This window comes from Phoenix dactylifera, chromosome 5 (assembly GCF_051530095.1).
Source record: "Phoenix dactylifera cultivar Ajwa chromosome 5, Ajwa_hap1_PhDact_Kaust_v1.1, whole genome shotgun sequence".
NCBI lineage: Eukaryota > Viridiplantae > Streptophyta > Magnoliopsida > Arecales > Arecaceae > Phoenix > Phoenix dactylifera.
The window spans coordinates 19,677,769-19,807,413 of record NC_143194.1 but is presented as its reverse complement, the minus strand read 5'-3'; the positions used below and the strand labels follow the sequence as shown (position 1 = coordinate 19,807,413).

At 38.8% G+C, this 129,645-nt stretch overlaps 10 protein-coding genes, 1 long non-coding RNA gene and 2 other non-coding genes across 23 annotated transcripts; 4 read left to right on the top strand and 9 right to left on the bottom strand.

Moving 5' to 3' along the window:
• The first annotated feature begins 27,915 nt into the window (after positions 1-27,915).
• Positions 27,916-28,716, top strand: LOC120111562 (transcription factor ILI3-like). Its single transcript, XM_039128853.3, has 2 exons — positions 27,916-28,137; positions 28,245-28,716. Exons 1-2 carry the CDS (start codon positions 28,036-28,038, stop codon positions 28,398-28,400), a joined length of 258 nt encoding a protein of 85 aa, XP_038984781.1. The 5' UTR covers positions 27,916-28,035; the 3' UTR covers positions 28,401-28,716.
• A 255-nt stretch (positions 28,717-28,971) lies between these two features.
• Positions 28,972-31,266, bottom strand: LOC108511637 (uncharacterized). Its single transcript, XR_015987067.2, has 2 exons — positions 30,963-31,266; positions 28,972-30,730 (listed from the first exon to the last, which is right to left on the bottom strand). It is a non-coding gene; the product is annotated as an uncharacterized LOC108511637 (long non-coding RNA).
• A 2,507-nt stretch (positions 31,267-33,773) lies between these two features.
• LOC103716800 (small ribosomal subunit protein uS4) lies at positions 33,774-40,328 on the bottom strand. The gene is made up of 3 exons (XM_089930711.1): positions 40,258-40,328; positions 39,525-39,905; positions 33,774-34,156 (listed from the first exon to the last, which is right to left on the bottom strand). Exons 2-3 carry the CDS (start codon positions 39,689-39,691, stop codon positions 33,973-33,975), a joined length of 351 nt encoding a protein of 116 aa, XP_089786837.1. The 5' UTR covers positions 39,692-39,905; positions 40,258-40,328; the 3' UTR covers positions 33,774-33,972.
• LOC113463369 (small nucleolar RNA Z162) lies at positions 37,191-37,276 on the bottom strand. The gene has a single exon (XR_003387494.1). It is a non-coding gene; the product is annotated as a small nucleolar RNA Z162 (small nucleolar RNA).
• On the bottom strand, positions 37,495-37,594 carry LOC113463368 (small nucleolar RNA Z161/Z228). Its single transcript, XR_003387493.1, has one exon. It is a non-coding gene; the product is annotated as a small nucleolar RNA Z161/Z228 (small nucleolar RNA).
• Positions 40,329-45,525: 5,197 nt separating the features above from the next.
• LOC103716798 (mucin-like protein) lies at positions 45,526-48,675 on the top strand. The gene is made up of 3 exons (XM_089930710.1): positions 45,526-46,168; positions 47,618-47,807; positions 48,106-48,675. Exons 1-3 carry the CDS (start codon positions 45,618-45,620, stop codon positions 48,310-48,312), a joined length of 948 nt encoding a protein of 315 aa, XP_089786836.1. The 5' UTR covers positions 45,526-45,617; the 3' UTR covers positions 48,313-48,675.
• A 2,041-nt stretch (positions 48,676-50,716) lies between these two features.
• On the top strand, positions 50,717-53,165 carry LOC103716799 (Pentatricopeptide repeat (PPR) superfamily protein). The gene has a single exon (XM_008804965.5). The coding sequence runs from the start codon at positions 51,017-51,019 to the stop codon at positions 52,712-52,714; it is 1,698 nt and encodes a 565-aa protein (XP_008803187.5). The 5' UTR covers positions 50,717-51,016; the 3' UTR covers positions 52,715-53,165.
• Positions 53,166-54,556: 1,391 nt separating this feature from the next.
• On the bottom strand, positions 54,557-71,886 carry LOC103716809 (PH, RCC1 and FYVE domains-containing protein 1-like). 10 transcript variants are annotated; one of them, XM_088721763.2, is made up of 10 exons: positions 71,306-71,886; positions 70,707-71,200; positions 69,202-69,288; positions 67,742-67,831; positions 67,150-67,230; positions 66,425-66,604; positions 64,236-66,344; positions 61,618-61,764; positions 55,497-55,651; positions 54,557-54,978 (listed from the first exon to the last, which is right to left on the bottom strand). In XM_088721763.2, exons 2-10 carry the CDS (start codon positions 70,851-70,853, stop codon positions 54,831-54,833), a joined length of 3,144 nt encoding a protein of 1,047 aa, XP_088577889.2. In that variant the 5' UTR covers positions 70,854-71,200; positions 71,306-71,886; the 3' UTR covers positions 54,557-54,830. The 10 variants fall into 10 exon arrangements, 5 of the variants coding, with proteins under 5 accessions (XP_088577889.2, XP_089786834.1, XP_088577891.2 ...); XM_089930708.1 differs by having other exon boundaries at positions 54,557-54,974; XR_015987060.2 differs by lacking the exon at positions 54,557-54,978 and adding an exon at positions 56,093-56,203 and having other exon boundaries at positions 55,529-55,651.
• A 1,477-nt stretch (positions 71,887-73,363) lies between these two features.
• Positions 73,364-79,219, bottom strand: LOC103716797 (HVA22-like protein a). The gene is made up of 5 exons (XM_088721762.2): positions 78,930-79,219; positions 75,716-75,742; positions 75,484-75,606; positions 74,584-74,827; positions 73,364-73,734 (listed from the first exon to the last, which is right to left on the bottom strand). The coding sequence occupies exons 1-5, from the start codon at positions 78,983-78,985 to the stop codon at positions 73,537-73,539; spliced, it is 648 nt and encodes a 215-aa protein (XP_088577888.2). The 5' UTR covers positions 78,986-79,219; the 3' UTR covers positions 73,364-73,536.
• Positions 79,220-81,679: 2,460 nt separating this feature from the next.
• LOC148703441 (uncharacterized) lies at positions 81,680-83,771 on the top strand. The gene is made up of 6 exons (XM_088722979.2): positions 81,680-81,833; positions 81,933-82,138; positions 82,220-82,498; positions 82,691-83,083; positions 83,193-83,365; positions 83,456-83,771. Exons 1-6 carry the CDS (start codon positions 81,680-81,682, stop codon positions 83,769-83,771), a joined length of 1,521 nt encoding a protein of 506 aa, XP_088579105.2.
• Positions 83,772-84,876: 1,105 nt separating this feature from the next.
• LOC103716796 (transcription factor BHLH062-like) lies at positions 84,877-92,151 on the bottom strand. The gene is made up of 5 exons (XM_008804960.5): positions 92,023-92,151; positions 91,389-91,472; positions 90,249-90,367; positions 89,312-89,439; positions 84,877-85,469 (listed from the first exon to the last, which is right to left on the bottom strand). The coding sequence occupies exons 2-5, from the start codon at positions 91,430-91,432 to the stop codon at positions 85,038-85,040; spliced, it is 723 nt and encodes a 240-aa protein (XP_008803182.1). The 5' UTR covers positions 91,433-91,472; positions 92,023-92,151; the 3' UTR covers positions 84,877-85,037.
• A 3,369-nt stretch (positions 92,152-95,520) lies between these two features.
• Positions 95,521-107,537, bottom strand: LOC103716794 (NAP1-related protein 2-like). Of its 2 annotated transcripts, XM_039128850.3 has the most exons (10): positions 107,247-107,537; positions 106,275-106,397; positions 106,120-106,170; positions 105,974-106,045; positions 105,743-105,856; positions 105,584-105,651; positions 98,572-98,632; positions 98,249-98,305; positions 97,883-97,927; positions 95,521-95,898 (listed from the first exon to the last, which is right to left on the bottom strand). In XM_039128850.3, the coding sequence occupies exons 1-10, from the start codon at positions 107,373-107,375 to the stop codon at positions 95,830-95,832; spliced, it is 789 nt and encodes a 262-aa protein (XP_038984778.1). In that variant the 5' UTR covers positions 107,376-107,537; the 3' UTR covers positions 95,521-95,829. The 2 variants fall into 2 exon arrangements, with proteins under 2 accessions (XP_038984778.1, XP_038984779.1); XM_039128851.3 differs by lacking the exon at positions 98,249-98,305 and having other exon boundaries at positions 95,599-95,898.
• A 6,286-nt stretch (positions 107,538-113,823) lies between these two features.
• Positions 113,824-118,501, bottom strand: ORC6 (origin recognition complex protein 6). Its single transcript, XM_008804958.5, has 10 exons — positions 118,267-118,501; positions 118,141-118,187; positions 117,897-118,001; positions 117,728-117,808; positions 116,738-116,849; positions 116,590-116,652; positions 116,325-116,412; positions 116,008-116,099; positions 114,428-114,524; positions 113,824-114,340 (listed from the first exon to the last, which is right to left on the bottom strand). Exons 1-10 carry the CDS (start codon positions 118,384-118,386, stop codon positions 114,261-114,263), a joined length of 885 nt encoding a protein of 294 aa, XP_008803180.1. The 5' UTR covers positions 118,387-118,501; the 3' UTR covers positions 113,824-114,260.
• Positions 118,502-129,645: the final 11,144 nt, after the last annotated feature.

The window sequence follows — 129,645 nt, the reverse complement described above, 5'->3', positions numbered from 1 at the left end:
CTACTTCAGTTTGTCCATCCGTTTGAGGATGTGCAACAGTAGAAAATAAGAGTTTTGTTCCTAGTTTATTCCACAAAGTTTTCCAAAAATGACTTAGGAACTTTACATCCCTATCACTTACTATTGTTCTAGGCAATCCATGCAAGCGCATTATCTCTTTAAAGAACAGATCAGCAATATGTGTTGCATCATTGGTTTTAGAGCATGCAATGAAATGTGCCATTTTACTAAACCTATCAACAACGACAAATATACTATCTTTGCCACCTTAAGATCGAGGTAATCCTAACACGAAATCCATTGAAATATCAGTCCAGGGTTGATTAGACACAGGCAAAGGTGTATAGAAGCCATGGGGCATGACTTTAGATTTAGCTTGTTTACATGCTATGCACTTATCACAGACCGATTGCACATCATGCTTCATGTTAGACCAATAAAAATGCTCATGCAATATTTCTAAGGTCCTTTTTATCCCAAAATGTCCCATCAATCCACCACCATGACTTTCTCTAACTAGCATTTCACGCAAGGAACAAACAGGCACACACAACTTATTTTTCTTAAACAAGAAACCATCATGCCTATAATAGTCCCCAAAAGCATGTTTAGAACAAGAATCCCATACTTGGCCAAAGTCAGAATCATTAGCATATAAGTCCTTTATAAACTCAAAACCAAGTAATTTAGTTTGCAAAGAAGTAAGCAATGCATACCTTCTGGACAATGCGTCAGCCACTTTGTTTTCCTTACCATTCTTGTACTCGATTATATAAGGAAACATCTCAATAAATTCCAACCACTTGGCATGTCTTTTTTGAAGCTTACCTTGAGATCTTAGAAACTTCAAGCTTTGATGGTCAGAATGAAATATGAATTCTCTTGACCACAAGTAGTGTTGCCAAGTTTGCAAAGCTTTCACCAAAGCGTACAACTCTTTGTCATACGTGGAATAATTCAATGATGCCCCATTAAGCTTTTCACTAAAGTAAGCAATTGGTTTAGAGTCCTGTATTAGTACGGCCCCTATGCCAACACCAGATGCATCACATTCAATTTCAAAAGCTTTATCAAAATTAGGCAAACAAAGCAAAGGTGCATTGGTCAATTTTTCTTTTAATAAATTAAAAGCTTCCTCATGCACTTCATTCCACTTAAACACAACATTCTTTTTAACAAGTTCATTCAAAGGTGCAGCAATAGAACTAAAGTTCTTTACAAACCTTCTATAAAAACTTGCTAAACCATGAAAACTTCTTACCTCATTTGCATTCTTAGGTGTAGGCCATTCTCTAATTGCCCTTACCTTTTCCTCATCCACACTTATTCCTTTCGAGCTTACAACAAAACCCAAAAACACAACAGATTCATGGCAGAATGAACACTTTTTAAGATTAGCATATAATTTGTTTTCTCTCAAAACATTAAGAACAACATGCAAATGATTAACATGTTCATCTAAGGTTTTGCTATAAATCAAAATATCATCAAAATACACTACAACAAATTTCCCAATGAAAGAACGCAAAACATGGTTCATTAACCTCATGAAGGTGCTGGGTGCATTAGATAAGCCAAATGGCATCACCATCCACTCATATAAACCATATTTTGTTTTAAAAGCTGTTTTCTATTCATCACCTTCTTTCATGCGAATTTGATAGTATCCACTCTTCAAATCTATTTTAGAAAACACACACGAACCATGCAATTCATCAAGCATATCATCCAATCTAGGGATAGGATATCGATACTTTACAGTGAATTTATTTATGGCTCGGCAGTCCGTACACATGCGCCACGTCCCATCTTTCTTCGAAACCAAGATCACAGGAGCAGAACACGGGCTAAGACTCTTCCTCACAAATTCTTTTTGCAGCAACTCATCTACTTGCCTTTGAATTTCTTTTGCTTCCTCTGGACTTGTTCTGTAGGCTGGTCTATTTGGGATTGAAGAACCTGGAATTAAGTCAATATGATGCTCAATACCTCTTGTAGGAGGTAATCCATGGGGAATTTTTTCTAGAAAAATATCACCAAATTCCTGTAACAAAGAAGCAACCATACTAGGCAAAGAAGAATTGAGTTCGTTAGTGAAATAAACATCCTTGTGTATGAGCACAAGTAGCTGCTCTTTTGCTAACAAGGCACTCTCAACCTCTCTTTTGCTTGCACATGCACTCACTCTCTCTTTTTTCTCTTCTTTGGATTCTGATTTATTCTTTGCTTTCGTCTGCTTACTCTCATTTTTCTTATCTTTCCTCTCTTTTTCTTGAATGCTCAATTGCTTCTCTCTCAACTTACACTCTCTTGTAATTCTGATTTGATCAGCATAGGCCTCGGTTGGTTGGAGAGGTGTTAAAACAATAGTGTGATTATTCATAACAAGAGTGTATCTATTTTTGTACCCATCATGAATAACCCTTCTATCAAATTGCCACGGATGCCCAAGAAGTAGATGTCCAGCATGCATAGGTGCCACATCACAAAGAACTTCATCCTTGTATTTACCGATGGAAAATGAAATCATCACTTGCTTAGTCACCCTTATGTCTCCACAATCATTCAGCCACTGAAGTCTATATGGATTAGGGTGCTTTAATGTGGGCAAACTCAATTTTTCAACCAACAAGGTGCTAGCAACATTAGTGCAACTCCCACTATCAATGATTAAGCTGCATACCTTGTCGTTTATATGGCATCTTGTATGAAATATATGCTCACGTTGCTTCTCATTACCACCCGCCTTAGGTTGCATGTTGAGAGCACGCCTAGTAACAAGCACATCTCCAACAACAGGTTCAGCAACTTCAACATCACTACAATCCTCCAATGGTGGCATGTCATCATCACTTGAGCTCACACTCTCTATGTCTCCATTATCCAGCAGTATCATGGCTCTTTTATTTGGACATTGAGAAGCAATATGTCCAACTCCTTGACACCTGAAACATTTGATATCACGAGATCTAGAGGATGAATTAGTTTCCATTTTACCTTTAGGTGCAGCAATCGAATTTTTGGCCTTTGCATCTTCTTTTGGCTTTGACACAGATTTGTTATTTTGCCAATTCAATTTTCATGGGGAACTAGTAGTAAATTTGGAAGTACTCTTAGCTTTCAATTGCCTTTCCACTAGAATAGCTTTGTGCAGCAAATCCTCCATCTCTATATAATGTTGCAATTCTACCACATCAGCTATCTCCTTCTTTAAACCTCCAATGAATCTAGCCATAGTTGCCTCTCGGTCTTCTTCAACATTGGCTCTAATCATGGCTATTTCCATCTCCTTATAGTAATCTTCCACACTCATGGAGCCTTGAGTTAGACTTTGCAATTTCCTGTGCAAATCTCTATAGTAGGGGCTGGGTACAAACCTTTTTCTCATGACAGCCTTCATCTCATCCCATGTACCAATAGGCCTCTCCCCATTTCTACGTCTACTAGTCACCATTTGATCCCACCAAATACTAGCATAATCATGGAACTCAACAATGGCTAGTTTAACCCTCTTCTCCTCTGTTGCCCAGATAGACAACCCAATAGGGGGGGTGAATTGGGTTTTAAAATAATTTAGATAATTTAAAACGTTATGGATGATTAATTAAAAACTATTGCAAGTTATTTAATTAATTACTATGTGCTGTGAGTAATATGAAATGAGAAGAAGGAGAGACAATCAATCACAAACACAAGTTTTATAGTGGTTCGGAGCTAACCCTTGCTCCTACGTCCACTCTCCAAGTCTCACTTGGGAATTCACTATAATCCCCTTGGATTACAGCCGGTTGTTTTCCAAGCTCACAACCAAACTTGTTGTTTTACGAGCTCACAACGAACTCGGTCGGTTTTCCCAGGCTCACCGACTAGAACCACCCCCGATTGTTTTCCCGGGATCACAATCGAACCCTTACACACGTTGGTTTTAACTCGGCTCACCAACTAACCTCAATCCCCTTGATTCAATCCCCGATTGAACCAAGTAAATACAAGTTGTAGAAAGAAAACAGAAAATGAGCTTCTCAAAAAGCAGATGAAAACAATATGAACAATAAATGAAGTTAAGAAGCCTCAAACGCTTTTAGATTGAAGATGAGGAATGGCTTCTTAAACTTCTGGTCTCCTCTTGAAAGAGTAGTCGACTTGAATGCAGGAGAAGGAGGCTTTAATTGCTGGGAAGATGTAGTTGGAAGCAGTAAATGCAGATCTTCCTCTTTTTCGTTGAAGAGCACGTTGCAGAGCTTGAATACTTGATTAGTTGGAGTGAAATAGTTGTTCTCTTCCTTGCTACAGTCCTCTGTGGCTATTTAAGCCAACCCCCACGGAAACTAGCCGTTAGAGTGCTTTTTCTGCCCGTTCTGAACACTCTGCGCAGCCTGACAATATGACCGTTGGTGGGTTGGAGTCGACTCGCGCGATCAGGAGTCGACTCGGCTGTAGCGGGAGTCGACTCAAGCTTTTCCGGAGTCGACTCGGCAACTGTTCCAAATTTGAATTAAAGTTGCCTTCACGACTGGGAGTCGACTCGTCTTGACCTGGAGTCGACTCGTCAACTTCTGGAGCTGACTTGGCAATTTTGGAGTCGGCTCATCCACTGAAGTCCGTGGATCCAATTTTAAATTTTGTCCACTCGAGTCGACTCGACTGTCCTGGGAGTCGACTCGAATCTCAGAGCCCGAACTCCCGATCCTCTGTCTTTTGGCTCGTCCAGTCTTGGAGTCGACTCGAACTTCCTTGGAGTCGACTCGGCTCTCAGTTTCCGAAAGATGGTCTTCTGCCTTTTGACGTGAAGCTGTCTTGGAGTCGACTCGAGCTGTCTGGGAGTCGACTCGAATCTCAGAGGCAGTAACTTGGTTTTCTGTCTGTCTTGGGGTCGCGGTGTCTTGGAGTCGACTCGCGTATTGCGGGAGTCGACTCGAATCTCAAAGTCCATAAAATGGTCTCTGACTTTCTTTGTGTACCGCTGAGAGTCGACTCTTGCTTTCTTTGGAGTCGACCTGTCAACCATCGGAGTCGACTCGCGTTCCACTGGAGTCGACTCGAATCTCAGAGCCGAAAACTGCTCTCTGACTTTTCTGCCTGTGACTGCTTGGAGTCGACTCTTACTTCCCTGGAGTCGACTTGGTGAACATTGGAGTCGACTCGCGCACTTCAGGAGTCGACTCGTTGACAGGTTCTGAGTTGATCCTTTCTGTTCTTCTGTCTGTTCTCAGTCGGAGTCGACTCGTACTCATCTGGAGTCGACTCGAGTCTCAGACATTGGTTCAAACAGACTCCTTAACTTATCCAACAATTATGAACCAAGTCTTGGGACACTTAGACAGGATTTTCACTGAAACACTCAATTGAATTCATTAGTAATTAAAAGATATACTCAAATGCTTTGAGCTCATCAAAATCAAATGGGGTTTTAATCAATCACTCCACAATCTCCCCCTTTTTGATGATGACAAAACATTGAGTATATGTAAAATGAATTGCTCAATAAATAATGAAATAAAATCCATAAATGAATTCAAATGTCTGGTAATTCAATTTATCCAAGCTTGAAAGGAGTGAAACATTAAATTTCGGAGTTAAAGCTCCCCCTTTCATTTGGAATTATATAAGCCTTCATATTATGCAATCAATTGTTTGGCTTATATGTCATTAATGATTTAGTTTGATTAAAATTCAGATTCTCCCCCTCAACATATGCATTCAACTATGTTTTGATTCTCTGAATTTTCTTTTAATGCTTTGAAGTTTTTGAACTGAATTTTTTGGTTTTTAGAGGAAAAATCTGTCAATTTGTTCATGAGTAGGATTCAGCTAATCTCCAAATATCCCTTGAATAGATTCTGGAGATTACTCCATTAGGAGCCCCAAAAGAGAGATAATGAGCCTCGAGGTACCGAATCCACTTAGAACAAATTTGTGTGTGTTTTTAAGAGTTTATCTTTTTATTAATTTTTTTTACATATTTTATCCATGTTTCTCCCCTTTTACATATTTTATACATATTTCTCCCCCTTTTTGTCATCATATCAAAAAGGAGGTAATCACACACAATCAATGGCACAAATGGCACAACCAATCATCAAATGGCACAGAAATGAAGATAAGATGTCTACTCATTGTATTGATATGAATGTGAATACATTTGAGCATACAATAAGTAAAGCAAAACAATACAAAACAAAACAAAAAGAACATCTATGGTCTCCTCGAGGATGAAGATCCCCCCCTCAAGGATGTATCTCCCCCTCTCGATGAGGTGGCTCCTCCTCTCGAGGATGTGGCTCCTCCTCTCAATCGGCTCTGCTCCATGAGGAGGGTGACTGCATCTGTAACATGTCCGAGCTGCGTGATAATAGACGTAGTGGCTCTGCTATGTGTAGTGGAGAGCTCAGTCACCGACGTCTGAAGCCCAGTCACTGACGTCTGAAGTGCGTCCAGCTTGTCGATGAGTACATTCGACAAGCGCTCGGCCCCCTCGGTGGTGGTGTGCATGTCACGACCTATGTACTCTCGCATCTGTCGAGTGGTGCTCGTGACCTCACTCATGCTCTGGAACTGGGCCTGGACCAAACTCCGGACATTGTAGATCTCTTTCCGTACATGAGCCGTCATGTCAGTCACAGCTGTCAAGGAAGGGACCAACTGAGAAGATACGGGTGCAGGAGTGGGAGCAGGCACCGCACCTCGGAGCTCCCGAAGCAGCTCATCCCTCACCTCTCTGACTATCTCCTGTCGCAGCTCCCGGAGCTGCTCAGGATCAATCCGGACCGCCATAGAGGGTGGTGCCGAGGAGGAAGGTCCGGCGGAGGTGGTAGGAGCAGGAGGAGTGGATGGAAGGTCTGGATGGTCTGGAAGGTCTGGGTAGTCTGAATCGGGCTCAGGACTGGGTGAAGGTCTGGTGGTCTGAGCGGTGAGGGTAGACTTCCTAACCCATACCCCCTCTCTCTTCCGAAACCCCATCCTGTGTAGGGTCCCCGCACGCGTGCGATCAGTCCATCGCAAAGCGCGAAAGGGCTCCCCCTCAGGAATGGAAACCTCGTACTCCCTAAACAGAAGGGTGAATATCATGCCATATGGGAGGGTGAGCCTAGGTCTATCTAGGGGCTCACACATGTATCGATATATGAGTTTAGGGAAGTTGATTGGGGTGTCATGAAGCATATAGAACATAAGAGCTAGGTCCCTCTCATTTACAAAATCAAATCTCCCTGTCTTAGGGAAGATGGACCTAGACAGTATACTCAAGAGGATCCGCATCTCAATCGGTAGTGAGCTGGCGGATACCTCGTCTATGGGTGACTGGGGTGGATGCCCGAGAACGGCCGTAAGGGCCTCAACTCTGTCCTCGGGATGTGTGGGAGCCACCCCTACTAGTGGAAGGTGGAGGATGTGGCCAATAAGATCCTCCGTGACAAACACAGGGACACCGGCTACTGTGCCCTCGATACCCCCATCTCCCCGATGGACGGTACCGTAAAACTCTCTAACGAGCCCTGGATATGTGGGGAGGTCCAATGTAAGGAAGAACTCTAAGCCCTGGACCCTAAGTCTTTCACCTATGGTGAACCCTTCCCGGGAGAGGAAGTCGAGATCGACATACCTCCCGGTGGAGACGACCTTCCCGGCCAATGGCCTCGCGGGAACCGCCCTAGGCGGGGAACGAGCCGGAGGTGGTTGCCTCGCGGGATCGTGCCGCGCCTTGGAGCGCCGCTCGGGACCGGCCTCGGGACGGGACCTCTTCCTAACCACGGTCTTACGTGGCATTTTGACCTAAAATGGAATGAAGAACCTAAAGGACGGAGAAGGGTCGACGGAGGAAGCTTGGGACGGACCGGAGACGACCTAGGAACGGACGAAAACCCTAAGAACCGGTGAAAAATCGACGGAAAAAGGGTTGGAGACGATCGGGGACGACCTAGGAGTCGGCTCTAGGGCTTTTTGAACAGTGGCGGCTTGAGAAAAAAGTGTTTTCGAAACGACAAATCTAGGGTTAAAAAGTCGGATCCCGACTGCGAGTCGACTCCACTGAGTCGCGAGTCGACTCGACCTCGAGTCGACTCCAGAATATGCGCGAGTCGACTCTCCTTATGCGCCTGTAGGCCTCGAGTCGACTCCCGACAATATGCGAGTCGACTCCCCCTCTGCTGCCATCTTTGCGAGTCGACTCCTGCCAATGCGCGAGTCGACTCCCCCTTAGGAGCCGGCTCTGTAACTTACTCGAGTCGTCTCTAACCTTGGCACGCACCTAAAAATCATGCTATAATCGTGCCAAATGAGGGAAAATCACCTAATTAAGATCTGATTTGATGATCATTGAAAAGGAACTCTATTTTAACCACATTGTAATCATCAAAATCAATGAATCTAGTGGAAACTACCACTAGGATGGATCAATCACTCCTAATCCCCTCCTAAGCACACTAAACCTCTCTTCACTTAGGGGTTTTGTAAAAATATCTGCTAATTGATTATCAGTACAAACAAATTGGAGTGTCACATCACCATTCAATACATGATCTCTTATGAAGTGATGTCTTATCTCAATGTGTTTAGTTCTTGAATGTTGAATTGGATTTTTAGTTAGATTTATGGCACTTGTATTATCACAATTAATGGGAATTTTATCTTGTTTAATGCCATAATCTTCTAACTGTTGTTTAATCCATAAGATTTGAGCACAACAACTCCCGGCTGCAACATATTCAGCTTCTGCAGTGGATAATGCAACCGAATTTTGTTTCTTGCTAAACCATGAGATAAGGTTTTCTCCTAGAAATTGACACGACCCGCTGGTACTTTTTCTATCAAGCTTACATCCAGCGAAGTCTGAATCTGTGTATCCTATTAAGTTTAGGCTAGATTCTTCAGAGTACCATAGCCCTATGTTCTTAGTTCCTATTAAGTATTTAAAAATTCTCTTAACTGCAGCTAGGTGTGTTTCTTTAGGATTAGCCTGATATCTAGCACACATGCACACACTAAACATAATATCAGGTCTACTTGCAGTAAGATACAGTAAAGATCCTATCATACCTCTATAAAGTTTTTGATCTACAGATTTACCTGATTCATCTTGGTCTAATTTGCATGATGAGCTCATGGGGGTGCTGATTGATTTGTTTCCCTCCATATCAAACTTCTTGAGCATCTCCTTGATATATTTAGCTTGATTGATGAAGATGCCTCCTTCAGACTGTTTGATTTGAAGCCCGAGGAAGTAGTTCAGCTCTCCCATCATGCTCATCTCAAACTCACTCTGCATCAAATCAGCAAACTCTTCGCAGAGGCGATTGTTAGTAGCACCGAAAATGATATCATCAACATAAATCTGTACTAATAACATATCCTTATTTTGCTTTTTCAAAAATAATGTTGTATCTACATTTTCCCTAGAGAATTCATGTTCTAATAGGAATTTGCTAAGCCTCTCATACCATGCTCTAGGTGCTTGTTTTAAACCATAAAGTGCTTTGTTTAGTTTATATACATGATTGGGATATTGATGATTTTCAAAACCAGGAGGTTGTTCTACATATACCTCCTCATTAATATACCCATTTAAAAAAGCACTTTTTACATCCATTTGATATAGTTTGAAGTCCTTAGAGCATGCATATGCTAATAATAATCTAATAGCCTCAAGTCTAGCTACGGGAGCAAAGGTTTCATCAAAATCTATGCCTTCTTCTTGATTATAACCCTTTGCTACTAGTCTAGCCTTATTCCTTATAACAATTCCATTTTCATCTAGCTTATTTTTATATATCCATTTAGTACCTATAATTGGATATTCAGAAGGTCTCTCTACTAGATTCCACACTTTGTTTCTAGTAAATTGGTTTAGTTCTTCTTACATTGCATTTATCCAATTTACATCATTTTCGGCTTCTTCTATATGTTTGGGCTCAAAGTGTGAAACAAAAGCTAGATGGTTATTCAAATTCCTAAGGGATGCTCTAGTCCTAACGGGTTGAGATGGATCATCTAGAATTAGTTCCTTAGGATGCCCATGAGCATACCTCCAAGCTTTAGTTAGCCCATGATCCACAATACCCTCTTGGCTTGATGATTCTCCTTCAATCAACTTTTGATTATTATCTTGAAATCCCATCTCATCTATCTTTTCTTCAAGTATTTCAACATCATCATCAAAATTAATCTTCTTACTAGACGAGATGTCACTAGAATCATCAAAAACAACATGTATAGATTCTTCTATAACTAAGGTTCTTTTATTAAAGACTCTATAGGCTTTACTAGTTGTAGAATAACCTAAAAATATTCCTTCATCCGATTTAGAGTCAAATTTACCTAGATTATCTTTCCCATTATTATGAACAAAACACCTACATCCAAAAACATGAAAGTAATTAACTTTTGGTTTTCTGTTTTTCCAAAGTTCATAAGGTGTTTTCTTTATAATGGGTCTTAACAAAACTCTATTTAATATATGGCAAGAAGTATTAATGGCTTCTCCCCAAAAGTACTTAGGGAGGTTACTTTCACATAACATAGTTCTAGCCATTTCTTCTAGTGTTCTATTTTTCCTTTCCACAACTCCATTTTGTTGTGGTGTCCTAGGTGCTGAAAAATTATGGGTTATCCCCTTTTTACTACAAAACTCCTCAAATGACTGATTTTCGAATTCGGTACCATGGTCACTTCTAATAGCTATTACTGAGTTATCTCTAGCATTGGTTACTTCTTTATGGAATTTCTTAAAGACAGAAAATGCTTGATCCTTATGTGCTAGGAACATGACCCATGTGTACCTAGAATAATCATCTACAATGACTAGACCATATTTATTTCCACCTAGGCTTGTTGTTCTAGTTGGACCGAATAGATCCATGTGTAATAATTCTAGAGGTCTAGAAGTAGAGACAAATTTTATGGATTTAAATGAGTTCCTAGATTGTTTGCCAAATTGACATGCTTCACATATTTTGTTCTTTTCAAATTTTAATTTTGGCAAACCTATCACGGAGTCTCTTTTAACTAGTTTAGTTATTGTGTCCATGCTTGCATGACCTAACTTACGGTGCCATAACCAACTAGCATCATTTTCTTTAGTTTCATTAACAACTAAACATTGGTTATGTTTTGCAAGATCTTCTAGGTCTACAACATATACATTTCCACGCCTAATCCCTTTAAAAACTAAACTATTATCATTAGGATTTGTTATAATGCATAGTGATGGTTTAAACATAACATCATATCCTTTATCACATAATTGACTAATGCTTAACAAGTTATGCTTAAGACCATCAACATATCTAACATTATCTATAAAAGTAGAAGGGGTGATTTGAACTTTACCAATACCAATGATGTGACCTTGGTTGTTGTCTCCAAAAGTCACAGCACCTCCCTTCTTAGCTTCGAGGGTGAAGAATTGATCTTTATCACCCGTCATGTGCCTTGAGCAGCCACTATCCAAATACCAGCAGTTTTTGTTGACCTTGGCTGCAAGACACTCCTACACAAGCAAATCATGTCATCTTAGGTACCCAAGTTTTCTTGGGTCCTTCATGGTTAGTCAAGTTGGTTCCTTTTGGAACCCATACCCTTTTTATTTTCCTTTTTGTTTTACTTTTCCTATAGTCACATACATTTACCTTATATCCGATAGTTCCACAACAAAAGCAGGTTATTTTCTTAGTTTTAGTTTCCCCAGCTTTAACAAAGAAGTTACTAAGAAGTTTTTGTTTATTTCTTGGTTTATATCCTAACCCCGCTTTATTAAATACGGCTCGTTGACTATTAAGTATCATGTTTAACTTTTCAGAACTATAGGTAAATTTTTCAACTAAGGGTTTGTATTTGTTAAGTTCTTTAGTTAGTGTTTGATTTTCTGCTTTTAGATCATTAAGTTCTTTTGTGAGATCCTTGTTTAGGATTTGTTTATGGTTTTTGGGTTCTAATGTTTCTTTATTTAGCCTTTCATTTTCTTTAGTTAAGGTATTAGTCTTTTGAGTTAAAAGTTTATTGCTTGTCTTAAGTTCCATATTTTCTTTGGTGATTAAGTCCTTATCCTTAACTAATTTATCGTACTTAAGTATGTATGATTGATTAGCTATTTTTAGTTCTTTATTCTTCAGATTTATTGCCTTATATTCTATCATTAATTCATTAAAAGCATCATAAAGCTCATCAAAAGTAAAATCTAAAGGTGATTCGGATGTTACCTCACTTTCATTGGCCATGAAGCAGAGATTGGCCTTTTCCTCTTGTTCCTCATCCGATGAAGAGGATGATGAGTCGGAGTCGGATAGAGTCGTGACAAGAGCCTTCTTCTTTTTGTACTTGCTCCCCTTTTTCAGTAAAGGGCATTCAGCTCTTATGTGACCCGGCTTCTTGCACTCGTAACACCCAATCCCCTCGTTTTCCCTTTCCTTACCTTGGTCCTTGCGGTAGAAATTTGAGGGGCCTCTCCTTTGATGATAGGACTTCTTGTGGTTGATGAATCTCTTGAACTTGCGCACAAGAAGAGCCTCACCATCATCTTCCTCATCCTCTTCTTCGTCACTGCTGCTACTGCAAGATAAGTCCTTGTTAGATGAAGTAGATTTTAGAGCTATTACCTTTTTCTTATGGGAGGACTCTTCCTCGTTGTGTTGCTTCATGGTTAGCTCGTGCGTCATTAGGGATCCAAGAAGCTCCTCTAGTGGTAACTTGTTCAAGTCCTTGGCTTCTTAGATTGCCGTCACTTTAGCTTCCCACGACCTAGGTAGACACCGAAGGATTTTCCTGACAAGATCACTGTTAGTATAGCTCTTGCCAAGGCTTTTTAGGCCATTGACAATGTCTGTAAACTTAGTGAACATGCTAGTGATTGTCTCATTAGAATCCATTCTAAATAGTTCATACTTATGAACCAGTATATTTATTTTGGATTCTTTAACTTGATTTGTAACCTCATGGGTCACTTCAAGTCTATCCCAAATCTCTTTTGCAGAGTTGCAAGTAGAGACCCTATTGAATTCATTTCTATCTAAGGCACAATAAAACACATTCATAGCTTTAGAGTTTAGTTGTGCCTTCCTCATGTCATGTTCATCCCAATCCGTTTCTAGTTTGGGTACCTTGACACCATCTACATATATGGATGGGATGTATGGCCCATTTACTACAATAGTCCACATCTCATAGTCTTGGGCTTGGATGAATATTCTCATCCTAGCCTTCCAATATGAGTAGTCAGACCCATTAAAGAATGGAGGTCTTTGGGTGGACTGACCCTCAATGTGGGAAGATCCAAATGGGGTTGTCATTTCGATCTTTTACTCTTGGGTGGAAGAGTTTAGGCTCTGATACCACTTGTTGCCCAGATAGACAACCCAAAAGGGGGGGTGAATTGGGTTTTAAAATAATTTAGATAATTTAAAACGTTATGGATGATTAATTAAAAACTATTGCAAGTTATTTAATTAATTACTATGTGCTGTGAGTAATATGAAATGAGAAGAAGGAGAGACAATCAATCACAAACACAAGTTTTATAGTGGTTCGGAGCTAACCCTTGCTCCTACGTCCACTCCCCAAGTCTCACTTGGGAATTCACTATAATCCCCTTGGATTACAGCCGGTTGTTTTCCAAGCTCACAACCAAACTTGTTGTTTTACGAGCTCACAACGAACTCGGTCGGTTTTCCCAGGCTCACCGACTAGAACCACCCCCGATTGTTTTTCCGGGATCACAATCGAACCCTTACACACGTTGGTTTTAACTCGGCTCACCAACTAACCTCAATCCCCTTGATTCAATCCCCGATTGAACCAAGTAAATACAAGTTGTAGAAAGAAAACAGAAAATGAGCTTCTCAAAAAGCAGATGAAAACAATATGAACAATAAATGAAGTTAAAAAGCCTCAAACGCTTTTAGATTGAAGATGAGGAATGGCTTCTTAAACTTCTGGTCTCCTCTTGAAAGAGTAGTCGACTTGAATGCAGGAGAAGGAGGCTTTAATTGCTGGGAAGATGTAGTTGGAAGCAGTAAATGCAGATCTTCCTCTTTTTCGTTGAAGAGCACGTTGCAGAGCTTGAATGCTTGATTAGTTGGAGTGAAATAGTTGTTCTCTTCCTTGCTACAGTCCTCTGTGGCTATTTAAGCCAACCCCCACGGAAACTAGCCGTTAGAGTGCTTTTTCTGCCCGTTCTGAACACTCTGCGCAGCCTGACAATATGACCGTTGGTGGGTTGGAGTCGACTCGCGCGATCAGGAGTCGACTCGGCTGTAGCGGGAGTCGACTCAAGCTTTTCCGGAGTCGACTCGGCAACTGTTCCAAATTTGAATTAAAGTTGCCTTCACGACTGGGAGTCGACTCGTCTTGACCTGGAGTCGACTCGTCTTGACCTGGAGTCGACTCGTCAACTTCTGGAGCTGACTTGGCAATTTTGGAGTCGGCTCATTCACTGAAGTCCGTGGATCCAATTTTGAATTTTGTCCACTCGAGTCGACTCGACTGTCCTGGGAGTCGACTCGAATCTCAGAGCCCGAACTCCCGATCCTCTGTCTTTTGGCTCGTCCAGTCTTGGAGTCGACTCGAACTTCCTTGGAGTCGACTCGGCTCTCAGTTTCCGAAAGATGGTCTTCTGCCTTTTGACGTGAAGCTGTCTTGGAGTCGACTCAAGCTGTCTGGGAGTCGACTCGAATCTCAGAGGCAGTAACTTGGTTTTCTGTCTGTCTTGGGGTCGCGGTGTCTTGGAGTCGACTCGCGTATTGCGGGAGTCGACTCGAATCTCAAAGTCCATAAAATGGTCTCTGACTTTCTTTGTGTACCGCTGAGAGTCGACTCTTGCTTTCTTTGGAGTCGACCTGTCAACCATCGGAGTCGACTCGCGTTCCACTGGAGTCGACTCGAATCTCAGAGCCGAAAACTGCTCTCTGACTTTTCTGCCTGTGACTGCTTGGAGTCGACTCTTACTTCCCTGGAGTCGACTTGGTGAACATTGGAGTCGACTCGCGCACTTCAGGAGTCGACTCGTTGACAGGTTCTGAGTTGATCCTTTCTGTTCTTCTGTCTGTTCTCAGTCGGAGTCGACTCGTACTCATCTGGAGTCGACTCGAGTCTCAGACATTGGTTCAAACAGACTCCTTAACTTATCCAACAATTATGAACCAAGTCTTGGGACACTTAGACAGGATTTTCACTGAAACACTCAATTGAATTCATTAGTAATTAAAAGATATACTCAAATGCTTTGAGCTCATCAAAATCAAATGGGGTTTTAATCAATCACTCCACATCCTCAGAATAATTATGACATTCAAACACATGTTCAACCTTTCTCTCCCACTCAAAATATAATTCAGGATCATTTTTACCTTGGAATGCAGGGATTGTCATCTTAATACTTCCCAAATGACTGTCTTTTCTTGATTCATCTCTTTGCCTCCTTCCATTACTTCTTCCATCCGAATACTCCTCTTCTTCTTCTTCTTCAAACATCCGCCCCCTCAAAGGTTTGAGTCTGCTTGGTGATTCCAAATCATTCATTCGTGCACCAAGCTTAGTAAGTTGATCAGCAATAGCTTTCATCCATAACTTCATATCAACATCTGGTTGTTTACTACCTTCACTACTCATCTTTGTATGCTGCAATCAAAAAGATTAGTATAAACAGAATAGGTCCTCACACGCTCCTCTCTCTGGTGGACACTCTTTTATGGCTTTTTCTTGATGATGATCTCACCCTCTTGCCTTTTACCACTTAGCTTCACCTTATGAGCTCTTAAATAAGAACCTTTTGGATGTTTCTACACAACAGAAAACAGTAAGGAGTCGATGATAACCTTAGGGAACAAGAACTCGCAAGGAACAATTTAATTGGAACCAACAAAGGGTTCAAGGAAGGTTTGAATTGAGAACAATTCAATAGAAGCGTTAAAGAACCCACAAGAAAATTAGAAGCAAAATCTGCCCCGAATTTTTTTTTTTTCTTTCTTTTTTTTCTTCTTCTTTTTTTTTTTGAAATAGCAGAACAGAAAGGAACAAGGACGATGACACAAACCGATTAAAGGAAGATGTCACCAAGGATATAGAGATAAACAACAGCGGAACACCTTTTTTTTTGAATTAAACAAGATAAACACACAAAGGATAGATAACACCTGATTTCAGGAACCGGGCTCTGATACCAAATGATAAGAGCACACTTCGGACCGTCCTGGAAACAGGTAGAGAATGAGGAACTTGACCCTAACCGCGACCTGCCGATAGAACCAAAGTTATCAAAAGAAGCATGACCCTAACCGCGACCTGCCGATAGAACCAACACTATCGAGTTCTAATCCAAGAACAAAGGTGAAGCTCTCACATAAGAGAAACTCTCAAATTTCATTCATGCGTTCTCCCCCTCTCAAGTACAATCAGGTGCTATTTTAAGGCTGAAATGGCTTCAAAGAGAAGCAACTCCTAGGAAATTACATAGCACTACTTGTCGTGCATTTTCCAAGGCTGCATTTACCAAGGCTTGGAAAAGATGCATATTACACCTACTCCTAGAAAAGTAACCAGAACTTAGGAAAAAGATCCCAAAGTAATTATAGTGACTTTGGGAACTACAAGAAAGTCTGAATGTGACTTGGGGAATACAAAACATCATCTAAAATATCACCCCAAAAGTATGCACGAAAATCCAAATACAATAGGAAAGTTGGCCTTCCCATGAATGCTTCTTGTCATGTGATTTGGAATTTCCAAAGTGTTGTCTTCAGGTTGGACTCAAAGCATCTTCACCTAATTGTATGAAAGTGACCCAATTAGGTGCAGCCTCTATCTCACGTTGGTCTTCTTTTCCTTTGATTTTTATGATCAGGCTTTCCAAAGCTTGTTTCATCCTCTTAGTCTTGGCCCTAGTCATAGGACCTTCAATTCCATGCAAAGGATCTTTAGATGGGATGGTTGCGTCTCGATCATTGGTTGTGTCTCTATCAACGGAGGTCATATATGTCTAGATTTATTTGACTTGAGTTCGAGAGTGGAAAACTCTTTCTCCACCGTATATATATTGCCCTGGCCAAGGTCTTACGAACTCAGTCTTATAAATCATATAGGATCACTCCTTAACTATCAAGGTCGATAGATTCCATATAGGTGCATACCCTACTCCTACAGTGAACCTACTGCAGCCAATCTATACTACAAGGATCCATATGACTAGAGACCATGTATATGTGCAGTCAAACTACAATAACCTCACTGTGAGTAGCCGAAGCACTGCAGGTCAAAGGACCAGTCATACTACTGCAACATCAAGCAAGTCACTGACGAGTGGATAGACATTCAAGTGACTTCTTGTTTTGATCACGCTCAGTACCCTTGTTCTCTAACAAGCACCTGCACTATCACTTCAGTGTCACTACACTGTGGACTCGAGTCTCGTCCATCCATAAGGAAAACGATCTGTGCACTAATCTCATCGGATCAATTACCGTCCTTGTGATGATCTATTGATCAGGAGCATTTAGAAATTAATCTCCAATGATACATGGCTCAAATTCTCAACTCTTGAGAATATGTATCATCATCTTATTAATTTTTTGGACGATTCATAGATACATAAACAATATGAATGAAAAAGATGTCTATTTATTATTCAATAATAATAAAGTCAAGTACAAAATTATATTTCAGAATTAATAATGTGTCAGCCAGATTGGTTTTTAGGACATACATCTAACAGAACCTAGGATACGATGCCACTGAGATGATAGCCTAGTGGGAGCATGGCCTAATTTCTAGTCAAGTGGTTTCGAGTTCAAAACGCACAGGCGTTAACTAAATTGTGGAGAACGAATACTCCCTGCTCGGACATGGGGTCTGTAAGGGCGTATCGCTCTGTTGGTAGCCTCGGTGGTGCCAGGTGTGACGTACTCACACGTGGTATTCATGTCGGAGCATAGAAGGGTAACCGAGCCGGGCCCCACGGGTAGGAAAAGTATGAGTAAAACCGGCTGGGGTGCCCAACACATGGTCATTTCTACCCGCATCATTCTCCTGGTGGGGTGGGGAGCTAGTAGGGGTTGCTATGCAGGGGTGGGTTTGTTCCTTCCTCCCCCTCATTCTCTTTTCCTAAGAAAAAAAAAAAAAACCTAGGACATGACCACATGAGAGTGGCCATGCATGGGGGCAGCCCATGCAACATTGCCCACGGTATGTAGCGTACCACGTCTAACGGAGACTAGAAGGCACCCTTCTCTCTCTCTCTCTCTCTCTCTCTCTCTCTCTCTCTCAGAAGCTCATCCACAAATTAAGGAAAACCGTCCACAATTATGTAGATTATCATTATTTTGACCAAGCTTGCGTGATAATAATTATTTCTCGTATTTATATCTGGTGATTAGATAAGTAAATTTTTCTAAAAATTAAATTAAATAATGACTTTTGCAAATTATTCATAATTCTCCATCCTTCTTGTTTTAGTATCTATTAATTTGATGAGATATCAGTGTCGTTTGTATTCACTCGTCGGTCGTGCCATTTTGATGAACAGCAAGTATTAGGGTGAGTGATGCTAATATGGAAGTAATATACAATATATAATTAATAGTTGGCCTAATTTGTACTCTAGAGAGTCAGCCTCTTCTGCAGCTGGGTTACCAACAAAAATTTTTCTATCAATTACCCGCAGATCTTTTATTTGGTGCCCTAATACTTGTAACTTAGTTAATTAAGTGTGTTTCGGATGAGGTCTATTTCTACATGAGCAAGGATGGATGAATCATAATGGCGTGGGTGATCCGCCAGATTGCCACATTAATGGCATCTCGGAACTACCCCACAATGATGAAGCCGCAGGATAGCCTTGCAATGATGACGTTTCGGGATGGCCCGAATCTGGTGCCCCTTTGAGAAGACCAACCAACACATTTATTGTCCTCTAACAACAGCTCTGTTCTTAGCCTCTGAAGTGAGAGGCAAGTGATGGAAAGAATATTGGACACCTTGATCTCGGACAAGACCGACCTCTCCATCACCTAGGCATAAGCCAAGGTGAATGGATTTGGCCCCGATCAAAGAGCCCATTGACATGTGCCGACAAGGACTGACAATTCTAGCAGACGATCGTTGTGACAGCAACTAGCCATTGTGGTAGCTCTTCATTCGGCGCATGGTTAGTATCGTATGCCGCCCACGTCAAAGCCGTACAACTAACAGCTGCCTGGCACCAGGTGCACGCTATGCCGCCCTGGTGACGATAAATCCGACTCTCTTATATAAAAGGATAGTTCAGGGGGCTCAGATATGCACTACGTGATATTATAACCACACTCTGCTGAATTTTCTTCCTTCCATAATGTTGCCACTCTATTTTGACTTAGGCATCGGAGGGTCTCCTACTAGAAACTCTTCAACAAGTAGACTTTTTGCGGGCTATCCTTAGAGGAGCCCAGCATTCAGCACCTCAACCACCTTGCTCAGCTCGTCTCTTGCCGACCTCAGGGTTGTCCGAGCTGCACTCCGACGTCGGTTCGGATTTGGCGACAACAGACTAGTGCTAGAGAAAGGGCCCTGCCCCTACATTGATATTTAACGAAGGGAAAAATTGCCAAGATGGATTCACGAGGAGCCCGCAGTGCATCGCACGACTCGCAATACCGCACTTCGATTTCCCAAGGCTCATTGTAGAGCTCGGAACCTGCTCATTCAACAAGTGCCCATTATTAAGATGGCAAATGTGCCCATCATCCTTGGTTTCATAATCTTTGCTTCTTAGGAGACTGCGGGTTAAGCATTATGGTGTATCATCTGATGGGTGGAAGGGACTGCAATACCATACCAAACTTGAGGACTTGTTAATTGAATCTTGTGATGAGCTGATTAATGTACCAGAGAGCATTCAAACACCTAACTTCACTTCGATCACTGAAGAGAGTGGCCTACACCAATCTAGCCAAACTGCTGGAATGGCTGGGAGACCTTACATCATTGGAAACATTAGTGATCTCATGTTGCCCAAGCTGACGAGATTGCCTCAGGGCCTGGAACACCTCATTGCCCTTAAGGGGGCGTTTGGTATAGGATGATCGTCCCAGGATTAAGGGTGATATGGGTGGAGGTGATGAGATCACCGCGTTTGATTGCACCACGGTGATCCTACGTGGCGGTGATCCTAAATCACCTTCACTCCTCAAATCACCGCCCAACTCGGTGATGGGATACCCGTCCTTGAGGTCGGAAATCCAAGATCACCCCAAGGCAATGATCCTGGGTTGAAAGTTAAAGACAAAAATACCCCTCAATTTAGCAGAAAAATTGATATATCAATATACCATCAATATATTATGTCAATATTATATATATATAATATTATGTTGATATTATATATTATATCAATAATATATATATATTATATTATAATATATTACTAATCATATTATTATGGAAGGATAATTTTAAATTATAGTAGAAATATATTATTATATTTTATATTTATATAATGAAAATATTTAATATATTACTCCTATTTACCTTATTTTTCTAATCAAAATAATTATTAGTATTAAAAAATTTATTATAAGTATAACTAAAAATATTAATTCTATAATGAAAAATAACATATTTTTTTAAGATTAATAATTTATAGGAGTAATAAATATATTTTTTAGAATATATTAATAATTAATATATTGATAAATATATTAATATTTTATTATAATATATTTTATATGATTAATAAATATATGATAAGGGCTACTAAAAGTAGAATATGTGACAAAATTATGGAGCTATTATAGAAATTAGCATATTGACTTATATTTTTAATTCATGAGACTTAAAAACACATAAAAAATCCATCTAAAATATACCAGGGGTATTTGTGGTATTACATGGTCGGTAATCTTGAATCCCTGTACTATACCAAACAAGTTACTCTTGGATACCCGGAGATTTTTAATCACTGGACCATGACTTACCAAATACATTGATTTTAAATCACTAGAGATCAAATCATCCTAGCATTCGGATCATCGGAAATCTTAGATCACCGCGGTGATCCTGTTGGAGTTACCAAACGCCCCCTAAAGGGCTAATGGTTAGCTATTGCAGCTCCACCGAAAAATAATTGAGGCCAAGGCATGGGAAAAGACGGTCAGGCTAGCAGAATTCTCGATGATGGAAATAAGTTGAACAAATTCTGTCATTATAATGGATTAATAATAAGAGGATTCTCATCTTTTGAACTAGTCATTCTTCAGCAAAAAAAAAAAAGGTACATTAATGATGTCAGGGGCCAGATGAATGGATGGACTGCATTAACACAAAAAAATAAAACTTTTGGGGTGTTAATTGAAAATTTTTAAACTTTTGGAATCAAAATGTTTCTCCTCGGAAGTTAAAAAAGTTTTGTTGTATTTTGCCCTATTTTGTTGTTCAAGTATGGATCTTTTTTTTCCCTTACGTAACTATCAAATATCTCTATCTTAATTTGAAGATTCTGCTAGTTGATGCATCATTGTGAACCACATTTGGCTTATGACTTTACTCCACATATTACTTAAAAGGCCTGGCATTGTACCAATTTTCTATCAAATTTCCATTGATTTAAAACTTGATGTTGGTAAGAATCAACATTGCATCCATAGTAGTTTTCTTTTGCTCGTGAAGACATCACCAGTCTCATGTATTTGGACATAAAAAAAAGGACATACATTTCTTTTTACAGTGCCTTTTGATGCTGAAAAGAAAAAAGCTATATTTTTCTTTATTAGTATGATTTCTTTACTATATCTTCTTTTTTTATTCATGATACATACCACATGATTTTAATGAACAAACAATTCTTTAACTGCTGTTGAAAGTTGGCATCTCATTGAACCACATGTTTGTATGCATATGATGTACATTGTTCCTAGCTGCAGTTCAGTGTAGTTTTGGTGTGAATTACAATTTTACCCGATTTGTTATAACAAGAATTCATCCATGTGTGGGCGCATTGGACAGGAGAGACCAGGGAAATGCTTGTGATTGTACCTGAAAAGTGAATTTGGTAAACTTATTGATTCTAAATCCTTATTCAACATTACATTCTTTTACCACATTCGTCCACCACATGCATGTTTGGCAACAGTGATAGCTGCAACCCGCCGAGGTTGGGTGATGCCAATAACTTTCCCATCTTTGCAAAATCCAGTATTACATAAAAACTGTGGCAATTCTGCAAGAATTATGGAAGCAAGCATGAGCTTCTACAAGCATGTTAATAATAATAATAATAATAAGAATTCAGCAACAAATGAGAAAACATGTCAAGAGTTCTCATAAAGCAATTTTTTCATTATTCATGCAGAATATAATGAAAAGAATACAGAAAGCAGCCAAATTTTAATGAGTTTGGGGGACGGAAGGGGGAATGGGGAGGTTTAAAAGTTTATTATGAAAGTGTGTTTCACAAAAAAATAATTTAACATATTATGGTCATGGATATTGTGCCTAATTTATTGAAGTTATCCTCCACAATTTCATTTTCAGTACCATGTTAGTCAGAGATGGTTCACGGTGCAAATTGAAAAGTACAACCCAAGTAATAGATGTGATCATATAGTGATGCAAAATGTGTGGGCTGTAACATTAGCATAGAGCCGCTCGCTTCTCTCAAGATGCTTAGATTTTTCATTCATATAGGACACTATGTTATATTTTGCAAAGAACTTATTACTCTTTAGTCTTTGCAAAGTGAAAAAAAAAAATCCACAGAAATAAAAGAAAATTAGCATGTGAACCATAAAAAAACAAAAATATGTACTTCAATAAGCATATGAGAAGGATAAAAAAAACAAAACTCACCAGGGTCTTCTCGCTTCCGGTTTCCCCAAAAATTATTAGAGTATCATGCTTACTCACTTCATCCACAATCCTCCTCTCAACAATTACAACAAAATTATTAGAAAATCAATTAGCTAAAAGAAGCAAAATCCAAGTGAATGAATCCCCCAACAAAAAAAGAGCTTCCTTTTTTTCCTTTGTTAATTTCATGACAAAGAGGATACCTCATGCAATAGGCAATGATTTTCTCTGCTCTAAAATTGACCATCTCTTGAAGTGAAAGCTGAATGTATCCATTAACAACAACTCATAGCTCAAGAAATGATTTTATTTATTTATTTATATTATATATAAACAAAGAGCTTGGCCCAACCCAAGCTCATATCTAAAAAAAGAAAGGAGAAGAGAAAGGATGGAAGAAGAAGAGGGGAGAAACCCTGTCTGAACGGCTACCGGCCGGAGGTGTTGTGGCTGTTTGAGGTGGTTGCAACTACCCAATGGCCGTCCGGCCGCCCTTATCCACTTAGATCTTATACAATATAAAAGAAATTTGTACCTCCTACTAGGTTTTGTGGTCATTTAATTATACAAATTCAGAAAATTTATTTTTGTTGATTTCCTCCAATTTCTCATTTAAGAGAACATTACTAAAATTATTTCTCTTTTATTTCCAATTATCACCCTAATATTGTTAGGCACCATATTTGTGCAGGTTTTTAAGGTTGGGGGTCTTAAAAAAAAATAAATTCATATGACTATAGGCTGGGGTTGGCTCTTAATCATTCGTTGGGTGTGTTCTTATACTCAAGATTGGCATGAATGTGGCTCTCACATTCCCATGTGGCGACTCATCCATCAATCAAACGGTCCATGATCCCCACTTGACCCTTTCATTCTTTTCCTGTGATTAATTAACCAAGAAAATTCTAACCTAGTCTCCACCGCATGAGGTAGCCCCTCAAAGTCCCCATCCCAAGTCTGATGACCTAAAGCAAATTAAAGAGACTAGCCAACAGGCTAGCAGGCATCTTCTACGGGTTAAATTAAGTTTTTCTTCTTTTTCAGCAATGAATTAAATTAAGCTGTGCTTGCACGCCATCATCATCAACATCTCCTTTCTTTCTTCTCATGACATAAGTGAAAAAGGGATTCTTAGCAAGTATGTCCACATCATTTATTTGCCACATTTTAGTATATCCTCCTCCCCATCCTTCCACCAAACAAAGCCAACTTTTCTTATACATCAAAAATAACTGCCTATGCCTGCAGGCTACCACCCGTCAAGCGGCAACAAGAAGAAAAGCAACAAATTAAGCTAATATAGAATTTCTTGCTTCTTTTGCATCTTTAGATATGCAGGTTACTTTGCACATTCACTCCATAGGACAGTAGAGGGATAAGATATCCACCCCCGAGTTGTCACATAAATTCTCCTGCGAACTGAATACATGGTATACTATATCATGCCAACAAGCACTGTTAATCCCGTGAATGACTTACTGTTTTCTTTGCTAAAAATTTTTGACCTTGAATAAACAGAATAACAAGTCCACCATCAGCCCTCCTGGTATATTGGTGCGGAAACTCTATTAATATACAATGGGAATGGCTTTTAGTCCAATTCTTCTGAAGCTGCCGCATTTCAGTTCGACAATAAATAAATAAATAAATCTCGTTGTATCTCATCCATAAGTTTCTTTTTCCAACATGGAAGAGAAAAGAACAATAGCAATTAATTAATCCTAGCACTTCACTCAATGCTGGTGGTATTTTTTTTTTATATGAGCAAAAATCTCTCAAATCCCATACATTTGTATCTCTCACATTTCAGAGTTCTAAAATTATGGCATGCGCGTCGCACTTGCTAGACTCTAGTTTATAGAAAATTCGAACTTGTTCAAGTGCAGCTGCCGGTTTCTGCCGATGTGGGGCTCCCATCTGCTACAAAATGAAACATGTACTTTTACTGCCGAAGCTCATTCTATACAAAATGTATCAATAGACAGCTTTACCGTGCATCATGCACCATGTACACTAACTTTGTCCTATCCTCCTGCTATGATCTCTCTCTCTCTCTATTATCATTAGATGCTAGGATACATAGAAGATTTGGTGATGTAAAACTCCCTCTTTGGCTCAAAACAATTTCCAAGATACCATTATCTTATCTTCTAGCAAGTGGACACCCCTACCAAGAGGGCCAGAACATGATCTAGAGAGGTCGTGGAGTCGCCATTGGCTCTTTGAAAAAAGAAAAAATAAAAAAAAAGTGAGGTTGATAACGATGGTCAATGGAACTCGAGCTGGACAAAAAAGCCTAGGCCTGCTGTGCTGACAAATTTTACTTGAACTAAACCCTGCACAAACTTCATGATAAACTTGTCATGTTCAATAGTTTTGCCATGGGACATGGTTCAATTACTAGACTAGTTTCCTGCAAACCAAGATCAAAGCCGAAATGGATCACGTTTTCTTCTACCTAGCACCGGTCCTAACAAGCATTTGCCCCTCAATTTGAAGCGTGACACATTCCACGAGTCAAGTGCAACACTTTTGTTAGAGAATCCAAATGTAAACATGCAATATATCTTCAAAAAAATGATGGACTCTTATCAGACCATGCATATATATCAGGAGGTGAATGGTGCTGCAAACTGAGTTGCTTATTTCGCGACTCATCTCTCTCGAGGTTCTCCTGTATAGACTACGGGACTGTGCCTATATCTTTGCGCAATATTTTGTAGGCTATATGCACATCCGTTCGGGGTAAGCCACTGAAGGACAAAATAATAATAATAATAATAATAATAAAAATAAATAAATGATGGACTCAAACCGGTCGGTACGGCCACAATCTCCGGCTAAAATGCTACAGTTAGAGGTGGTCATGAGACATCAGGGGGGCCAAGTTAAACGCACGCCAAGGGAGTTAAAGCAATAAAATACTCACCGCCAAAGGCAGTTGGTATTACTTTTTTTGGGGGGGGTTGGTGTGGGTTCAACGCCTGCACCGCCCACCCGAGAGATCCAAAGGTACAGCCACGGACACCCCCAGCTCCACTGGTGGGTAAAGTTTAAAGAGAGAGCAGAAGACTGGGGTGACCCTAGGACATGACCACATGAGAGTGGCCATGCATGGGGGCAGCCCATGCAACGTCGCCCACGGTATGTAGTTGTATCACGTCTGAGGGAAGACCAGAAAGGCACGTCTCTCTCTCTCTCTCTCTCACAGAGACAAGCTCATCCACAAAATTAAGGGAAGCCGTACATAATTATATAGATTATCGTTGTTTTGACCATTGGTTATTTCTCGTATTTGTATCTAGTGATTAGACAAGTAATTTTCTCTAAAAAATAATTAAATAATGACTTTTGCAAATTACTCACAATTCTCTATCATTCTTGTTTTAGTATCTATTAATTTGATGAGATATCAGTGTCGTTTGTATTCACTCATGTGGGTGGTGTTATTAGGGTGAGTGATGCTAATATGGAAGTCATATATATCCAATATATAATATTTGGCATGATTTGTTGGGCTCTAGATAATCAGCCTCTTCTATTGCTTCCGCAGCTAGGTTACCAAAAAAAATTTTCTATCATTTACTCGATGATTCTCTAGATATTTTAACATTTAACCCCTTTCTTCTGTTTTTATTTGGTGTCCTAATACTTGTAACTTCACAAAGAAATATCTTTTTTAAGTTGGGTCTTATTCTCAGAGTCCCATTACTCAGTTTCTATTTTCCCCCAAATATTTGTTTGCTCCTTGTCTCTAAGAAGCTTGTGAAGTAGAAGGGCATGTGAGTGTGGGGGATGGAATGGTTAGGCAGTCCATGTAATATATATAGGTAGTACTGAATGGAAGAGAACCTCTCCCACTTTACCCATGCCATGTCTCTTTTCATCACATGGGCATCTGATGCCTAGCCCGGAGAGGGACTCCTGTTCTTTTGGAGTTGGATCTCTTTCCAGTATCACGTAAACCCCCCTTCTTTGTACCAGCTTTTTTTTTTCTAACTACCGACGCTTATAAGCATCGGCATCTAACTACCGACGCTTATAAGCATCGGCATCTAACTACCGATGCTTTTTAAGTTAGTTTTCGACGGTAGCATAGCCGGCACTTTTGCGACGCTTTAGAAATCGTCGGAAATAAAACTATCAACGCTTTTTCACGTCGGTATGTATATTAAAAAGCATCGACAATACCTAATTTTTCTGTAGTGTTTGTACCTGCTCTTTTCTTATAAGCCAATCCCTGCTCTAATGAATGGGCCCTGCCATGTCCCCCAGCACACCTTAATTGGCCTTCTCTCTGACAGGGAGTAAGTTCTCCCTCCAGACATGGTGTCACTCCCCCCACCCCACAACACAACCACTAACTAAACCACCACCACACATTCTCATTACGGTGAACCTGGCCTCATTATAGCCCGTGGGCCTGCTAACCCGGCCCACCAAGCAGTATGGGACCCATGGGCCACCGCCACTTCACCCGATCACGTGGATAAATTCAGAGCCTCCACATGGCTTGGTCGTTGTGGCCGACATTGCGGCGGCTTCGTCCCAGAGGGCGGAGACCGGCCACCGTCTTGTCATGGATCCAAAGTCAAGGCATAGGGCAACCACGTGGATTCATGGTCCCTTGATTTATGCCACATCAAGAGACCGTATCCTAATCTCCTTTCTCTAATTCCCCATCATCTACCCTAAACTGCAAGGAGGTTCCGGATTGAGAAAAGCTCTAAATTTCCGCCCTAATGAAGTGGCTTTTTGGATCGAAAGTTAAGGAACATGTCAATACCACAATGACATGACTATGCTAAGGACAAGGGAGAGTAGGTGCACTAAAACAGAAGGAGACAGAAGGCATCTTTTGGGTACATTGTGAAATGGTTAAGTGACCGAGTTAAGGTCACATTGCCTGTGTTTTTACCTCAAAATGCTATGTTCCAGACCAATTGGACGAGTTTAAGTAGGCTCCGAGCCCACGGGTCTTGTAACAAAGTGGGTCCACCATGAGAACCCTTGGGGGACATGTAGGACCTCTAGCCTCTCTTAATATACGTTCTCGCTAACTGGTTTTTCAGAGGCCTTCCCCAATTCTTTCCTCCCTTTCCCTCCCCCCCCCCCCTTCCCCCCAACCACCTCCCTCCTCTCCTGTCTTTCTCCGTTGTTTTAAATTCACTCCCTTTCAGTCTCTCTCACCTTTTCCTCCCATCTCTTCTCGCTCTCGTACTTGGGTCCCCTATCAAGATGTCGTCGAGCCGGAGGAGGATCACGGATGAGGAGATCAATGAGCTCATCTCCAAGCTCCAAACTCTGCTCCCCGAGTCCCGTCGCCGGAACATAGGCAGGGTAAAGAAACCACCGCCACCTGAGCAAAAGGCTCAGGTGATCCTACTTCCTTTCAAGTTTCAGAAGCTACTAATTATTAACACAGTCATTGTGTTTCATTCATATAGGCATCAGCGTCGAAGCTGCTGAAGGAGACGTGCAGCTACATCAAGAGCTTGCATCAGGAGGTGGACGACCTAAGTGACCGGCTGTCCGACCTCATAGCTACGATGGACTCCAACAGCCCCCAGGCTGAGATCATCAGGAGCCTCCTTAGGTCCTAGGAAGAGTTTAGTCTGCCTGCTGTTTTTGCTCCTCCTATAGTATTCTCTCGGACCCCTGGTTATATATATATGGTGTACCCGAGCATAAACTAAAGCATTAGCTAGTAGGAAACCGTTCCTTTGCTTGACGAGCTTGTAGTACTCTCGCTTACCCTCCATTTTCTTGTACATTTCTCTGGTCTGGCTTGAGTTGCTTCTTCCATGACAACCAACCGACCATGGAGAAAGTATTATGTAATTGGATTTCCTTTGGTGTTGCAGTCGATATTTGTATTTCCAGTTAACCACACCCACAATGTAATCTCGTTTTTTGGTTGCATATGGTGTACGAAATATACAAGTACGTGTGCCCAATTTAATAGCAAAGCCAATCAGTGGGCTAGCTAGCTTGAACCGAGTTATGTAGAAAGCATAGGAGTTTGCATCAATTAAGAACCAAGTCAGACAATACTAAACTAATTAGCTAGCATGACTTTGTGGGGCTAAAAAATAGATCGAGATCTACAAACATAGAATCCCATGCCAGACTTACATGGAGGTAAAGACAGAGGGCAGCCTCGAATGCTTCATATGAGAGAAATCTTCCATATATAATATTATTCATGGAATGTACCCCTGTACTCACTTTGCAGAGAAACCATGGGAACTGGGAAGTCAAACTTTATGGCTCGAAGTAGGATCCAACGTATCTCCGATAAAATAAGACAGAAGAAGTGCGATCTATCGAAGTTTGAGAACCACTTCACAGGCGACTCTAGAGCTCAGAGTCATCTAAATAAACTAAGAAAACAAACAAAAAAAAAAAAAGTTCATCAAACTAGAGGCGTATACTCCGAGACCTCTAGATGAGTAGTTTCGTGAACAAAGCCTTAGTTCTCGCCAAAAAAAGGCATTGTAGACGAAAGGACTCGATCGCATGAGGTCGGTCCTGGCTCGGAGCAGAGACAAAGGAGCAATTTACGCACCGTGTCGGGCGAGAGGACAGCGGGACCCACCGCAATCCAACGGCAGTGAGGTATCGGCGACGTCAAGTAGCCCGGTGCGCACGTCTCCCGGCGGACACGAGTATTAAAGCGTATCAGGCTCTCGCTGGTGGCGGTTATCGCCCGGCATCGATAAGGTGGTCCTCACCGCCCGACAGGTGGACCACGTCATCATATTCGCAGTACTGTGTCCAGCATCTATGACGTCGTTGGATGTTTCTTTCTCGAGGCTCCAAGGGAGATCTCAACTACTAAATTACCCTCAAAGCATCGTCAAGAAAGAACGGTCCGGGTCTCCAATTAATCAACCCCAAGTTGAGGACGACGTGACGCCCCTGCCGCGTATTCCGCTAGTTCTGTGGATCGCACGACGGACGGTGCAATGGATAGGGGGTGTCAATCTCTTGAGTGCCGTCCAAATCTTGCACTAGTATTCTGATTTACATTAGGAACAGTGCAACGCAAAGGGTGTGTCAATCTTATAAGAACGCTCCAAAACTTGCACTAGTCGTCTGATGCACGCCAGGAAAAGTACAATACATAGGGTGTATATCAATTTTATAAGTATCCTCCAAATCATGCGCTAGTATTCCGATTCAGACTCGGAACAGTGCAATACATGGAATCTTGCACTAATTTTCTAATGCACACGAGAAAGTGTAATTCGTTGGGGGTGTCGATTTTATACAGTAGTGGTTAGCGTGGTTAAATACTTAAAAACTTGGAGTTGAAATCAGACCAATAATAGATAAAATGCAAATTATTATGCAAATCAATTCAAAGTCTTTTACGAGTTATAAGTACTGTAGACAAGAACGTACAGAAGACAAAAAAATCATTATGATGTCTGATTGGTATTATCTATCTAATCCTGACATGTTATCCTTACATACCATGCTGCTAATGATATTTTAAATGCATTTTTCAAAAAAAAAAACTAGTTTGCATCTCTTAAATTTATGACATGGCTGCTACATTTCAAAATAAAATTAGGGGGAAAAAAATCATGCTCGATGGAATCACATGCATCCGTCGTATCACCTTGCTCTTGACAAACAGACGAGCATTACACTGTAGCAAGTAGATGTTTGATATAAAATTCTTATGTGCATGCGTAAGATTACTTTTGCATGTGGGCGATATTTTATCAAAAACCTCACAATCGACGTAATATAATATATGTAAGGAAATAAAAAGATCATCATGGGACACCGTGACATGATATATGAACATGAATATGGCCATGGGGCCGATCCACTTGAAGCTCGGAAGGATCGGGTTGTCGACCAATTCTAATTAAGTCCACCTTTATCGAAGTTCTGGAAACATGCCAACCATGTAGCCATACTGCCCAAAATTATTTCAGCTTTGATAAATCCAATTCAAGTATCAAGAGCACCAAGCTATAGGAATAATGGAATTGACCGGAAATTGGAATCAGACACGAGAGATCGGTGGAAAAATGTGATCTAGTCTAAGAAGAATTTATAAAAGAAATAATAACCCAGGAATTAAACGATGGTAGAACTTGGGAAAGGGGGGAAAAAAGCAAAGATCAAAACAAAGAGAGACAAGATACCCGAGAAGAGGGGAAAAGCTCGTTGTTGCCGATTTCTTCGTCGATTCCATCCGTCCGATGGAGATCGGAGAGATTGTGAGGCCACTCGATGCTCCCCGGAGAGGGACGAGAAGAGATGGCTTATGGATGGATCGATAGCGCGGAGACGCCTGCCGGCGAGATGGGTGTAGAGGGGAGGGGGTGAGCGCGGGCTATTAAAAGCACGTAGAGGCACGTGGGAGCCACGTGGATATGACTGCTGACACGTGTCATGGGTGCTGTGGTATGATGGGCTACACGTGGGGTCCGGTCCACGTCATGAGAATCCCGGATGCCCCGAGACCTGCGCCCGCTTGCAACCACCCCATGGTCCCTGCTTTCCGAATCGTATTCATATCGAGAGAGTTGGTTTTTAATTGATGAAAAGGATGGAGCTTGCCTTGAATTCAAGTTTTGATGTTTTAGACATTCTGAATTTTTCTCACAGATTTCTCCTCAAGTATTTACAATTCTTAATTTCATGTCACCTGATGAATTCAATACCACTTCACTAAATCTCGAATAATTAAAATTTAATTTTAATTTCGATATTGAACATAAATCGATAAATAAAATATCCTCATCTTATTGTAAGCATGGTTATGTCACTTAAAAAAAATGAAAGATGAATCCATATGCGAACAAAGTATATCAAGAAGACAAGCTTAAGGTAAACTAGGGTGCTTCCATTTGTTCTCAAATGTAAACAATAAAATGCTACCTTTCAAAGATTATGTGATTACTATTTAACAAAAAAGTAATTGTGTCCAGCCATGCTCGGTGTCCAAACTTTTTTTTTTAAGGTATAAAAATTATTTGGTGAAGTTTCAAAATGCTTTATCTCTTGGTAGCACTTGTTTGTCCATGAAGTAAAGGTTTCATATTCAATTCTTGGATGATGCATGCTCAATATTTAGGCATAGATAACACCCACTTGTAATTTCTACCTTCCATCAATGTATGTTGCTTATTTAGAACTTTTAAAAACACTAAGAGTGACCCCCTATCCTCAGTTTTCTTATGCATTCAAAATAACCAATGTTCTCTTCTATTTTTAAAAAATTAGTGAAATATAAGCTAATTAGGTCCGAAGTTTATTCTACATGATATTTTTTTTCGGCGGATCTCAACTCTACCCTACTACCTCCATTACCCCAACCAGCGGTGCCACCACCCCTACATCTATTATCACCATAACCACTACTACCACCATCATCATTGTGGCAGCATTCACCACCCACACCTCAACCATCACCTTCACTCTCTCCTCTATTGCCATTACCACCATCACAACAATTTTCATTCCTATAATCGTGACCACTCAAATATCTTCCATCCCTCGTCAACGGCTCACTCAAATCCTTATCTCTCTTGCTTCCACTTAGTTCGATTCTATACAACCTCTCCACCACCACCACAATACTGCTATCACCATCACTACCTCGCCATCTTTGGTCGCTACCTAGCCGCTCCGCCAAGGCAAGCACTTCTCAAGTTGCTTCCTGAGTTTGATGAAAAAATAGAAGAAATATATTGGGAGCACTAACATTCTCAATCCACGAGGATATATTAGTCAATGAATTTTATTTAGTCCGGTAATGGTAAAATTTGCCCCGACAATGATCCAAAGAAAAACTATAGCTGAAATGGGAACCAATTAGCACATAAGCGTGATCAACGAACAGGCACAGGCTAAGCTATTGTTTTAACAGGACCAACCCCAACAGCTTCAAGTTAATAGACTGTAAAACAGTAATTTAAGGATATTTCGAAGACATCTCCGGATAAGATTAAAGCCTATAATCATGCGACAATCAAATAATCGTAGCAACTAACAGTTGGTGAGTAGGAATGACAATTTATTCCGCTGTATTAAATATTTGACCCGAACCGGCTTGAATAGGACTGATTTTACCACCCACAATAGATCTAAGACGACGGGCATGGATAATAATAAAATTTGCCCGAAATCCGATTCGGACATATATCTATATGTGATCGCTAAAAAGTTTCGTGCGTAATCACAGATATGGGTACCCCTGCACACGAAGGAGCTGGTTAGCAGAAGACGGAGACAGTAGCACAAGCCAGAGATGCTCCCGAAGGAGCTGATTTGATTGTTGGCCACACTAAAAAGCATGTGTTAAAGTTGCCTCCGAAGTCCGAAGAGCCCATGGCCAAGAGAGTCAAGCATGGCGATCAAAAGTAGACAAGTAACCAAAATTAAATTTGATCAAAAAAAGGGACAGAGAAAAGCCAGCTGAAACACAGTGGTTCCATATGGTATGCTGGTGAAACCAAGGCTTTGAACTCATGAAATATACCTACAGTGATGGACTGAAACCAAAAATGTCTAATAGATTCCATCCGATCAATGAAGAAACAAAATCACAAATATGGCAGGTTTAATTTGCTCATGCAAGAGGAAGGCACACATGCAGCAAAGTGAAAGTAATTAGCTTTGCCACACGACAAGTGCAACGAAAGGAGAACAAAAAACAATCAACAAAAGCTAGCATATGATTACTAAGATGAACAAACCATCATGCAAACTGGGCAGGATAAATAAATCTAGTAGCCAGTCTAAGAATTGGGTGAGGCTCAATTGAGACATAGGAATGAGGATATTGCATGGATTTGAATGACTGAACAAGACCAAAGATGGAGCAGCCAACAAAGCATTAAATCCTAATGAAACAAATAAACAACTACAAAAATCAGTACATGCATCAGTTACTCATCGAGGAAATAGCTTTTCCACACAAGAATCTTGTACCACAACGATTATCCATGTATATCAACCCAAAAGCCAAATATAACCAAAAATTCAACATCTCAAAATCCATCATCTCATGATCGCTTCAGACAAAAACAATAATCGGTCATCCTTCTACAAGTGACAGAAACATCTTAGCATGAAACATAGCAAACTTTAAGTTACACAAAACAAAAGAAGCTACCAAAACTGTAATACCATTATAAGGAAGAGCACTCATTCCTCATCATCTTCATGGCCATCGCCTCCGGCCGCCTTTTTTGCTGCAGCCTTCTGATTCTTTCTCTTCACTCTTCCAGGGCGCCCTCCACCAAATGGACTTGTGAGAGAGAAGTCAATGTGCTTTGCTGAATCCACCCTCACCATAAATGATGGAATGTTGACCACTTGCCTACCAACTCTGAAAGGAGCACTCAGAAAATGCAAAGCAGCCAAAATCTGAAAGCAAAACCTCAGAGAAAAGTAATTCAAATACTACGATGATAGTAATTTGCTGAGAGGTACAGGCAACTACCGTATAATAATTACAGCAAAGTCATTTAAACGATAATAGCTCAAATTCCAGGTCCAAACAAACAACCATCGGAAACCCCAGAACCAAAAATTACTCTATCATAAATGCTAAAATGTATTCCCCAACACCTTGCTTGTTAGTATTGAAGACCAACCTCAACAAGGCAAAAACTTGCTAGAACGTCACACGAACACCCGACCTACAAATAGAGATATGGATTCATAAAGATTTTATAAGGGAACCATATGTGACATATTGATGGTTGAGAATAACATATATTGCTTCCGTTCGAAATTCAAACAATAAATATTTGAGGGGAAGAAAAGACCATGTTTGCCTTTGAAAATAACATCTTACAAACTCAATGGGCTGACAACAGCATTGTGCTAAGTGAAAGTAATGCAAACAAGTTACATGTGTGCTTCATGACATGCAGGAACTAATAGGCAAACAAGTTACATGTGTGCTTCATGACATGCAGGAACTAATAGGCAAACAAGTTACATGCGTGCTTCATGACATGCAGGAACTAATAGGCAAACAAGTTGCATTACATGCTAAAAGAGATAAATACTATTAGAGCTATTGCAAAAGAATTATCTCCAGAATCAAGTATTTAGGCCCTGTTTGGGGGAGCTGTTGGCAGTAGAGCTGTTGGAAGTAGAGCTGTTGGAAGTAGAGCTGTCTGAAGTAGAGCTGTTATAAAAAGCTGTTTGCTGTTTGGTAACTACATTCGTAAAGTGCTGTGGTACTTTGTTTTGTGTTTGGTAAACAAACTGAGAAAGTACTTTTATATGACAAAATTACCATAAAGGACATTGCATAGTATTACACAACACAACATAATAAAACATAACATAAATTAATACATAAATATACGATATAGTATAATATTATTGTAATATAAAATAATATTATGTTAATATAGCATAATAGTAATATAATTATTAGAGTAAATTAATATTTGATAATATAACATAATATTAAATTATTTAACATAACATATTAATGTATTATGATATAATGTAATATATATTATATTTATAATATAATACAATAATAAAAGTATAAAATATTATAATTATTAGTATAAATTAATTTCTCATAATATAACATAATATTAAATTATTTAAAATAACATATTAATGTATTATAATGTAATGTAATATAATACAATATTTATAGTATAATACAATAATAAAGGTATAAAATATTATAATTAATATTATAAATTAATTTTTCATAATATAACATAATATTAAATTATTTAAAATAACATATTAATGTATTATAATGTAATGTAATATAATACAATATTTATAGTATAATACAATAATAAAGGTATAAAATATTATAATTATTAGTATAAATTAATTTTCCATAATATAACATAATATTAAATTATTTAACATACCATATTAATGTATTATGATATAATATAATATGATATTATATTTATGGTATAATACAAAAATAAAGGTATAAAATATTATAATTATTAGTATAAATTAATTTTTCATAATATAACATAATATTAAATTATTTAACATAACATATTAATATATTATGATATAATATAATATGATATTATATTTATAGTTTAATACAAAAATAAAGGTATAAAATATTATAATTAATATTATAAATTAATTTTCCATAATATACCATAATATACCATAATATTAAATTATTTAAAATAACATATTAATGTATTATAATGTAATGTAATATAATACAATATTTATAGTATAATACAATAATAAAGGTATAAAATATTATAATTATTAGTATAAATTAATTTTCCATAATATAACATAATATTAAATTATTTAACATAACATATTAATGTATTATGATATAATATAATATGATATTATATTTATAGTATAATACAAAAATAAAGGTATAAAATATTATAATTATTAGTATAAATTAATTTTTCATAATATAATATAATATTAAATTATTTAACATAACATATTAATGTATTATGATATAATATAATATGATATTATATTTATAGTATAATACAAAAATAAAGATATAAAATATTATAATTATTAGTATAAAATAATTTTCCATAATAATTTTCCATAATTTTTCATAAAATAATTTTCCGCGGTCCAGGGACTCTTCTTCATGGTCCACGCTCGAGGAGGACCTCAACGTGGGCCGCGAGGTTGATGATAAAAAAAAAAACAATAAATTGATTTTGGAAGGTATAGAAAAGGATTAAAAAAATTTTTCTTCTAAAATGTGGTTCAAGATATGCATACAAAAATTGAAAAGAAAAATACCTTTTCTTACGGAAGGGAGTCTGACGGCTTGGGTTCTTGGCTCCAGCATATTTTTAGGTTTATACAGGGATAAACTATGTAATTATGTTATTTTAATATGGGCATTTTTGTCAAAAATATAGCTTTCCGAAAAAGCTGAAACAGCTTCCTCCCAAAAGCTCCAAATTGGAGCTTCCTCCCAAAAGCTGTTTTCAGCTTCCCGCAAAAGCTGAAACAGCTTTTTGAAAAATTTACCAAACATAGTTTTTTATCTAAAAGTACTTTTGGAGGGCCAGAAAGTGCTTTCTGGCCCTCCAAAAGCTCCCCCAAACAGGGCCTTAGAGTCAGGATGCTGTGACAATCATCAACAGTCAAATATGAGGTCTGCCCTATCGCTCGGAAAGACAACAAGCTCATGAGCTTAAGGAAACCAGCCTGTACGCTAGGTAAAAGCTTCAATATTTGGTTCAAATATGAACCAATAACAAAAGTTCCCTTACGAGGATGCTCATAAACAATCATGCCTTAATACCCCTATCAGTATTTACAAGTTTGACTTGCCACATGATGGTCGGAAAGAGAGAATTGATCATGGCTTATATGATTCTGAGGGGCTGAACAATAATTGACATATGCAGGATGGTTGGGCACTCAGAATGAAAAGGACTTATAGGTATACTCATCAGACATTGCCTCACCCAATCATTAGCAACTTCCTCATTGTGCCCAATGACATATTACATGAGAATACGTGCACAAAACAATAAAAGAACTTTAAACCTATAAATAATAGAGTGGTCAGAATAAGGAGGTTTATGTTTATTGCATTCATGAAACTGCTCAGAAAAAATAAGTATCATCAACATGAAATTATCAAAAATTCAGCAATATAAATGGAGATGGATACTGCATCAATTTTAAGACAAAACAAAAGATAGATGTAAATACAGGCATCAGAGATTGGAGTTTTATCATCATTCTAGACAACATTATGAATGTCTCAGATGACCATCATGAGATATAACAATCTGTTCTCATCACAAGGCCTATTTTACATCAACATCAAAGAATCCTGTAGGCCGGAAAATTTCAAAAATAACAACACAGCTGCTGATATATACTGATGGAAAAAGAGAATGATTTAGCCTTCAGGTGCTTCACCCCATAGGTCAAGGTTTAGAGTTTCAGCCAAAAGCAATTTGAAATTGCTCTAGTTTCAGCAGTTTCTGTAGTTCAAGCCAGTTTTAGTTTCCAAGCATATAAGGTATCAAAATTTTAAGAGATGTAGAAGACATTTTGCATCAACTTTAAAACAAAAGGAAAGACAAAAATACAAGCGTCAGTCAGTCAGGATTATTTTGCAACATCTAAACAATATTTGCAGGTGTCTCAGATAACCATCATGAGATATTAATAACTATTCTCATTGCATAACTACTTATTTATCAACACAAAAGTGTCAAAAATATAGATGACTGAAAAAAGGAAAGTGTATTAAGATGTTCTGACAAAAAGGAAAGAAAAGAAATAAATCATACAAGGTTAAAAAGTTAGAATTTAATTGAGTTCATATGATATAGCCTTCTAGTACTTAAACCTACAGATCAATGTTTGAAGTTTCAAACAAAAGTGATCAGGAACTGCTGGATCTTTTGCACTTTTGCTCATCTCTAACAGTCTCAATCCGGTTTCACCAATTTTAGTGATTACAACCATAACTGACCAGACGTGGATGAAAAGGTCTTATTAAGTTACAAACTTCATCTTCATGCTATTTTTGATAGTTTTTATTTAAGCTCGTGGGGGGGAGTGTGGTTGAGTTAGAGGACTGCTGAAAAGTTTAAGTCTGTAGGAATCATTTTTGTGATACATGTCCAACTATGCATGTTTTAAGTATCTTGATAGCATAAGTGATAGGCGTTCTATATCTTAAAATGCTACTAGAAATGTAATATTTTGGAACATCTTAGTTCTATAAGTGATTTAAATTTGTAGGAATCTTGCTTATGAAAACCTAGGACAACCATGTTACTCCAATGAAATTCTAAATGACCTTTCAGGGAAAAATTGTTGATATGATATAAATGAATGTCTGGTTGAAAATTCTTACCAAACAACATTAAGATTTGAACAATAGTGTCTAATCTAATGTCTTCAACTTAATGTTTATTTTCTACTTTTTACAAAAAAATGTTTATTTTTACAAGCTTGAACAATTTCACATGCATCATCAGACCAACAAAACCACACAAATTATAGCCAAAGGTTCAAATTGATGGGACACAATATTAAATGATAGCATAATCATTCTTGATATTGTTATTTAGTCTTTAGTTTGGTTGTACCTTCTTATTTTTAAATTGTTTACTAATTTTTGGCAAAAACTTTAAACTTCAAATAAAAACCAATCTTGCCCAACTAAAATCAAAAGCACAACTGAGATTGGTTGGTCATGAATGTAAACATGTATACAGCATTGTACAGGGAAGACAAGTCCAAACCAGAGATAACAAGCAAAAGATCAATAATTTCTTCTTTGCCTTTGACTTTTACACGTGCACCTTATCCAATCAAATGTCATCTCAAACATCATGGATTATGCAAGAACTCATGAGATAACGGGTGTCATAGAAGTCACTCTATCACCAAATCAATGGGAGAGCAAACTACTAGAAAAACATCATAATAAAATCTTGCACAGCAAGCAACCGCTCCACAGTAGGCCATTTGATAACTCACCAAATGCAGGTCGATCTAGTTCAGGGTGCAAGCAGTTACTGATCCATCAAATAATACGTCTTTATTACTAACTAACATACCAGAAGCAAGTAAAAAGAGTACAAACAATTACTAACGAGACGCTAAGAATGGAGCAAATCTATGAAAATTATGATCTACAATTATTATTGTAAAATAATTAGCATTCCCACACATAAATCAAAATAATAATGAGAATAGCTAGAAGTCAGAGAGCAAACCTGATGTGACGCTGCCTGATAAGGACCCTGGCATGGTGAATTGATTTTGCCATCCCAGACTTGAACACGAGCGTCTGGAGCCGGCGCTCAAGGAAGTTCTCGACGGTGAGAGCCAGAACATAATCCAGCTTGTTCTGGTTCTCGTCGAGGAGTCCATACCGGTTCATGCGGCGGAGGAGGGCCTCTCCCTCAAAGATCCGGCGAGGGTTCTTCTCGTCCAGCGTCAAGAGCTCCCTAGCTGCATTCCGGATCCGGCTCAGAGAGTATTGGACCCTCCACAGCTCCCTCTTGCACCGGAGCCCGTACTCACCGACGATCTTCAACTCGGCGTCCAGCCGCTCCTTCTCGTAGGGGCGGCGGGCTTCTTGAAGGTCTTCCCATCTGCGAACAACTCCCATTCGTTAGGGTCCCCAAAAATCCATGCACAAACCAAAATCCTAACTAGGGTTTTCATCCATTACACTAGAATAATAGTTGAATGACGGCGCAAAACATCTCATTATCCTGCCACATTGGATCCAAAGTTCCAAAAATTACAAATAAATTCAGTTATCCTGACCTATGAGTTCAGATCGATTCAAGAAAGAGTAAAAAGGGATCAAAACTTGGGGACATAGGATCTAAGAGTTTGAATAGACCGAAAACGATCGAAGATTATACAAAGGGGAGATTGCCGAAGAAAGGTTGGAATAGAAACAAGTGAAAGAGAAAGGGGGGAGAGAACAAGGCTTACAGTTTCGGTAGAAGCTAACGTGAACCATGGCTGGTTCTTCTTCTCCCTCGCTGGCTCCCGCCCTCGCCTCCGGAAATTTAAGAAACGGAAGCTACCGCCTTTTACAGAAAACTAAAACCCTAACCGCAGGCCTGTTACATTGTTAATGGGCTCATTGGGCTGGCCCGGCTTCTCTGGAGTACAGGCCGGCCCAATGACGAAAACTGATTTTTTTTTTTTCCGATACAACGGCAGCTCAAACAGCTATAGTGTAAGCACAGCCAGTAAAATTAAGAAAAAGAAAAAGTGTAAACATGAAGGGATAGCTAAATCAGTAGTCCACAAGACTGCACCAGAATGCCGAGCAACAAAAGAGGCAACCCAGTCAGCCGCACTATTGGCCTCTCTGAAGACATGAATTGCCTGAAAGTAATCCAAGTCTCCCACCAGTCGACAGATGTTATACAATAACGAGTGCCCACACCCATACCGGTCCTCTCTCTGAATTCAATCAATCATGATAGAAGAGTCTCCCTCAAGATGCACCCTATCCGCACCAAATCTCTACCTCTTCTAAAAATCTAAAAAAATCAAGAATGCATCATATCATGAAAATAACCATTTTTCTTTAATCCCACCATGTAAGAAAACAACTTTTTTCTAGAATCTACCGAAATAAAAAATTTCTAATTCATCTTCTTTAATTATATAAAAATTCTTAACCTTGCACATGAATGCTAGTTGTCTGTTATTTAAGTATAGCATGTAACTATGATGAACAATATTATGTATAATGTTCTTAACAAAAAAAAAAGGAATAATCCTTACCAAATAAATATGGAAAGAAGAAAACAGGATTGATATATGGAGTATTTATAGTGAAAATAATTATTAGTTATAGTTGTGGAGTTGTTGGGCTTCATTTTCCTGACCCACAACGTTCTCACCAAATATACTTTGGATTCAGAGAACCCACGTCTATAGCCAAGCATAACCTCTCCATTTTGCATTCATTAGCCATCTGCGATCAAATTCTAAGAAACTAACTAACTCAGTGTCAAACTCTTAGTAACACAATTGTGCATCGACAATTTCACATTCTATTCTCAAGGAAGAAGAAGGCAGGGCTCACAATCTATAATAAGGTGGACTAAGATAACCATTTAAATCAATTTTCTTGGAGAAGCTCCTAAGCATGATTAAGATTGTGTTTTGTGGTGTGAATCGAAACCTATTTGCCTCGTAAATAAAATTCAAATCATATAAGTGTACATCATGTTTGTTAAAATTTGCTAGAAGACATCAAATAGGTTACAATGTTTTAAATCCTAAAGGCATGACATGATTTAAAATAAATCTTTGTATGAGTCAGAAAACTAGCTTGGGATCGAATTTTGTCTTTATTAGATTCCGGAGATTAGGGATATTGGTGGAAAGCTACACCACTTTGCGTAGCCCATTTCCTCTATCCAGGAAAAGTGTCTCACATATCTTTGTACCAAAAATTCAAATAAAATTATATGCAAAAATTACTTATATACCCTTGCAATTTATGACCAGTTTCACTTAGTACCTTTCAACTATAAAAAGTTTCAAAATGGTCACTAAAGTAAATTAAGTGGTTTAGTATGATCCTGTTGTTCGTCTTTGTTTATCTAGGCATACGAAATTTCATGATACGATGGTTATGTAAGATTTTTAGAACTAAAATACTATTTTATGGCGACACTTCCTAATGATACTATCTATTTGGTACCAATTAGAAGGAAGTTAGAGATTGGGTTGTAATAGCACAGCTCTTTGGGCCAATAGGCCGGCTTGAGAGGCCAGGGCCCGCTAGCATGGCTGAGCATGATCGGAGTCTTCTTCCCTCTCCTGATCCCGGTGGAATCCTAGACTTTCAGGGCAATCCAAGTTCATCTAGAACACTAGGATTTCTTCTATTTAAGATCCTCCTCCCCCTCTATTGGAAGCCATCACCGATTCCTCTAAGCATCGCCACCAACCTCGAGTTCCTTCTTCTGAGTCTCTTCCTTGGATCTTTGCCAGAGAAGCCGTCAGACGACCTCGCTGGACCAAGGTAATTGCCTTACGCCTCCTTCTCTTTCTTTTTTAGGTTTTGTAGCTGCTGCTATCTTTATTAGGCAAATTGTTGAGTGTTCAATCCAAAATAGGGTGCTCTATTTCGGTTGTCTCCTTTTCTTATTCATTGTCGTTGGCCGCCGACATAGGCCGATGATCGCCCCCTCCCAAGACCTCCAAGGTCTTGTAGCCGTCGATCAAGGGAATTGGCCATGATCTAGGCCAAGTTCATGTGGATCTTTTCTTGCTCTTCTTGATTTTTTTTATCTCCTCTTTTCTATACCAATTGACCACCATCGTTGAAGATGCTGTGGCGAAGGGTCCACCCAGGGCCGTGTTCATGGCGGCTCAGCTGTCGGTCCTTTGGCTGACAGACACTACCACAACCTTTGACATTGTGGTTTCGGTACTAGGGTGGAAGTTCCCCTATTTCGCTAAAGAAGAAGAGGGGAAAGAAAGAAAAAGAAAAAGAAAAAGAAAACAAAACAGAGAGAGAAGAGAAAGTTCAGCTTCTCTCTCTTATCTCTGCTCTCTTTTCTCTCTCTTTCCCACTTTCTCTCTCTTGTTCTCTCTCCACAAAGTCTTTCTCTTTATCTGGACTTTTTTCCTCTATGGTTGATTGAACTCCGTACGTACGATTCTCAGTAATATTAGATCGGTAAAGAGTCCTGATCCAAGGTCATCAGGCGACATGTCAGCCTCCACCCTAGTCTTTGCCAACACTGCTAGATTTGATCACCTCCGAACTCCGTTGAACCATCTATGCCCTTGTCTAAGCATAATTCGATGAAATCATCCTAATCAGGCCGACTCGCATGTTAGACACTTATGCTTGGTCAGCCCTATGAAGATGTTGGAATTTAAAGTTTTTATTTTTGAAATAATTATGATAAAATTCTAATGTAAAGTATAATTTTAGAATATTAGGCTATGAGAAGAATTTTCGAAATTAATTGGATCTATTAGTTGGATTGCATTTGTAAGGTAAGTAATGATATGTCTTTTTCTAAATTCTTCATTTATATAATAGTATTTTTACATCGAATAAATTATTAATGAATTTATATGTGATTTATGAATTTTACGAGATGGTGAATTGAATGAAAATAGATATATAAATTGGAGTAATATTTTTCAGACTCTTGTTAAATTATTTACTATTCTTACATCATTTATGTATATTTTGATTGGATTATGATATAACTATTATTTTATAAAAAGAATTTTGATGTGTATCAGATTTGAACTCTCAACCTGACTATATTCTGAACCCTGACAATTGAGGGTTATGCATCGACACTCTGACTATTATGAATTTTGGCCCCACACAAGATATAAATGTAATATTCTGGACCACTCCATAGATTATAAGTGTGGTATTTTGGCCCACTCTGCAAGATATAAGTATGGTTCTGTTTCTGACCTTGCCACAGAGTATAAGTGTGGCAATGTTAAAGGCTGTTGAGTTAAATGTGATTTGTTTCGATTCAGATTTATGATTATATATACGAATATTTGAAAGATATAGATTTTTCATGGATTTGTGTTCTAGAAACAAAATTGATTATGTCTTTATATCGATTTAGCATAAATTATATTTATATTTTATGTCATTATATGAACTGTCTAGTTAAAGTATTCATTGCTTATTGGGCTATCTAGCTCATTATACAATTTCTAACTATTTTTATAAATATGAAGAATTAGTTCGACCCGAGATTTTTCAATATGGGATAGCGACTAGAAAAACTATGGTACAAGTTATTTTAAATTAGATTATTTAAATTAATGTATTACCTTAGACTAATGTTAGAATTGTGAGATATTGTAAGTTGAGTTAGTTAATGAAATAAAGATTGCATATTAGTAGTTTAAATTGTTTTGCTGTATATTTATAATATCATGTTGAACTGCCTTCCATGCTTGTAGGAGAAATTTTATGAGTGTGTGGTGGTTGCCGTGACCTCCGGCTCACGATCTCGGGTCGGGGACATGACATGGGTACATATATCCATTCTTCGTGCAAGTAGGCCGTTCAAACCTAGTCTCCAATAACTGTCAATTTTCGAGGCATCCGGTCTGCTTTTACAATTACAAAGGCAAACCCCAATCGACGCTTCTATGGATGTTCGTGTACAAGGTGAGCTGATTTCCTAGCACAATCCTCCGACTTCTATACTTGGACTCAACTTTGAAGCTCATAATTCCTTGTTATTATTAGTGAATATGAGATGCAAGAGAAAGAAGATCATCAACAATCTTTTTTAATGGAACAAAGAAGCTCGAGGGCTCGTTTGGTTCGCGGAAAAAGAAGGGGAGAAAGTGTGGTCAACAGGAAAGTAAGAGATGTCTCTTGTTTGGTTGGAGTTTTTAAAAGAGAGATGAAAAAGTTGTATTCCCGTGGGAATATAATTTCCACGTTTTATGAGAAAGTCTTTTCCATTAGAAAAATGAAAAAAGTTACTTTTTCGTGATCCAGAAATCGAAACATTTTTATTTTTTTCTCCAAAAAGCCCTCAGTGATCCTTATTTGATTCAAAGCATTAAAGACCTAATTTTTATTAAGGGTATAATAGGAATTACACATAACTTTTTTAGAAAAGTGGATGATCAACCAAACATAAGCACTTTATAAACCTGTCACTTTTCTATGGTCAACCAAACATGCCAAAAGTATTTTTTCAAACATCCTCTTTTTAGGAATCTGTTTCTCATGAATCATATTCCTATGAGAACAAATGCTTTGAGCGAACCAAACGAGGCTCTCATCTGGTGTGTGATGGTAACATAGTTGATTGCTGGGGATTTTCTGGATTTCAGACGGTATCATTGTTGATGGATGTGCTAGAAGGTAGATTGTGACTCTTTCGATGAGTTGAGATTGTCACGAAGGCATAAGGTATCCAGGTAATCTGTGTAATTAGTAGAGACTGTCATGTATTTTAAGAGAAGAAGGAAGTCTATGGGATTCATATGCCGGTAATCATATAACGCAGTGCAATTTAGCTGAAGTCATAGTAACGTCACTTGCAACCCTCAACGTTTACATAGGTTTTACTTGCATCTTTCCAACTTTTGTCATAGCTCCCATATATTACCGTATATAATGACTGTTTTTATCTTTTAATATTTTTTCGATACTAAAATATGCTTATTTACTATAATCACGTGCAATCGCTGCTCGTCTTTTAAATTAACCAGCAAAAATTTATGGACGACAGAGGAGGCCCTCGGCAGACCATTGGCGAGGATACGGTCCCCGTTTTTCCATTCGTTGAACATTCCTTCAAACACTCGACATGCACTCCTTCAGACGTCTCCTCTCCTTCTCTCTATCTCATCTCCGCCTTCCTCCTCCCTTCTCCTCCTCCTTCTCCCCTACTTGCTTAAGCCGAGAAGTAGCAGTACTAGGACGAAGGCCTCTCTCCACCCGACCACCCTCCTCGTCCGCCGCCACCGGCGACGACGACTGGAACGACGCCTGGGAGACGGCCTGGCTCCCAGAGGACCCCTCCGCCAAGGATCGCGCCCCATGGGAGCCCGACCCTATCTCGCCCTCCGCCGCCGCTGCCAGCCTCCCCTCTGACATCGATGCCGAAACCAAGGCCTTCGTCGCCGAGATGGACGAGCGATGGAGCGAGAGGCGGGCTGCCAAGAAGCTCCAGCAGGGGGGTAGCGCCTTCGAGCGGGTTGAGAAGAATAGCAAGAAGGCCGGAGATGATTATAGGGTCAGGAAGCAGAGGATTCATGCCGGGCTTTGGATGAAGGAGATCGAGAAGATGGAGGAGGCCAAGGTGGGGGGCTCCAATCCCAATGATGACATCGACCGCCTCCTTGATTCCTGCTCCGAGTATGTGCTCTGATACTGAAAATAAATTTCAGATTTGATGGTTATAGTAATTGTTTCACTCCCTTGGGATCAAGTTTCAAGAATTGGTTTCTGATTCATGAAGTTTAGTGGTCTTAAGATTTTCGCTTATGGCTACTCGTTTATGTTAAGGATATAATTTTGATTCAACAACTAAAGGAGGGAATTGAAAGTTTTGTTTGGATTTTATAGAAATTAAATTTTAGGCTACTCTATGGAGTCTTGCTCTAAAAAAAAAGCGTTTTGTTCAATAACTGAATGATTTATCTTAAGTTTTTATTTTTGGGCTTATAGTTGTTAGAGATATTAAATCCTAGCAATTGTTGGTGAAGTAGGATATGGCAGAATATATGAAGTTTGAAGTATTCAGTAGAGATTAATGTTAGTGTACGCATTAACGCATAGTATAGAGGTTGCAGAACAAGTAAAGTTTTTAAGCTTACTCACTGCTGTCTTTTGATTGACTTCTCTTGGTTTTTTATCAGATTAACTTGTACAAATAAATGATAATTGTGTCTGGTGAAAATTCTATAGAGGAATGCTGTTAGATATACTGGACTTTGTAATTTGATAATCATTTGCATGGGACTTGCAACCAATACATCCCTGATTTTTTTCATTGAGAATCCATCAAGCGCATGCAGGTTAGTTTACTCCCGTGTGTCTTTTTTATACAAATTAAATAAGAGGAATGGACAGTTTACATGGTTGAGCGCATGAAAGCAACTAAACATGTGTGTTTTGTGCTTTAAAGACAATTTCTACTCAAATGAAGCAAGAGATGATGTTGCTACATCAATGTTTTAGCAGCTAATCAATTAAAAAGTAGTTCTCTTCAAACACTTTTGCTTCATGATGTCTTATTAGAACTGATATAGTGTTCTATAATGTTTTCAGGCATGGAGATAATCAAAATATGCCAGAAAATGTCAATGTGCAACTAAGACTGTTGTGTTTGTTCGCTTGGGGTTTATTGTATCCATTCTGAAACCAGAAAGATTAGTTAAAGGTCCCTTTGAATCCTTTCAGGGTGTCAGGTGCTTTGAAGATTGATTTAAATTAACTAGTATTAAACTTGCTGACGCAATTTTTTAATGGTTTTTTAAGCATTTCAATTTTTCTTGTCATAAAGGCTTCGAGTTAGCCTTGAAAACCTTCTTTTCATGAATTAGAGCTGGCAATTTTAGACTGGAAACACATTAGAGCATGTTACATAGTTTGTGGGAAATTTGTTTTAGTTTTTTGGATTTAGGTTTTTGTAATTTTGTTCGTATCTTGCATGCAATCAAGGTCCACTAGCCTTCTTTTGATTCTTCTTTTCTCTTCTTGTTCATCTGAATTATTAGTGCTTTCCTGTCTGCTAAATCTTTGCTGCAGTGGCATGCTTGCTTGCATTCTTGCTAACCTTTCTCTGTTGCCATTGACATGTAGGATATTTGATGCTGGTAACATGGACCTGAATGATTCCAAGATTCCTAGCACTTCCGAGTTTAAGACTAAACCTGATGGGTGGGAAACAACATCTAGGAGCCAAGATGGGAGCATATGGGAAATATCACAGAGGGAAGAAGATATCCTCCTGCAAGAATTTGAGCGCCGAATTGCTTTCTGTAAATTCCAGGTGCACAATATGTTAACCATCTTCCCTATAATCTTGATTCTAAGCGGAATTTTTTTTTTTTTAATATCATCAAAAGCTTTGTCATATTCTCTCTATATTTTGTGCCTCTGCAATCCATCAACCTCATCATCTTATAATTTACAATCTGAAGTCTCTCTTTGCATTGCATGACTTTTGTTAGAAACGGACATGGTCAATGTCACCCTTCAGAATTGCTCTCTGAACTTGTGTTCTACTTGTCATGTCTTACCGTCATTGTGTATCTCAGTGCTTACAAATTTTTGATGCTGTAATGCAGATTGCTAGCTTCATCAAGACTCACATATTTAGTCGAAGGAGGCCTGTAGATGGTTGGAAATACATGATAGAGGTAATAGGCCCTAATGCCAGGAGAGGGAAAGGGAGTGTCCAGAGATTGCCTAGTCTCACTGATCCATCCACCCAGCCTTACAAGGAGGAGAAGCCAGCTATTGGGCGTAATCTAACCTCCTTTGGTGGGAGGTAGCAGTGCATGCCAGTTTAATCTCATACTCCCAAGAGTAAGTCACCTACCATTAGCAAGAAATCCCAATCCTTTTCGTAGATCCTTATATTGATGAGAACATGAATTATGTGTTGAGCAACATGTATGGTGATAAGTAGAAACAATTTCTGAGTCAAAATTTTTGCAACTGCACTGGCAGCCCCCAATAGATGCTTACCTGGTTTATTATGCGGCTCCATGGTGTGTTCTCTGTGTAAGCACTCAAATTGGGACATGGGAAACACCAGCAGGTAATGTGGAGTCTAGACATTGATCTAAAGTACCGGAAATTAGTGATGCAGAAAGCTAGATGTCAATCAGGATTTTCTGAGCACTATTGCAATGCAGCCCTGATGCTTTGTTTTTTTCTTTTTTGGTCTTTGTGGTTTGTGCGCGTTATTGTTGTCATGTCTCTTTTGCAGCCTATTTTACTTTCTAACTTTTTGAACAATACTCACACCCGTTATATCCGTTATATGTGAGTTACCGCCGATGTACCAAATATATATATATATATATATATATATATATATATATATATATATATATATATATATATATATATATATATATATAAACAGGATTTTCTGAGCACTATTGCACTAGAGAAAGAGAGAGAGAGAGAGGAGGAGGAGAAGGGTTGCCGGTGAGGAGGGGAAGGGGTTTTTGGAGGTTTCATACCTTTGGGCGCTAACTCATACCATGGCCGATTTAGCTGGAGAATGATCTATTGCGAGGGGCACTGCAAGACTAGCTGGCGCGGGCACAACTGAACCTGCAGTGCCTCAAACAGCCGGTAAATAAATCATCCAAATCCCATAGTCAGAGATGTATCGTGAGCCCCACAATGTCCGCTTTGCAACAGACATAAACTGCAACCCAAGATTATATGATTTAGGTTCTGTAACTGTTGGGGGGAAAACCCAAGTCATGCCTCCTCGGGGGCGCTCGACCAAAGAGCGTCGACCAGAGAGGCGCTCGACCAAAGAGCGCCGACCAGAGAGCGCCGACCAGAGAGGCGTTCGACCAAAGAGCGCCGACCAGAGGCGCTCGACCACAGAGCGCCGACCAGAGAAGCAACCCCGCCACAGGACACTCCGCTAAGCAACCAGCTCGGCTCGGCACCCGTGCCGGACCCGTGCCTTAGCCAAATATCCAATCTCCGCCTAATCCTCTAAAGGATCTAACAACTAAATACATGACTCCACTGCAATCCGCCATCATCCCTAAGTCATCAAGGCACGTGATCTCCGCAGGCCTTCGGCACGCCCTATCATTAATGCATGAGACCCTCTTAGGCCCCCGATGCACTCAATCATTAAATGAACACGGCTCAAGACGATCTCCGGATCACTGAACCATCAAAGCGTATGGCTCTCCCTGACCACCGGTTCACTCAGCAATCAATGCACTGGCCATCTACGAACCCCAGGCCCACCACGCCCGGCGGTTCAACCACCCCAACGGGTCCGATCAACCGTGACAGCTCCCTGATTCTGATCTGATCCGGCCTTATTCTCCACAACGCCATTAATGAGCATGATCGTGCCCAATTATCACAAAAGAGGACAAATTCCCCTGTCACCTCCCAGGTAACATAATATCTTCCTATAAAAGAGAACCTGGGGGGAGGAGAAAAACAACACAACAAGACAGAGACACAGGAACAAACATTCTCCTCCTTTACTCCCCACATATTAGCCCCCTCTGACTTAAGCTTCGGAGGGCCGGCGCCGGAAAGCCCGGCCACCGGCTTTCTTGCAGGATTCTTCAGGAGGACGCCACCAGCCGACGCGCCGCCACCCACTGTTCCGGCAGCGGAGCCCCTCCCCTCTCGGTTCGCGGCAGCCCCCGGATTCAATTTCCAGCAACAGTTGGCGCTAGAGGAAGGGCCCGAGTTGCTGCCATGAAACTAAGAAGGGGCTTCCAATGCCTCTCGACGTCCTCCACCTAGTCCTGGACACTCTGTCCAGAACTCGCCGCCTCCGGCCGAATCAACTCCTCAAGTTCGGCCGGAGCAATTTGATGCCCTGGTGCAACAGGTGCAGGCCTTGGCCGCCGCTGTCCAAGGCTTGCAACCTAGGGGCATCCCGATGGCACCGCTCCCTCCGGCTCCAGTTCAACCGGAGCCTCCTACAAGCGGACTTCCCCTTCAAGGTCAGGACTCTCAAGTCCAGGCCTCCCTCTGGAGAGAACATCCAGTTAGAGGCCCTGGTGGCTGGCCACAACCCTCGGAGGCTGAGTCGGTTTCAGGGCAACTTGCACCAGAACGAACCGCTGCAGCGATCTCCCAGAATGATGAACTCGACAAGAAGGTCGAGAAGCTGGAACGCCAGATCCAGGCACTCCACGGAAGGAAACCGGGTCCAATTTCCAGCAACAGTAACCAAGTGAAAATTATAGAAACTTTCAATTGTGTCGTGCATGCACAACATGGCTGATTAAAGATAACTGTTGCCTGGGTGTGACAACTTTCCAGTGCGCCATCCTATCACACGATCCCAACTTTGGACTGGACAGTCTTCCAATCATAGCCATTTGTCATCGGCGTAATGGCCAAGATAGACCACTCCACTAAAGCCCGAGATTGGAGACGATCCGAATCCCTCGGCATCGGCCATGTACTGCAGGCTGCCCGCAGTGGAAAACGGACCTAAAACTGCGTCGTGTTACAAATAAATGGTGGATGATGCCAATTGCACCGCCACTCGTCCAACCCACTCCGAAGCACCAAAGCCTGCTCTCCAGGCTCCTCAAATCATGCAAGCAAACCTCCCAACTCCGCCAAATCCATGCCCACATGATCAAGACCGGCCTCAACCTCCTCCCCTTCGCCACCAGCAAACTCCTCGCCGCCGCCGCCCTCCTCGACGCCCCCTACGCGCGCTCCATCTTCGACCGCATCCACACCCCCAACCTCTTCAACTACAACACCGTCCTCCGAGCCTACTCCATTGCCCCCAACCCAGCCGTACAGGAAGCCCTGCCTCTATTCAAGTCCGTCAAAGCCCAGGGGATCCCTTTGGACCAGTTCTCCTTTATCTCCACCCTTAAGATATGTGCCCGTTGTTTAGCCCTTGAGACCGGCCGGCAACTCCATGGGTCCATCCTTAGGTCTGGATTCCAGCTTTACCTCACCGTAAGGAACATCCTTATCCATTTCTACTGCGCTTGTGGCGGGCTAACCGGGGCTCATCAGTTGTTCGATGAAATGCCTCAGAGAAGAGATGCAGTCTCCTGGAGTGCGCTCATTGGCGGGTATCTCCAGATATCGCAGCCCGGAAAGGTGATGGGTTTGTTCAGGGAAATGCACGTCAGTGGTTATGAGATCAATGCTGCTTCGATTGTTAGTGCTCTTTTGGCCTCCTCCGATGCCTGCGGTCGCGGAGGTGAATTGCTGCATGGGTATTGCATGAAGGTTGGGCTTTGTTCGGACTTGAATGTGGCAACGGCAATAGTGACGATGTACGCGAGAACTGGATGCATGGGTGCCGCGAGACAGGTCTTTGACGTGATGCCGAGAAGGGATTTGGTTCTGTACAACTGCATGGTGGATGGGTATGCTAAAGGAGGACTTGTCGATGAATCCTTGGCTTTGGTCCACCAGATGAAGTATGAAGGAGTGAGGCCGGATGCAGCAACCTTCGTAGGATTGCTTTCAGCTTGTGCCTCCTCTGGAGGTCTGGCAATAGGCCGGCACATCCATGAGCATGTCAAAGAGGAGCGTCTGGAGCTGGATGCTGCTCTTGGAACTGCGTTTGTGGATATGTATTCGAAATGTGGATGCCTTGACAAGGCAACTGAAATTTTTGATAGGATGCGAGATCGAGACGTGAAAGCATGGACAAGCATGATCTTGGGTTTTGGAGTTAATGGCCGGACAGCTGCTGCTCTCCAGCTCTTCTATGAGATGGAAGAGAAAGGAGTGAAGCCAAATGAAGTCACCTTCTTGGTAGTTCTGAGTGCTTGTAGTCATGGAGGACTGGTGGAGGCAGGGAAGGAATTGTTCGAGAGAATGGTTCAAGAGTATGGGTTATCTCCAAGGATGGAGCACTATGGATGTATGGTTGATCTCTTGGGCAGGGCAGGGTTGTTGGACGAGGCATACGAGCTTATAAAGAGCCTTCCTTTGAAAGAGGATGCAGTAGCATGGAGAGCTTTACTTGCGGCATGCAAAATCCATGGAAATATCGAGCTTGGAGAAATGGCACAACAGGCTTTGGTACCACTCTGCGATGAGCAACTGACAGGCTCGATCCTTCTATCCAGCACCTATGCCCTTGCAGGGCGGTGGGTAGATGTAGCACGAATGAGGGATTTAGAGGGAGAGAAGATGATGGACAAGAAGGAACCTGGATGCAGCATAATTGAGATAGGTGGTTAGAATGTGGAGCATACCGCAAACTTGGCAAGTGTGCTGAATCTTCGTTGAAAGCATTTGTTGAGATTGAAATGCTGATAAGAAAAGTCAAGCCTGCAACACATCTATAGACTTTTGGGTGGAAGACAGGGATTGCTGATCAACAGGCTCGAGTTAAAGGAATTTTTCATCATAAGCAGAGGAAGTTAAGCAACCATAAGTAAAGTTGATATTCATTGTTCAATAGTCTTGGCATACACATGGAACAAGATATCCTTTAACTTATCAATTGTCATGGCAGCCAACTGATAATGCTGCTTTACACAATAAGCTCCAAGAATAATTGGTATTTGTATTCATTGCTTAAAAGAATTTTCTTTTTCAGTTGTTCCATTATAAACATACTTGTTGGCAGATCTATTTCCTCAGAAAAAATAAGGAAAAGAAAAGAAAAGGAAAAGAAAAACTTTGTTCAGTGTCTTTTGATAATTGTGAACTGGTTGTAACCCAGCAGATGCCTCTCTCTCTCTCCCTCTCTTACCAAACTAAAATCTTAGAAACATACCACCATAAGCCTCAGCTGAAAATATAGAGGAACTCAAAAGTAAGCACATTGGTGCCCTCCCTGTAAATGTGAGAGGCCTTTAAAATCTGAAGAACATTCTTGAATTGTCAAATGTGTCTCAGCAATGGAAGTTGTTGAGGACTAGCTGACCCCGGGTTGTTGATCCATTGAATCATAGCGTACGAATCGCCTTCAAGCCAGAGTTCAGCGAATAAATGAAGACTGCAGCACAGAGGCCATGCCATGCAGCATAGAGTTCTGCTTCTGCGATAGAGCTAGTCGAAGGGCTCTTTGTTCTGAAGCCCGTTAGGTAGCAAGCGCATTCCTCTGCTCTCAAAATGGAACCGTTCGACTTGAAAGCGAGGCAATGGGTTTTATAGTGTGGGTTGTGTCAACCCCACTTCTTTTATCCTCCCTCTTTTTTTTTTATCTTTTTTTTTTTTTTGCTGAAACGGAAGTATTATACTGAACGTGTATGGATACGGATACAACCTAAAAAATCAAAAAACAATGCATCACGGAGAGCACTAGGCAGCTCCGCCTCACCCTTATCCTCTTCAAGTCAGATGACAATCCTCCCAACCCCCTCCCCTTGGGGGAGTGTTGTTGAAAGACGATTTTGATCGGTCTGCGAGGAAATCTTCAACTGGAGCAGGCTTTGTAATAAGGGAGCACAGGATGGTAGGCTGATCCATGCGGCAGCCAAATGCCTCTCTACTAGCTCTGTCCCGGAAGCAGATGCACCCCTCCAAATCTGTATTTGAATCTTGGGAGGTGCTTCCCAAGCATTTAACCCAGGTACTTGCCTGGTGTTTGTTTCTATACCTTCCCCTCGGGGTAAAACATGTTTCTGAATAATTTTATATTCAAAACTTGATTATCAAGTGTTTCTCAGTTTATATGTCTCCTGATATCAGTTTCTCGTTCTGGTGATCAGAATTTTGATCATAGAACAAAGCCAGGACTTATTATCCACCGATTTCAGATGCTGGATTTGTTGACAACACATGGAAAATAAAAAAAAATTTGGCATACGTGCTTTCCACTGTCAGGGGACAAAAAAAATTGATGAAGAATGGAAATAGATACTGCAGTCATCCAGTGGTTTAAACAAGCAGCGCATCAAAGATTAAGAGTAGAACAATTAATCACAGGAAATCAACTCTTTTATTAATTCTATGACAATATGAGTAACAGTAACAAGAGACGTGAAGAAATAAAAAATATCTTACGAAATTACATGGAGCCCCAGCAGAAAAAATAGATGGCTGTAGATTCTTCTTTTTTTTTTTTAAAAAAAAAAAAAGGAAAAGCATGACAAAAAAAAAATGCATGCGGATCTGTGGTTTTCTCATAAGGCGCAAAAATCACAAGTGGAACAGAGGGCATAATTGCTGCAAAACTTAAGCAGCAGAGAAGAATCAGAATACTCAATATGCAAGATACTTCCCTTAACTTCTGTTGATGCTGCTTTCAGATTCACAGGCCAATGGAGCACATGCAGCACCCACCAAACGATTAAAAAAAAAGAAGAACTACATTTACCGGTGGTGGGAAATGTGTCCATTAGTATTGCTAGTCAATCATGCTTTCCTTACTGTCAGATGTGGAAGAAGGGTCAATGTTGGATTTTTCTGCAGTTCGGATTATGTACTGCTTCTGAAGCCCTACTTCATTCTCAGACCACCATGTCTCTGCCTGTCGTTCACTGAACTTTTTCTGACTGTCAGATCAATCAAGTCAACATAAGAAATCAACAAATGGAAATATTGGAGAAATTTTTTGCTTAAAAAGTTTGCTGACATGATAGATTTTGTCCATGCAAGATTCATTTAAAATATGTTCAACAAGCTTTGCAGAGTCTATGCATTAAATCAGATAAATTTGACAGAGGACATTGCGTGATTTTTTCCCCATCAGTTAAAACAAGAAGTAACTCTATTAATTGAAAGGATTAAATGCAAACAAGCCATAAAGTTGGTCACAGGTTGAGGCTATGACCTTCAAACTTAAGGGTGAACATATATCTATTTATCCATGAGGAAGCTGAAAATATAAGTGCATATTAACTTGGACTATTACGATTTCCAAATTTGAGACTTGCTAGCAATAGCAAAGTGTGTCAAAGCAACACATATGACAACTAGACAGTTTCCATATTCATCATGCTATGGCATTATTCTGCAATCAACTTCATGGCATTGTCGCCTTTGACAACTAGACAAAAAAGGTATTTCCTACCTGAATCGTACTCGCTTGAGATGCTTTCCGCCTCCAGGGGAAGAGTAAACAGAAACATAAACTCCTGGTTCAACCTGTTCAACCCATTCTGTCTCTTCTGGTACCATAGTGTTGTAGGGCAATGGATCACCCAAGTGGCCATTGGACTTTGGTGCCTGAGAAGCAAATAGACATTTGTTTTATTCTGGTTATAAGACATACTAAATAAATTTGACATAAGCTTAGTATTAAACCCAACATTGCTGAAGATATCAGATCCTTCGGGCTCACTTTTAGCCATATTCTTCAACCAACATTGATGCGGGATGAATGCGAGGGATTTAAACATAAGGATTATCAGTAAGTTATGTTGATTAACTAGCCTAATAGCAGCAGGAAATTCAGTCACATATGGGATAAGAAAACATTAACATGAGTATAGTAATTTCAAGACTAGTTACCCGCATGTACTAATTCATTTAGGACTTAGAAGAATGGACCGTTGTGGTTGAGAAACCACTTGATTAGGACACTTCCTTCAATAAATCAGACCTAGAGTTGAGTTTACCAAACATTGAACTTCTGAAATTTTTTTGGAGGAGGATCCTTGATCTCACTCTCGAAGGTTGATGATTGGATGACCAAGCTTCATCTTCCGTTGCAACAGGGCCCTTTTGCTATTGGTTTGGAAGGATAATTGACCCAATGATATGGAGTACTTTAAGGACCTGCAAAGAAACAGGGATTAGAATTTTGGCGTGAGAGGGGAATGGAAATCACAAAAGAAAAAGGAGGCGAGAGGAGGTAGGGCAGTGGTGGATGTGGTAGTGGCTTTAGGGCCTCACGCCCAACTTGGAACAAGGGCCTCACGCCCAACCTTCTCTCAAGGTGACGAAGCAAGATTGCTAAGGAAGAAAGAAGCACTTTTTATTCATTCATCAATTGACATTACAAGATGTCATGAGGAGGTATTTATAGACTTTCCTCATGATTTGAAATTTAAACACATAATGAATGGCGCCCCACATTTGAAAGCTTGATTGCTAGAGAAAAGGAAGGAAAGTTGGCCAGCTTTAAGGGGAAGGTTTGAAGAGTTGTTGACTCCCATTTGAAATTTTCTTGCATTTGAATTGTGGCCGACCTCTTGGACTTTGAATTTGGGTGACGTGTCAACTTGTATGAGGTGGCGTCCCAATAGGTGGCACATAGCATGTTGCATAGGGATTGGTTCTTCTGATGAGGTGGCGTGACGTTGCATTGGTTCCTTTGATGAGATGGCATGATGTGGTCGGCTCCTTATGCTTGACTTCATCCTGGTTGGCATGCTTTCATTGGTTGGAGTAGTGGTGAGGTGGCTAGCTGATATTGATGTGGATGCCGAGGTGGTGCTCCAAGGGTGTGCAAAGGTGGTGGTAGAAACCTGACTTGGCTTGCTATCTGACTCAATGATTTTATTTACAGGACTCGATCAAATTTAAATTAACCACAGTGACCTTGAGTTAATTGATTGGAGTCTTTTCCGGATTCTGGTGCCCGCACCAAACATGAAAATAAATGGAACATCAGGTAGTGAGTGGAACAATAGTCAGCTATAATACAGGGGGAAAAAAAGAAACTTACACCACATTAGTGGCTTCACTTTCCTTCGCACCAATTTGATCATTGAAAATAGAAAAAGGGAGCAGAAAAAGAAAGCAAACACTTGTTCTCAATTTTCTACATATTCTTTTTGAGAGAAAAAAAACTCATTTTTCTACTTGTTAAAGTGAAGAAACTTAACACTCTTAATGTAAGGTTGGTTAACCTACTCCCCCTCTCTCACACGGACATAATCACACACCCCTGCATTCTTTGATTTCTTCCTTGCTGCTGCTGTGTATTCTCATATTGCTTCACTAGATTACATTGCTGCTGCTTCTTTATTTTTTAATTTATGTTGCCACGGTTTGTTGATGAAGCAGTACCTTTTTCCTTATTCATTATTTTTCATAATTATTCGATGATTCTGTCAAACAATATATTAGACCTGCCATCTTTGTTGATGCTGTTGAGGAATTGTCCTACATAGGGTAGGTTAGAGACTCTAGTTGGTCTCATAAGCTCATAAGCCCATCCACACACTAGCTTAAGCTTTTGGGTTGGACCTTAACATGGTATTATAGCCAGCTGTCCCTATTGCCTACTGATGCCTCCACACTCTCCCTTACTAAACTATGTGTCACGGTTCTCTGCAGAATTCAGCCCTTGAGACCTCATGTGCACTTACTAGCCACCTTATGGACCTTCCTAGAACCTAGCAGAACTTCAAAATCTAGTCCTCAATATCCTTAAGGACCTTCAAAATCAACTTGCAGGTTTAAAAAATCTTATTGGTTGCAAAATTTTCAAACTATGGCTTTACTGTCATGTTCTGTGTAAGAATGGTAAGGTAATTTTTGACCCAAACCCTAGTTTCCATAATGCTTTAGGTCCATGTTACATATGCATGTCTTTCCCAATCGATCTTGCATCAAAAGCTTGCAAACAATCATCTCTCTGAGGAAGACTACCAAATAAGCAAGCTGTTCATGAGCTAGCTCTGTTTAGCTTGAAATTTGGCTGGAACCAGCTTGCTAAAGTAGCAGGAGACGAGCTAGATCTAAGCTTACCTCGCTCAAGCTAGGATTCAATAAAACTTGAACTATGGATACATAAATAATATTTACAATGGATGATTGTAATTCTTATTATATAAAATATTTTATATCTATATTACCAACTTACATAACATATAAAATACAATATATTTCTAGTACAGGATTAAGATGAAATTGAGATAGTTAGCTTAAAAATTATAAATGGCAGCTTGAAAGAACCCAAGTTTTCAACAGATCTCTCAAACAAGCTGCTTGTGAACATCTTCAGTTAAGCTAAAAAATGACTGAGCTGGCCCAGGCTCAGCTCAATGACAAAACGAGCTGAACTTGAGCTCGGCTTGGCTCTCCAGAGCTCAGCTTGTTTACAAGCCCCAAGTTGCCGCCTACCTTTTGATAGAGTAGGAAGGTTGAGTTTCAAATCATAATTAAACATCTCCACTGGTGGTTATCTTTACAAATTAATGGCTTTTAAAAGCTTTTGTTCACAACAATTCAAAACACAGAAACACTATTTATCGATCATTGGATTAATTATAACATCTGACGGGACCAATAAATTCTAGCACCAGGAAAATCTAAGTTATTTGAGGTTTTATGCTCAAACTTTTGTTATAAATTTTGAATTGATCTCATCTATAATCAGGGAAGCCAATCATGTGACTTTATAAATTGTCACGAGTAATAGTTAAACATGTGAGCCATTTAATTTCTATGAGATAAGCATCCTCTTTTAGGCAGACAGAACTCTAGTTTGATAATATATTAGATCTTGGGAATAAATCTATACAAACATATTTAATAGGAGAGAAGTGTCATTTGAAATAAACTAGAAATTTCAGGAAGTACTTTTCTGTTCTCATGGCAATGATTCCACGTGACTCCTACAAGTGCAAAGACAAAGTTGTACATTTCATCTAGTGAAATTGCTACACTAGTGAATTGAGATCCCTGCTGATTAGAAACATAAGGATCTGACAGACTGCTGCTTTGTTCAAGTCTTTCTGATTGTAATGACGATTGTTCAAAATCAGCATCTAAATTCTGTTCACCTGTGCTTTTCCTAATGTCCTCTCTAGCATCTGAAGCATGCAAATCGCCTGATGAAGACTTAGCAAGAGAAATGTCTCCCTTAGGTCGAGACATCTCACTCCAGGAACATTGTGATAATTTCATCTAGTTATACTCTCTAAATATACTGATTAGTTTGGATTATTCCAGACTTTTTGGTGAAAATTTTTTTATTCATGTGGTGACCATCTAAACTTCATTTCTATGAAACCAGCAAGGGGGCAAAAAAAGAAAAAGAACAACTCGGGAAAGCAGAGGTTTTGTATGACCATTGGCTGGAATGTGAAGGTGTGATAGATTGGATTTTTTCTATGGCCAGAAAAATCAATGACAAGCCAAAGGATATTTCAATGCTAGACATTTAGATTAACAAGTAGTCAACCAGAGATAGCAAAAGAAATGGTTAGAAACACAATATGATATCAAGATCATGTTTTGAAGGTTGTTATCCAAAAAAGTTTCTGAGGGTAAATATCAAGCAATAACAAATTTTGATGGAGCTCATATGGTAAAAACTAAAAACACTTCTGGCTATGTGATGAATGCTCTAATTAACTATGCAAATTTGTAAACATCTTGTCTACCATGAGAGAATAGAGCATAGTGAAAGTCGAGAATAAACATTCCAAGTCAGAAATTCAAGTTGTCATCGTATTCACAAGAGCTTTCAAGGAAGAACCCAGGTATTTAGCACGTACATATCCCAGTGGATTCTTTTATAGAGTTCTGTTTTTCTATTAGACTAATTAGAAACAGTCAATATGCCGGTTCTTGATATATAATTTGCTGGTCCTGTTTATCGTTTCCTTCCAACTTTCAGACCCACTTATAGCCTAGTAGACTTCTAAGTCTATTTGTGATCTCCTTGACTTATTAACAATAGGCTTGCTGAGAATAATAAGTAGAACTGCATGAACCAGGGGTTTAAACAGTGCAAAGCCACTACCCTGATGTAGGCCCCTTCCAGCTCCCATCCACACTTTATATCCTTTCTTGCTTATCATCATCCCTCTCAAGTGATCCTATCATATCAGTCCCCGCTTTAATACTTGTGGACTTGAGCTTTCTAGTTCATAGTAGGACCTAAATCCTCAAAAATATCAAGCTGAGACTCCCCCAGGAGAATTTCAAGAAAGTCCAAGTGCTGTTGCTGCAATTTTGCACCATGCAGTTGCTTTTGAACATCGAGAGGAATCCTAATCATAGTGACACATCCAGCAAGAGTCTGACACTCTTTTTCTCTTGCCTTGATGCAGGGTGCAGGAAAGGCATGCGCCTTAACTTCTTTTAGAAACCTAAACTTGACTTATACTTCATATTGCGATCCATTCCACATCCAATATCACATCCACAGCCAGAAACTTGGAAGTAATTAAAATATTCTCTTTTTCTCTTTTGACACATCTGATCATCAAGGGAAAATGACAAACTTGGAGATAGGGTGACGCACATTAAACTTAAGATAATGATTTCAAGCAAGCATCTGATCATTTGATAAGAGGCCAAGGCAGACCAAAAATCTCTGATGAAGTATCCTGAAACATGCATCAATGTGGCCAGAAGAGAGTATATAATAGGAAGCACTACATAGAAACCAAATTGCTTGGGGCCTAAAGAATCCTTCCATAGTTTTTCACTCTAAAATAAAAAAGTATTGCTTTACATGTTCGAAGACTCCAATCACTGAAAAGATATGGCCACAATGCATGTTCAATGAATATCCAGGAATACATATATAGACTTGGCTACACTTGAGTATCTTCACTCAAATTCGATCAGTTTTAAAATGGACAATGCATGTTCAATGAATATCCAGGAATACATATATATAGACTTGGCTACACTTGAGTATCTTCACTCAAATTCGATCAGTTTTAAAATGGACAATAGGAGTCCCACGTCAATGACCTGAGCTATAAGAAATGATCTACTACTTCTAAACTGCTTACATACAAAAAAAAAATCATGTGATTGGGAGATCCCTAGCCTACGCATCAAGTAGTTAAAAATTCAACAGTTCAAATTACATGAAACAATACATGGTTTTTTCTTGATCACTTAATGCATAGGCTAGAGGCCTCCAAATCACATGATTTTTAGTATGTAAATAGTTTAAAGGTAGTAGATCAAATTAATGGCTAGAATCATTGATGTGGGACCCCAATGTTCTGATCTAGATCTGAATGGATTTGAGTGGAGATTCAGTTGAGTAGAGCCAAGTCTATATATATACCATAATACAAAAGGAAACGTATAAAAATGCTTTCATAATAGTTCCACTATGTTAAGGAAGCGGATATAGAAATGCTTGAAGTGTTCAAAAAAAAAAAGAGGGTTTTGAAAACAATCAGCTCATTTTTCTCAAAAAAAAAAAGCTGAAGATGCAGAGGCCCTGAGACATAATAGAAATTAGATTGTTTTTGAAGAAGTGACTCTACCTGTGCAGTAAGAGACTTGATTATTTCATTTGCAGCATTGTATTTGGCAGCTTCCTCTTCCGCTTTTGCTGTAGCTTCTCTCAAGAGCTTTGATGTTCTTTTGAGCTCAGCCTCCAAAAGTCCAGCTTTGCGTGTAAGATCCTGTACCTGCAGAATACAATTCCGGTACATAGATTGCTTAGGCAGCTCATGTATCTAACGAAATAACGGAAAATATTGTCATTCTGCTATGATACTTGGACACTTGAAGCAAGAGCAAACCAAATTGACAAGACACAGGTACACAAATGTAAAGGGCAGGACTTGGTGCCACGATAAGGTTGCTCTATTATAACCAGGGTATAAGGCGGCAAATATCTGACCCTCCCTAGACACTCCAGTGACAGGAGCTTTGTGCACCGCAACGCCCTTCTTCATACACACACATGTACATATATGTGCGCATGCATGTGCAATGCCTGTGTGAATGTATGTATGTGTATGTATGCATGCATGTATATATATATATGCGTGTTGATGCTTGCATTTGAAGCATTAACAGTGTGCATCAATAATGACACGGTATGAAGACCAGTGTTTCAAAAAATGGCTGCAGAAAATGGGAAATCAAGGGACTACATAGTGCATATGCCATATGAAAGCCACATATAAGGTCATTGTTTTTTAACTATTTAACGGAAAATAAATACATTGAAACAATAAAAAACAACAATGATGATAGTAATAATTTTTTGGGTAACTAATAGCAATTTTAAAAATAATAACAAGTAATGATTATGCTTACTACTCAGTACAAAAGACTTGATAGCAGTAATTATAACATAATTAACATAGTAATATCACTAATATCTGTATCAGGCCCATCTAAAACCACATCAAGCTTAACCATCAGCTTGAACTTGCTTCAACCACACAGGCTCAATAAGAGTGGGCTGCATATGTGGCCCCAAAATTCTAAGCAAGCGGTATATGCAACTGCACGATGCAAAGCAAGTTGCATATGCAGCCCCATAGTGCTAGGTTGACTGCATTTTGGGTCCATATGCAGTATGACTGCATATAGTAACTGCATATAGGCTATGTTGTACAGTCAAGAGACTGCATTTGCATAGGTGTGCACATATATGGCCACATGCACTGCATTTCAAAACACTGATGAAGATACGTTGGCAAGTTAAAAGGTATCATGAGATTTTAATGGCAAGAAAAAAAGAACAATGAATCATCAAACTAGAAGGCACCGTGACACGGATGAAGATACACTAGCAAGTTAGAAGGTATCATGACATTTTGATGCCAAGAAAAAAAAGAATACTGAGTCATCAATTAGATTGAGGTATAGGCAGTATGCATTTAAATTCATTTTGTTCAAGTCACTATTAATAATCCAGATCTGCCCATTGTAAGCAGTTAAGTTTGTTTTTTGTTTCACTTTAACAGATTAACCCCTGAAAAGGAACTCAGGATTTTAGCAAAAAAAAAAGGAACTCAGGTGAACCTATTGATGATCTCTATCACATGTCTTTGAAAACTTTTTCCCTTTATAATTTTTGGTAAGCAGAATAACTGTATCAACTACTTATAAGGTGATCTCATGAGGATTGTCACTTCATGTGTCATAGGTAAAGATGGTTGACCTCCTTACAGAAAAGGCCAGAAAAACTGATTACTTATCTGTCTACCCAAATAACTAAATTTCAGCTGCCATTGTTTTCAATTGTGTAAATACACTATTATGAAACAATTTATATAAGAAAGCTGACATTCATCATATGGCATTTTCAGGTACGATCGGATGACAGAAAAAAACCATTAAGCTGACCTCAAATTGATGCAACAAAGTTTTCTGGTAATGGCCAACATGATAATAAAAAATGAAATGTTCTTAACATGACAATTTCAAACACACAAAACATCCAATAATGGGAGTTGTCACATCCTTGTATTACTGGATTTGTACATAGTCAGAGACAATCTAAAGCAAACTACTAGCCAATTCAAGCATCCATGAACCATGAATACATCCCTAACCATGTCCATATTTGATATGTAGATATCAATTCGATACACCTCAGAGATGACCTGATACATGGTAAATATTTATTCTAAGCCGGTATATTTTTGTTAATTTCTGTTAAATAGTTGGTACAGGATACAATAAGGATACGACTACATCCGTGATGCGTCTCCAAATACTTTTGGTTGTCCAATTATAGGTCAAGATAGTTTGGGCAAACAGCCCTTGGATCCACAGTATTTAAGGTAATTAAAACCTCTTTAAGCCCGTCCTTATTATGTTGTATTTGTATCTTGCACTTATGCCCTATGTCCATCCTTCATGATCAAGCATTATATTTTCTTGTAAATAACCTTCTTTGCTTTCAGTTTTTTGTCAATTAGTCACAAAAGCTACTAAATCATCAAGTTTGAATGCAGAATGTAGTGATTACATTCGATGTGATCATAAAGCTCACATTTAAATTGCCTTTTCTCGTGCAATAATATTATCTAGAATTAAAACTATGGGTTCAGCTTATAAGAACAAATGAAACTAAAATCACACACTGTGATGAGATGAATGATGCCACTATCTTACTTGCATTTATTGAAATAGTCACCTGCAACTGCAGTCTAACAACTTGCATTGCATTGTCATTCGTCTTCTTTGATTCATCAGCAACCATTTCCAAGGATGTGAGACGAGATACAAGTGGAGTGGTTATTGAAGGCAGTGGACTCTGCATACTTGAGACAGGAGATGTTGATCGAGAAGTTGTTCTTGAAGAAGGAACAGAAGCAGAAACTTTTTTTTTTGAAGAACCAGAAAATATGTTTGAAGATTTTAATGGGTAAGAGCTTCCCAATTTAGAGGTTTCATTCAGGATGGGAGGTAATCGGCTATTGTTTGTTTCAGATTTCTTCAACTTGGAATGCCTGTTTTCACCTTTGAAGGAACCAACTGAAGAAAGCCTAGAGCATTGTCCACGCAATCTCGAACAGACAGATTCATTTTCAGTAAACTCATTGGAAATTTGCTTTTGGTTTCCATGTTGATGTATTGGAATTCGAGAAATCATTCCTGACCCTATGATCTTTTTAAGTTTAACATAGCATTCATCGCATACACGATAAGGTTTACTAATATTTGGTGCTAAAGATGCCTTTACAGACTTTCTGCTACTGCATGCTTTGCAGAAAAACAGACCACAGTTATAACAGTTATGACGCTTTCTTCTGAAACCAAATTGAAGGCGACAACCAGAGCATACAGATTGATCAGCACTTGACACCCATTTATGAAGACAGATGGCAGCAGTAAAATTTGCACCACATGCAACACTCTTAACTTGCTTGTCCTTCAAAGCTTCAACAAGTGTGGGTGTAGTGCGATCATCATTGTCTCCATGGCCTAACTGACCATTAGCCCCCTTACCCCAGGTGTAGACTTCAGTTCTAGAAGTCAAAACTGCAGCATGATAAGAACCACATGCAATTTCTTCAACAAAATTGTTTGAAAGTTTTCCTTCAATACAAGTTGGAAGCTTTCCATCCGCTAGAGGACTCCCAAGCTGTCCATGAACAGCGCTCCCCATCGTATAAACTTGTCCAGAAGTTGTGAGAGCAATAGTAACATCATTCCCACAGGCTACCTGACAAAAGCTTGGCTCAGATAAAGAAGCCACACATGCTGGAACTAATCTCGGTTCTGTATCACCATGTCCAAGTTGGCCTTTCTCCCCTTCTCCCCATGTAAACAACTTTCCAGATGCAGAGTTACCATTATCTGTAGATTCAACTGTTAGTTCCACAACTGCAGCAGTGTGCCAGACACCACAAGCTGCCCTCAGAGTGCACAATCCCTTCAAAGCTTCTACTTCTCTTAGCATATTTGTGCTTTTACGATCTCCATGGCCTAGAGCACCAAATATACCATCACCAAATGTGAATAATTGCCCAGCAGATGTTACAACGGCTGTATGCCATGGTCCACAAGATACCGATGACACATTCAGGCCTTCCATTTGACCAACTACTAGTTTAGGAATCCAATGACTAGCCTCACTCCCATGCCCAAGAAGACCAGAATTGTGAATACCATCACCCCATGTGTAAAGGTCTCCTGACAAAGTGACAGCACATGTATGAAACTCTCCACATGCCACAAGTTCAATGTTCATACCACCTAGAGCATCAACAAGCTTTGGATGGGAAACATCAGCATCTACACCATGTCCAAGCCTGCCTCCCAACTCTTCACCCCAACTAAAGACTTGACCCTGTTTGGTGACTAACACCACATGCCTACTTCCACAAGCTATATTGTGGACATCGAGCATTACAGCTGATTCCATAGGTTTTGGCAAAGGAGAATCTGTTTGGGTGGCATATGAACTTCCAATCCGATGAAGCCCACCACCAAGAACCCCATTGCCTGTGCCTTCTCCCCAGATGAAAACATCACCCAGGGCATCAAAAACCCCATGGCATGACCCATTGCTGGATGAGCTTATTGCACTAGATACACTAACTCTACAAGTTTCAACTGCAGAGCTCTGTCCAGTTGAATTATCCACACCTCCAGATGAGAGTGAACTCACAGAATTGCGTACTGATTCTGATGGAATGGAGCTTTTGGCGGCTGCAGTGTATAGTATCACATCAGAAAATACCTTTGCAAAGCTGCTAACTGGAGGATTCTCATATGTCCTTGGGGCATCTCCAGAATCCTGAGGAAAAGAAAGGCAACGTAAAGTATATTTGATGAGATAATAACGAATACAATTTTGAAGAGACAAAACAATCCAACCTTTTCGAATGTATCAGTATCACAAAATGGTGAAATCAGTGGAAGATTTCTTCGAGCAAGCATATTTTGATCAGATATTCTTTCTGCTTTTGGTTCTGATTTCTTCTGATAATTTCCACGTGAAATTAAGGCCTTCAAACCAACAAACCAAACTTCAGCTTCATCCTTGTCCTTGCAAATCTGTCGTCAAGATCCCGACCAACTATGAGGTGCTAATTTATAAAGCATGCAATGCAAGTTAGAATGTGTATTTGCAAAAAACTAATAGGATTTATCAAAGAAAAAGGGAATTGTTTGCAAAAATGGCACAGCTTATTTCCCTTTTTTCATATTTGGCCGCTTCTTTTTATTGGCAGAAATTGTCTGGTTTCAAAAGTTTTGGACACTTTTGCTGCTGGTTCCACAGATGCACTTCAGATGTTCGCTATAAAAATTATGTTCATCTAGCACTCAGGAAATATGCCCATTCAATATTTAACAAGAAAAAAGTGCGTCAAATATAAAAACTATGCATTTAACTCCACTTAAACATATGGCTACAGTGTATCTGCTGGGGCCAGGGGCAAAAGCATCCAAAAATTTCAATACTAGGCCATTCTTGCAAAATAATATAAAAATGGTCCAAATTTGTAAAACAAGTCAGTCACTTCTGCAAAATTTCTGAAGAACAATTAAGCCCAAAATCATATTTCACAAGTACATAGCCAAACAAGAAGATGTCCCACCAGATCTAAAGACCTGTCCTTGGTTATAAGTGAAAATGACTGGTATTCCTTATCAGGCCTTGGATATCGCTGAAATATAGGCTGAAAAGAAGGGAAAAAAAATATTCTTCAGACTATCATAAAGATCAAATGAGATGATACAAAAATTCAAACCACCTTTTGCAATATATCAATATGATCAAACAAACTCCTCAGTCCTTTTCCAGAATTTTAGTTTCATCTAAAAACTACATATCATAATTCAACAATTTCATTATGAGTTATAGTTACATGTTATTTTTATATTGGAATATCGCTTCCTAACAAGAGACTTGGGAGAAAAAGCATTACTTCATCATCCAATATGCTCTAACACAATTACATTTGCGGGCCATGTATGGCTTTAAGGACATCCAACTGTAGAAATATAAACTCAAAAGGCTGATGTGTGAAACTTGCTATGAATGAGAATGATAATTGAGTTCTTCCATAGTATGATCTCATAGTCAAGTAAAATGTATTGATTTGGACATATGTGCTTTAATGTAAAGCATGCATGAGAACTTACACATGCAAACAAGGAAAGAAGAAATTTTATAACACATTAACTTACAGTCCGTTGCCCCGGTATGATTTTTGAAACATGACTTAGTATAAGTTGTTTCTCCACTTTCCCTGAATACCAAATCAATGTGGACTCATCCTGAAAAGCAAGAGAAATAGCCTTATCATATTAACTAAAGGAACCCTTGGTTTTGCAATACTTCTAGAAGCATATCAAATGCATAGGCAAGTTCTGCCGTACTAATCAGTACTGGTACGTACCGACCATACCGTACCAATACCAAATTGGTATGCGGTAAGAGGGTACATCAACACTCGATACACCGAACTAGCCCCGTACAAGGTGTACCAACACTGTAATAGGATGGTACCAGTACAAAGTCCAGTGCCGAGATAGTGAATCTTGTGCATAAGTAAAAAAAATAATAACAAAGGTTTGCTTTGGTAGAACTGCAAAAAAATAATAACAAAGGTTTGCTTTGGTAGAACTGCACTCATGAAATTTTCCGTTACTTGGAAAAGAAAACTAAGATTTAAACTTTTAGCAACAAAAGGAACTCTTGGTTCCAAAATATTTCTAGGAACATATTACATGCATAAGTGAAAAAAATAATAAGGGTTTGTTTTGGCAGAACTGCACTAATAAATTGTTACTTTGGAAACAACTGTGAGCTTTAAAACTTTTTTAGGAAAAAAATGTGTTTGATCATGCACAATTTCTTCATGATTGGAATCACACTTCACATACTCTTCGTTGGTAATGAGATTGGCTTTTTGATAATTTCCTAACTGGACATGATCTTGGAATGATATAAAGGACAACCTTTTTATTTATACCCAATTTTTGCCCTACCCTAGTTCTTGCCCATCAGAACTTGAGTAGCGCACCCCAGAACTTTTTAACTCTTTTTTTGGATCATCTTAGGCTAGTACCAAGAGGTTCAGCCAGCTCTCTCAACCTGCACACCTTCTATGGAAGGAAAAGTGAGAAGAGACATCTCTTCATGCGAAAAATCGAAAATTCTTTATAGATCTCTTCAGTTTTTGCTCCTTAATGATTGGGTCATTGGCATCTTCCATTAAAGGCAACACAAGAAAGTGTGGCGGGGCCATAGACCATAATTTGGTGTACTTGCTGAGAGAAATTGTGTTTTGTTGACGAGACTCTCTGTGATCTTCTAACCCATATAAAAGTTACAAATTGATAAGTCTTATAACCTAAGTTTTTACAATTTTCTATAACCATCATAGAATTGTCATTCCAAGAAATCACTGAATTTAACTGGAACTGATCATAGAAATGGAATCATAATTTTATGGAAAATGTCTAGGCTAAAACAACAAAAATATCCATCCAGTCACCCTAGAAAGCACTGTAGCATAAACAAAATGAGCACTTCTCATAGGTAAGCAATATCTAAATTGAATTATGATAGAGGAGAATGATACAAAGGAACATTGAGAAAATAAATTAATATTGAAACATACTTTAGTTCTAACACAACTTACATTAGAAAGCCTGAAAGGGCAAAATTTTGGCTTTCCTCTGCGTCCATATTTAAGTAAACATGCTCCTTTCTTGAGGGCTATAATTGCCTGATCATCCAATAAATTTATCAAGAAATAAAATGATGTCATATTATAATGCAAGAAAAGAGCATCATGCCAGTCATGGTAACTTTAGGAGTAATGAATGCCTTGTTTTTTTTACAAACAGATAGTGGAAGAAGATTCTGTGTTACCCTTGAAGGTGTTTTCCTGAATGTACAACATGGGTAATTGATATTGTTTGGTGGAATTGCCAACACTGTAGGTTTATAAAAGAAAGTAATTTAATCCAAACCTTGTTATTAACACTAGGTCATTAATATCTAACATACACCAACAATCATTTCTTGAAGAAACTATTCACCAATAATGAAGTCCAAGAGGCCAATTTCTTAAATATAAAACCAGCCAGCTATTTGCAATTTCAAATATTATTTTTTAAGGGATATAACCTCAATCAGTGGAAGATTTTAGGATTCCACTCACTTTCAAGTTGTGCATACAGAACTATCATATTATAAGAACTATTGGACCAATCAAAATTTATCTTAAATTAATTATGGTAGAGAATCATTAACTTAAAAGCATATGAAATGAATTATAAACAATTTGACATTTCCATCCTGTCCAAGACACCTAGCTACAACATACATGCGTGCCATGGCGCGCGGGCGCGGGCGCGGGGGGGGGGGGGGGGGGGGGGTGGTTGTTGACGTGATGAGACTTATGAATAGAATAGAAATGATCTATAAATGATCAAGAGAGAAAAAAATGAATGAATTTTCATTCATAATTGGTTTGTTGACGTGAGAGAGATTTGGATGTCCTAAGGCTGCAGCCCGCAAGGTGGAAGATAGGGACTATGGCAGTTGCTAAATAACTACAGCAAGAACCCAACTCAATAGTTCATTGTATAGTAATTTCTGGCAATGAAAGGGAGGGCAATTGAATTCATGAGGGCATCTAGATGAAAAAGTGTCCAATAATGCTGATTCCGTTGCTTAGCTATGAGTATTTTGGCCTATGAATGTGAAGAACCAGAGAGGCATGTAAGATATGCCAAATAGCTAGCCGCAAAGTGAAGCATGAACAAGTTCAATGGTGAAAAGCATAAGGAACATAATTTGCAGAAATTTTGCCAAAGGATTCTTTGAAAGCCTCCAGGTTAATGTCCAAATGATCCATGCTCCTATAATCAAGAAGAATTGAAGTAAAAACGGCAGTGCTGCCATTGTCATCTGGTACCTTCCTTTTTATCAATGTACGAGTTCCATGCTGATTCCTTATCAAATGAAAGGACGACAAAAAAGAATGGGCTAGGGGGTGGGTGGGGGTTTGTACTTCAGTGGCGGAAAAAAAAAAATCAGAGGCACAAGATATTTTCACAAAAAGAGCGGGGAGAAAAAGCCTCACTCTGCCGAGATATTCTAAGACCAATTGGAATTAACACTAACAAAGCTCGATACCTGTTCGATATCCCTCTCCAGGGAGCCGCCCCTCACGGAATCTGCCATCTGCGATCTAATATCAAGCATTGCATGCGTGAAGAACACCACTCTTCTGAACAATAAGAAGAATACGACAGCATCTGAACCTGCCCCATAAAGGAACATGTAGCACGTTTTGTTCTAGAGAAGAGAAATGCAGATTATTCATCTATCCCATCAGATTCAAAGCGAGCCATCTCAAGCCAATGATTCACCCCGAGTTAAGTTCTTTGAAGATTGAAGCCCAAGAACGTCTTGGGAACCGGTCCCAATATCGGAATGCATGCATTGTAGCCACAGAACTCCTAAAGAAATCAATGGATGGCAAAACTTAGAGAAAAGATCATTTCCAATTCTTCTTCCTCAGGAAACTCTCCATTAGGAACTACAAACCCACGCCCATCTGAATAGTTTCCGAGATCCAAAACAGCTCAAATTTCTCGGAAGAAACCGTAGAATCCCGCAAATTAGCTCTGAAACACATCAAATCGCACAAAAATCAGGCAAACGTGAGCCCCCGCGGGCGTTTAAACCTCGGAATCCTTTAAAATATTACATCAATGGCGGAGAGAAGCTACCTCGCCTCTAGGAACCAGGGAACGGCGCCACCAAGCACGGCAATTTCCAACGAATCGACGAGGGGAAGCGATTGGCGCTGTTGGGGGAGGGCAATGGAGGGATTGAATCGAAGGATCCAGGAGGATCTCGTCGCAAGAGGAAGTTCTTCGGATCGAGGGTTTCGCCCGAATGGTAGAAGAAAATGGCGAGAAAGGATCAAAGAACGGAGGGGAAACTATCGTATGCCGGGAGAGCCAGAGGAAACCAACGTGCACCGCTCCCTCCATTCGTTCCATTCTTTCACACGTCAGCATAAACACCGCGAAATCATCGATTCGGAATGCATGAAAACACGGAGTCCCCCATGGATTCTAATAACGACCGTTATAAGTCCATGCGTCATAGAAGGAGCAACGTTCTTTCGCGTTGGATCATCCGAAAAAAAAAAAAATACAGATTCGGAGCGCTTTGAGATTGTGCGGTGGGTGATCCAATGGTGGATTCGCACGAAGGAGGAAGGAAGGTGGATCCTCCTTTCGCGACCATCCGTCCATGGTTCATCGCGCGAAAGGTATAACCTCGTCGACTGCCATCACTCGCTTAGCCGCGTGGCCCCTGCGGTGTCCCGGGTTCTAGAAAAGTTAATAAAAAAAAATATTTTGATAAAAATTATACAAGATATTTATTATATTTTTTTAAAAAATAAAAAATTTAAATTTGTCTGAATACTTTTTTAAAATTTATATTTATTTCTATATCCGCATAAAACGTTGTTTTTGCACAAATACTCCTAATATAACGATTCTTTTAACACTACTAATAAAAATCATATTTATTTTAATTAAAAGTAAAATAAAATTTTGAAATTATCTTTTTTTTGTCTTCCATCACGCTCGTCTTCTAGATATTTCTTTTTACATATCTATCCATTAAAAATATTTTAATCATTTTAATTTGAAATCGTTAATTTTTTAACGATGTTTGATGGCGTGGGTACATATGCAAAAATAAAAATAAAAAAGACAGAATAGCAAAATAAATATTTTATGAGAGTATACATGCAAAAATATCAATTTTGGAAGAATATTCATGCAAAATTTGATATTTAGAAAGGTATTTATGTAAAAAAACTCTATTTTTAATAAAAGATGAGCTTCTTTTAAGTACTTTAAAAAAAAAAAAAAAAGACGACTTTTGGAATCCTATATCCTAAATAATTGTTTTTCCTCATAAAATATAAAAATTTATATTTATAAAAAAATTTATTTTTTTTTAATACTCCGATCAATATTCCACTATTTTTTTTTATTGACCATATTTTTGTCCGCAACTTCCTTCAAAACCGCACAGCTAGGCCACTCCCTATTTGGACCATGCTCTGACTCGTCTCAGTCCCACATACATGTTCCTTGGTTGGCATTTAGACAATCGGAATGAAGCGTCCAACCGTTCTAACAGCTTATTGCCACCTTATCTTTCGCATGTAAGAACAATGCTAGATATATGCAAGAAAACAGTTGGGAAATATCTGGACATATTGCAATCTGCTAATGGCTGATCTTTTAGGGTCACCAGCTAAAAGGTTAAATAGAGCCCAGGAAAGAAACGGTAGCAAGCATGAGAGCATCGCAAGCACTGTTCTCAGCACGCAAGCCAGCTCGTCTTGCAGGTTCAACCTCGCAATGACGCATCTGAATCAGTACTATTGCTTACAGACCAATATTTAAGCGAAAAGCTTGATCTTTTATTTGGATGCTCGGAGCTCTACTTGAGCAAACAAATTCAGATGACAGAAAAATAAAAGAATAGATAGACATGAGCACAAAATAGAGCATCTCTTTTCATTGTAAGGAACAAAGATACCATTCCCACATTAACTATGCATCATCCCACTTTTTTCCAAGTGTATCATCAAGAAGCAATTGATGAAACAAAATATGTTTCCGTAGAGAGCCTCGCATATGCTTTACGGTCAATGTTAAACCTACAATGCAGTCCAAGTGTCGCATGCATGACAGTCATGATGGTAGGAATTCCTTTCTTAAAGTGCAAGGATGATGTTGGATAAACTGATGACATTTGAAGCACTTAAAATGCAGCTATTTCTCCACAAAGTCAGAAGATTCAAGTTCATTCTCACTTTAGTGCTCAAATATATTCATTGATTACCAAGAACAAAACCTTCAAGATAACTGATGGCTGAATGGAGACACTGATCTATGTCAGCTCACAAGAGAACAGAATTACAATTCTAAGTCCAATATCTATTATCATCACCATCAAAGATCATAAAACTGCTGTTCTCCCAGCTCCTTGATTCCCTTGGAGGCTCCACTTCATCGAATGTCACATGCCTATTGCTCGCCCACGACTTGGATTCCTTCCCAACCACCTTGTCATCAAAGGTCTCATGTTTGTTGCTCTTCTTGGGCTTTGTTACCTTTTCAGTCTGCAAATAACACAGAAATGTTTGGTAAAAACATACTGGTGATCTGATGAGAATTTAAAGGCATTCTGCCGATCACTTTAAAAAAGAGAAGACGACAATAAAAGAGAGCTTATGGCAATAAGACTATTGATTTAACCTAGAGGCTTAAGCCAAAAGATTAAAATGAGGTTAGAGTAGAACAAGTTTTAAACTTAAACAAAAACAACAAATAAAATTAATAGATCGCAATGTAATTCAATATTTTAACAAAAGAACAGGACTTTCTGACTGTGTAGCACATGTTCGGTAGGCGTATCACACTTGAATCAGACTTTAAAAGAAAAATGAAACCACATCTCATCCACAATGGTTGCTTTAAGATTTAATTTGACCAATAGGATTTTTCCAGGCAAACCGGATCAACAATTTGATAGACACAATCTACAAGAAATATGTTGAGATCGAGTTAGTTAATTATATAGTAGCAGATCTTGCAAGAAAATTACAGATCTAATATAAATGAACAACGACATTTCAGTTATGACTAACAACCCAAATAGATGATCAGTTACATAAAAAAAATTTCTAGGTTTGAAAAGGGTCCAATGAGTAGGAAAATTAAATGGAGGTATCAGTTTCTGAAGTCAGGTTGGATCTGGATCAGGTCTTGTGTGATCCATAACCAATCGATATATCTACAAGATCAGATCATCTGGAGCCAGGCCACAACCAAATGATTCTTGCTCAGACTAGACCAGATCATATCAAGTTAGTTGTGGATCAAAATAAGTCAATTCAATCCACTTGCAGTCCTAATTGCAGATTTTCCTATTTCAGCACTGAAAAGAAGGGAGGAGTATACTGGCATACCTTGTTTATGAGCTTCTTAAATGCTGCTGGTCCATTTTTGTCAATAAATTTCTCTGCAGCTAATAAAACATCATCAGCTCTGCTGAATATATTCTTCTTCCGGGGAATATACCAGATGTTGATCGTCTGCTCGTTCACAAACAATGGTCTCACATAATGCTGATAAACATATGCAGCGCCATTGAAGTAAGGTAAGACCAACCAACAGTTGAAGGCCAGTTTTGCATAAGGCCAAAAAGGAAACCTGTAATAGAACATATATAACAACATAAACTTAGTAAATTATTGCATAACAACAACATAAGAGGATGCAGATGATTGGAACCAAAAAATTTCATTTGTTTCTTCTTTTCTTTTTTTTGAGAACTAGTAAGGGAGAAAGCCCAGCCCAAATCAGGTTTGGGCAGGATTCAAACCCAAAAATAGTGGTTAAGATACACCAGTAGTTATTTTTGCCCACACAAATTGTTAGATGACAGGCCATCATGCGTGCTTTTGTGGCTTTCACTAAGCCTCAAGGTCCAGCACAGATATCAGTCCTATGAAGTTAAAAAATTCCAGCACTTAGTCAAAACAAATTTCCAATGGATCGCCATCTCTAATGTATGTGTAGAGATCCAGATACAAGAGAAAAGCTAGTTAGTCATTATCTATTGATTCCACTAAATAAGTCTCTCCCTTCTGTGGGTTTGCTAATGTAAATTATATGTTAAACATCGTAAAGGGCTCAGCCATCATGGAAATATATGACAGTTTTGGGGCTCAGAATTGTTTAACAGTATCATTACAACATGTCAAGCAAAATCAAACATCAGAAAAACAAAATCAAATAAAGAAATATAGAGAATTAAGTTATACAGGTCTAGAGAAAAATTGTGGCAACATCAGAAAAGCAAATACGATTCAATGGCTTTAGCAAAAGTGAGCTCAAACAATGTAATCAAAGAATACAACACCCAATAGGTGAGCCATTGCTGATCATCAACAGATGATTTAGTTTCTATTGCCTTCACTGATGCATACCTGTCAAAATACAACAAGATTAAATGCATATTCATTACAAATATATTGACCAATGTCACAAGAAATCACTCCGACATCTTGCAAGAATTGAAATAGGAATGCTACTTACAAAGGATAAACAAGTGTAACCAAAGGCCTGCATGTCAAACAGACACAAAAAGAAGTCAACCAATAAAAAACTAAAATAAAGAAATAACAGATAAATTTCAGAAAGGATGACAGATTACAGATCTAGAAAAGATATTTTCAGATAATGATTTATAAAATATATAACTAGAATATAACATTGCTGACATAGGAAATAAGCCTCTTGAGATTACCGCTTTGAGTGCTACTTTTTGACATTTTTCAGCATTGGCAATTCTCGTGTGTCAAGAATAATCAAAAAGTCATATAATCATTCTCACATCAAATCCGCATGGCAAGCTTCCAAACAACCCACATCTCATGAGCATTAGAGTTTGAACAAATATTATGTTCATTAAATGAAATGGGCCAAAAGGCCAATATTTTTAGTAAATAACAAGCGGGAGAAAACATAGTAACATACAATTGCAAAAATTTTGATTTTAAACTTTTAATAACCAGGATACACCTTCGACAATGTGTTTGTCCCAAGGGTTTAAAATTTAAATGTTGGGTAGCGGCAATTGCACAGGCCACAGCGAATACTTGGTATTAAATTAATAACTGCTAGTGATATAGACCAAGCAAAAGAAAAAAATAAATATCAATTAAAAATCAGTAGGAAAAAATATATTAATAAAAAAATGCAAGAAATATTTGTAGTATCAAGCCCTCTTTCTTCGCATAAATTACAGCTGAGAAATACCCACAAGAAGTATTCTGCTCTAGCATCCCCCTCTGTGACAACCCCACAGGAAAGAGAGAAAAAAAACTTCAGCTTATGCCATTGAGACAGTCCAGCATAGAATTACATAGCATCATTAACAATGGTAAGTTCTAATATTCTAATCATTATACATATCATTAAACTTGCACATTTTATCTACAAACAGAAAACAAATGTACTATCATAGTGCAAATTACTTTGGGCCCTTGCTCATGGTCCTTGAGGCTCTGTCCATTCTGAAGTGCTGCAATCTGTCTGTCTACAAGGATTGTAAATAGCCCCTCTCTAATAAAAGCACACCTCGGTTTTAACTATTGCATAAGGTTTTTTTTTTATAAAAAAAAAAAAAAACTTAAAAAAAAAAACTAGATCGAACCAGCTAAAAGTGGCAGTGTGTTTATCATACTAGTATCACAGACATCTATGCTTCTCCTCATGTGCATCACAAACACGCAGCATTATTATAATTAACTTTAACGGAAAGCATGCACAGACATACATTTGCATATGAAGTCTTTTTTTTCGTTTCCTTTTGTCCATGTTTTCTCTTCTACCTTTTCCTTCTCTTCTTTTTGGATGTTCAAAATAGAATAGAAACTCACATGTTACTCGTAATGTCATTTAAGAATCAAACAATATGCTGGACAATTCAAGTAGGTCTCTTCAACGAAACCTAAAGCATTCTTAAAACCTAAATTGCCTGGAATTAGCCCACACCATCTTGACTCAAGTCAAGCAGACCAAAGCCTAAACCATCAATTCATATGGCCAACAATTTTCCCATGAAAAAAGCTATTTGGCTATTTCACTAGGATATAATAAACTAGTTATGGGCAGTATCAGAAGAATCAACCTGTATAACTGATGTTGTTCAGTATCTGGATCCATGATTTATCCACATTTTCATAAAATAAAAGAATGGTGGCATCTATCGATTGCAAAACCCTGACAAATTCAACTTTTTCTACTATGAAACAAACATTAATGTCCAAAACCTTGGCAACAGACACTAAGGCCCTTTTGCAACTCATTGACCATTTGATGTATATTTAAAAGTTTGCTAAAGTATTAAATCTTCTTACCTGCTCAATCCACTAACATCAAAACCCATCTTCCAAAAAAAATATCATGATCTTTTCCTATGCCTTCTCACCGTCAACCTTAATAAGGTTTCATATCTTGTAATGGTAATAATAAGATGTCGTCATCTTCTCTTGTTTGGACTCTTTCACCTATGAGAATTTTGGAAGGTTGCTTCCTATCTGTGTGAACAAGAATGACCAATAAGGTAGGTCACCCAAACCACCACACAGAGATCTATGTTTCACCACCAGAACCAATTCATATAGTTGATGTCAAGCTTACATTCAGTCACAGGAATCTGCCTATCCTTCCATGGACTTTCAGCTGTGCTCTATACTTAACCCATATTAAAGGAAAAAAAATGCTTTGATGGTTATGGTGAAGACGTTTTAAATCGGCAGCTAACCCATCATGACAGAACTTCATCTGATTGAAATCTTAGTGTAACTTCCTAAAGTTTCTACCACAATTATAAGCTTAGCATTACACCTTTTTTTTCTTTTTGAGAATGCTTAGCAGCACAGATTGGTCTGGTATCCTTACCACTTACCATTTCTCGTTTCTAATTAAAGTGAGATAAGTTGATTTTATGCATTACGACAAGCCATCATCAATTGCTTCTAGAGAAGCCACTTTGCTTTACTAGGTCATCTACTTTTAACTTGCATTTTAGACTACAATATTAAAGGCTTTGTGTCATCCAAATTTAGGAAAACAACCAGCATTGTTATGCATATAATGATAAATAATAAAGAAAATATTCAGCAAATCAAAGTTCATTCCTTTTCAAGCAATACGGTAAAAGTTATAGAAATAACGCAGAAGAGGCATGGAACAAGCCTGAAGTATAAAACAGCATCATCTTGAGACATTTTTTCTGTTCTAAAGTCGTATGCTCACCTAGGAAGAAAAATCCGGCAAAGGCATTTCAATAGATAGCTAAAAATTTAATTTTTGGCATCAATGGAACGAACAAAATAAGACCTTTACATCCAAAAAAAAATCCTAGCTGTCGGCCTTCTCGCGCGAAATGGGAGAAGTAACCAGTGATCTCCAACTAGATCATCAAAACTACTTCCCATTCGGAAAAGGGGGAAAAGCCATGTCCCACACCCCTTGCGTCTGGCTCAAAGCTCTCTGCATACGATGGTGCTCCTCATAGGATCTAGCTGACTCTTTTCCTGATCGGATTAATAAAGGAAAAGAGCATGTGGATACTTCGCGCAAACTCTTAAGGATAAAACTCAGACTATTTGAACTAATTACTAACAAGAAAAATACAGACACCTCGGTACAAAAATGGGAAAGAAAGGCAGCGGAAGAGACTGAAACGGGATTGAAACAAGAAAACAAATGGATCTTTTCCTTTTCCGAGGGGAATGCGTACCCAGCCAGAACATCGAAGTTCCTGGCCACGAAGTTGAGGAAAGATCCAGATCCCATTTGCTTCTCTCTCTCTACTCCACCCTTTCCCGTCCTCTCTTCTATTTGAGACCCTTTTTTTTTTTTTTGCTTAAAATTGAGACCCTTTTTGAGAGGAAAAAAGAAGCGGCTTCGCTTGCTCTCAGTCTCAGTCCGCAGAGAGAGAGCAGGGAAAATTCCAATAAAAATATAAAATGGAACGAAAAAAAAGGGAACCTTTAAATGCACGAAAAAAAGTCCTCGAAAGGCTCGTCTCGCCTTAAAGCGAATTTACCAATCACTGCCAAATAAAAAAATAAAGAATATATTTATGTTTTTGTTTTTTGGGCTACCAAACCATCTAGGGCCTGCTTATTCTTATTATTAAAAAACGCTCTAATTAAAATTAGAATTTTTTTATAAATATTTTTTTTTTAATATCAAATTTTGTATGGATATTTTCTTCAAATTAATATTTATATTTATATTTTTGTAAAATATTTATTTTGCTATTCTATTTTTTTATTTTTATGTATACATATATAAATATATATATATATATCCATACTATCTAACATCATTAAAAAATTAATAATTTTAAATTAAATTTTTTTTATGAGTAGATGAGAAAAAAAATATATGTATAAAATAATTATAATAAAAAATAAAAAAATAATTTTATAATTTTATTTTATTTTTAATAAAATAAATATAATTTTGTTAATATGATATTTATAAAAAATAATATTTTTATAAAAATACAAAAATAAATATTTTATATATATATATATATATATATTTTTAAGAAGATATTTATCAAAAAAAAATTAAAATTATCCTATCTCTAATATCTAAGAATGCGTCGTTAAAAATTTAAGCCCAAAACATCTAGCAGTTCATAAGAGGGGTACGACCATCAGAACAAGTCAGTTCACGTCTACTTTCATCTATTACCATGCTGTTACACTACTTTCAACTTTGAATACAGAAAACATGATTATTAAATTTGTCATTCATTACCTTAGCAACTAGAAAATTAGCTCTGGAAATATATTCCGCCCAGACCCAACATATTATTTTCATTGGAGATTACCGTGAAACACGAGCGAGTTTACCAGGAACATGGGAGAAGCAAATGGTGACCAAATACAGTCTGATTGTAGGCTCAGAGATTATGGGGCAGCGAACTGCTGCTGGAATTAGAATAGGCTTCGGTTAGATTCGCATCCAAGCAATGCTAGCCGAGCCCATTTATGGGGACAGCTGAGATGGCCAGCCAAATATGATAAAAAACTATATTTAAATTAAAAAAATAATAAAAATCTTTCATCTCTTTCTTATAAAGATTTTTTTTGACAAACAATGCGACCGACTAGATGGCCTCATATGCAGCACACCATTTTGGTACTTTTCTCTGGGAGAGTTCCGAGTCCGCTCCTTCCTCCTTTGTGATATCCTTCTCTCTAATCTTACTAGGTGTAATCATGCGCACCTGTGGCGTGAGTTATCATTGTACCAAAAAAAAAAAAAAAACTCTCTCTATCTCCAGATTGAGGCCAGCTCATGTTGCATCTCGACTTATAATGGCCAACTCATACTGCCATATCAGCTATCCCAAAAATCCCTCCCAAAGTTGCGTCCATCATTTTCCTTCCCATCTTGGTAACTCAGTGGGAGAGGTACCAGTGCACCCATCATTCGGCAAGGTAAGATCAAAACTATAGCATATTTAATAGAATGAAAATATTGTGGATGGTGATTTATGAAGATTTTGATTTGGAATTGTAGGGGAGCGGCAAAACTTGCCTTCAAGTCCTCGTTCCGAAGATTGGTTCAGGATAATGATCTGGACATCTGCTTTTTGTGTGAGACACGGGTGTCCGAACAGAGTCTACAACGGATCCAACATCATTTTGGTGCCACATGGGAATCATTTTCGGTGGAGTCAAGGAGGCTATCAGGGGATATCCTTCTACTGTGGAAGCGGAGGGTGGCCACGGTGGATGTGTTTCGTAATTGTCTCCAACAAATGGTTATGGTAATTTCTGAACCCAATACTACTCCTTGGGTTTTTTGTGGTGTGTATGCTTGTACTGATTATAGGGAAAGGGGGATTCTGTGAGAAGAGGCCTCTATTGTTATCTCCCAGGGGGCCCCTATTCTGTTGGTTGGGGACTTCAACTGTATTATGGGGCCAGCTGAGAAGAGGGGGGGTAATGTGTACACTGATAAGGTGAAGAGGAGGGAGTTTAGGGAATTCCTGTCTAGGAATGGCTTGGTGGACCTCGGCTTCACGGGGGTGCAGTTCACTTGGTGCAATAACAGGGAAGGCCATGCTAGGGTGTGGGAGAGGATCGACAGGGATGTTGCTTCGCCGTGTTGGATTTAGTGTTTTCCGGCGTTCCAGGTGTGCCATCTAGCTCGAATTGTTTCTAACCACTGCCCTCTTCTAATCTCTACAGCTGACCATTCTTATCATCGCCCACCTTTTCGATTTGAGAGAGTGTGGTTGGAGTACCCCCAATCCTGGAAGATAGTGCAACAAGCTTGGGCCATGCTGGTTCGGGGTGATTCCATGCGGCGGGTCTCTCGCAGGTTGGAGCTCACCAGGCACAGACTTCGTAGATGAAACCAGAAGATGGTGGGGGACATTTTTAGGAGACTAGAGGAGGTGGAGACTTCCATTTCGGAGCTACAGGGGAGGGAGGATAGATTGGTGGCTTATCGGATGCGGATATGGTCTCTCTTCGGCAGAGGCTAGCGGAGCATCACTCTCTTTTGAGGCAGCAAGAGGTGTTTTGGAGGCAGAAGTCCAGGGTCCAATGGCTGCAGGAGGGGGATAGGAATAGCCACTTTTTTCATAGGTCCACCATCGTTAGGCGGCAGCAGAGTTAGATTAGATTCCTACGGAACGACATGGGGTCACGGGTGGAGGAGGAGAGCTCGATCTGATGCCTCTTGTTTGACTTTTTCCGATTGAGATGGTTAGAGGAGGGGTTTTTGGATGGTGGAGTTGCCATCCCGTGCCCGAACACAGTGGTGAGGTCATCGAAGAATGCTATGCTGATTGAGGAGGTATCGGAGGCAGAGATCAGGAGGGCAGTTTGGGCACTGGGGGAGGACAAATCCCCTGGGCCTGATGGGTTCTCCCTTTTTTTCTTTAGGAGATACTGGGGCATTGTTGGGAAAGCAGTGGTAGAGGCTGTCCAGCTCTTCTTCAGCTCAACAGTTATGGCAGATAACTGAAAGGCTACCTTTGTCACCCTGATCCTGAAGCGATGTGATGCATCTGAGCTTAGTCATTATAGACCCATCAGCCTTTGCACCACCTTGTACAAGGTGGTGGCAAAGATTCTGGTGGGCAAAATGCAGCCTCTTCTTCCTCGTCTTATTTTTCCAGAGCAAGGGGCATTTGTCGGTGGTCGAAGCATCACCGGCAACATCCTGATAGCCCAAGAGATGATGTGGGACATGCGCGGGTGCTACATGGCAGTAAAGCTCGACATGGAGCAAGCCTACGACAGAGTCCGATGGTCCTTCTTGCGCAGCACGCTAGTGAGTCTTGGCTTCCACGAGACCTGAATCTCGTGGGTCATGGGGTGTGTGCTGGTGCTGTCCTTTTTTATTTTGGTAAATGGCACGCCATCGCCTTTCTTCCGGTCGTCCGTCGGGAAACGCCAGGGTTGTCCCTTATTTCCATACCTATTTATCATCTGCGCTGATGTCTTGTCTTGTTCTTTGCGACAGGCATGTGGGGAGCAGGCGCTGGAGGCCTATGTCCCGGCGCCTGGTGCCCCACCGATCACTCACCTCCTCTTTGCAGATGACTGCCTTCTACTGGCCAGGGCCAGGCCTAGGGACACCACTGTTCTTTGGAGAGTCTTAGAGGATTACTATCTCGCATCGGGTCAAAGGGTAAATCTCCAGAAATCTACCATTGCCTTTAGCCCAAAAACTGAGGTGCGGGTACGATCGGAGATCGGGGTCTTCTTGGCATGCGAGCGCAGGATGGATTGTGGTGTCCCCATTACTGGGAGAAGGCTGCAGTCTCGGACTGTCAGGATGTGGTACACTGTGTGCAGCAGAGGTTGGAGGGTTGGAGGAAAGCCTCGCTTTCCATGTTGGGGAGAGTCTAGTCAAGTCTGTTCTCTATTTTATACCTGTCTACTTGATGTCGAACACCGTTGTTTCCAAAATAGTGTTGACGAGGATCGAGAGGTTAGCTCAAGTCTTTATTTGGGGTTTGCAGGGCGGCAGCCGAGGGGTGCATCTGGTGGATTGGGAGTCGGTATGCCAACCGACTAGTGCAAAGAGGCTGGGCATTCAGTTTTTGCTGACCAAGAGGAAGGTGTTGATCGCTCGGCATACTGCCAGAGTTCTCTTGGAGCCAAAGTCTCTTTGGAATCAGTTGATCGTCGCTCGGTATGGCACCGCCCCATCTGAGGGTAGGAGGGCTTCATCGATGTGGTGCGAGATCAGAAGGTTTTAGACTATGGTCCTCTCGAGATGCAGGTGGTTGATCGGGGATGGCCAGAGGGTGGATTTGGTGGAGGATGCTTGGGTGGATGAGCTTCTGTTGCGGCGATGGCCGACCCTAGTCAGTGTTGAGGCTGCGGATGGACTCTGTGTTTGTAATCTACTCCTCTCCGGAGGTGGGGAGTGGGATACCAGCCGAATTGAGCAGTTGTTCGGGGAGTCACTTGCGGAGCGGATTCGGTCGCTCCCAGTTCTGGGCTACCCTTGCCCTGATGTCCGGGTATGGAGCTCTTCCTATAGGTCTAGAGTCAATGTTGCTGATGTTTACTGCTTAGTCCAAGATAGTGGTTAGTTAAGGGCAGATTTTGGCGGGATTTGGCAATTTGGCTTACACCCTAGAGTGGCCTTATTCATTTGGAAGGTCGCTTGGGGCAGGCTACCGACGAGACTTCTGCTATACGGAAGGGGTATGGATATTCCACCCCAGTGCTCGGAGTGTCAAAGTGATAAGTCGCTGGACCATGCCATCTTCTAGTGCCACCAAGCGAGGAGGGTCTAGAGGCGGGTGGGGTTCCCCGTGGTGCTCTAGACTCATGCGGCGTCCTTTCTTCAGGTTCTTCAACGCTTGGCCGGGGCCTTGCAGTCCAGACCAGAGGCAGTTCGGACGACCTATACTATTTACCAGATTTGGCTTTGCAAGGAACACATGGACTTTTGGGGAGGGCTACCCCCACCGAGGGTAATGGTGGAGAGAGCCCGACTATTAGCCATGGAGACCTCTCAGGCAATCCGGTCGGATAGACATTTGATAGCTCGGAATATCTGGAGTTCCTTATCTGCTCATCGAGCGTCCCATTTGGTGTTTTTCACCTGGAAGCCCCTACTCTCAAGTTTCCTCAATGTCAATTTCGATGGATGTGTCCTAGAGAGAGGTAGGAGGGGTGGGACAGACTTTATTATCAGAGGGCCGGACTTCAAGATGATTGCTGCTGGAGATTGCCACTTGTTTGACACCTCGGTACCAAGAGCGGAGCTGAAAGCGGCCTGGGCGGAATTGTGCTATGTTCAGCGTGCTCTGCAGAGGAAAGAGGTTCTTCTGGAGAGTGACTTTGCGATAGTCATTGGATAGATTCTGCAGGGGTTCGAGGGAATCGATGATTACCACCCACTGCTGAAAAATATCCGAACTATGGTTTGTGGTGGGATGGTGCTCCAAGCGAAGCACATATTTAGAGAGGCCAATGGTGCTGCAGATTGGGTAGCCTCTTTTGTTGCCGTCCACTCGGAGGGACCACCTCTAGGTAGGAGAGGCGGAGTTGCCTAGTACACTCTGTGATGTACTGTTTTTTGATTTACTTGTTTGTATTCGTACACGTTATGTATGATACTTCCGCTTCAAAAAAAATAAATAAATAAATAAAAATAAACATAAGCTCAAACTAAGAGAAGCCTCAATCTGATAATAAACAGAATGCCACCCTCAAATTATAAATACTGTTTTTACTTTCCAGATAGCTCGGGGACCATCAATGGCACCCTCATTTTTTGGGGTGATGCCTCTCTGAGCATTAATTCGGAAGAATTATATCAATTTCCTGTTGCATTTCTCTCGGATGGCTCATGATTTATCTGAGCCTTCTTCCCTGCTGCTAATTGTGATGCTGCTGCAGGTACTGCTAGGATGATGCTCTTCCTGTGCTGTTCTTGGAAGACTGGAAAGGAGCTGCCCCGGCCAGGAGTCGGATGGAGTTGGATACCGGGCATGAGGTCTCGTCACATTGGAGGCAGGTCTGGGCTCTGTTAGTGTCCTCGCAGACTCTGGAAAGAGTTGGAGCTCTCGAATGGGGGTGCCCTGCACTGGTCTGATGCCAGGTGGCTGCTGCTGCAGCACCATGCTCACAGGCTGTGGCAAAGCTGGAGGGCTCACGTCCGTGCTGTTGGTCCGCACAGAATCAGACATCATTCTCACTTGCAGCTCATTTCGAAGTTCTGCAATTTCCGCCTGCAGAGCAGTGTTCTCGTCTCTCAGTTCATTTTTCTCTGCAGTAACCTGTTTATATTCAGCGGAATCAAGAATTCAATACACAGAAGGCGTCGCACGATAATATTACAAAAAGAATAAGACCATGACTTGTTCATGTCCTTGCAATGCAAGCCTTTTTTTAATAGATAAACAAAGCAGCACAGTGAAGGGGGGAAAGTAAATAATGATAGGAATCAGTTGAATCAAGTGAATGAAAAACTCATAAATTATGAGTTTGATCCTTAGTTGACTTCCAAGCACTTTCATACAGCCTCATTAATAAGCCATGCGCAGAAATTGGTTTTTTGTATCTTCTGATCAATTTGACAAGACAATAGGGACAGGAAAGACCATAAAGAATGTCGGCAAAGTGGATATTTTACTCTAGGGCTATTTCATTAACTTTATAATGTACGGTCCGCATGCATGTAGAATTGTAGAGCTTAATTCATAAACAAGGAGATGAATGATTCTAACTGGCTGAATTTTGTGCTAGTACAAAAGAATAATTAAACAAAGGATTCAATTTCCAAAAAAAGTGACTCAAGTTATCATATTGGCCCAAAATGATGATTGTCTTAGAACATTCTTCCTAGCGGAAGACTTAAATGAACCTAGAGAAAAATGCAAGAATGCTAGGAATCAAGGTTCACCATCTCGGTACCAAACCTCATATTAGTACCATCTTATTACAGTGTGGGTACGCAATACGATACGAGATGGCAAAATGTACCAAGTGTCGGTACAGTACAAAACTGCATGTCGGTTCGATTCCGACCGATACAGCAAACCTTGCTAGAGATACTTCAAATGATGCAGCCTAAACAACCCAGACCAATAGAGGAAGCTATATGTTGGAAGACTTGCAATAGGAGAGATCAAGTTTAAAATTTTTAATTTTTTTGAAATTTTATAAGCAATTGGAGCTCAAGTTGTATGTTCTTCAGATTTCATATCCCAAACACTTTAAACAACCTAAGTACACAGCCCCAAAAAATTTGTTAACAATAAATAAAATACAGAAATAACACCATATTAAGATTTTTTTTATTTTTATTAAAGTGAGAAATCTATTTCAAATTTATTAACAGTCAGCGATCTGACAATCCTTCAAGTTCAGACTGTTACACTCTATCCCATTAGAAAAGAACAAAAACTGAGATCAGGAGCTCTTTGTTTTTCCTTCTTTCCACCGCCCAGCTATCTATACCCTTTTCTTCATGCTAGAATGGAATTTGGCTATGAAATGCAAACAGAATTCCTCTTTCGTACTTGTAAAATCCTCCCAAGTTTTAAAGTTTCAGATGCAAGTTTCATGGAAACTAGAATTTTAAACTATTTTTTTGCTATTTGACTTCAACAACCAGCATCAATGATAAGATTGAAGTTTTCTGACCATGATATCACAAGTTGAAATGTGAGGGCTCATTACCTAGTCTCTCGAGCTTATCTTCCATTTGGTGAACGGACATCCTTCAATCAATCGCCAAAAGCCTAGTTCTGCACCAAGAGTCATAAACCATTTAAAATATTATGGTGCCTATTCCCACTCTTTTCCTACCAGAGCCACTTTTCCCTTGCTTTGAATTTATTTTAACTCATTTATTTAATAATACTTGAAGAAGGATGAGTTCACGGCATCAATGGATACTTGAACTGAGGATTTTTGAATGCTCACTAGTTGTCTACTTCAACCAATTCCCCTATATATAAGGTTTGGTGGTTCCAGACTGAGGATACCCTCTCTCTCTCTCTCTCTCTCTCTCTCTCTCTGTGTGTGTGTGTGTGTGTGTGTGTGTGTGTGTGTGTGTGTGTGGGTAAAGGTTTGCAGAAATGTCAACCCCCCACCCCACGAAAACGCATTCCCATTTGAACATCTTTTACACGTGGGTCCAAACAATCCCAAGGACACTCACATCTTCAAGCACATTATTTTTGTATCCCTGCCCTACCATGCAAGGCAATCCACCACAATTTCCACTTCTCGTTGATAACAAAAACTTGTGTTTACATATCAACAGTCTCCCAACTTCTGCAAGTATTGTTCCCCTTCTACTGGCCTTAAAAAAATTGCCTGAAATGTACCCACCATTACATACTGAACCATCGACCCATATTTCGGAATTTGAATACTCCATCCCGCAACAGCAAGTTGCAAGACCTCCCTCATAGCAAAATGTTCAAGAAGTTGGACAGACTCAGTTTGGCAACAATTTGAAAAAGCCCAAATAGTTTTGCCCTCTTCATTGTTAAGATTAATCCAAGCAGCGCCATCTCCAATTGCCTCCTGTGATCTACCCATATTGATTTCCATTCCACTTGCAACAATTGATTTTCCATTTTCCTTCTGACAATGCCTACTTTTACTTTATAAAGGAATTCATCAGCCAGTAACACACTCCCATTAGCCATTTTTCTAAGATTGCTGAGAAACATGTTCCTAACCCTCCATATCATCGACAGCCAATATATGACTTTTACCATATTCTTTGATTGCGACTTCTGCCGACACATGCTGAATTTTGCTGTGACCTTTCTAATACCTCTTGACTTTTGATTTACATTCAAAGAATTCAATGATTCAATCACAATCTCACTTATAAGTGTGTTTAGTTTCATCCTCCTTTTCTCTGGTTTCCGGATAAACCTATCATTTTTTTTTCAAATTCCAAATCCAAACACAAAAATATATGGAAATTACAAGTTTGTCTTGTGTTTCACAAAATTCATTTTTGTGCATGTGCCAACAGAACATCTTTGTATCCTTAAGGATGGAAACTTAGGAAGAACGTAGGAATCAACATGAAAGTGGCAGAGATGAAAACATTGAAATAGATGTGCAGTAAAATTAGAAAGAGTGGAGTGAGGAAAGATAAGATTAGAGGAGACATGAAAGGTATACAAATTGAGGATAAAATAATGTATAATGACGATATAAGGAGGTTCCAGCAAAGAGAAGTGCGCAAAGATAGTCTAGAAAAGGGAGATTTTAGTACCCTGTATGGAAGTTGTGGAAAAGAATTTGGAAAAATTTTAACACCAGAAATAGCCCTTGATTAAAATGTTTGGCAGGTAAGGATCTATAAAGCCAATCAGCACAAACTCCTACAGCTGAGACAAGGGTTTGGTTATTAATGCTTATGATACGTCACAGATACTGGAATTCCGAACTTCACCCAACCAATGAACATGTTTGTAAAAGATATCATTTATTATGTGAGTAAATGGAAATGTTGGCATACACAATGGACCTTCACATCAATCTTTCTTTGCAGATCCACATTGATTACCTCCAGCTAGCTATGTTATTACTTCTGCAATCATGTCCGAGTCACAAATTTGATACAGGGTCACAGTGCCATTATGAAAATAGGAAAGTTGGTGCGGAATAATTCAACCCAAGCTTGATAAAAAACCGCTTTAGTGTCTATAACATACCGATAAAAACACAATAAAAATATATAAGCTGTCTAAAGCCCCCAAAATCTTTTTATTTGTTGGACTAATTAGAAAGATCTGAAACAATGACAGATAAAAGATTTTCTAAAAAATAGATATCTCAGCATGTTCTACTGACGAAAGCAGGAACGTCATAAGTTTGGAGGATATTATCAAGGAGGCAGAAACTCCCACCAGTAGCACATTTGAAAAATTTGCATACATTGACCGACAGATATTTTTCTTTCATAAATTAGCCTTCTACTCTTTTCTAGAAACAGTAAAATTAAAAATTTCTTTTTAAAAAAATCTGCTAATTATAGTGTTAGTTATTATATGATTACTTTTTGTTTCAAATAAAAGCCAATGGAACCATTAAAGAGCATTATTCTTAGAATGTAAACTAAATAATGCCAGTTTAAGAAGCTTACATAGCTTGATTCGGTTAGCAATTCGGCATTTTCCTTTCTAAGTGATTCTACTTGGGCAAGAAGATCTCGCAGTATCCGAGAAGCATCAACCAGTATGGTCGCCTTACCATTATTCTGTCGAGCTGGCTCTGTAAATAGAGACAATATGCTTATCAAAAAGGTTGGCATGAAACTGCTAATTAGTTCAAGTGCTATTTCCAATCACAAGGTAATATAGAAAGCAGTCCACCATTTAATATGGTGGTTACATTAACATGCCAGCAGAAGTTGCAAACTTCCATGCTGGAAGACAGCATTTTTCCAGTGGGAACAATAATAAGGCTAAAAAAGTTGACTTCTTAACAAATACTAAATGTTAACAACACAGCAACAGATGAAATATTATACTAAATTTATTCTAGATGTTCTCCTAATTTGCATTTTTATCTTAATCAAAAGACACTCCCAAAAGGGAAGGTCGGTAGCTTTACAAAGTAATATGCACAATATGTTTTGCCATTTTCTGTCCTGAGAAGGAGTATAGAGTCGGACCACCACACTCAAATTAATTGAAAATCACAAAAATCGTTGCAAATACTTGATGTTAACGTCATATCAGCTAACTAATGAAGAAAATGGAAAATATGAATAAATCAGCATAACTTTCCAACATATTTCCATCTGAAAGTATTTATAGAGAACAGCCATATCGTATAAAATCAAGACATGAGACTTCAAATTGCACTACAGATGGCAAAGGAAAGATGGAGAAGTATACGCTGATAATGTTTATCTACACAAATTTGATCACTATTAAAAATTATAATGCATTTTTTGATCCCTCCAACTAATATGCATAATTTACTTATTGAGCATAACTATTTTTGAGAAGACCAGAACAAGTTTAGACAAGAAACACTACATCCAGACCATAGCAACTGAAATGGGTGATACATACCAAGAACACGACCCAGCTCGAGAAAGAGCTCATTCAGTTGCTCACGTTTAAGTTTCTCTCTCTCCGCTTTATGTATTTTCTTTGGAACTCTTCCCTGACTCTTTTTGTTAAGGAGAGACCTGCACCAAAAAGACTTTCAGCTACCATAACCAATGATATGACAGCATAACAGGTAGCATGATGATGAATATAAGATGCTATCACTAACATAGCCAAGAAAAACAGAAAAGAAATAGGTAAGGCTGGCAAGATCTGTCCATAACCAGATGAAGAACTCAATGCATGCTTAACTTATAGAAAAATTTTAGTAGTTCTGCTAGTTCTTTTTGTCTTTTAAACTTTTAAACCCATTGTGAGCAATCAAGTTTTAGATATATGGAGCAGAAAGCAGATACTCCTAGTTATGGTCAGCAGAAAGGCATATCTAAATCAATGACAAAATCAAATTATATGAATGGCATCTGTCTCACAATTGCTGCTTTACAACAAGATGAGCAAACACGGCACATAAATATATGTGTAGCAGCGAATATCTTTTACATTATTGTAGCCTTCTTGTTAGGTCATTTCTCAATTTCAAAAAATGCTATGAGTTACCATCTTTTCTTCAATAAAAAAGGGAAAATATATCTCAACTTCAAATATTAATTTCAGTTCATAGATTGTTTCATCCTCTTAGTTTCTAACAGACTTTCCTTTTTCCCTGTCTTATTTTTATCTACTCTAATTTTGAGTTTGTTCTACATAGAAATGTATCACAATACTTGAACGCAGTGACTGATACAAAATTACCCAGATAAGTATGGCATTCCTGAATTGGCACTCAACTCAAAGTCTTACGATCCAGATCCAATAAGCCTTTTTGTTGTCTTGATCTGGATCAAGCAATGTATTAACTTAAATCGGGGTTTCCTGCAGTCCTGCTTGACCAATGGTTTTATACCGCATTGAAGATAGTCAAACAAGAGCGTGGAAATTTATCCAAAAAGTTTACCCAGTATGCTTGAGACAATGTTTCTAAGGCACAAATGCAAATTTAGATTCGAAAAAAAAAAACCATGGGTCTAGCACAGCATGCAGATACTAGCATCATATAACAAACATTACGGATGAAATGAAGGGTAATTAACTACAACAAACCCGTCAACTGGCTCATCAGCTGCAACATTTGTCTCCTTCGCCATAGAAGACGGATGCTCTGAGACCGTGCTCGAGTTGCTTTTGCTGAATCAATAAAACCCTTCAATTAATTAGATTATATGTTCAGGGACATCACATGAGACCAATTCAGCCAATTTCTTTTCGAAGCCCAATAAACAGACACAAAGCACTGCCATCAACTCCAGCACTAAAAATATACTTAATTGCAAGATCTACACTTTGTCCTTGGAAATATATTCCAATATCAATATGAGAAGAAAAGCAACAATTCAGATATATATAAATAAGAAAAAAGGTAATTTTGATATGTCAAAAGATAATACGATTCCACCATCAAAATCTATTAAAAAAAGGGGAAAACATCGGCTTTTAGATACTCCACAAAAAAAACAAAACAAAACAAAAACAAAAACAAAATTTGGAATGGAAACAGATGAGAAAAAATCATAAAAATTATGCATTAGATCTGCATCAGAAACCACGGAAAAAGGATGAACCTAACACCTTCCCCCGCCCTAAATCGCATCCCAATATTCTCTCCGAAACCCTGAGTCGAAACGAGAACACGATTTTCCCCGCTAGAGCTCGCGAAAGAAGAGATCGAGTAAGATACCTCGAGGAATTCGGAGATCGCTCCGCGGTGCCTGAGGAGAAGAGATCGGAGTTCGGATTGAAGTAAGCTCCGGGGTTTCCTTTCTCCTCCGTCGTTTTGTTACACGAGCTCTGCAGGGAGAAATAAAGTTTTATATTCTTTTCTTTTTTTTTTGATAGGTTTATTTCTTCTTTCGGAACAGCGTACCCTTCCCCAGAAGACGTTGCGAGCAATGTGAACTGGGTCTTCTGACGAACTCTGGAGGCTAAACCCGGTATTTCGCTCCGAAAGACGCTCTATGTAGTTGCGAGTCGCAGCGATTCATGGGTTTGGACGTGTTCGGGGACCTCGTTGGGGCCCGAGTGACGTGATGTTTTTTTTTTTTTTTGGGTACAACTTTGCGTGATGTATTTAAGTTGTGCAGGGTGAACCGTGGGGGTAGGAGACCGTGGAAAGGGGTCCGACGCCACGCACCCGCGTGTGGCGACCACCCTCCCCGCTTTCAGCCGCAGGCTCTCAATGTATGCTGCCACGTGGCTTCAGATAGGGTCTGCAGATCAGCAAGTCCATGCCTTAGATCATCGAAAAATTATACCCTACACTGCATTAATCCCATGGCCGTAAATGCAGCCAACCACGACCATTCAATTTTATAGGCTTCTTTCATCAAGTGCCCCTCTCGGTGCACCTTTACATAAACAAGCGTGTCTATAATTAGCTACATTCACAACCATGTGGTGCATACAGTATAGAGTATAATTTTTTCAGATCATCTTAGAAATGGAGCGCTTTAGCTGGTCTCGGTAGTAGATATTCTCCTAGTGTTGGATGCTAAACGCAAAGGATACAAAAATTGTGTGAGAGCCCTCCATCACAATTTTCAAGATATGTAACATGGTGATACTATAATAAGCAAGTACATTGCTCCCTTGCTAAATTACCAGCCGGTGTAGAAATTGATGATTAATTGAAGGATGATTGATGCCACTCACCCACTCATATATCAATCACTGATTGCCATATAATAGCAATGTGTTGGGGGGTAGATCATTGTAAACTTCTATTAATAATAATTTTTTTTCATTTAAAGCCAACAGCCCTATGTTGCAGAAATTTTGCATTCCAATTGAAGTCCATGGAGGTTTGGTCCATCGTGTCTGCAGCATCCTCACAAGAAGCTGTTTAGCAGCTAGCTCTTTTCCTTGTTTTTATATCCTTTTTAGGGAAATATGGGAACCCAAGGAAGGGGTCCACCTTTTAGTTGTAATTTTTTTTTTTTTCTCTTTACAAGTACATTGCACCTAATTTATTTGGGAGGAGAGAAATTTGGATCATGGCTATGATTCTATCAATCAAAATTTGATAAATATCTCTGTAGTCTAAATTCATCAAATTCACATCTCTCGCCCCACCCCCCCCCCCCCCCCCCCCCCCCTTTTCCTGCATGCAAAAGAAGCATATATGATTGTACTTTTTTGTAAAATATTTCTTATTCTATAGTGTTTATGGAACTTGAAAACTACACTCCTTGACAACATGTTGTGTAAATAGACTCATTGACTTTCATTTAGTATCCCATGTATAATTGCAGAACAACCGGATGCAAATTATGCTACTAATCATGGTAGCAGCTCAGATTCAGAGTCATGAATGGCCTTATGAGTTTCTCAGATTTTGCGAGCATTGATACCGATAGGTCTTCTCATATCATGGTGGCCTAATATGTGTGCGCGTGTGCGTGTGTGTGTGTGAGAGAGAGAAAGATGAATTTTTGGACCTCTTTTTTTCAGCTTTCGTTAGAAGAAGCCGACAGTAAGAGAGGACAAAGTTTATTTGGTAAAAAGATGAGAGTATCTATAAATCCATGGAGCATAAAATGATGTTAGTTTACATCATGAAGTAGAGAGGTAGATGGAAATTGAGTTATGAAAGAAATAGTTGTTATTCATTTTTATAACTATTATTAAAGTATGAATGACTGCAATCGCGTGGGATGAGATCAGGAGTTTCTTGAAAAAAATATGAATTATTCCATTTAAGTGGGAAAACCCAAGGGAAACCTCTTTTTTTAAGACTGATAAATTTTCTTGTTTTCCGTTTCATTATATTTTTGTTTTCCATTTGAACTTAGTTTTGCTGATATTTTTTCAGGAAATAGAGACTTACAAATCAGCTCTAAGTTTTATGGATTCTACTGTTGTAGTGCATATTTCCTATTTTTCTTAATTATTTTTAGCTACTATTATTTACCTTCCTTTTCCATTATTGTACTGAAGTTTTATTGTCCTGCCACAAAACATACCAAAATAGGAAACCATATATAGTATTTCTTTGTATAATATGCTGAACTGTAAGTACTGCTGCTCGGATTGGAGATGATAAGATGAAAGAGTTGTAGATATCTAAGCTTGTTAGATCATTCTGTGAGTCATGTTATGTAACAACCAAGGAGTTCATTCAAAATGACTAATCGGAAGATATTATTTGGATTTCTTGATTCGATATAGGTACCCAAAATCTACCCAGCGAATAACTGATATGTGACTAAACACACGCCCGCACAGGCTCTTATATACTTCCTCCGTTTATGCAGTGTCTCCTAGTCCATATAAATTATAGATCAGATCTAATACCACTTAAAGAGAGAGCGATTTAAGGCAAAAAGGAAGAAAAGTGCGGGCTAAGGACTAGCAAAGAAGCCCAGTGCCCGCCTTATCTCTAAATAAATGGTGAGTGACGCACGTCCAAGGTAGAATGGGTTATCGTAAATTAATTATTAGAGGGTGCTTTTCCTGCAGTTTTAAGTAGAAAGGGAAGAAAAAAGAAAAACAAATCTAAGTTTCTTTTATTTTTATTTTTTGGCTCCCATCTCTTTTTCCAGTGGCGTTGAGATAGACCACCTACAATGACTATTTGAATTTAGCTACAGAAGAATACTTGGTCACAAGCGCAAGTCCGGTTGTGCAGCCTTCTCCCATTAGGGCATCCAATTGGAAATTAAAGAAGATTTGAAACTTGAGGCTATCAATTCACTGAATTTTTTACTGGAAAGTTGGTGATTTTTTTTTTGGCAGTCGTAAACTTCCAGCTTTTTTCAGGTTTCTCAAACCAGCTCGGCATCACTCGGCAGAAATAAAGCAAACCTACTCACCTGCTCCTAGGATCCAGGACATCATATGGAGCCAATCTCCCTCTACTTCAATTCCACTTCAATGAACCTCGAGCCCATCTGTATATTAACACAGCCAGAATCTCCAGCTACACAGGGTTACATGGGTACAGACACACCAGGTTCCAAGAGCACCAAACAATCTAAAAAGGTATTGCAAAAGCGCATAAACAATGTGATAGACGGTAACACGGCATTTCATCGTCCAAAATGGGAGTAGGCATAAGAATATACAGAGGTTAAGAAAAGTTCTCTAACAAGCCGACTTACAGCCTATAGCTCTACTTTTTCCCCCATCCGGATGGATAACCAGTGTTTCTCTTACACAGGAGGTAATTTAGTAATCATAATTTGGGGCAAAAATGATGAACTGAAATGCCCATTCACAGAAAACAGGAAAAAAACCAAAAAACGAAAAAAAAAAACTCTACAGAAGAAAAGATGAACAGATCATACATCCAAGGTATATCCTACTACTCTCGTAGTCTCAACTCCTAGCATAAATAAGCAAAGACCTCTTTTGCCAAGGTCTGCAAAAGAGGAGAGCAACAGCTGCCATCCTTGACACTACATTCAGGCCCTTCTGCAATACCAGGTTGACTTGAGCCATATAAACATGACAAGAAGACTAAAATAGAAAAAAACAATGAATTATAAATTTAGCTATCATCTTCTTCGTCATCATCTTCGTCGCCTTGAACTTCATCCTCGTCTTCAGAGTCAGTGCCCTGCAGACAAATAGATCAATGAACCAAGGTCATATTTTCCTGTAGTGGTGTGAATATAAATGGAGCATAACATTCCAAGGATGCTGGCATTGTTCTTTGACCACATCAAAACTGCTGTATACTAGGGCATACAAACAGAGAAATAACAAGGGGAGTAGTTTGGGTCGCCTGCAATGTCAAAGGTTCTGTTATTCTGCATTGATAACAGAACAGAAAGCTTCATTTATCTGCTTCAGCAATATATAAGTTGCTTAGAATATCATTTCAATCATAGTTAAGTAGCCACTTCTTTTTCATGTCTGCTTATTCTTTCAGTCAGCTTGGGAACTTCAAGTAGTTGAGTAAAGATAAAGTTCATCCCATGATATAAAGACAAATAACAATTTAACAACCTTGATGGTAAATCGGGCAGCAATACAATAAAAATACAGCACAAGATCTAAATTTCAGTCAGATAAGGTGTTGCCCAGCATTAGACCATCTCTCAAATTACAGATTGGCCTCCTGGTCATAGTAAGTTATGAAAAAGAAATGAAGGTGTAGGCTTCATATTCTTTAGTAACTGAGATCTGCTTCCATTTCATCAAAATGTATGTTTATGACAGATAAACATGTATGAGTAAACAAAGACTTTGGACAACTAATTTGCTAAATATCAAATTCTTAGACTTGCTGAATTGATCTTTTTTCGACCTTGATAGGATATGGAAGGATCAAGAAAATAATGCCTTTAAATTGTATCATCGAAGAGTTTAGAGCCTAGAGACTAATTCAACGTATATGTTTATGTTTGACCAGATGTTGGAGATAAATAGACTCTTGATTTTGTTCGGGTTGGGAAACATGTTTCATGGATGCAGTCACAAACTTTGTTGTGAGATGATATTTTTTACTGAAATAAAGAAAGAAATCAGAGTGGGAAGTTTCAAGATAACATAAATATGCAGCTGAAGGAGAGTCTCCCTGGTGATAACTGGTAAGTCATGGAAAAAAAAAAAAATTGCAAGCCGACTGAGAATAGGTGCAAAATTCTAAACAAGTAATGAATAAAATTCCATAGTAAGTCTTTACTTTCTAAAACATGTAACACAGAAAGTGGTGGGAATTCCCCATAATAAGATTTGGCATTCAGCTTTATCAAATTGAATTTATACTTTTGTTCATTACTAGTTACAATGCATGTGCAGAAGCATGTGGCTACAACCAAGATTTTAGGTATAGGACCAATTTTACCCAAAAAGATTAGGCACTAATATATATTGCTTATAATAAGTTTTGCTATGATTGACAAATCACTATCAATTTGGATTTTGGAGGATATATGACTCTTGTTATGCACAAAATCTTGAGAATCCCAACTCAATGAGATTGTTTCCCTGGGTGACTACCACCATCAATGTGAATCCTTTTTTTCATGAAAGTCTTATGCAGGATCAATATAAGCTTTTTAGAAAAAAAATCTAATAGGGTTATTATGGGAATTGAAAAGTAGAGAAATTAAGCCACTTTTATATGGTGTTAGGATTAGGTTAGGATGTTAGGGGATATGCTTATAGCTTCTAAGTGAGAATTCCTTCAGAGAGAATTACCACCGGTTCTTTTTGAGGTATTAATTTTGCTTCAAAATATCAAGGAATAATTAATTGTTCATAATAGCAAGCAGCAAACAACAATATACAATATTTAACAGATCCTGCTTCATCTTATCATTCATCGAGCTTTCTTAAGTTTAATTTTAAAGTGAAGAAGCTGTTTCTTCAATTCCTCATGAGAAGAATAATAGACCATCCAAGTGTCTAGAGTCAACCGGACATGTCCAAACTCATTCAAAAAGATTTAAGGTGTCCAAAATTTATCTACCAGTTGACAAGAGTCACAAAACCATGAGAAGCTAGAATCTAGCAAAGGCTGATCCATTGGCTAGGAGAATAAGAGCATTAAACAACAATTAGCAATTAGACAGAGGAACAAGAAGCATAATTACCTCTTCATCATCTTCGTCTCCATCAAAATCCTCCTCGTCGGCCTCCTGCACCAGCGTGTATTAGCATTTTAAATCTTGGGATAACGCACTCTCTCTCTCTCTCTCTCTTTATATATATATATATATATATATATATATATATATATATATATATATATATATATATATATATATATATATATATATATATATTTACACACAATGCATAAGCATGAATGAACAGATGTATGTATGTGTGTATCTACGCGTACATGCATGCATGCATGTACATGTATACATTTATATTCATATGCACAATAAACAGTGAACTTGCTGGCACAAAAATATATTCTAGATACCAAAAGAAGCAAACAAGTAACAACTGACATTGTTAAAGTACTTCAAAGGATTGGGCCATAAATCTTCCTTTATTATCTCAGCCACCTGCATATTTATGAGTGATAAGAAAACTTTCACACAGGATAAAATATAAATATGATGAAACAGCCTGCAAACAAATAGCTAAAGAGAAAACAGATAGAGTTGGCTTAATTTAATCTACATTAACAACAAATATCAAGAAGATGAAGGACAGCACATCGTATTATTGTAGACCCTTATTTTGTGATCGTTAAATTTCACATCATACCTGAATAATGAACTGTACAAATTTGCTTTAAATGGAGCAGAAACAAGGAATGATCGTTTACCTCATCAGAAAACCCTTCTGTGATACTTTTCTGCTGAGTTTCACCAAACCAGCTAAAGAAACTGCATCACAGAAGATAAAATGAAATGAAATAAATAAGATAAGTAGCTAAATTAGTTTCATAACAACCAACACACACACACACACACACACAGAGGTAAAAAAAACATTAGACATTCCATCTTCTGAAACCAACACTTTTGATGTTACTTGACGTACAATAATTTCTATATGTCTATTAAAAAAATTTGCAGGATGTCTCATCCGTAGAAATACATATAAATATTGGATTATCCAGAAAATCGATTGATTCCATTAGCAGGCAAAGATTTACCTCTGTTCAAAGACACGCACGCACGCGCGCACACGCACACACAGAGAGAGAGAGAGATGCAGACTAGAATCCAATCGATTGGATTTTGAGGTTGGATCCAGTTAATCTTGACCGATTGACAGGATTTGATGTTGGACCAAGTTTGTCTCGAGTGGAAAACAATGGTCTGACACTAATGATCCAAGTCGCTGGATGTGTTAGACTACATCTAAACTGCTTACAGACAAAAAAATAATGTTTGGAGACAACTAGCCTATGAAATGAGTGGTAAAAAATGTGGTTTTACGTTATATATACACGCACAGAGATGTGACTATAGTTTTACGTTGGTCGCCAACCTATTGCAATCCTCCTTTATTCGTCTTGGGACCAGCTATGTACAAAACATAGTCAGAGTTATACTATACACACAAAACTACCATAACAAGGCAGTCTTGATTGGACGACCAGGGGCCCGACACCAATGATTCAAGCCATTGAATGTGATCTACCATCTATAACTTACCGACAATCAAAAAATAATGTGACTTTGAGATCCCTAGCCTATACATCACTTATGTATCCAATGGTCAAAAATATATAGTTTAACTTACATGACAAAAATGCATGTTTTTGATCAATGGACGCATAAGCTAGGGATCTCTAAATCACATAATTTTTTAATAATAAATAGTTTAAAGATGGTAGATCACACCCAAAACTTGGATCATTGATATCGAGCCTCTAATCATCTGATCAAACCTGACTTTATTAGGATAGTTATGTGGACGCTCACATATTAGCTCTCTCTCTCTCTCTCTCTCTCTCTCTCTCTCTCTTTTACACACACACACACACAAGTATATATGTATATATATATATATATATATAAGATGGACTATACTTCTTGATAGTCAAGAGCACGATACATCTTATTCATCTAGCATATAGATATACACCTACAATTTTAGAGATGGGTAAAAATATATGTATGGTTATGGTAAAGAACTAAGGTGGGATTATGTTCCCTTTTCTTTTTTTGCTTCTTTTTTTCTTTCTTCTTTGTTCATACTGTGCTTTCTCCCACTCAAAAAGAGTGTTAAGTCTTCATATACATATATATATACACACACATACATACATACATATGTTAGATGTATGCCCTAGAAGCCAATCTGGCGGACACATTATTAATTCTAGGACATAAATTTGTACTTGACTTTATTATTATTGAATAATAAATGGGCATCTTTTTCATTCATATTGTTTATGTGTCTATGAATCGTCCAAGAAATTAATAAGATGATGATACATATTCTCAAGAGTTGAGAATTTGAGCCATGTATCATTAGTGATTAATTTCTAAATGCTCCTGATCAATGGATCATCACGAGGACGGTGATCGATCCGATCAGTGCACAGATCGCTTTCCTTATGGATGGACGAGACTCGAGTCCACAGTGTAGGGACACTGAAGTGAGAGTGCAGGTGCTTGTTAGAGAACAAGGGTACTGAGCGTGACCATAACAAGAAGTCACTTGGATGTCTATCCACTCGTCAGTGACTTACTTGATGTTGCAGTAGTGTGACTGGTCCTTTGACCTGCGGTGCTTCGGCTACTCACAGTGAGGTTATTGTAGTTTGACTGCACATATACATGGTCTCTAGTCATATGGGTCCTTGTTGTGTAGATTGGCTGCAGTAGGTTCACTGTAGGAGTAGGGTATGCACTTACATGGAATCTATCGACCTTGATAGAAGAGGAGTGATCCTATGTGATTTATTAGACAGAGTTCTAAGACCTTGGCCAGGGCAATGATATACAGTGGACAAAGAGTTTTTCACTATCGAACTCAAGTCAAATAAATCTAGACATATGACAGACGACGGGGTTTGACGAGTTATCCATGACCTCCGGTCTGTAGGGATCCACGATAGAAGGACTGTATCATACGATAACTGCACCTAGAGGTTCATCATTCTATTCTGCTGGGTGGCCACTACATACTGCTAGGTGTCACTGGTGGATGGTGAGACTCACAGGGATCATCTTGATGGTCGATAAACCCTGATGAGTTGAGTTGAAATTGTTTCAACCCATTGAAAGAAGTTTTCAATGATATTGTGATAGAGATCACAATATATCTCACTACCAGTCAGAATGGAACCTATGGGGTCACACACATTAGAGGTAATGACCGATCCGATGGTTGAATGTGATTAGGAATCACAAATAATCAATTAGATTGATAAATGAAAATCCGCTAAGAGTTAGTGGCTAGAAGAAGGAATAATTGCAATCGGATTGTAATTTAATTTAATTAATTGGATTTAATTAATTGGACTTGATCATGAGTCCTACTTGGAGTGGGAATCATGGAGTCCTAATTGGATTAGGATTTCAAATAAAATTAGAGTCCTACTTGGAATAGGATTTCTAATGTCCTAATTGTCTTAGGGCTGAAATTTGAACAAGTCCTGATTAGACTAGGATTTTCTTAAGTCCTAATTAATTTTAAATTTAATCTAATTAATTTCATGACTCCTAATTGGATTAGGATTGAAGAGTTCAATAGAGTCATGGTTCAATTAAGTCCTAATTAGATTAGGATTGGGAGGAAATTGAAATAGGTCCATACAAGTCCTATTTTGACTAGGATTGGACTCATGCACTAGACCCAAATTAAATCACCCATTAATTTGATTAAGTGGCAGATTTAAATGGATAAGAGGGAGGGGAATATGCCCCTCCCTTTGAGCCATGCGTGGGAGAAAAAGGAGGGGCGCATGCCCCTCCTAGGTGGCATGAAATAGAGATAAGGATGAGCTCCTAAAAAATAGGAGCTCATCTTTATCCCTTTGCAATTAAAAAGGGAGCATGGAATTTCGGCCAAAATGAATGTTTTTCTCCTCATTCCAGCCGTGAGCACCCTCCTCCATCTTCCTCCTTTGAGCCACAATCAAGAGAAGAAAAAGAAAAGCTTGGGACGCCCTCTTCCTTCTTCATCTTGGTTCCAAAAAGGAAGAAAAAGAGAAAGGCTGCGGGTCTTGTTTTCTTCTTCCTAAATCCATCCTTCTTCTTCTTCCTCTCAAGCCAATCAAAGGTTGATTCAAAGGAGAGGACTTCAGCCATCCATAGCCATCTCTGCAAGGGAGCTAGCACCCCGGTGAGATCCAAAGGCTTCGATCGAGTCAGTACTTCGTGTGGATACCTGTAGAGGCCGGACGCGTGTGCGGCTTCCACTGAGCCTTGATCAAATACCACGTAAATCAGATTTGCGGAGACCATCTACCCGCACAAGGTGAAGATCTGATCTTCTTAATGATTTTAAAATGGTTTAAAATAATTTAATTCTAATCTATCTACAAACGAATGGTTTTAAAATACGTTCATGTGATGAACGGATCCCGCATATGTTTTTCCGCTGCAATCTGAAAATTATTTCGAAATTTTCATGACATATGAGGGATGCTAACAACATATACACACACACACACACACATCCATACATACATATATATATATATATACATCCATACATACATACATATATATATCTATATACACACACACATCCATACATACATATATATATATATACACATCCAAACATCAGATTCTACAGGATCAACAGACTTATGGGACTTAAGGAATGATGGAAAGGAATTAAAAAAAGAGAGAGAGGGTAAGAAAATCAAAATGAAATGAAAAAAATAAAGCAAAATATAAGTAAATGGAAAAAAGTAGAAGATTGAAGGGCCTAGATTCCAAATGAACAAACTCAAGCACAAAAGGGATCTTTCTGATTCTCAAAGAATGAGGAATAAAGGGATTGATCAAAAAAGAAAGAAGAGGGTATCTACTTCTCTGAGTTTCAAAGTTATTATAGGGCATCTAAATTGAAGATCCATACCGTTAACCATCATCTATACTACTGAAAATATCTAGAAAACCAAAAATCACGTGTTTTTGTGATCTCTAACCTAAATGAAAGGTTATATGAATATGCCCATATCTATTTTTGTTTGGCGGATATGATGCGGATTTTACTTGAATGTTAGAATTTGTATCCATATTTTATTTTAAATGGATTCAGATACAAATTGGATATTGACAAATACAAATACTAATATGGATATAGACTCGATAGCCAAATGTTATGGAGAAGATATTATTCCACTTTGTATATTTTAACTCACGTTCAGTATACAAGCTTCCTAAATTTCTTTTATTACTTTTCTAAAACAACAAATGATCATACAAAAAACAAGAAAGACATAGCTGCATCCACTTAATCATCTGACTTAAAAGTAGATCCCAACAATTATGCTAATTTGCATGCTTCAGAATAAAAAACTCGTTATTAAAGATGCAATATATCAAATCAAAGATGTCACTGTATGGAAAGAGGATTAAACTAAGTATATCTTTATGTTGCCACGTATTTTGCTTTGAACTTTAGAAGAGCTATACGAAAGTAAACGGAATTGCAAACAAAATTGAATATTCGGATATGGATTGAGATTTGGTGCATCCATATACATATCCACATCTGCTGCTCTTGGAAGGGAATAAATACAGAAATAGACATTAGTCGGACAATTGGCATTTATATTTGGATAGATGTGGATGCAAAAACAAATTTATATAGGTAATATCTAATCCATTTTCACTCCTATCTAAAGCCCAACAGGTCCCGAACTCATGAGTCTGAAATGTCTGCAGGCTGGGTCTAGGCCTGAAAACATTCCTTACAATGAACTGGCCCTAACTTAAGCCTAAGCCAACCTTAAAAAAATACTCACAATCAGGTTAAGCTTGGGCCTGGGATCTTTGGGTCAAGCATATGCTAGGCTAGAGGAGGCTCAAGCCTCAATTTTCAAAATTGGCCGAAATCAGGCCTAGGCCCGACCCAGTCCAACCTAGCCCATTGGCACCCTTCTTAGCAGTCTTCATCCCTTCCTTTTCAAATAAGTGCATATGTTCAAATTCTCTCAGACAAATCTATACTAGAAACTACTCCTTATCAAGTAAAAAAGTCTAGCACGCAACCCTTTCAAGAAAAGTGATATTGTCCTTTCAAGGACTCGGTGGACTGGAGGACAGTTTCGAAAATTCGTTTTTAGCAACTGTCTCAATAAAATTCCCTCTATAGGAGACCACAATAATCACAGGTTACATCATACATGTGTATGTTATAAAGTGAACTATGGGGGATGCATCTCCATCCAGAGTCCAACACCACTGAATCTAGCCCCTCGCCTGATTTTTTTTGTTTTTTCCCTTAACTTTCTTCTCATAATACAAGCAACTCTAGTTCTTTACCCTTCTTTGTAAGACTTTCTTTCCCCTCTTTAAGGGGCGTCACCTCTAATATTGGGCTAGTATTCTTAACCATGGTCGTCAATGTGTTTTTTCTCACTTTCTTCTCTGGGTTTGTATGTGCATCACATATGCGCAGCTCTTAGTTTTTCATATAACTGTATCAAGTTGAAACACTCATATTCATTCATTTTTAAAAAAATATATTGATTTTTAATCTTTTATTCTTTTTATAAGCTCCATCCATTGTTTAGTACCCACCTTTTACGGTGGAGGCCCTTGCCTCTACAAGAATTTTAATTTACCTTTTCTTTGCCCCATGCTGTCCCTTCAAAAAACAAAAGAAAAAAAAAAGAAAAGAAAAGCATTCCAAGATCCACCCTTGCTTAACAACCAATAAGTGGGGATAAATGAAATTAAGAATACCAAGACGCTAACATAGAAAAGAGGTAAGATGTTCTGCCCACATAACATTTCCAAAGCCCCTAATTAGCGACGTGTCTCAAATTATTAGCATCCCTCATAATGCATTAGAATGCTACTTGCCATCTCTAACATAAAAAAATGTTTCCATCCAGATGTGAATCAATGGATGGGCATAGACTACATCAATTGCTACTTGGAGATCAACTTCCAGAGAATTAGCACAAATCTACATCACTCCAATGGTAACAAAATGTGCATTATGCACTAATTTCACTAGCAAACTCACCAACATGTTAGCTTTCTTCATGCATATGAGACACTCATGTAACAAGGGCACCATGTGTTGATTCCTGCCTACAAATTCCATAGTTTCACATGGCTAGGTTCAGGAATCCTCAATCCTGAATTTTGATATCATTTCATCATAGTCCACATCCATACATATTACAGAATACAGAGCTTGTGGAATAGGTTCCAAAATGTCCCAATGTAGATAATGTAGAGTGGCAACATTAATTTGTCCACATTGATAAATAGATTATCCCATAATGTTCAAAATTTTCAATTTAAATTGTCCCATCAAGTAGCTCTAAGCAAAGAAATACAGCACTACCCCATTCCCATTTGTGACAATTCAAGGAAGAACAATATTATTTCTAGCTATTTGCGAATGAGAAGATAGCCTTGTATCCCAAGATACCATGGTTGATTAAGTAACATGGGGTTTAAAAGCATTTATAATACCATTAATGATGCCCAAAGTCACAATATAAAGTAAGCAGGGTAACCCAAAACTTCAGCTATATGAAGCACATCTGACCACATAAATGCAGAAGAATTTATAGCAATTAAGCTACAGCAGTAAATATTATTTAAGACTGCAAATTTGGTAAGCTCAGTAATAGTGCTTTGCATTAACATAGAAAGAACATAGGGAGATTAAAAACCCACCTTTCCTCAGGAAAGGGTCGTTTATTTCCAATCTTCTCATGAGCAACACCATTTGCAGTATTCTTCAACTATGGTGATGAAGAAACATTAGTTGTGCCATTCACATCAGGTGATAAGTCAGAATATAAAGCACAATGTTCTTAAAGAGAATGTCCTTACCATCTCCTCCTTCCACCTGATTGCTGTACCCGCTATGTTAGTGGTTCCATTATCAAAGAAGGAATATGTCTTTTTAAGGCTTGTATCTTCAAAATAAGGGTTAGGGGAGAAGCTCTGAACATCATATAAACCATATTAGACCAACAAAGCAAGTTATTGAACATATTAGATGGGAGAAGGTGAGTTAATCCTCTGCTAAAGAACAAACAGACAAATAAAAAGAACACTCACAAAAGTTATGGAATAGCCTGACTTCAAATCTTTAAAATCTTCCACATCTAGCGATTCCAAGTACTTGAAGATCTGCAAGTTAAGAATTCAGGTATAGATAAAGAAATGTCATGGGCAATAACACATTTTCAGCAATGGAAGCAGACCTTTTGGTCTTCTTCGGTCACAAGATCACTAAGTGCTGGATGGCTCAGAAACTGCAAATTTGAGGAAAAAGGATTTGAATGATTTGTTTTAATTACCGATAGAAATTAAAAATTCAATAAAGTAAGTGAAGGATAACTACAGTTCGAAAACATACCGCAGTCAACCAGAAGTCTGGAATAGATTTGATGATCTCATTCCGCCTCTTGTAAACAGGTCCGCGTATCTCATTGTATTTCTGTTCCACCTCCAAAACTTTATCACTTGCTTCCTCATTGACCTATAAAAAATAAAATTAGAATATCAGAAAGGGAAGAAGGGGGGTGCACATTTCAAGGCACTTGAACCTCCCTATTCTCTCGTAAATAAAGAGTTTAATGCTAGATTTGCCAGGGTTTGACAGTCAGCATAGACGTCATGCAAATCAGCTTAATGCGTGCAAGAATATAAACATAACCACAAAAAAGATGTCGCTCATAAGAACAGCAGCACGCAACCGACAACATTACCCGATGAATATTGGTCCCTTTTTAACATAGTCGGCTACTTTTAGATATCAAACTACAAATAAATTAACTCTTTTTTCGTGCAAGCATATACAAAATAAATGATAACTTATAAGCTATGCTTACTTCAAGAATAAGAGGGCATTAATTATAAAATGATTTTTTTAGGCACAATTTCATGGCTGTAGCTTAAATTTTTTTTCCATAAAAAATTTAAATTCTTCAAAAATATACCGAGACCATAGCATGTTTCCGCATTCTAGAAACCATATAAACTACTAAATCTAAAATCAAGAAAAATCCTTGTGATAAAAAAAAAGGTAATCCATCATACTGATGGATCCAAAAAAGCAAATTTGGTTTTGAAAATCAAGATTTCCATAGCAAGAATTGTTAGTTCCTAGCTGTCGGAACATCAAACTGAAGCGGAAATAAAAAATAAATTATATATTTCCAGTGTTACTTTTCTTGTGAATCAACAATGAATCTACAGTTGAGATATTAACTATTCCACACAGCTGCTCGAATTCCTTCCGAAATCTCACTAAAGAAAAACAGAAAACAAAATAAAAAAAATCAGACGAAAAGTCGCAAAAAGATTAGAAGAAAACGGATGCCATTACCATCTCAAGCTCGTCCTGAATCTCCTGGAGCTTCTCTATGGAGAGCACGAGCTCCCCGTCGATGTGTTCGGAGTCCTCCTCCTCCCCTCGCTCCGCCACCTTGGCCTTCTTTCCCTTGTCCACCACCATCTCTCCCAAAGCCCGATCAAACCCTAACCCTAACCCTAATTCGCCCGTACCGACCGCCCGCCCGCGGCCGCAAGAGAGTGTTCGAGGGAGCTATATAGGAGAGGGGGTTGTTGGGGTTTTAGCCAACGGAAAAAGAGAACCGGCCAACGCTTCTTTTCCCTCAACTAAAGTCGGAGAGCTTCTGGGTATTTATATGATCCCTTTGGTCCCTTGGATGAGCCTGCGGATCTGGTCACCTTCCATACAGTGTCGTCCGTCTTTCTCGTCCACATGGCGGCAAGGCGCTGCGATGTTGCCACGCGAGAGAAGGGACGGGTTGATTTACCCAAAAAAAAAAGGGACGGGTTGAGGGTGACTAGCCGAGAGTGACCAGAATCGGTGTACGGGCCCCACGTTATTAAGCTGGAGATATTTTTTAAACCCTAACCCTAAGGGAAAGATGGTGGTAATTCTCGTTCAGACCGGCAATCTGTGGGGCGCCTACAACCCTTGCATTGAATGAGACTTCATCTGGGTCGTCGGATAAAGAACTGCCCGCAGTCACTCCATCCTTCGCCATCCTAGTAAATGGTTCTCCCACACACTTCTTCGAGTCTGCGGTTGGTTTTCGTCAGAGTTATTTGTTGTCTTCTCTGCTCTTCATTTTGTGTTTGGATGCGATATCCAGAACTTTTTGGAGCACGATAGAGACTCAGATCTTGGAGGACAGTCCAAATCTCGCACCTCCTCTTTGCCGATAATTGTCTGTTGCTGGTTCGAGCGACTAGGCGGTCGGTGAAAGTGATACGAGATATTCTAGAGGGGTACTGCTCTGCCTCTGGTCAACAGATGAATAGGGCCAAGTCCGCCATATGCTTCAGCCCGAGGATCAAGCTGCAGACAAAGGCCTCTATCAAAGAGATCCCAGGGGTAGGTGAGTAAGAGGGCACTATGAGGTATTTGGGGGTCCCCATCACTGGCTGTCATCTTTGGTGTAGCGACTACTCTGATGTTGAGCTGGGTATCAAACGCACATTGGAGGGATGGCAGATGGACACTCTTTCTATAATGGGCAGAGTCACCTTGGGGCGGGCGGTGTTGAGCTCAATACCAATGTATTTGTTAGCAAATACACTTATTCTAATATCAGTACTGAGGTCTTTAGAGCAGATGTTCAGGAACTTCATTTGGGATAGGTGGGATGGCAGAGGAGGCATTTACCTAGTGGCATGAAAGGTGGTTGGTCAACCATTCAGACAGAATGGATTAGGGGTTCAGCCGCTAGTGGGGAAGTGGGAGGTACTAGCTGCAAGACGCGCCACTAGGTTTGTCCTACAGCCTAACAACATGTGGAGTGTCTTATTGAGGGCCAAGTATGGAGCACACACGACGACAGCAGATTTTCGAGGTGGACACCACTGCTCTTTCATTTAGAGGGATATCTGCTCTCACGTCCTATTAGTGCTACTGGCAGTCAAGTGAGTGATCGGTGATGGACAGAGTTCATTGATGTGCTAGAGGATAGATGGGTGGTGATGCTACTGCTTAGCTGGATGCCGACATTGGTCGACGCGGCGAGAATGGCCCATCTCAAAGTCAGTGGCCTCCTCATCCTCGAAGAGGGCCGGTGAGATGAGGTGTTGATCAAGGAGCTGATAAGGGAGACGATCGAGGCGCAGTTAGCCGAGAGGATCCTTGCCATCCTGCTTCCCCATGGAGTAGCGGTAGACTGACAGATTTGGGCGACCACAAGAAGAGCCAGAGTGCGCTCAGTTAACTTAGAGGCGATGATAGATGGCGAGACTTCTAAGCGATTTGATGGTGGTTGGATATAGAGGATGCGGGTCTACCCCCGAGTGACTCTATTCACTTGGAAAGTGGCCCGAGATTGCTTGCCGACCAGGAGCATGCTGGCTAGGAGAGGAGTTAGGATTTTCTCGATGTGTGTGGACTGCCTGGACTTGGTGGAGTATGTCAGCCATGTCTTGCTAAAGTGCCCACGAGCAGGTCTGGAGGAGGGCCTCGTTTTCCCTATTAGGGCCCGCAGTGTCAGCTACGGATCTTCTTCGGCATGTAAGGTCTGCCATACGATCATCGAGCACTATTGGGTGGGGTATTGCTACTGTCTATTTGGCTTATCACATCTGGTTGGACAGGAATGACAAAGTCTTCGAGGACAAGAGGACACCCCTAAGGTTAGTTGTGGAAAGAGCTCTCCGTCGAGCTGTAGAAGTCACTGAGGCAGCCGAGACTGATTCATTTGGGATGGCTAGGGACACCTAAGACCCCCTCTCTACTAGTGTTTCGCCTAGGCATGTCCTTGTGTCTTGGGAGTCCCCACCCCCTAGCCATCTCAAGATGAATTTCGATGGTATTTTGCCCGCTGACGATAATAGTGTAGGAGTGGCATTCGTGATCAGGGACCGAGCCTCTAGGTTGATTACCGCGGCCAGGGGAGTATACCTTTGAGGCTTCTACTTTTGAGGCGGAGTTCAAGGCTACATGGAGACGTGTGCTAGAAGCTGGGTGTATCATCCTTAAGGGGGCGGTGATTGAGTGCATACTGGAGGTGGGGTGGGGGAAGGCATAGCACCCGCTTCTAGGCGACATCCGGCTGATGCTGAGGGAGTGTTGTGCTTTCCGGATCGTGCATGTATTTTGGGAGGCAAACAGAGCTGCTGATTGGGTCGCCTCATTTGCTGCCCAATATTTTGAAGGGATCCTTTAGACTCAACACACTTCTATCCCTCTGCCACTGTGTAGTCTTCTTTATATGGATTCAGCTGGCTAGGCTCATGTGAGATTAGTGTAAGTAGCCGATGTACCAAAAAAAAATACCTACAGTAAAAGTATAGATAGTATCATTCTTTGTAATGATTATTTTTTTATTATTTATATAATTCAATAAATACTTTTACTTTTGAAATAATTTATAAATTATTAGCATGTAGCAATTGTAGTTTTGAGTAAAGGTCAAACCTTAAAAAGTAAATAAAGGTCTTTTGGCCAAAACATAAAAAAATAAGCTAAAAATAGTATATAAATGGAATAGCAAAGAAACATGATATAGATTTCAAATATTAGGACCTTGCACAATTTATAAATTATTTATAAATTGTAGTAATTTACTTTAAATTATTTATATAATTCAATAAATACTTTTACTTTTGAAATAATTTATAAATTATCAGCATGTAGCAATTGTAGTTTTGAGTAAAGGTCAAACCTTAAAAAGTAAATAAAGGTCTTTTGGCCAAAACGTAAAAAAATAAGCTTAAAATAGTATATAAATGGAATAGCAAAGAAACATGATATAGATTTCAAATATTAGGACCTTGCACAATTTTTTTCTCTAAAAAAAAAAAAATCAAATACTAGCCATAAGGACACCAAATCAAAATTTAGTACATATGAAGCCTTTAGAACAAAAAGTTAAATAGCTGAACTTATGATACTATTAAATAATTTAAAGTTATAATAATAAGTGACCTATGGTTAAACTTAAATACTGATGGTTCTCTTGTTACCTCCCATAACCCCATATATACATACATACATATGTATATATATAAGCTAATTTAGCAGATGCATTATAATTATTCTAGAACCTAAAATTTGTACTTAATCTTTTTTATTAATTAATAAAATTGGGCTTTCTTTTCATTCATATTATTATGTGTTCATGAATCGTTCTAGAAATTAATAAGATAATAACACATATTCTCAAGAGTTAAGAATTTAAGACATGTGTCATTAGGTAATTAATTCCTAAATTTCTCCTGATTGATGGATCATCACGAAGGATGATAATCAATCCGATAAAATTAGTGCGCATATCACTTTCCTTGATGGAAAAGTATTGAGTCCACAGTGTGGTGACACTAGAGTGATTGTGCAAGTGCTTATTAGAAAACACGGGTACTGAGAATAACCAAAGCAAGAAGTCACTTGAATGTCTATCCACTCGTCAGTGACTTACTTGATGCTGCAGTTGTATGACTAGTACTTAGACCTGCGATACCTCAGCTACTTACGGTGAGGTTGCTGTAGTTTGACGAGCACATAAACATGGGCCCTATCCATAAGGATCCTTGTGATGCAAATTGGTTGCAGTAGGTTCATTGTCGGATTAGGGTTGTATCTAGATGAGATCTATCGACTTTGATAGATTAGGAGTGATCCTATTTGATTTATGAGACTAAGTTCGAAAGACCTTGGCCAGAGCAGTTTTGGAAAAAGAGTTTTCCAATCTCGAACTTGAGTCAAATAAATTTGACATATAACAGACGATGGGGTTTGATGAGTTATCCATAACCTCCATCTTGTTGGGATCCACGATAGAGGTACTGTATCATACACTAACTGCACTTAGAGGTTCATCTATTCCGTTCTGCTGGGTTGCCACTATATGCTGCTATGTCTCACTAGTGGATTGTGAAACTCGAAGACATTCGCTTGATGATCAGTGAACCCTAAAAAGAAGAGTTGAAATTGTTTCAATTCATTGAAAAGAGTTTCAATGATATTGTGAGATCACAATATATCTTACGACCAAATAGAATAGAACCTATGAGGTCACACACATAATAGGTTTGGATCGTTCCAATGGTTGAATTGCGATTTAGAATCAAAATGATCTTGATTGTCAATTTGATTGACAATTGGGTTAACCCACTAAGAGTTAGTGAGTTAAAAAAAAAGGATTTGCAATTGGATTTCAATTTGATTGATTCAATTGGGCTTAATCAATTAGGCTTAAACCTTATTGGATAAGGATGAGAAGTCCTAATTGATTAAAAATTCTTATTAGATAAGAAACTTAATTCATGATCTCCAATTTAGATCCTAATTGAATTAAGATTCATATGAATTAATTTGGAGGACACATTGGGTCCTAATTGGATTAGGATTAAATTAATCAAGAGGAATCACATGTTTCCTAATTAGATTAGGAAATCTATGCATGAAAGGAAGGGAGTGTCCCTTCCTTCATGTGTGTGAGTCAAAGGGAGGAAAGAAGAAGGGGCGTCCGCCCCTCCTCCTTGAACCACGCCCAAAGAAAGGAGGGGCAGACGCCCCTCCTTTCTTTCTTGGATCCCCACGCCCAAAGAGGAGGGGCATCCGCCCCTCCTCCTTCTCTTGGCTTGCCACACGGTACAAGGAGAGGCCTTGATGCCTATTCTTGATTCTCTCTAATCCATTTTAAGTAAAGGGTTGGAAAGAATTTGGAGGGATGAATCAAGAAACAATTTCTCATTGAAATTATTCTTTGTTTAGCTAGACATGAGATGCCTATAAAAGGAAGGGAGGCGTGAGGGCTGATAAGCATTGAAAATCCATTGATTCAGCCGCCCACCCTCTTCCTCCTCCAGCCGTGAGCAAGAAAAAGGAAAAAGAAGAGGCGCACCATCTTCTTCCTGTTCCTCATTATTCTTCCTCCTTTTTCTTTCTCTCAAAACAGTCAAAGAGTTTATTGCAAGAGAGAGGAAATCAATCATCAAAAGAAAATCTCTGCAAGAAAGCTAGCACCCCTGTGAGATCAAGGTTTTTGGAGCGATCTATCTCGTGTGGATACCTGTAAAAACCGGACGATTGTGCGGCTTCAAGCGAACCGAATCATCGATCATCAGATAGCGGTAAAAAGATACCCACTCAAAGGTAAAAATAGAATCTTTACAATTCTGAATTCTAATATCTAAAATTAATCAAATTAGTAATTTTAATCTTTTCTTAAGATTTCAGAATTTTTTTGAAATCTACATTCACTAAAACGTTCATGAGATGAACGATCCCATGCGTGTGTTTCCGCTACGATCGTCGCAACGCATGCGAGGATAACCCGACATATATAAGCAAATATATGTATGCAAGTATTGATATAAAAGTTTTTTAAAGAAAAAGAGAATAAAAGAAAATGGTTAGTACTCAATAGCGTATGTGCAGGCATGTAGACATATATATATAGAGAGAGTGTTGGACTAGACTATACTCAAGTAGATCCACTCAAATACGATCGGATCTACATAAAGTCCTACATTAATAATCCGAGCCGTTAGATGTAATTTACTATCTATAAACTGCTTACATACTAAAAATTATATAATTTAAAAGCTCTTAGCCTATGCATGATTTAAAAAAACATACATAATTTCATATTATCTAAATTGTCCCATTTTTTTGACCACTTGATCCATAAGCTAGAGATCTCCAAATCAAATGGATTTTAAAGTATAAGCAATTTAAAAATACAGGTTACATCCAACAACCCATATTCACTCAAATATAACTATATATTATGCATGCTTATGCTTTGCAAGGATTTCACCAGAGCATTTTGTTAATTCTCACAATACATGACAACTTTTTCCAATTAGCTGGCAATGGTGAAGAACTCGCCCTCTTCAACTTTAGAAACAGTCACAGTTGACTGCATTATATGACAGAACAGGAGATGAACCTTGAATAAATTTATGTTATGGTTAATAGCTATACATTTAAAAGAACAATAATTCATGGTGTTTATGAAACTAAAAACATAGAACATTGAGTCATCTAGATAGTGGAGTTCAGGAGAAGATACATAAGAGAGTATTCTCGATATAAAAAGTGACAAACAAAATCAAGGAAAACAAATAATCGACAATAGGCTGATGTTATGAAGCCACTGAACTCTTCCAAAATCAAATATGAAGCTTGCAATCTCATAAAACTTCTAATGCTATTGAGTTGCAACCAATAGCATCCACTTAGTATTTTGGAGCCAAGTATAATCCTACTATTAAGTCACAATAAGCTGATGTTCAGAAGCCAATGAACTCTTCAGAAATCAAATATGAAGCTTGCAATATCATGAAGCTTCTAGTGCAATTGAATTGGGGGATTTCTTGGTGAAGTTGAGTTGCAAACTTATGAAGCTTCTAATGCTATTGAGTTGGGGGATTTCTTGGTGAAGCTGAGTCGCGCTTGCTTCATTGGCTTCAGGGGAGCTGTCAAAAGGAAACAATGAGATTAGTGATATATCCTTCATGCAATAACAGGGATATAATTTTCAGCAAATGAATAAGATTGCACACCAGTTTTTTTGTTTTGGTTGTTAGAAGAAATGACAGAGGACTTCCACTCCTCATAGGCTTGTTTCTCCATTTTTTTGTGCCTCTTGTAGCTCGGAAGCTGCAAGATAAGTTTAGTTGATAAGTTCAGAAGATATCTAAGGAGACATATGGTTTTTAATTAAAACTGTAGTCATAATGCTAACATGACATGCAGACATAATAGGTTTTGCATTATGAAATAAAGTATCATTCTTATCCACATAAGCAGCCATAAGAGTTTTTTTTTGGTTCAGACAACTGTTCCATTATCTCTACCTTCAAACAGGATCCAATTAACTGCAGTCATTGTTTGCCTCATTTTCAATCATCTGTTAAAACCATACTTTCCAAATATTTTTACCTTCGATACCATACCCTATTTAATAATCTGAAACATCCATAATACATTCCTTGAATGTCCTAAACAAACATGATCCTTGAAGTTACCATAAAAAGTAAAATTCCATAATAGGACTGAGACTTTCAATCTAAAGAGTTTCTTAAACAAAAATATATGATATTCTGGATCCTCATTTCTAATGGAATCAAAATGATCTATGGATTGATTAGAAGATCCTTTCAATTGGCTAGAAGCCCTTACTTGAACGAAAATAGATCTTTTAGAATGAATCACATAAAAGTAAAATTCTACAAAAGGACATCATTTTTTCCAACAAAACAAATTGATAACACAAAAATGCCACTTCTAGACTTGCATGCAGATTAAAAACCTTGAAACTTAACATTAGATGGAAAAAGAACGGCTTTCAAGTTGCATGATCTACTGGTGTGTAAATTCATAACAGAAGCTGATAGCATAATTCACCTTCCACATTGGCATGGAAAGTTGACCATGTGGACTGTAGATAACAGCCATCAGATTTCTGCATCAAAAGCATAACATAATACTAAAAAGTTTTCCATACAAATTGATCACACTGGCCAGTAGCTTTCAGAAAAATGATTCACATTGGCCAGTACACTTACAAGAAAGAGAGGTTTTAACTTATCTAAAGTTTTATAATTATGACAGATGATACACATAGGCCAAGGGATGCACCGTGTAGAAGAAAAGAGAGGTAGAGGTAGACTGAAGTCATATAAGAGGATGTAGTAAGGAAGGACTTGATATCGCTACATCTCTTAGAAAGTGTGGCCCTAACCAGAGTGGAATGGAGGAAAAAATTTCATGCAGCCAAAACCAACTAGTTTGGGATTAAAGCTTCATTGACATTTGTGTGTCATTATATATATATATATATATATATATATATATATATATATATATATATATATATATATATATACACACACACACATACATACACATGTAATCATAGATATGCAAGTTTAATAGTGAGAATTTTCCTCATCTTTTCTTAGGAAAAAGAAATCAGGGCAGCAATTATACCTGTGAGCTGCATATGTAACTAAATGCATACAATTCTTACATGTTCTTACATTAACATGAACAAGAAAGATTAGGGGAAATATCTCCAAGCACATGCATATGTATTTCTAGTTGTGGCATTTATTTTTCATGAATGGAAAACCATAAATACCTCCAATTCATATTGATCATCTATAGAAGAATCATCAGATGCATCACCATCATCCTCGCGTCTCCTTTTGCCGGGCAAGGGATCCAAAAGTTCTGCCATTGCGAAGTAGGATATAAAGGGAGCAAAATGAATCACAATCATGAAAAGGACACAAAACTATAACAAGTTTCTAATATTAAGGAAAAAATGCAATTGTAAGTATGAGAACTAGTTATAAGATTAGGATGGAGAATAGCAGAAACAGCCCTGCCAACCAAACAGCCACCCCAAAGCACAGAATGCAAGTAACAATCAAAACAATAATGGGAAATCTGTACCTCGATGGCCTTTTATAGCCTTGGGATTTTTCTTTTCCTTTGAAATCCCAAACACATCGAAGCAAAGGTCGTTCATAGAAGTTGAAACCTGTAGCAAAAAATTAACCATACATGAATTACAGATTAAATCAAGAGAGCAGAACCTAATACAACATCAAATAAGAAGTAGAAGAGATGCATTAAACCATTAAATGATTATGTATTAAATTAAAAGAGAACTTAATACAATATAAGAGAAGAGGTAGAAGAGGATGTAGGCTCTTACAGTGGAAAATTCTGACTCGGAAGTTCCACATACCTCAATAAGCTTCAGCTTGTCAACTTTAAGCTACAAGATGGGACAGAGCACTTTTATGTAAGCAAATATTAACAAAAATATAGTTCCAGGGAATTTACAGAACCTCAGAAGCCACCTTATGCCTTTTAGCACATAAATAGAATGCAACTGCTGTAAATACAGGCCGGTTAAAATCAGTATTTGCCCGGCGAGAGGGAGGTAGTGCAGCTAGAAAACGTTCCTTATACCTGAAAAATCAACATCATAAACATTGTATGTCAGCACACAGGTATTCAGAACTAACATGGTCAGATATTCAAAGTTCACAATTTTAGACTAATGGCAAAACTCTCTAGTCACCACCCAGTAAAGACTAAAATTCATTTAATTGCATGCTGGAAGTTTTAAAAGGAAGGGAAATAAATATGAGAAATGTAATTAGCAAAAGTATTTCTGAGAACTTTCAAGATAATTCGTGAAATATTCACAACAAAAAACTCATCAAATTTATTATCCACAACAGTCATCAGAAATTCATAAAGCACAACGTTTTGCATTAAGCCAGTATAAACTCTGTAGAAAATATTACTGTTAATGAAAAAATCAAGAATAATCACAGAACTGTTCAATGGGTCAGGGAATTCTGTTACTAGGGGAGTCAGAAGAATTTTGAATATTGACACAATGCCCATGAAGAAAGACATGCTCCATTCTCTTTGTTTTTTAGCTACATCTTGAAAAAATGTTAATTGCGCACTTAACCAATGACATCTAAGAATCCTGGCTTAAATCATTAATGGGTCAGAGAATTTTATTGCTAGGGGAGGCTGGTGGCACAATGCCCGTGAACAAAATCTTAAAAAGAGGGTATCACGCATTTAATCAATGACATCTAAGATCCCAGATGTAAATCATTATTACAGATCAAAAAGAAAGAAAAGGAAAAAAAACTAAAAGAAGAAAAAAAATTCAAGGAATTAAAATAACCTACAAAATAAGAAGAAAGGATTAGATATTTCCTTTAAGTGCAAGATATTGAGAAGTAGGTTTGATTTATCTAAGAAGTTCAAGGTTTGCTGCTTATTAAAGAAACCAATAAATCAAGGACAAAGAAATAAGATCTTACAGAGACAATCCCTTTCGCACAAAAGGTATGAGCCTAACACAGCCAAACTGAATCCCGAGTTCACGGACATCCAAACTCGCCCTACAACAAAACGCATCAGGGATTGCTGCATATCTCTTAAAACTTGATAAAACCCGAATAGAAATATCCAAGGAAGAATTGGACTCACTTGACCCCAAGACCATTCTGCATTGCATTGAAGGACCTCATGTAAGCCTTCTCCGACATCCCACTCATCCGAATTGCACTCTGTCGATCGAATAGCACCTGAAACCTACAAACCCAACTCCCTGATTTAGTGTACAGAAACTTGAGATGAATCAAACTGATAGTGGATTTAGTGTTCAGAAACTTGAGATCGATCAAACTGATAGAATCAACAAATCAAACGGAAGATAGGCATGCGAGATTACTTGGACGCCGCGATCTCCAGACAAATAATGGCTTTCGTGACCTCGCCCTGTGAAACAAGAAACCGACTAAGATGGGATGGATTGAAAGAAATGGGTGACGGGAAGCAGGAGAAGGAGGGGGCTTACGACGCCGATGATGGAGGAGTCGAACTGGACGTCGGAGAGGCGGCGGAGCTCCTCGGCCTTCCGCACTAGGGACTTGGAGTCGGCAAGGCCGAGCCGCGCAGCGATGGAGGAGATGTCCATGCCGAGAGGGGTGGGAAGGAATAGCGCTTCTTGGAGGAGAAGGCATTTTGAAGCGCCGGAGGGTTGCGTCGTAAGGGAAGGATTTGGCGGGGAAGGCTGGCGGGAAGGCGCTTCGAATCGGGGCCAAAAAACTTGGCGGGGGCGGGGGGAGGGGCAAATATTTAGATGATTTTATATGGGCTCGCTAATGGGCCTGACAAGGCGCCAAGTGTTCTATTTAACTGGACCCTCTGATCTATCTCTGTGGGACACCGTTTGGGCCAGATATCTATGTGTCTCTCTCTCTCTCTGTGTGTGTGTGTGTGTGTGTGTGTGTGTGTGATGAACAAGTTTGCCTTTGATGATTCAGAGCAGCTCTCCCAAGTACCAAATGAATGGAACCGAGAGAATGAGCAGAGCTAGAAAGCAAGTCGTGAAGAATAGCGCAAGATATGAACAGGTTGAGAGTGAAGAATAGGTTAAAAGATGGACACAAATTTTTAGGGTCTAACCTGATCTGTCGAGGTATGAGTTTGGTTTTATAATCTTGAGCTAACCTGACCCAGGCCGAATAATTTCGCCCATACACCGCATAGTTTTACTTTTACATCCACCATATTTCGCATTTACCAAAGTATTAGTGAATAGTTCCAGCAGGGGGATATAGAGGAGACTGAGTTTTCCGAGCAATAGTCCAACCAAGCATGCTTCATCCACGACTCGATCTCTATCTATTCATACCAATTGACTGAACCCGATGCTTGGATGGCTAGGTTTTAACCCAAACTCCTCGGCACATTAGGTCCGAGTTAGGAGATACCTAGATGCATGATCTCCAAATGCTCCGTACCCTAGCGCAACATGCTCTTAAGTGCAACGCATGTATGGCTAGAATGCATGCATGGCCAACTTGACCGTGATAATTCCTAGCATGCAACGGATTGAACTCGATCGCATTCTTGTTTGTGAATCGAGCACTCAAGAAAGCCATGCAAATAAAACATTCGAAGTCTTTTTTATCTTGATACAATGAGTTCTAATAAATAAATGTTTTAACCAAAATCTTCTATTCTCTCGTGGTGCACCATAAGGCATAAAAAATAACCTGCATGGCCGAAACTGGGTTAAGAATGCTGTGGTTCGTTCGAGTCTCTTCATAGCATTCCGTGCTTTGTCATTTGTAATGGCAAAAGTGGACTTCTATTTTGTTTTCTTACCTCCTTTTATCATTAGAAAATTGGATGCTGCACCAGCAAGCGACTGGAATAGGCAGAGTTATACTCCACCAAGTGGAAAAGACGGCATATGGCGATTAACGATAAGAATGCAACGCATGGCTCCAAAAAAGACAAGGTTCCTGGGATTCTGCGAATTTTGGGGCGAAGCAAGGGAGGCCAGAAAGTTGACACAAGGAGACAGTCGCCCCTCGCTGCTGCCTAACCACACGCCCTCTAAAAGACCACGTGAATCGCGAATCATGGTGCTTTCATCTCGGTTCGCGTGCAAAAGATTGACTAAAAGTTACGTACTTTCCATATAAAAATCTTAAATATATATATTATATTATTAAATAAAAGAGATTGTCTCATTTTAAACTCTGCATATCAAATTTTAAATAATTTTATTATTATATTATTAAATGGGAGAGAAATATATAATATAGAGTATATTTTAAATATATTTTTATTATATATACTCTGCATTCCAAACCAATTATTCTATTTTTTTTAAAAAAAAAGTCTTTATCCATCTCTTATGCATATGGCAACTAATTTTTTGAAACTAAAAAAATATTACTACTTTTTATTTAATCCATGTATTTTATCTTTCTTATTTCTCAATTTTTTGAATTTTTTGGGGTATGTCGCACATATTCGTTGCTAGTGTTATGTGCACTTGTTTTTATTATAATAATGAAAACTCTTAAAGATAGGACAACAACATTCTTTTGAAGTCATGTAAGCACTAATATGATACTACTGCACAACTCTCAAAAACAACTCTGTGTATATCACAACGCTCAATATTTTCGTTATTTTTTCTCTTCACATACTTGCACTCTCTGAATGTTCAACATCTCTCGTCACAATACTTCATTGCTTCCAGGAAATCCTTGTATCGTGGAAAAAGAAAGGGATGATGATACTAACCACTGACTTTAGTTTGGATGGTACCACCTCACGAGAGGTTCAGGCTTTAACTCTAGTTAGAATCGCCCCCAAGGGGTGGGCCGGGTAGAATGAGGATAGAAAGGTAGATATTGGCCTCACTAAATTTTAGAGAGAGAGATTATACCAACGACCAAGATAACTTTGGAAAAAATAAAACAAAAATAGGCCATTTTTCCAAAGAATTAGACTTAAACCTATATCGAGAAAAAAAAAGTCTTATTTGACATGCACATAATGAAGAAGAAGAAGAAGATGGACAAAACTCATCGAGATCAGATCCTCTAGTCACTTTTAAAAATTGAATTAATTTTGTCATTCCATTCAAACAATGAAATTAATGAACTTTTTAGTATGCAGAAAAGGTCTGAATAGAATACCATAGCATCAACCTCAATCATTTGCAGTTATTTGGTTGCCCATGAGTTTTTTGAGAAGATAATCATAAAACATAATTTTTTTATAAAATAGTTTTTTTTCAAAAAACAAGGGAAGATTTGTATTTCATAATACTCATTTTTAGGTTTTATGACTCATCTATTTTGTCAACAAAAATAAAAAATAATGAAAAAACTATTTTACAAAATTTTATTCATTTGAGTGTTTCTGTAAATCAATTTTACTAAGACTTGTCAAATAGCTCATCAGATGAACAAGCAAGCTTAAGGGTATTAATATAGGGTTGTTTCAAAGGCGATAATCCAAGAAGATCATTGGACTTAGTGTAGACTCCTCTAGCTACTACAGAGAGGATTAGATAGAGTTTAGAGGTGAGATTTACCCCACCATAAAGCCAAATTTTACATCAAATTTTAGAAAGGCCTTAACTTGCTCATATGTTATTGCATTGAGGTATTTTTTCTGAAAATGGGTAATTTTTCAAGCTTTACGGTACAACACTACTATGCAAGGGTACAACGCAGCAAATAGTAAGCAAATTTTGTCACTTAGGTCAAAAAATTGATGGAATGATTAACCTTAATATATCATAAATCATACCTGGAGTCGCTATATCCATCTTGGATTGAACTCTGAGATGCGTGCGCAGCTCCGATCAACTGAGATTGCTCTGATCTGGACAGAGATTAGCGTGATCTGGACAGAAATTAGCGAAAGATCTTCTGGAGAGAGAGCTCTTAATATGCGTGTATTAGAGAAGGGGTCTGACAGACTATTTATAGCCCTCTCCAGGAACCAAACGCCGTGATTAGTTACACCCGTGAAGAGTCACCCCCATCAAGGCAACCTTTCACTGTCGTGCAATTACCTTAATGCCCTTAAGTTTATCAGAATTTACGAAATCCAAGGGACACTTGTCAAATGTGGGTTCATATTAAACGGGATCAGGGTTTAATTAAAACGGGATCCAACATTCTCCCACTTGGACCATATTGACGCCATTTGTCAATGTGGGCCACAACTTGATGGGATCCCAACATTCTCCCACTTGGACCATATTGACAAGTGAAATATCCTTAGCACTTGAATTTTATAATTTTTATACGCGTATTCTTTTTATTCTGATATCAAGTCGGGCAAACTTTATGTTTGACTACTTTGAGAATAATAATACGAACCATGGCAGAAATAACACCTATTTAATTGGCGTATAACCTTCCATGATCACTATATTACTAAACCATCATAACCAAACCCTTATGAATGAACTTCTCATAAAATTCATTCTTTGGTCACAATTTCTGCTACCATAGTATGCATAAACCATATGAATTCATTAAAGCAGAAAATACAATAAATGTGATTTACAACCATCTAAAATGTGCACAATAATACATTAATTAATTTTTACAGAAAAGGCCCATTTGACCGACATGCTCCTTATGTAATCCCGGAGCTATTGCTTTGGTCAAAGGATCTGCCAACATAAGCACAGTATTGATGTATTGAACTGAAACTTTATGGTCATCACATTTTTTCTTTATAACAAGATATTTCACCTTCATGTGCTTATTTCCATTGGATATCTTGTTATTCTTTATTGAGGAAACTGTTGCTAAATTATCACAATATAACTTTATGGCCCTTGAAATAGTGTCCACGATCTGTAGGCCTGTGATAAAGTTCCTCAACCAAATAGCCTGTGTAACTGCATCGTAGCATGCTAATAACTCAGCCTCCATTGTTGAAGCAGCTGTCATCTTTTGCTTCGAACTCTTCCACGAGACTGTACCACTAGCTAGTAGAAAGATATAACCTAATGTTGATTTTCTACTATCTGGACATCCCGCAAAGTCTGAGTATCCAACTATCTCCAAGAGATCGGATTTGTTGTATGTGAGCATATAATCTTGAGTTCCTTGAAGATATCTCAATACTTTCTTTGCAGCTCTCCAATGTTCCATTCCTGGATTAGCTTGAAATCTCCCCAGTAATCCCACAACATATGCTATATCAGGTCTGGTACAGACTTGAGCATACATTAAAGTCCCAATTAGTGAAGCATATGGAAATGCTTTCATATGCTCCCTTTCAATTTCATTCCTCGGAGATTGTGATTGGCTCAACTTTTCACCTTTAGTAATAGGCACTGGGCTTGGTTTGGAATTTTCCATACCAAATCTCTCCAACATTTTCTTAATGTAGGCTTTTTGAGATAGACAAACTTTTCTCTTGGATCTATCTCTATGAACCTCAATGCCGATGACATATGAGGCTTCACCCATATCCTTCATATCAAAATTACTGGAGAGAAATTGCTTAGTCTCCCTAAGCAATGCCAAATCACTACTAGCAAGCAAAATATCATCTACATATAAGACTAGAAAAATGAATCTACTCCCACTGATCTTAAGATAAATACATCTATCAACAACGTTTCTACAAAGCCAAATGTAGAAATAACATTATTGAACTTAAGATACCACTATCGGGATGATTGCTTCAGTCCATATATAGACTTATTGAGCTTGCAAACTTTTTGACTCTGTCCTTCTGAAACAAAACCTTCAGGTTGTTTCATGTAAACTTCTTCCTCTAAATCTCCATTAAGAAATGCAGTTCTCACATCCATTTGGTGCAGCTCTAAGTCAAAATGAGCCACCAAAGCCATAATTATCCGTAAAGAGTCCTTCTTTGAAACTGGAGAGAAGGTCTCATGATAATCAATACCCTCCTTTTGAGTAAATCCTTTGGCAACAAGTCTGGCCTTATGTCACTCTACCTTGCCTTTGGAGTCTCTTTTGGTTTTAAAAACCCATTTGCAGCGTACTGCAGTAGCTCCAGGAGGTAGTTCAACTAAATTCCAAACATTATTTTTAGCCATAGAATCTATCTCATCTTTAGCATCTAGCCATTTGGAGGAATTTACTGAATTTATGGCTTGTGAGAAATTTATTGGATCATCTATATTTCCGATGTCATAATCGCTTTCTTGAAGGTATACTATATAATCTGGTGGAATTGGAGATCTCCTTACCCTTGATGACCTTCTTAAAGTTGCTTCTTGATCCACTGGTTCTATAGGTGGAGGAGCAACATTCTCAGTGATAACTGGCACAGATTCAAGTGGAATATTAACATTAGACTCATCCTCCTCCAAATCATTATCAATGATAGGTGGAGGAATCATTGGCTGCTTATTTGAATCTTGCACATCATACGGAGTTTGCTTTTCCTCAAAATTAATTTCTTGAGGTTTTATACTCCCACTGATTTGGTCATTTTCAAAGAATCTAGCATTTCTTGTCTCCACAATCCTCAAAGTATGATTAGGACAATAAAATCTGTATCCCTTGGACTTTTCTGGATAACCAATAAAATAACAACTAATGGTTCTAAAGTCCAACTTTTTCTCTTGTGGGTTGTACACCCTTGCCTCAGCTTGACACCCCCAAATGTGTAGATGTCTTAAACTAGGTTTCCTACCTGTCCAAACTTCATAGGGTGTTTTTGGGACAGCTTTAGTAGGAACCCTGTTTAGAATATACGCAGCAGTTTTTAAGGCATCACCCCACAGAGAAATTGGAAGAGTTGAGTGACTAATCATACTTCTTACCATCTCCATTAATGTTCGGTTTCTTCTTTCCGCAACTCCATTTTGATTAGGAGTACCAGGCATAGTGTATTGTGCAACTATACCTTGCTCTTGAAGAAATCGAGCAAATGGACCTAAATGTTGTCCAGTTTCAGCATACCTACCGTAGTATTCACCACCTCTATTTGATCTCACAACTTTAATCTTTTTATCAAGTTGTAACTCTACCTCTATTTTGAAAAGCTTAAAGGCATTTAATGCCTCAACCTTGTCATACAACAAGTAGAGATACCCATAGCGTGAGTAATCATCAATAAAGGTGATAAAATACTTATGACCAGTAAAACATGGGGTCGAAAAGGGCCCACATATATCTGTATGTATGAGATCCAATAAATTTGTACTTCTTATGGCACCTTTCTTAAACTTGTTAGTCTGCTTTCCCTTGATGCAGTCTAAACAAGTTTTGAAATCACCAAAGTCAAGAGTTGGCAAAATTTTATCATTTACTAATCTCTTGATTCTTTTTATGGAGATATGACCTAATCTTCGGTGCCATAACATAGAGGAATTTTCGTTTATCATGCTACGTTTTAATCCATAATGTTCTTTATTTTGCAGGGATAAAAGGGATAGCTCAAAGGATGTATCAAGGTCTAATTTGAATAAACCATCCTCTAACAAGCAATTACCAACAATAATATTATTCAAAGAAAGGTTTACAAATGACCGTCCAAATGAAACGGTATATCCAAAGGAAGTAAGTTTAGAAACAGATATCAAGTTTGTTGAAAATCCAGGTACATAGAAGGTATTTTCTAGATACAAAATATGGCCAGTTTTTAAGGTCAATTTGAACGTTCCAACAGCTTCCACATGTGAACGCATCTTATTCCCATTATGATGCTTCGTTCACTTTCCGTTGGAATTCTTTTGTTCAATAATCCCTGCAAAGTTTTACATATATGAATAGTAGCACCAGAGTCAATCCACCATGTGTTATGAGGTACATCAATAAAATTTGATTCATAACATACTAAGGAAAGAGAAGTACATTTCTTTTCGAGCCATTTCTTGTACTTGGTGCAGTCCTTTTTCAAATGTCCCTGTTTCCTACAGAAGAAGCACTTTAATTGCTTTTTGTCAGTCACTTTGGCTGACACTTTCATTTTCTTCTTCTTAACAGGAATATGATGACTGGTACCGCCGACCTCTTTATGTCCTTTTCCCTTATGAGAGGTGAGATAAACACTCTCTTGCCTCTCTTGTTTTATTCTCTGCTCCTCATCAACACACATGGCTAGAAGTTGATTCATAGTCCATTTTTCTGTATGTGTGTTGTATGAGATCTTAAATGGTGCATATTCCATAAGCAGAGAATTAAGAACAAAGTGTACAAGAAAAGTCTCTAACATGCCTACTTCCAATGATTTTAATTGGGCAGCGATGTCACGTAATTCCATAATGTACTCGCGTATGCCACCATTATCATTATACTTTAAGGAAACAAATCTTGATATTAAGGTGCTGGCTAGGGCTTTCTTTGAACTCACAAATTGCTCTTCTACTGCTGTTAAGAATTCTTTTGCAGTTTTGCAATCAGGAATTGAGCCCCTTATCTTTCTGGAGATATGATTTTGTATGAGTAAAAGACTTAAGCGGTTTGACCGCTCCCACCTCTCATACAACTTTTTCTCCTCTGGCGTAGTTTCCTCTGTGGGGACAGGTGGCATGTCCTCATGAAGTGCCAGATCAATATCCATGCACCCTAAAGTAAATGTCAGTCTTTCTTTCCATTCTGAGAAATTTGAACCATTAAGTATTGGGATGCATGATGTAGATTGTGAAAAAACTGTCGGAAACAAAGCTGCAAAACATATGCTTACTATCAATATGCATGCTATAATTACGCTAAAACCTTATCTAAATTACTAACCCATATTAGCAATTTAGTGAGTAAATCAAAATTAACTTTACATGATTTACCCCTTTACGATAAAACTAATGCATTAAGTATGATATTTAATGAACTTTATATATCTAGTTGGAAAAATCCAAAGAATAACAGCCAGATCAGCTCCAGATCGGTGGTGGAGCACTAGGCTCACTTAAGTACCAGCCTTTCTTAGGCACGTATGCCTTTTTGACAAGCTTTTCTTAAACACCGTTGTTCAATGGATAAAAATTTTACTAGATATTGTTCAATATTAATGAAGAATTCAAGGCCTTTGGGCAACAAGATTTCATCATAAATATCATATTAATAACATTATTTCATCCCATCATTAACTTTGTATAATGACTTCCCTTTGGGGCTGGTTCATTATATATGATGCAAGTATTCAATTTCATGAGATGGTGATAAAAGACTCTTTATTGTTTAAATTAAATTAAAGCATTCTAAAATTTATGGGATGCTTTGGCTCGTCACCACAAATATGCAAAAATTTAATCATTTTTATGTCTTTTCCTACATAAGATGCTTTGGCTCGTCTCATGCATACATCACCCTTTTATCATGAAAATATGAATAATATAAACAATCATTTATCATCATAAAAAAGCATATAAATTGATCATTTATGTAATAAATTCATTACAGGGACCAATATGTAATATTAGCGTACCATTTTGTAATGAAGCCTAAGTACAGGATCAAATAAATATACTTTAGGACCTTTCTGTAATTTAACTTCCGGCTGGGGACCATAGATGAATTTCGGAATCCCCTTGTTCAGAATAACATATTGTCAGGGGTTTCTTTGCAAAACTCACAGTTTAGTCAAAAGAATTCGGGTTTCGGGTTGCGGGTCGAAACCCAATAACCCGGAACCTGTTAATCCCTTCACCTTTTTTTTTTAATTAACCGGATTCGGATTGCGGGTTTAGAAAATCCGAAACCCGAAACCCAACACTATTCATCTTCTTCCCCAAACGAAAAGAGGAGAAGGGGGCCAAAACTAGTGGCCCCTTCTCTCCTAAACGACGGCGGCGCAACCGCCGCCGCCGGCCGTAGGCACGGCCGCAGGCCGCGGGGCGGCCACAAGGCGGGGCCGGAGGCCGGGGTCGGCCGCGGGGTTCGGCCGCGGAGGCCGCGGTCGTGGGCCGCAGGCCTTGCTGCGGGCGCCGTGGGTGGCGCGGTTGGCGCCGCTGGCAGCGGCCGGGGCCGCTTAGCGGCGAGCCGCAGGCCATGGCGGCCGATTTTTTTTTTTCTTTCCTCCGCCCGCGGTGGCCATGGCGGCCACGGGGAGCCGCAGCCGCTGCGGGCTCGCCGGGACGACGGGCCGCAGTGGCTGTCGGGGAGTCGGGCCGCTGGACGGTGGCCCTGTTGGCCACCAGTTGGACGGGGTGGGCTCTCCCTTCCTTCCTTTTTTAAACAGGAGTGGAAGAAAAGGAAAAAATGGTGAAGTTTTTTAGTCCCACATCGGCCAGCCAAAAATCTTTCATATGTGTAAATAACATCGGGGTCTCAGATATTTCCAACCAATGGATCAAATAGGTATAATTTATTTTGAAATCCAAGCCATCCGCTCTGATACCATTGATGGAATGATTAACCTTAATATATCATAAATCATACCTTGAGTCGCTATATCCATCTTGGATTGAACTCTGAGATGCGTGCGCAGCTCCGATCAACTGAGATTGCTCTGATCTGGACAGAGATTAGCGTTATCTGGATAGAAATTAGCGAAAGATCTTCTGGAGAGAGAGCTCATAATATGCGTGTATTAGAGAAGGGGTCTGACAGGCTATTTACAACCCTCTCCAGGGACCAAACGCCGTGATTAGTTACACCCGTGAAGAGTCACCCCCCATCAAGGCAACCTTTCACTGCCGTGCAATTACCTTAATGCCCTTAAGTTTATCAGAATTTACGAAATCCAAGGGACACTTGTCAAATGTGGGTTCATATTAAACGGGATTAGGGTTTAATTAAAACGGGATCCAACAAAAATGAGTCGATCAAAGCAAAGATTTTCTTTTCAAGAAAGATATTTGACCATATGTATCTCATAATCTAAGAACAATATGCAAAGTGAGTGAATATAATGCGGAGACTGGATACCCTCGTCTGGTTTGCCTGGTGAAGTTGCTATTTGGTCTGCAGTTACTTAGGTGGTGCTGGTGTGACGTACTCACACGGAGATAGGACTGCCATGCTGGTGGGGCTCTGCCACAGGTGGAAAGGGTATGAGTAAAAAATGTTCTATCCGCATCGAATACTCTCCAGCGAGGAGGGGGTCAGTGGGGGTTGCTATGCGGATGAGGTTCTCCTCACCCTCCTTTTTCCTTTTTCTTAGAAAAAAAAAGTGAGTGAATATAAAATTGATATAGAAGTTCAGATCCACCTTTTGCAGGATTTTAGATTTTTATGGTATTTTTTTTAGTCCTATCTATTACAGGAAAGCTATAACTTTTTTCAATTAAAAGAGAAATCTAACCTAAATAAGCAAGAGCAAACTTTGCTGGTATAAATAGAAAATTTGCAACACAGTTTTATAATTCATTGATAAAAGAAAATGGAACATAGACCTTAATGTGACTAAATTTTTATTTTCTATATTTTGTAAGAGATTTGAGTTAAATGGATAATTTTTATACAAAGATCATTATAATTTCCACTTCCAGGGTTGTCCATGTTTTAGACAAATTTTTGCTTGGTGCACGTGTATTTTTTGTACATGTGTTGGCAGACATAATTCTAAGGGAAAACTGGAACTCAGTCCTTGGATTTCAACCCAAAAATAGGCCACATTCCCATAGACCAGAAATAATAGGATCAATCCTCTGTTTCAGCAAAAAACATGGTTGGTCCATAGGCAGCTTTCTTGATGAAAATGACTCTCGATATGTCTCTTTTTTTTTTTAACGTAAATGTTTATAAGTAGTCCTTCTCGATCAATTACTACTAAATCCTTATGTACCCTATAACTATGTAACTATTTTTGTTTCAATCTAATCATTTGATCTATTCTACTCCTGCATGCCGAGCATGCATATAGTCAAATTGTTTGTTTTAAGAAGCATATGTTTGCTTTTCTAATTTTATTATTTAACAAAAATTTATGAACTAACTATGGAAGAAACAATTTATTAATTACTCGATGTAAGTGT

What these genes read in the sequence shown, in the direction of transcription:
- LOC103716797 (XM_088721762.2), bottom strand. Translation starts at nt 78,985, where the DNA reads ATGGGATCTGGATCTTTCCTCAACTTCGTGGCCAGGAACTTCGATGTT. An exon ending in GTTACACTTGTTTATCCTTT is followed by an intron (nt 75,607 to 75,715) that starts GTAAGTAGCATT and finishes GTATTTTGACAG; the next exon opens with GTATGCATCAGTGAAGGCAA. An exon ending in TTAAGAAGCTCATAAACAAG is followed by an intron (nt 73,735 to 74,583) that starts GTATGCCAGTAT and finishes TGTTATTTGCAG; the next exon opens with ACTGAAAAGGTAACAAAGCC.
- LOC103716794 (XM_039128850.3), bottom strand. Translation starts at nt 107,375, where the DNA reads ATGGTGGTGGACAAGGGAAAGAAGGCCAAGGTGGCGGAGCGAGGGGAG. An exon ending in CAGAAGGGTTTTCTGATGAG is followed by an intron (nt 98,306 to 98,571) that starts GTAAACGATCAT and finishes ATAAATATGCAG; the next exon opens with GTGGCTGAGATAATAAAGGA. An exon ending in GAGACGAAGATGATGAAGAG is followed by an intron (nt 95,899 to 97,882) that starts GTAATTATGCTT and finishes ATTTGTCTGCAG; the next exon opens with GGCACTGACTCTGAAGACGA.
- LOC120111562 (XM_039128853.3), top strand. Translation starts at nt 28,036, where the DNA reads ATGTCGTCGAGCCGGAGGAGGATCACGGATGAGGAGATCAATGAGCTC. An exon ending in GTCGCCGGAACATAGGCAGG is followed by an intron (nt 28,138 to 28,244) that starts GTAAAGAAACCA and finishes TCATTCATATAG; the next exon opens with GCATCAGCGTCGAAGCTGCT.
- LOC103716809 (XM_088721763.2), bottom strand. Translation starts at nt 70,853, where the DNA reads ATGTTCCTTTATGGGGCAGGTTCAGATGCTGTCGTATTCTTCTTATTG. An exon ending in AGGACAGGTCTTTAGATCTG is followed by an intron (nt 66,605 to 67,149) that starts GTGGGACATCTT and finishes TCTTGACGACAG; the next exon opens with ATTTGCAAGGACAAGGATGA. An exon ending in CTCAAGCGAGTACGATTCAG is followed by an intron (nt 54,979 to 55,496) that starts GTAGGAAATACC and finishes TTGATCTGACAG; the next exon opens with TCAGAAAAAGTTCAGTGAAC.
- LOC103716798 (XM_089930710.1), top strand. Translation starts at nt 45,618, where the DNA reads ATGCACTCCTTCAGACGTCTCCTCTCCTTCTCTCTATCTCATCTCCGC. An exon ending in CTCCTTGATTCCTGCTCCGA is followed by an intron (nt 46,169 to 47,617) that starts GTATGTGCTCTG and finishes ATTGACATGTAG; the next exon opens with GATATTTGATGCTGGTAACA. An exon ending in TTGCTTTCTGTAAATTCCAG is followed by an intron (nt 47,808 to 48,105) that starts GTGCACAATATG and finishes GCTGTAATGCAG; the next exon opens with ATTGCTAGCTTCATCAAGAC.
- LOC103716799 (XM_008804965.5), top strand. Translation starts at nt 51,017, where the DNA reads ATGATGCCAATTGCACCGCCACTCGTCCAACCCACTCCGAAGCACCAA.
- LOC103716800 (XM_089930711.1), bottom strand. Translation starts at nt 39,691, where the DNA reads ATGAACCGGTATGGACTCCTCGACGAGAACCAGAACAAGCTGGATTAT. An exon ending in ATCAGGCAGCGTCACATCAG is followed by an intron (nt 34,157 to 39,524) that starts GTTTGCTCTCTG and finishes TGCTCCTTTCAG; the next exon opens with AGTTGGTAGGCAAGTGGTCA.
- LOC148703441 (XM_088722979.2), top strand. Translation starts at nt 81,680, where the DNA reads ATGGTCTCTCTTCGGCAGAGGCTAGCGGAGCATCACTCTCTTTTGAGG. An exon ending in GCATTGTTGGGAAAGCAGTG is followed by an intron (nt 82,139 to 82,219) that starts GTAGAGGCTGTC and finishes CTGATCCTGAAG; the next exon opens with CGATGTGATGCATCTGAGCT. An exon ending in CCTTCTTGCGCAGCACGCTA is followed by an intron (nt 82,499 to 82,690) that starts GTGAGTCTTGGC and finishes TCTTTGCGACAG; the next exon opens with GCATGTGGGGAGCAGGCGCT.
- ORC6 (XM_008804958.5), bottom strand. Translation starts at nt 118,386, where the DNA reads ATGGACATCTCCTCCATCGCTGCGCGGCTCGGCCTTGCCGACTCCAAG. An exon ending in ACTCCTCCATCATCGGCGTC is followed by an intron (nt 118,188 to 118,266) that starts GTAAGCCCCCTC and finishes CTTGTTTCACAG; the next exon opens with GGCGAGGTCACGAAAGCCAT. An exon ending in GTGCGAAAGGGATTGTCTCT is followed by an intron (nt 116,850 to 117,727) that starts GTAAGATCTTAT and finishes TTGATTTTTCAG; the next exon opens with GTATAAGGAACGTTTTCTAG.
- LOC103716796 (XM_008804960.5), bottom strand. Translation starts at nt 91,432, where the DNA reads ATGGCGAAGGAGACAAATGTTGCAGCTGATGAGCCAGTTGACGG. An exon ending in GCTGATGAGCCAGTTGACGG is followed by an intron (nt 90,368 to 91,388) that starts GTTTGTTGTAGT and finishes TTTTTGGTGCAG; the next exon opens with GTCTCTCCTTAACAAAAAGA. An exon ending in CGAGCTGGGTCGTGTTCTTG is followed by an intron (nt 89,440 to 90,248) that starts GTATGTATCACC and finishes CTCTATTTACAG; the next exon opens with AGCCAGCTCGACAGAATAAT.